The sequence below is a fragment of the Botryllus schlosseri genome, chromosome 12 (assembly GCF_051294905.1).
Source record: "Botryllus schlosseri isolate E-star chromosome 12, Bs_hap1, whole genome shotgun sequence".
Classification (NCBI taxonomy): domain Eukaryota; kingdom Metazoa; phylum Chordata; class Ascidiacea; order Stolidobranchia; family Styelidae; genus Botryllus; species Botryllus schlosseri.
In genome coordinates, this window is record NC_137247.1 from 19,385,131 (window position 1) to 19,515,067 (window position 129,937).

Below are 129,937 nucleotides of genomic sequence, written 5' to 3' on the forward strand. Positions count from 1 at the left end.
TTTCCCTGCTATCTCAATCTTGTGGTTCTTTTGAATCGGTAAAATTTCAGTAAATGATTGGCTGATTGACTTCAAAAAATGTAGCAAGCAAAGTATCTTTAGTTGTACTGCAATAAATTACGAATATTCATACCATATTGTATATATCTTAACTATATGAGTTGTTAGTAAGTCAAAACTTTGTGATAAAAATATTTTAAAGTCAAAATGAGGAAATTTGAAGCAAAAAAAATAATATCCCTAGTTATAACACATATATTTTCTGGGGATGGCAGCGTGTAGTGCCACCTTCCCCTAAGTTTACAAGTCTTGCGTAAACCATATGGAAAGAAACAACACGAAAACAATACTCATATTGTTAATATGCGGTACAATGCGTCAATTCATAGTCAGGTTAAACCTAGTATATTGGCGAAACAAACGCGCAATCATTAAAGAGCCGCAAGTATATAGTAGATTTATTGCGTCAGGAACATTTTAAAGTTGGAAGCACAACGGCGATTCGGATGGCGAATTTTCAGTTCTAACAATCCTCTATACCAGAGCTTCAATTAATACTGAAGTCTTTTGTTCTCCTGATCAGCTTCATTCAGAGCAGTGGTTTTAAACTGGGCGGTCACGAACCCCGCAGGTGTCATTTCCTTTTTCCTAATTATCATCTTCCCGTGGCGAGAGTAAATCTGAGGGAAAGTTTTTTTGTAGTAATCTGCATACCAAATTTAGTTTCGAGCCGTCGAACATTTTCAAATCGGAATCGTATCCCGCCGACTATCCTGAAGTCGACGAGCATGCCCGGTGTCCACATTCAAGTCGAAATACAAGTAAATTATACTAAATGTATACTAGTCTGTCCTCAAGATTACCGAACTACGACCTTACCAATCGATCTTGCCGTCCGTGACATGCCACCTCATTTTGTCGCTTGTGCTATTGTATCATCTTCTTTTACTTTTCATTCAGTGTGCATGCCTCCTCTTTACATCGCATAGGCCAAGGTGAGTGTCTGATTTCAAAGACTACTCCAAGTCGTTTCGACACCGTCCTATCTTTTCATTGTAGCCTATCGCAATTTTTGTGGTGCATTAAACTGATAAAAAATTGCTAGTAAACCGAATCGAACCAAGACGACCATAACAAGTTCGAGTACCACTGATATAGAATCAACTCGTAGCTTTTGAATTTATCATTAATACGAAGTTATTTCCTTGATAACTCATAACAGGTTATATTTTACTTCTATTTTCAAGTAGCTTGCATTGTAAAGTATGTGCTCTGGAATACCGGAAAATACGTTTGTTATAATGCAATGCAATACTGACATCTAGCGGACGTCGTTCCATTAATGGTATTGGCTAGAAATGACGGCGGCGGGCGGACGCGGGCGGAATCGAACCCGGGCGGCAGCGGTTATCGTCACCACTACGCTATCTCCCCCTTGGACATGGTTATGTTTGTCACGTTTTTTCAAAGTTAACCGTCCCCAAGATGACCTAAAGAAAATGCAAACTTCACATTAACCTAATTTTCACAAAATTCATGAAATGGACATAAGCGACGAAATATATGGACAAAAGACAAAGGCGAACAAGTACAGCACACGCGCATCAACGAAGAACAACTACCACATGATCAGGACCGAATACAAGAAAACGCATTGCTCTATCAAGTATGCCGGATCCCAATTGTGGAACAGCATCTCGCCGGCTATCCGACAGTCGTCGAGCATGTCCGCAAGTCGAAATACAAGCAATTTCTTCTAAATCAATACTAGCCAGTCTTCAGGATTACCGGACCACGACCTAACATCGACCTCTCCCTCCGCCACATACCACCTCATTTTGTCGCTTGCGTCTTATATTCTCTACATTACTTTTCATTCAGTGTGCATGTCTCTTATTTACTTCGCCTAGGCTAAGGTGGGTGTCTGATCTTAAAGGCTATTCCAAGTTGTTTCGACACCTTCCTATCCTTTCATCGTATCGCAGTCTTGTGATGTTTTGAAACGATGAAAATATTAATAAACCGGATTGATATATGACATATTATATGTAGGGCTGGGCAAAATCGAGTACCTGAGTGATTCGATTCTGAATCACGTAAAATGCTTCGAGTCGAGTCGAGTAATCGAGTATCACTCATTATGACGTCATAGCAGAATATTATTTGTCAAAGTACCTTTTAAGCGACCACAAAGAATATAATGCCTGTTATCCATCATATCAAGGATAGCGTAATGGTAAAGCGTCCGGCTTCTTGATCGGTAGGTCGTGGGTTCGATTCCCGGCCGGGTCAGACCAAAGACCTGATTAGTAACACTGGTATCCATGGCTTCCCTGCTTGGCGCTCATGCATTACTGGGATAGCATGGAGGGGTGGTGCATGACTTAGAAAGTCGTAAAGGCTATATCTGCACTTCCTTGTCCAGCGGCATATGCACATCATGCACTCATGGTATGCATATGCGCAGATCGTGTGTATGTATATCATGAGTCGGTGTATATGCCGCAAAAAAAACATCAAGGACAAAAATAAACTACGTCCTTTGTTATTTTTTTCGACCATACCGATTTCATTGCACTTGGTGACAATATTGTGGGATGATCATGACTTCGGAAATGTGCTATTTCCAGTAACGTTCGTAGCTTTGTAATTCATGTTTCGCATGCTACGATACGGCCAACCAAGGCTTCAAGGCTTCAACAGTGAAATTAGCATAAACTCGTTGATCGTTGATAAATCAACTTTCAGTGGTGAGGAGCGTATAATTTCAGTACTCGAAAAATCGTCTTTTACTACTCGACTCGAATCATTAAAATTAATACTCGATTCAGATTCGAGTACTCGAATCATTGTGCCCAGCCCTAATTATATGACATGATTGATTGACATAGTCGACCCACATGCTGATCTCACCGATAATGCTGACATTTCCAATTCATAACCACCTCGCCTAGAATCCTTCAGTTCGTGATGAAGGTGAGATTGTCGATTCCCAATGCAATGCAATGATAGGGTATAGGATAGGGTAACTGAAGTTGAATTGTCAAGTAACAATTATTCACCCGGTTGCTTCAGTGATTCTGCATCTTGCACTACTGGACCAGTGTATCACAATCTGGTGGAAGAAACCTGAAGTCAAGAAATGGCGGCTCAAACTCCTTTTATGTCAAAACTCACACAATGGCTGGGGATAGTGAGTTATTTCTATGAAATTTAGGGTGGGCGGGGATATTGTGATAGACTTTGAAAAGCGCCTGTCATTTTACTAAATTGTCTTGTTCTTAACTTAGTTACCTTACTGCCAGGGTTGAATTTTCTGTTGCAAAATGCAAATCAATTCACTTTATTGATAACAATTTCCTCATTTTAATACACCACTATAGACTGCGATATAATGAAAAAATATGTAGGTGTCGAAACGACTTGAAGTAGTCTTTGAAATCAGACACCCACCTGGTCTCTAGGCAATGTAAAAAGGACCGTCCTTCTAAAGCAGGGGTTCTCAACCCGCGGCCCGCGGGCCGCATGCGGCCCGCAGACGTATATTTTGTGGCCCGCGACATCTTTCATTATACACGCAATTACTAATGACACGGTATTGTTACAAATTAGTTTGGATACTTAGCTCTTTTATCGCACCGTCTCTGTTTTGTTCGATTACTCATTCTTGAAGACAGTGGTTCTCAAACTGGGGGCACGCGCCCTCTTTGGTGCGTGAAGCATCTGAAGAGGGCGCGAAGGTGCGGTCAACTAAAAAAAATTCGCGCTGCGCGCAATTTATCCCCAATTCATAGTTATTTCTCTGTGTATAGTTCGAATTTCGTATTTGAGAATTCTCTGATCAACGGCTATAACCTTCCATGCCATCAAACTAGCCGTTTGTATTGCATTTTGTTATATGACGATAAGGGGGCACGAAATCTTTCCCCATCAAAAGGGGGGGGGGCGTGACTAAAAAATGTTTGAGAACCACTGCTTCAATGTGCTCTCGTTTCTTGATATATGCTCGACTTCAGATTGTTATTGTTTCAAATCGTTATTCGGCTGGACTCTGGTTCAAGAGAATCCCGCTACTTAGTAGGCCTACACTTTTAAAGAGTGTTTGACTCACTGCGAACGGTTGTTGAGATTGCCGACGACGTTACAGACGCATCGTTTAAAATGGCTTCGAATATCGCTAAACCCAAGAAATCTGATATAGAAGGTGTGATTTCAATAAAATCGTAACATACTTTGCGAATAATTGCTGTTTCCGGAACTTAGAAGCAAGGACAACATCAGCTGACAAATTTCGAAGATACAATCGTCTGATTCAATCCTGACCAGACGAGTAACACCAATATCAGTCAATCTTTTATCGCCTGTTCTGAAACACGCTGCCGCGTAGACTACTTTTACGTAGCCTTGGATGAATCCACCGACATTGCATAACTAATTACCTAGTTGAATTTCATCGGAGTGGACATATATGCAGAGAAATACTGGCTGGGCAAACGTGGGGAGGGGACTAGCGAAAAATATCAACTTGACAAAGCTGACTTCTGTAACTATTGGTACAGTGCCCTAGGCATGAACGGAAAGGAGAACTGTTGATTGTTTTGCTCAGAAATGCCCCCAAACACCAGACTTCTTCTCATATCACTCAGAGCTCAATGTGATAATGGTCTCTGTAACGCAAAAGTTATAGTAATTTCATACTTGCTCGGCAACGCATTGGATAAAAGAGTTCGGCTCTTTGGTGGAAGGATTTGAAGTTGCATATACCGACTTGACAACGAATGTAATGCACGCTCCGTGAAGTGATTTACATGCGCCGCTAGAAGATTCATATTCTCACGAGCAGCAGCTGCAAACTTACGAACGCTGTTCATTATTACTTAATAATGCATAGAAATGTACTAAATGCCGGTACACGACTGGTAAATCGGCTACAATAGCCTAAATTTAATACTAGCCCATGAATACAAGGTAACATAGTTCTGCGGCCCGCAGCGTCTTTTGCTGTTAAAATGCGGCCCGTTATACAAGGGAAGTTGAGAACCCCTGTTCTAAAGGATGCATGCACAGTTTGCATAGGCTACCGAATGAAAAGGAAAGAAGATGATAGGCCTGATATCAGCTGAGAAATTCAATCTGCTTACATGCTTTGACTTTGAGTACAAAGATATGTTGCATTTTTCCAAATTGGTATGCTCAATTCACCCCAATTTTGTGAATGCACCAATCCTTTATAGAATCGGTGCCCTGTGCTCACTACGTTGAATTATTTTTTGATCACTTTTCATTAAATTACTTCAACTTGGAGAATCATCGCTGCTCACCTGATATATCAGGCAAAACGTACCGAGATTCCCAGTAGGGGCATCAATATTGCATTCTTAACCTTGAAAATGCAAGCTTTAGGAATAGTGATATATGCATATGCAACAAATTGACCTAGCCTACGTGTTATAATGGTAAAAACAGGCGAAATCACCATCCTCCATCCACCATTTCATATCAGTTTGAGGATGTAAGAAAACAGATACCTGTTGTATTAATAATTGATTACAGTGTCACTGTCCTTATTGATGTTGTATTCATCATTCCATCTTCTTCAATATTCGCCTTTTCGCATGCACGCAAGGTGAGTTGGTCAAAGTAATCTCTTTGATTATCGAGTAGAAGTATCCCTTGTCATTGATGGCACCTGGCACCCCATCAGTTGAGAACTGTCTGTCAACTGTCCCATGACTGTGAAATTATGTTGCCTGATATGGTACATTAATGATATGTGAAATTATGCATTTAGAGACGGCATAGGATGTGGCTGCGTTATAGTGAAGACCTTTCTACAAGGTAAGTTGGATTTATTACCAATTTGAACTGAACGAAATTGTTTGAATTTCATTGCAACCAAGTCACAAGTCAACCTCAATTTTACAGTTTTCACTAGGTCATTTTTAATTCACCACCAAGTCCAAGTCAGCGAGCAGAGGTTCGAGTCCGACTCATTGCGTTGACTGCTCAGTGTCTCGTTGAAGTCTTGTTAAAACCACTTTTTATAACTCCATTGCGTGATATCTAATGGTTCGCATTTAAAATACATGATACTAATTTTCCTCACTTTTAACAGGTTCTGGTCGCATTATTTAGTACCAGTAGGGGAAATACCAACAGTGTGGTTACTTTCCTATTCCTCGGAATTACAATGGAATATCGGTCTTGGCCGTCTGAGTCATGCACAATGACTCGAGTCAATAAACAGATGGAGTCAAGTCGAGTCGCTAAAAAATCGTGACTCTAGTCGAGTCATTACAACCCTGCTGAGCAATAAACAATGTGACCTGGACTCGGAACATTGCTCCCTGACGAATTGAAAATGACTCTGTACCTTGTGACTTTGTTACACCCTGATTTGTATTTACTGGATACTGCTGCACGAATAAACATAATTCTGTTTATGTAGGTCAATCCCAAAGCCCAAGATGCCTCCTAGCGAAAATTCTTCGATTTCACACAATTATTATTGTTCGAGAGATGCGAGGCGTGAAATGGCTCCACCTACTATTATCGCCCAAGCCGGAAAACAGCAAAAACGATTAGCAGGTACAAGATTTTCAACCGAAGTTTGAAAACTGGAAAATTTTCAGTTTTTCTTAATTAGATTAGAATTAACATAACTGCGCAAGTGCGTTTTTTTCAAATTAGATTGGGATTAGAGTTACCGAATTCAGTTCTCAGATCAGAGCTCATTCTTATGAACCGTCTGTTGTTCAAAAATAACTCTTTTGCCATATCTTGCTTGCTAGGTGCTCAAATCGTCGTGTTACATGAAAAAAATTCAATTTAGCCTATTACCTACAACAACGATGCAAAACAAATCTTGACTCAATTCCAACCCGTAAAACCAAAACAATTGCAGTTTGAAATTTTGGATTTGAAAAAATAGCATTGGCGGTGGAATTGGAATTGTTTCGCACCATACAGTGCTGATGTAACATTTTCATGGAAACCGGAAATTAGATTAAAATTAAATTACTGGCATGTCGCTTTAACTATAATTATCTATTTGTTCAAGTCTGTTTTCAACAGCCTCCCATAAGTGTAAAGCCCTTAACAACTACATCAATACCGAAAAGAGTATTGTTTGATATATGCTCAATAGGGGTGTTCAAAAATGACCTTTTTCTCAAATTGTACTGCCTACTTGATAAAATTGTTAGGTTACCTAATTTAAGCCTACACACCAAATCTGGTTCAATTCCAGCCAGTAGCCGCATTGCTACAGAGGAAAGTTTATATTTATTATATAAAAATGAATGAACAAAAATTTCAAAATTTTCTGTTCACCTCATGAAAGCGTTATAGAGACGATATTCACCATTCCGACCAGTGGTAGCGGGGTTATTGTCGTCGAAAAATTGGATTTGAATAAAATAGTATTTACGGTGGGCACCCCTATAATGAATAATTAAAGAATTGGTACCGTAAATACTATTTTATTCAAATATAAATTTTTCGACGGCAATAACTCCGCTTACACTGGTTGGAATTGATCCAGATTTGGTGTGTAGGCTTAAATTAGGTAACCTAACAATTTTATCAATTAGCCAGTACAATTTGAGAAAAAAAGTCATTTTTGAACACCCCTAATGCTCAATACCTAATCGCATTGGATTGTAAGGTCAAAAAAAACTTTTTTTCAAATTTCACACGATACTTCATAATATTGTCAGGTTCCCTAAAAGAACCTGCACAGCAATTTCGTCTCAGTTCAAACCTATACGGCCGTAAACCAAACTTTACGCTGATTGGTCGAGAGACGTTGGCCATAGAAACGGCGCAACAACGGAGGACGCTGCATTTACCTAAGCTTGAGTTGGCACTACGATGTATTCCTATAGCCGTGTAGACTGTATAAAAACGACAAGATTACCGGTATATGTTTATTACTTCATCAATAATAGAATTAGGAAAGGAAATAAAGTATTTAGTAACACCTATTTAAATAGAATGCCGAAATACTGCTGTGTTTAGAAATGCAGTGATGCCAATGGCAATGAACTCGGGAAGAACAGATCTTTCCATTCATTTCCTTCCAAAGCAAAGGACAGGAAGGCTTGGGAATGCAGGCTAAGAAGGCATGTCTTTAAGCCTACTTCCACAATTTTCATTTGCTCCTACCACTCTTGCAAGGAAGACTTTACTGCTAGTGCATTAGATACACCAATACAGTTTAGAAAATCACGTCTAAAAGAGGGCTCCGATTTCCAGTCACAATCTCCGTGGCGAAGCGGAAGATATGCACCTTGAAAAAAGGCGGACCCTGAACTCCATATGCCGTGTCAACTGTCTTCCTCCAATGTTGAGGATTATACCTATTCAGGAACTAGTTCTGTTGAAGATAGAGATATGTTAGTCCTGTTCTGTTCCGAATAATAAATTGAATTTTATGGCAATAAAGAATAGAGAAATGCGAGTTCCAGTTATGACTTGCATAGTTGGCTGAGCATCACATCCAGATGAAATTCCTGGAGTTTTGGAATGTTTTGTTTTCAGTCCGGGTATCTTAATACTTGCAAATCCGCACATCCTTTGTAGTCCAAACAACATAATGTGCCCACTGCCAAGTCACTATTTGTGGCATACATTTTGGCATGAATTTGATGCCAATAAGAGTGATTTACATGTGATTACCCAGCAGCAGTCAAATAAAAACTCTATTTCTGTGATATCTGCTCAATTTCGAATTTCATGAGTTCATCGACTGTTGTTACGATATTTCCGGGGGCACTTTACCTCAAGCACACCAACTGCCGATGCGATTTGCTCAGGTAGAATCATTCTATCAGGTGAAGCATTCAGATATCCATATGGAAAAAGGACAAGATCAATCTTTGCTACATTCACATGAGTGATGCTACATAGTAGTCTTGAATAGCCCTTTCTTCGTGCTATAACCGCCACAATATTGAATCCCTGTTCATGTTCATACTGCACTGTCCTTGAAGTGATTTGAAAAGATATGGTGGATATGGAGTACCTGCTGTCTTGTTACTCTCAAAACAGTCCAAAACCCTACCAAAATTGCTACTTGTTAGAGAGAGAGAGAGAGTATTTATTTTCTACCAACCTAAATACATAAAAAACAGACGGTAATGATGGTGGTACAGAAATATGCATGCACTGTATTCGGTATCAGACAGGAACGATCGATACGACCGCGAAGATCAACTAGTCTGATCACACCCGCATCAAACAGGCACACTTGAGTCGAAAAGCACTGTATTTACCCAATTCTGCACATTCTTTCTGTTCTGATTACTTGTAAGCAATCTGCATATGACTAACTTTGTTGGCTTCTAACCCTAATGTTTAGATGTTGGCTTTGAGAATTCCATTTCAGGGCTACAAGATGGGGATTTTAGATCAGGATCACCAGATGACAATGTAGGATTAGTATGTGCAGCATACACAACATCGGAGGAAGACAGTTAATGTCATGGCATGGTAGTGGTAGGAGCAAATAAAGCTTGTCGAAATAGGCTTGAATTCCTGCCATGTTACTCTGCCTTCCCAGGCCTTCCTGTCATTTGCGTTGAAAGGAAATGGATGGAAAGATCTGTTCTTCCTCAGTTCATTGCCATTGGTGACACTACATTTATAAACACAGCAGCATTTCGGCATTATATTTGAGTATATGTTACCAAATATTTTATATCCTTTCCTAATTCCAATATTGATGAAGAAATAAACATTTAACTGTAATATTGTCGTTTTTATACAGTCCGCACGGCTATCGGAATACAACGTATTGCTAACTAGGCTTAGGTAAATGCAGCGTCCTCCGTTGCTGCGCCGTTTCTATGGCCATTGTCTCTCGACCGATCAGCGTAAAGTTTGGTTTACGGCCGTATAGAAGCATTGCAATAAGAAAAAATAGTTTTTATTTAATAAAAATAAATATAAACCATTTTCAAATTTTACTGGCTACACCGCGGAATTGTTAGGATGTCTAGAAAAGGGATTTATGCGCAGTTTCGCTCAATACCAACCGGTGGAAGCGAAGGTATTCTAGTTGAAAATTTTTTATTTAAATGGAATAGTATGTACGTTGGCTGGATTTTTAATGAGTAATGAACGAATTCGCCACCATAAATAGGCCTACCATTTTTTTTGAAATCCAACATTTTCTACTGCTATGACTTTGCTTCCACTGTCTGGAATTGGGCCAAAATTTACAAAAATCCTGGACAACCTAACAATTCCGCTAAGTGGCCAGTCAAATTTTTAAAAATTATTGATGTTTTCATATATTGAATCCAAAACTTTCTTCTATAGAAATGTTTCTACAAGTTGGAATTGAGCCAAATTTGGTGTGCAGCGTTTTATTAGACCTAACAATTTTATTAAGTAACCAACCAGTTAAATTTGGAAAAAAAAATTTTGCCCGCTCCGGAGTTTGAGTTTCAGTAAATTTCCGACTTATGGGAGTCGTAGAAATTATGCATTGTTGCACCCTAAGGAGTCGGGATTATATAAACAATCCTGGCTAGAGTCAAAATTTGAGAAAATTCTTTTAAGCAGCATTCAAAATACGTCGTAGACTTCTCGAGTATTTTCAGAAGTAGATTTGCTTCAGGTGCTATGAGCAGTAAATGGAAGATGGCTACTTTTGAAATTTCAAAATGCAGCCTGGCGACTAATGCAAAATGGTTAAAGGGGCACTGCGCGCTAAAAATGATGTGGTCTCAAATTAAAGATAAAATCAGGAAAAATAGGATTAAGAGGTTTGTTATCTTGCATGGTAAACTCATGTTGAGCAATTCATGTTATGTGAGTTTGGCTAACATTCTGTAGATGCCGTCCGGTGATTGTTTTAATCAATCTTCAGCTTTGACGTGATCTATTTGTATTATTTTCAAGGTGGAGAACAGCCTGTCGTGGCTGCAACGCCGGCGGCTTCATTTCCAACACCGGGCGTCGCACCACAATGGACCCTCTCGAAAGAAAACGGATTGTAACATCGTCTTTTATTGCGCATTTCAATTACCTTATCTCATCAATACAAGTTCTACTGTAAAGTCTTGCGGAATGTTTGATGGCAGGGGTACTATATTTTGAGATAAAAAAGGGGCACTCTTTATTAGTTACGAGAGATATATTGGACGAGAAAAACGGGGAACATTATGGATTGACTGAAAAAAGGTCATTTTCGCAACTCGACTCCCTAAAAAAGACTTGCTCCACAAGAAATCGGTTGGCGTTAATTCTTTTTAGTCAAACTTGTGTAAATCAAGATTTTGCGTCCTGCCAGTTTTTTGATTGTACTTGTACAATCGCCTGGCTCTCAAAGCTTCAAAGGACGAATTGTGAAAAAAGGAGGATGTATAGTGACTCTAATAAAAGTTTATAGAACTCGTGACTACCTTACATTTCTATTTGCGTATGTTGCCTGCCCCTGTTCTAAGCCATAATTTCATGGGCTGGACAAAAGGGTATTTGGATTCAAGTACCACACTCAGGAAGAGGGATTTCATGTGACCAAGACGTACATAATGTCCGTTGAACATATCTAAATGTCGTTTGTGGTATTCGTCGACTACTATATGGTCATTTACACCAGGCCAAGTTTCTCCGTTTTTATCCCGTGCTTGCAGCACGGCCCACTAAATTGGCTGACAGTAACGTCATTGCTATTTGAGACAATACTGCGGGACTGTCACTACTGAACAGAAATCATCAGTGTTAGTAGCCTTTGTTGTGCATGTATTGGATTATACGCTATCTCTTATCGAGTTTCAAGGCACCCACAGCAGGAAGAAGGTATCACAAAGACAATTTCCATTTGAATAAGCGATATCCTATTCTGATACTAAGAAACATTGGCTCCCAGTACTGGAAATTGCTGTGCCTAGACCTAATTTTTTTTTCAATAATCCCTGGCTATCTCGGCACTGGCTACAGCAGAATGCTCATCATACACACAAGACGGTCTGGATAGCTTTTTTCTTTCTTAAATATACACAAAAATGCTATTTCAAGAAAAGAAAAAGTAAATAGAAAGTAGAGCATTACACAAGTCATGATGTCTAAGACCAGAGAAAAAATTTGGCGGTCAACTAGTCGAAAAATAACTGAGATTTCATGCAACCATTCCTCCCCATAGTCACGGCACAACAGAGTAATACCCTGAAAGAGGAAAATTGTCTCGAGGTACCCGACCTGTGGCTAATGAGCGCGTCATGCTGAATAAACAGCATGGTCATTAGACATTGGGCGCTCAGGCATATTCAAGCCTCAGACAAGTAAGGTGTTAGTATCAGTAAATTACCAAGAACACCAGAAGCGATGTTCTTTATGAGCTAGATTTCAGAAGATCATAGGTCGTAACGAGTATCAGAAATTCTCACAAGCGAAGTACTGATATTATTATTATTCATCATACCACTGCACCAACATCTTATGGTGTACGATCATGTCACAGTAGGATGAAAAAATACCGGCTACAGGAAACACGAAAGGTTACATTTCAGGCTGACTGCATCACAAGTGTTTGTGATATCTAGCTTATTCCATCGTTCATTCCAGATCGGGTGGACAAGGTAAATGTAACATGGGAACGGAAGGTTCTGGTTTAATGCTTCCCACCACCAAACCTCGTGAACTGCATGAACTATCCTCACAATAAATTTCACATATAACAAAGGATACGCTGTCCGATTTGCTCTGAAGGTGTATTTTCGGTGATATTGAGGTTCAGACCAGGACTTCACAAACTGGGCCGCCAAGAAAAATTACGGGGTCCATGAACACAACAGATGATCGATCAGCTGCATACATATCAATGTGAGAATAGTTTTTTAGACCAAGTCTAATGCCTTTTGCTTTTAAAAGCTTGGCTACTTTACTAACACAGTGACATTGTCAAAGAACATATGATTCACAAATCTGTTTCCATTCGAACCATAGTTCTTACAACGATTCAACAAGCATTGTCCAGCTTGAAATGAGATTTAGTTGAAACATGAAACTGCAATTTTTAGTCAAATTCCGTACTTCTATAATTGTGGTACAATGTACATTTGGGTTTCCAAAGCACAAAATTTCAGAAGCCCTGGTCTAAACAAATCAGCTCTCCATATAACCTACAACGAGATATACCGGTACAGTTCCCTACAATATCCGCTTGGGCAGTACCGACTAGGAGGGTTGGGCGCATTTGAATACCTCTATCCCCTGAATCGAGTATGACTCACCATAACGTCATAACATTATGCATGACGTGGAAAGTCAAAATATGTACCTTTATCAGGGTTGTAACCAAGTCACAAGGCTCCGAGTCAAAAGACTATCTTACTTTCATAGTTTTGACGCGAGTCAAGTAAAAGTCATTAGCAATTCACCACCGAGTCAAGTCCGAGTCCAAGTCAGTGAGCAGAAGCTAGAGCCCAAGTCGTGGTATTCGCATTTATAATATACTACATCTCGCGTCCGATTTCAAGTCATTGCGTTGACTGCTCAGTTTCCATTTAATGCCTTGTTAAACTACAGTTACCATATTTTGGAAATCTGAAAAGAGGACACCTTTCAAAATTTTCAGACTTGCAATACCGGAGGAAAATCCTGGAAAAATACAGTTTTTCTTTCACATTATCACTTGGTTGACTAAAACAAAAGTCAACTTTCCGGCTCAGCTCCCGAAATAGCCGCCGGAGAATTACTTCAGAGCTGATTTACTGTATCTCAGTCGAATTTTGACCTACATATAACCAAACTCCTTAAAAAAGAGGACTTTTGGGCGTCCTCCGAGAGCATTTTCAAAAAATTCAAAAAAGAGACAAATCTTCTCAAAAGAGGACGTATGGTAACCCATGTTAATCCCACTTTTTATAACTCTGTTTGTTTGGTGATGTCCAATGGTTCGCAATTATAATATACCAATTTTCATCACTTTCAAGAGTTTCTGGTCGCATTTCCAAGTACCATTACCATTATACGAAATCGCAATAGTGTGGTTACTTTACTATTCTTCGAAATTAGAGCGAAATGTCGGTCTTGGCCGTGCAGAGTCTCCAGTCAGATGATTTGGTTCGAGTCATGCGCAATGACTCTAGTCCAAGTCAAGTCAATACACAGATTGACTCGAGTCGAGTCATTTCTGTATTTTGAGAAAATGACTAAGTCAAGTTAAGTCATTACAACCCCGACTTTTATGCGACCACAAAGAACTCAATGCCTGTACTATATCACATTCAAGATAATTTGGTACTTTTGACCACACTGGTTTCATTGGACCTGTATACGTTTCATATGTTGCGATACGGCCTATCGAGAAGCTACAATTATCGTTCATAAATAGCTCTCAGTGGAAAGGGGTGTATAATTTATCGAAAAATGCATATAACATTACTTGACTCGAATCGTTGGAATGAATACTCGATTTAGATTCGAGACGTCAAATCATTGTGCCCAACCCTACCGACTAGCCTCAAGCTCCGCGACTGTGGAAGATGGACTCTGTCTCTAATACCGTCACCGGGTACGAATATGGTATTCACCATGAGCAAAAGTACATTACCGAAAAACTTTCATTAAATTCGTTACGCGAAGCGTCAAGAATCATAATAGAGAGACAGCAATAACGCCGACATTATCGTTACCGTCGTAATTGATTCTGGTTGTGAGCGGCAAAATCGCTCGGAAAAAGTAAAACAGCACAGTGAGTGGCACATGTAAAGGCTGCAATATCGCAAAAAATCTGCCGCGGACGCCGCGCTCCGCAATGTACACGGAACTTTATTTCATCGTTGTCTCGAAGCGTAACGCCCGCACCGGTGGGAATTATCAGAGGTAATAACTGTTGTCGCTGTCGCATCTGCCCCGAGCGCTTTGCGCGTTCTGAGACTCCCAGTTCCCGTTCGCTTGGCAGTGACCCTGTTGCGAGTACTCCTCTCGGTCGGCAAGTTCAGCGCGCTGAAATTCAACATTCAGGGTAACAGCCACTCGAGGGTTGCCAATCTAACGAGTCACACAAATCCTGCAGTTTACATGCTCCATATTATGTGCCAAAAAATCTTGATAGCAGTATGAAAGCATTATGAATGGGGCAATTTTTTTTGTGACGTGTCTAAATAGGTCAAAATTTTGTCAAAATTGTAGCGTTTAAATTGTTTACAGAGTCAAAATTTTTTGCAACCTACATCTCGTTTGTATCGTAGATGTTTGCACTGTCGGTAAGCTTATTGTAGCCGCCGTACGGCCCTAAGGTGTCGCTATGGCTCCTTCACACTCCCGCCAAGCAAGGAAGTGGACTCAAGTGTCATTGTTACAACACAACGGTAGCTAGGTCTGACGTATTGTGGTGCAATTCACTGTTTAGTGCACGTGCGTTGGTTGTAGGATCGTTTCAACATTAGTTTGGTTACTGGAATAGGATTAGTAAGGTTATTGCATTACTAGAATAGGATTGGTTAGGTTAATTCATTCATTGTCTCACTGTTTTGATATCTTGTTACAGTCAAAGTAAATCTATAAATATAATATAAACTAAAAACTCGGAAGACACATTTTCAAGTAAGATGCTTCGTATTTGACTAGTTTAGGATGTATGTGCCACAGTTTATTGTATTTCATTTTCAATAGAAAACAAGCACCAACAAAGCGAGTCTTTTTCTCTGTGCCGAAAAGGAATATTAGAAGCCAGACATTTCAATACACCCTGTGGCGCGATCTGCGGGTTGGGGCTACACTCATCATTTTACAGCTTGTAGCCTACTTTATATGCCTACCGTTGTATACGGTCAATTGTCTGCTCATTGTGAATCGTAAACGGTCAAATAAAACTAATCGGTTGACATGGTGTTATGCTCAACGTACCACAATATCCTAACAGAAGTGAGACAGCGTCAGCATCGGTTCTTATATCAAGATGAGCATGATGAAAAGTTGTTGATGAGGACACCAATGTCCGAATGAAGCAACACGGTATGTACGGGCAACTTCAGTGTTGCCAGCCAACAACTGCTGCTGTTGACTAATCTTTCTGCATTCTTGGCAAGCTACTTAGTAAGGACAGGCGTTTTCTACCAGAGAATGTATCAAAGTATCTTTCGTCGTACTACAATAAATTTTAATTATTTCTACCATAATGTGGGATGTAACTACCGGAATTCTTCATAGGTCCAGATTTCGTTAAGACAAATTTTTTCATGCAAGAAGTTGTCAGTTTTCGAGTTGAAAAAGTTTTTTCAGGCCAAACTACTTCGTAAGGACAGACAGTTCTAGCCAGAAATGAAGATAAGTAGTACAATTCTGACATTATGGGCGAAAACACATGATTTACTTACAAGAGGTCAAAATTTGGTTGTTCGTTTTTTAGTTAACAAAAAACACCCTACTTATGAATAAAGCATACGGTCGACATTTCTACGCCGTTGTTTGCATCTGGCCTGCTTCACGCTAAAGCCGCACGTCTTAAACTCACCTCATCGATAGTCAGATCATCGTCAGGCGCGTAGTGGTGACCACTGGAACAAGCTCGGCCGTCGTCGTCGAAAAATCGCCGAAACGTGAACTCGAAAAACGCGTGCTCGCCCGCTTTAAGCAGGGTGTTGTTGAGCGTGCCGGCCTGGCTTTGGTTAAAGAAGCTCTCGTCCGGGGCATCAAAATTAGAAGTGTCCTCGGCGTACCGGATCTAACGGCAAGACAACCTGGTCACAATCAGCTTAGCTAGCTGGCTTAAATGGTGCACTGCACTGTGAATATGATGCAGTCATAAACTGGAAGCTAAAAGTTTGAAAATAATTTTGGTAGGAATCATTAGTAGGCCAAGTTTTCGCAATTTTTTTCACAGCTTCCTAAATACTCAGAAGGTATGTTGTATTATGTTTTAAGCTGTTTGGAGAATCTTATGTTGCAACTTTTCCCCACTTTTTGCAACTTTTTCCGAATTTTCATGCAACCAACATTGTACTGAAAACATATGGCACTATATGTAAATGGATCGCTGGATTATTTCACCGTCGTTCAAGTTTGACGTACATTTGGGCTAGATCGCCGAAAATTATATTTTCATTGGGTCAATTTTTACAGGCTATTGATTTTGTTCAAGTGGCCAGCACCGAGTTTTGCTACAGTGCCCTGCATACGAATCGATTTGAGCATACCCTAATTACCAGGAGCTAGTCCAATGTCCATAGATGCCACTTTTGTGAAAAATAAATGCAACTTTCCAAGGATTTGACCGCAACGAAACTTGCCCTACCAATCAGACTAATTAAATCGAAATGCCAGTCATTTATTTGTAATCCAATTTGTGGAACGTTTCTTTGCTCCAATCTCAATTCCAGTCTGATTTACGGCTTTCCAGAAAATGCTACAGGAGAACTGTATAGCGCGCAACGAGGCAAGCTTGGCGTGCAAACTTTCGCCATTCCCACGCTCATGACAATGAACGTTGAACCTGATTCAATTTTGAAGTTTTTGATAATTGCGTAATTCTTATTAACTCTAATGGTTACGATTTCAGATTACCACCACGTCCACCCCTTCAGTAGTCACCACCTATTTCTCCCACTTCGGCTTTCGAAGTGTAGAATGCAGTCTCGGCTGCGAGTTTGCGTTACTCATGAGTGAAACCGTCAGAAGAACAGCATAAAATGCACGACCATAGTATTTAAAGAGCTTTATGGAGGTACAGAACTTAAATATAAAATACAATACATATACACATAGACGCTGAACTGACTCGTCTAAAATTAGTGTCACCACTGAACAGAGTCCAGAAGAGACTTATGTGAGATAATTCCGGGAGATCGCGCATTATGACAACACCCAATTGTGACATCATCGATCCCGCATATCTCCAGAAAATTAGAGTTCGCCGCTCATGCGTATCCATATGTATATTGAAATAAACCCGAATGTTGCCAGCAACCAATTTTCCACCAGTTGCTGATGATTCCTATCAAGCCAAAAATATTCGGGTCCATTTCAATATGAATCCTTATTCAATAAGACTGTAGTATTTGACTGGGTGAAAATGCTAAAAAATTGCGTCTCCCGAACTACAAACCTGCTGGATTAGAAGTATTAGTTTCAAATTTGGCTGGAGTTTCATTGTAATTAAATGAAGTTTATACAAGACATTTTCTCAAAATACTTTCGTTAATTCAAAGTTATTGTTGAAATCAGTTGATATCAACAGAAAATATCGTTGTATCGGCATAAATATGTCACACAGTCGATATAGCTATTGTCTGATTCCGATATCAGTTGAAATGTGGTTTTATTAAATAAAAAAGAAATAGAACAGACCTTAGGAACATAAGGCGCTTGCGTCCTCCTTAAATTTTGCCAGTCTACCCTTCGAAAATAGGGATGAGACTTGATCTCGTCGGTGCCGTTGTACCCCAGACGTTCGCGCTGGTCGCAACAAAGCCGGCAGATGATGTCCTTGGTGTTGCTTCGCAGCCGGCACCCATCGGGAAAGTAGAGTTTTTCTTGATAATTTATAACCTGAAACGACAAATTACATTCGAAACGGCTATCTTTTTCCTGACACAGAGTGACAACGACGAAATTTGCATAGCTTGTAAAATTGAGCGTGTGGCATTACGTATCAGAGTCAACCATCCAGTTTTGAATTGAGGGTTATTATTTCAGTACCGCCTATTAGAACACCATAACAGTAATATTGGCCTAGTAATTTCAACAATGTATCCTTTTTGCAGACACAAGCAAAACAAAGCCTTTGTTTTTCACTGCTATTTCATAGCACTAGATTTTAAAAGACGGTGGAGTTTATCGCTAATGTTCAGATCTTTCCACAAACATGAAGGGCATTGCGCAACAACACAATGTTTTAGACATTGAGATTCGACACGGAGGTTTCTAGGCTCCCACGGTAACAAGAAATTATCGAAGCTATATTTTATATCGAGAAAATGAGTCTTAGCGTAAAATGTCTGCGGACTCGATACTCGAAAAAATAAAAATAAAAATAAAAAAAAATGTCCAACTTGTACTGTCAGGTCCATGACATTGTTACGTCGCTTAAAAGAACGCTGCTTAACAATTGCTCACTCCCAACCGGTAGAAGCGAAGTGATTGCAGTTGAAAGTTTTAGATTTGCGAAAATAGCCTGGACGGTGGGTAGCCCCAGAATTATTATTGTAAAGCTCGAATAGCATCGCTTTTACGGGTTGAAATTGCATCAAATTTGAAAAAAAAATTATAAATATTTTTATACTAAACTCAAAACTCCTGTTCGTTCACATCTACCAGTTGGAACTGAGTCAAATTTGGTGTGCAACGGTTTTTTACGCAACCTAACAATTTAATCAGTGAATCCTTCAGAATCCAGACGAAATGTTATTTTTGAATGACCCTGGGCTACATATATTCATAAAAACGACATTTTCTTGTACTGGTCAATCAACTATTTCATATCAAGATAAACTGGAAATAGCTATTTGCTGTCGATTGAAAGGTACATATCTCAGTTATTCAAGTTTACTATACGTGCATGAAGTCGTAGTAATACTAAAAACTTCACTCAGCGCAACTAGGATAAGAATCACCGAGATGTTCAATTTTGCCAAGCTCTACTTACCGATAGAGCGCAAAGTAACCAAGATAATTATGGGAAAAGGCCAGAGTCCCACACTCACTTTCCACTGCGTTTCCTCCGGGGTATCAGCGTTGAACGGCGGCTGACCCACCACCATCTCGTACAATATCACGCCCACGCTCCACCAATCGCACAGCTGCGTGTACCCTTCCCGCAAGAGCACTTCCGGCGCGATATAGTTGGGCGTTCCGACCAAGGACTTGGCGACGCGTCGGTTGGCGTCCCGAATGCGCCTCCTGTCCAGGGTCTTAAGAGCGTTGGGATTGTGCTGGTGCCATTCGCTGCTGAAATCCATGCTGTCCTGCTGCCGATGGCCGCCTGCGACAAAATTACATTTATAGAATGTATAGAAGGTTGCCAGTGAAGTCTGCACTTGGCAAATTTGGCATGAGAAATGTGTTATTATTATAAAGCGACGTCATAATATTGTATTGATAAATTCGACAATGAATGTTTCACTGAACACGGGCGTGATCGTAGACGCCGAACGCATGTATGCTGAGTATGATGCACATTAGGATTGTTCAAAAATAAACTTTTTAACGGATTCCGGGGTTTCGCTGGTTAAATTGTTAGGTTGCATAGTAAAACGCTGTACACCAAATTTGGCTCGATTCCAACCAATATATGTGAACGCACATAAGTTTGAAAATTTTGAACTTGCTAAAAAAATCCTTATTTTTTGTCAATTTTTGAATTTTGAATTTTTCTGAATTGCATTTGAATTCCACGGATCATACCTTCATTTTCTTCTTTTGAGATACGAAAAACGACAATTTTCAAACGTTTCAAAAGCTATAATATCGGAGGAGAAAATTTGTGATTTAGAAACTTTTTGACTAATAATCTTGGGTTGGCTAAAAAATAGGGTCATTTATACGATTTCGCCCCCTAAATGCCCGTCGGGGAGTCTTTTCCGTTCGGTATGTTGGAGTACAATTTTTGATGGCATTTTAACGCTTTTTAAAAAAAAAGACAAATTTAAAAAAAAAAGGACATTTGGACGTACTCAGAGGACAAATCCTCTTCAAAGAGGACGTAGGGTAAGCCTACCGCCTACGTAACATGTTTTGGAAATCACTACTTTAAAAACGTCTGCCACCATATCATATGTGCCGAGACTCACCTCTTTGATAATATTTCGAGTCGTGAGTCCACCGGAAGCCGGTGCAGAGACCAAAGTCGGTCAGCTTTATGTGACCGTCTCGGTCTATTAATATATTATCTGGTTTGATGTCTCTGGAAAAGGAAAAGTAAGATGTCGGTCGGCTGAAAATGAAACCAGATCGTCTTCTCATAGTTTCCTGTTGCATAAAGAAACCAAACCTCTACTTTCACCCGTAGGGAAGATACTCAGAAAAAAATTGATTATAGCGATAACGGTTTCATACTAATTAATATCACAAGCTTCAGGGAACAATTCCTAATATTTCTCACCAGTGATAGCTGATACCGATATTTCTTCCAAAACGCGAGATACTAGATATCATCGGCTAACCTATTTCCAAGAGTTACGCATAAACGAGAATGCACACCTGTGGATGAACCCCATTTTATGAACGCTTTCCAACGCCAGCGTCAGCTCCGCCGTGTAAAACCTTGCCAGCGACTCTTCGAAAATACCTTTCTTGATCAAAAGGCTCATCATGTCGCCGCCGGGGATGTAGTCCATGACGAAATACAAAAATTGCTTGTCCTAATAACAAAACGTGTCGACGAAATGAAACGTGGCGAGTTTACGATAAGCGCATAACTTACTTGGAATGTATAGTAGAGTTTCACGACCCAATCGTTGTCGGCCTCCGACAGAATATCGCGTTCCGCTTTGACGTGAGCAACCTAGACGGAAAAGTACAAATGATATAACAATGAAAAGCAGAATTTCAACAATATGTGAACGCAATTCAGAGAGCATACACACAGCAGCACTATTGAGATTACAGTTAGGGAATGCAAGTCCCTCATTCAAGAGCATTGCGATTCCTAACAGATATCATTGATTTTTAGCAATATGGAGAATTCCTTTTGCCCAAATCTGCCCCGGTGCTATCATTGCCAAAAGGAGACTACGCTGTACTTATTTGCAAGCAGGTCATTGCAAATTGACAGTATCTATGGGACCAAATGAGAGATGCCGTACCTCTCATCAATAGTCAATCCTCTCACCATGGCCACGCTGATCGAATACGGCCCACTCACCGGTCGAGGTGTATAACAATATAAAACCATGTTGTATTCTCTTAGCATCAGGGTTGTAATGACTAGACTCGAGTCACGATTTTCTGACGACTCAAGTCATTTTCTCAAAGTACGGAAAGTCATATGACTCGAGACTCAGACGGCCAAGACCGACAAATCATTGTAATTTCAAAGAACATCCACGTTACCACCCTATCGGTATTTCGTCTATTGGTACTAGTACCGTACTTGAAAATGCGACCAGAAACTGCTGAAAGTGAGGTAAATTGGGTCTTTTATAATGCGAACCATTTGATATCACCATAACATAGTTACAAATTTGGGTTTAACAAAAAACTGAGCAGTCAACATAATGACTTGGACTCGGACTCGAGTCATAATACCATGACTAGGACTCAACCTCTGCTCGATGACTTGGACTCAGACTTGACTCGGTGGTGAATTGAAAATGACTCGACTTGACTCGAGTCAAAACTATAAAACTCAGATTGACTTGTGACTCGGAGCCTTGTGACTTGGTTACAACCCTACGTAGCATAGATCTGGTGCAAAAAGCCATGCAGCAATGCCAATGTTAAAATACCAAATTTCCGTTTACTGGACAAATACAATTAAGCAGTGCGCTACCTGGAGTATAAAAACAGGCAGTGATTCGGTTGAATGGAAAATATACGGAATTTTGCAACCTACCATCCACTTACGAAACTTATTCGGTGAATCTAGCTAACCCAGTTAGTCAGAAAACACGACTTACTTGATTTCTGGTTAACACATCCTTTTTCCGCAGCGTCTTTATCGCAAACAGCGCGCCCGTATTTCTTTTACAAGCTAAATATACCTGCGAAAATACGGTGACAATCACACACAATGTTTCCTTATGCCACTATTTATGATAATTTCCAGAACTTGGTTCTTACCTTTCCAAAGGCGCCGACACCCAACGGTTTTATCATGAGGAACATGGAAAGGTCGATTTTGCCGCGTTTCAAACGAATGTAATTCGATTCTTTTTGAAAAAGCATTTCACGCATTTGGCACTGATCCTTCGACGGCAGATTGTTCTGTGATATAAAGAATTACAGCATTTTTACAAAATTTCAGAGCAGTCATGTAAAACCATGCAAAATAGCTCCAGTAGCGGCAGGGTTGTAATGACTCGAGTAACAATTTTTTGTCAATGTGCATGACTCAAGATTAGGATGACCAAGACAGAGCTTCCATTGTGACTTCGAAGAATAGTGAAGTTACCACATTTATAGGTATTGACTTGGACTCGAGTCAAAACACTATGACTCGGACTCGAACCTCTACTAGCTGACTTGGACTCAGACTTGGCTCGGTGGTGAATCGATAACTACTCGACGTGACTTTATAAAAGTGAGATTGACTTGTGACTCGGAACCTTGTGGCTTGGTTACAACCCTGGGTCGTAGTGACCAAATGCATTTTCAAAGATTGCTTGTATCTGCAGTGCAGTAGTTCTCAAACTTTTTTAATCACGGACCCCTTCAAGTTTTGTGGGCAGCTGTGTTTACCCCCAAATTGGTTCAAATCCCTGTAGCATGCCGGATATTCTTGAAAAGAGGCACCCGATAAGTCTTCGAGTTTAATATATGTGTTTTACGTACGGTGCTACAATGGATATTGTAATAAAAGCCATTTCCCAGTTTCGCACCATGAACCAGTTATTCCTGCTTAGGCAAAAGTTTAGGGCTAAATCTCAATAGGGACAAAGTACAGCGGATTTAAATCGAGAGCAAACAACAGGCAACTTCCCTACCTTGACCATCTCTTGTTCCAGCTGGTTTCTCCTACTGGCCCGCGACTGGCAATTCTTAAAAATGTTTTCGATATGCTGCTCCATATAAAATTTGTATGCGTCCGGCGAGAACATCTTAATCCTGCGACGACAAACAGACGAGGGTCAGAGTGTAATAAAATCAAAATGAAACAAATGAAATCACCTCGAACGGCCCGAGGGTTCTTCCTCTTCGGAATCGGAAGAATTATTACTCCTGCGACGCAAAAGAACGCGCATTGAAATTGGATTGAAACTTGAATATTGCATTCAATACTAAATTCATAGCAGTATTGCAACATTGTGTACCAATACAATGCTAAATAATTTCATGATATGTTTTCTTCCTTAGGGCTCACGGTTACAACCATGGTTTAAAAATGACACAAAAAAAATGATCAACCAAATGAGTTTGTCAATTTATAAATAATGGACAGCATTATGGATCGGAAAAACCAGCAATTGCTGTTTTGTACCCAAACGAAAGAAAACCTCCTCTCCTACTTGCTTTCTATGTAAGCCAAGACAGGGATGGAGGATGTGTCAATATAAAAATAGATACAAATATGTTGAAATATTGCATCAAACATCAAATTTAATAACACCGTATTGATGCAGCTTGCTCCCAAATGCCAGCTTAAGATACGTCTATATCGACATCTTCTTCGATGCATGCGAAGGAAACTAATATTGGTTTTGGGTGCAAGTAACCGGACAGTGTTATGGTACTGTTCATGTTCAAGGTTAGTTATAAAAGTTAGATTGAAAATGACATGATAAGCAGTCATGCAAATGTAACACAGTACAACTACGTAGAGAATAAGATAAAATATACTAGCAAAAGCTTTACTGTACTATTTACTGTCACAGATAGTGAAAGAATTGTCATTTGTTATTTCTTTCTAGTTCTTTCAAACTTGGTGCTGAAGTAGTGAGAGCGAGTAGAATGCAGTGATGAAGGTTTTCACTTAAAGACGAAAAATTGGAATTGCTAATTTGCGAAAAGCAAGATGCAAGATAAATGTTTGAAAATCCTTCGATTTAGCCAATACTGAAACCGAAACGGTCTGCGTTTGGCGTTCTCCCTGTTGAGTAGCCTTGGTACAGCTCATTTACTTGCAGACTCTTCGTCGTATAAGTTTTATGCTAAAATGGTAACCAGTAAATGATGATGCAGATTAATTTATTATAAAGAATATTTTTAAAAATTCCAAATTTTATTGTCAGCCCCATAAACTTGTTGAGTTGTCTACAAGAACAAGGCAAACCAAATTTGACGCAATTCCAATCAGTAGTAGTGAAGCTATTAGACTTCTTCACCAATAATTCTGGGATTATGCACCGTCAATGCTATTTTTCAAATCCAAAACTCTGCTTCTACCCGTTGGAAGTGAGAAAAAATTGTAAGGCATCGTTATTTTAGACAACTTCACAATTTCAAGGGGTTGACCGTAAAAGATTTCAAAGAAATTTCTTACTTCTTTATAATAAATTAAAAAATTTCAATTAGCTGAGGCAGCTTCTACTGGTTGGAATTGAGCCAAATTTTGTGTGCACTGCAGTGAACCCGGGAAAAAAGCCAATTTTTGAACAACCTTAGATTGCTTATCCTTGTGTCAACTCTGGATAAGGGGCACGTAAAAAGTTGTCATGTTGATGAGCTATACCGTAATGAATGTAATCTTGAAAACAATATCGAAATTTGATTGAAAACAAAACAGTTACCTTTGCGAAGGCTTTGCCTTTTTCTTGTTTTTACGCACGGGAACCGGAGACAAACTGACAGTTTTATCCTTGTCGTCGACCAGGGGCAGGTCAGGGGGCACCTCCACGATTTGAGGACGCTGCATTTCCTGATTGCCCGAAATCGAGCCGGCCTTATGCTGCTTGGCGGCGGCCACAGCCGAATACGAACTGGCGTGTTGTCTCTTAGAGTTGCTGGCGGTGACCCGGGCCGCTTGCAACGCGGTCTCCGTGCCCCGGGGCAGTTTCGCGGCCGGGACACTCCCGGCTGGGACGTTGCTGTCGACCGCGTTCAGGTAAGTGTCTGTGATGCTCGGCTTTCGGAGTCGGTTGGATTCGTCCGAGGGGTAGCTTTCGTGGTCTTGGTAGCTCATGGTGATGTCGCTGTTGGTGTGGCTCGTCGAACCGGACCGACTGTCCACGTAAGGCGGCGGGTCTCTGAATAAACAACACATTAATATAAATATATATATTACTCAACAATTTCATGGGGTTGACAGTAAAATTTGAAATTTTTGCAATTTTTTTTACAATATATACAAATTTTCAAACTCCTGTGCGCTCATATCTACCAGTTTTGTGTGTTGCGTTTTTTAGGCAACCCAGCAATACAATCTGTGAATCCCCGGAGTTCGAAAAAGAAAGTTATTTTTGAACAACCCTACTGTAGGCCTACACGGTAACCGAATATGTTTTGCAATTGGGTAGAAATTTACGGCAAAATTTACTTTTACCCAGGGTTGTAACGACTCGAGTCACGTTTTTTTGGTGGCTCGCCTTGACTCGAGTCATTTTCTCAAACGCGCAAAAGACAAGGACGGCCAAGACAGACATTGTAACTTGGAAGAATAGTAAAGTCACCACATTCTTGGTATTTCGGCTGCCAGTCCTGATACTTGGAAATAGGGACAGAAATTGTTAGTACTGACGAAAATTACGATATTATGAATGCGAGCCATTCTATATCACTCGAGCCGAGTTCAGAAATGTGGGTTGAGCTGGATCGCACTCTGAACAGCGAACACATTGACTTGGACTTGACTCAGTGATGAATTGAAAATGACTCGACTTGACTCGAGTCAAAACTGTAGAAGTCAAATTAGTTTGTGACTTCGTTACCACCCTGCTTCTAGCCTTCTACCTGAATACCAACATTGAATGCTTCGGCCTATTCCGTACCCCACATTGCTTACATTCAACTTAGAAAGTTTCCGTCATTGGGGACTCATATCTAGACAACAGCAGTGCCATTTTTAGCCATATATTTTATCCCACCCAAACATACTACATATTACTGTGAGCCAAAAGAGAACCACAAACTGGCTCATAAGGTCGATAGCCATCGGTGTAAACAAACTCCGCTGCGATGTCTAATTACAGGCCATCGAAATTAAATCAATCAAAACTGAGATCTTAATTACAGTTGCGTTGCTAAGTACATGAATGATGTCACCGGCCGTCAGAGCAGATCAACAAATATCATCCTTGTCAATTCTGCAGCGATAAGAAAGAAGAACTGCTATTATCGTCTGTCTCAAGTACATACGAATAATGATATTACTCACTATAAGAAATTTGGCAACCACCCGATATTCAACAATAAGATTCATCGTTAATACGCAAACATTTGAGTCAAGAGCTAGCAAAAGCAATCTACTAGGAAGATCACAAAAAAAGGCTTCACAAAATATAATACACAGTAACCCTGAAACATGAATAGGATATATGAAACACTTCTAAATATTACAACATCAAGGAAACTAATCAATGATTTGTTGCAATTATGATGTTTACATGAATATTTCTTTTGTTTGGGGGAGGGGGCAACAAATTAGTTTTCTTATCGAGGGCTGATACTGAACATCAAACATGAGCAGTAGGATTGTTCAAATTTAACTTTTTTCCGTATTCCGGGGATTCACCGATTAAATTTCTGCATAACATATTCGACTCGAGTCAAACTGGTAGATGTGAACGCACACAGGAGTTTGAAAAATTTTCAATTTATCATAATTTTTTTCAAATAATGATCGAATTTTACTGTCAACCCCATGAAATTGACGAGCTGTTCACAAAGACTAAATAAAACAAATTTGACACAATCCCAACCCGTGGAAGCCAAGTTATTTGAGTTTCTCATTAATAAATATGGGGTTACTCAACGTCCAGGTTATTTTTGCGAATCCAAAAATTTCCAACTGCAGTAACTTCGCTTCTACCGGTTGAAAGTGAGCAATAATTGTTAGACTTCGTTCTTTTAGACAAATCAAAAATTTCATGATGTTGACAGTAAAATTTGAAAGCTATTTTGGAATAAATTCAAAATTTTCAAACTCCAGTGCGTTCATATATCTACCAGTTGGTATCGAGACAAATTTTCATCGTTTTTAGGCTACTCAACAATTTAATCAGTGAATCCCTGGAATTGGGTAAAATAATTATTTTTAAACAACCACAATGTGCAATCAGCGCACTGAAGTCACCTTTTTCCCTCAGAATCACAAAACTGTGTACACTAGGGCAATGAAACCTGTACTCATGTAATATCACCTGTACTGATCTTGAGGCAAAGTTATATTGTAAGGTAGGTTATCGGGAAGACGGTGTATCTCCTGTCTTTCGGCGTCGATCAAAACATTGCCGTAATGCGCATGACCCATCGCTGCAAAAGATGAAACTCGCTGTTGAGAAACGCATCATCACGATGTTTCGGAGAGACTCACAATTCCTCGGAGTTTCCACCTGCATCGGTTGCGGGCGATCCACGGGTCGACTCTTGGCGGAGTGGATGATTTGCGCGGTCGGCAACGTTTGGTATTGCGCGTGACACGGTTCTGCGATTGCACCCTGCTGAATGCATTCCGAATTAGTAGGGAAAGTTTATGCACCTTTTGCCACTCTTTTTTACAGCTTCCTAGATAGTCAGAATTTATGTGGCATGATGTTTTAAGCTGTTTCTAGGAATATTGTTATAACTTTTTGCATCTTCTATCTGTTTTACTTGCAAATTTTTTCCGATACTTTTATCAAAAATTGCGCCTAGGGGAGGAGAGGGGTGGATTATCACTATGCTATTTGGCTTTCTGGGCAAAACAACTTTCACATTGCACGTGTAAGTTTCGCTGGTCTCGCCGGACAGCCTGTGAAATGAAACCTAAAAAACAAATAGTCTATGCATCATCGACTGGATAGGGAAGAAAGAAACGAAGAAAGCAGACGCCCTGCAAATCTCAACAGCTAGGTTCGGAACCTTTCGAGAATCTCATACCCTGATAATTTGAAAAAGATAAATGCAACATTTACTGCAACTTTTCTTAAAATTAAGTGCGACTTTCTCGTGATTTTGGTGCAACAAAAACTTGCCCCACTAATAAGATCTTGCCTGAATAGTAGTTTGCGAAACATCGCCGCTCTGCATCGTATATATTTATTTACAGCTAAACACATAGTTTTGCATCATTCGCAAGAGCAATGAAGCGAATCACATTTATGGCATTCGTAACCGTCTTCAAGAGTACACATTGCGCAAAACAATGTCAAATATGCATACAACAAACAGAGACAAGAACAGAGATTTGCCCAGACGTTATAATACGAATAAGAATAGAAATAAAATGTGTCTTTTGTACGAGATGAAAAAGTTCTAAATGGTCAGAGACTTGTACGATAGGGTTGTTAATAATAATTTTTTTTCGAATGTTACTTGCTACTTGCTCAAATTGTTAGGTTACCTACAAAAAGCTCTACACCAATTTTGCCACAATTCCAACGAGTGGAAGCTAAGTTATTGTAGTAGAAAATTCTGGATTTATGTAATAAAAATAAATAGAAATACCGTAAACCGGGGTAACTTTGGACTTAAGGGTAACTTTGGACACTAAGCAGTAAAAGATTTGAATGGTTATTGATGGTAAAGGGTTGCCGCTGGATGTCCAATTCTTTTTCATAAGGCAACAGTACCACAAGTAGTCTCAATAAAAGGTGGATTCATTACACTACCAGATAAACTTGACCCAACATTGATAAATTAATGGAGGAGGTCAATTTCATCAAAATTGATGGCCAATAAACTTCTTGCAGCCAAACATAGATAGAATGTGATTCATAGATTCAAAACTTGGCAGCAGATACCCCTAAGTAGTCTTAATCCATGGCAAAAATCTCAGTTGTCTAACCCTTGGATCAATACAAGAAAATGTGATGTCCAAAGTTACCCCGTCAAATTTTATCAGAACGGGGTAACTTTGGACAGTGAAAAATGTGATATTTAGAGCTCTGGAAAGCGGCTGCTTCATCTGTGTCAAAGTGTATCGTCAACTATATTCCTTATGACCGGCATGATGGCTTCTCAAAATCGAATGAGAAGGTTAATAAATTAAGACTCTGCCAAAATGGGTAGGCAATGAGCTGAGAGATTGTAATCGGGTGTAAGCTACTTCAAAAACTCATCTCATACTCCTAAAGATGTGCCTGCTGAATATGGGATATCGTAAATTACGCCAAATATATCCATCAGAGGACATAAGAAAGGGAAAATGTATCTTTTTAAGAACAGTAATATATTTGAAATCTGCAATAAATCACGGTAACATGCTTAATGTTTGCTGTCGATTGCTGACACTGCCAGTGGGATACCCCTTATCACCATATGTTATTTATCAGTCCCAATTGGTGAAGGCATGAGGGAAAATTGAGATAAGGGATGAATAAGGGGGCATTAGCCTTCATAAACTACCTAATTAAACAAAAAAATTAGGGGGGGAGGTATTAGGTAAAATCATGCAATAGGCCAGACATATACTATTTTGTTTCAGTTTGATCCACTGCTCTCATCAACTCTTACCAAATAAGCCTCATTTACGAGGTTTCATAAACAATAGAGTGTAAAGGCATACAAAAAACTACATTGTCCAAAGTTACCCTACATGCAGGGGTGACTTTGGACACGGATAATTTACAAAAATAAGGTAATTATTTATGACCATGAAGATTTTGGATTAGGAAATTCTAATCTTTGCTCCATGACTAATGAAAAACACAAAACTTGCCTCCCCTACACCCTGGCATTTCCAAGATACAAAGCGGAATTGTTGAAAATTGTCCAAAGTTACCCCGGTTTACGGTATGTATAAATTGTACTGTTTTCCCGACGAAATTGTTAGGTTGTGTGAAGAAACTGATGCTCAACAAATTTGGCTCAATTCCAACCAGTAGAAGCAAAGTTATTGGAGTAAAAAATCTTGGATTGAAATAATAGCATTTACGCTAGAAAATTCTTCAATTATTCATCATAGATATACCCACGGTAAATACTACGATTTGAAATCTTAAATTTCAAACATCAATAACTTGACTTCCAGTGCCAGTAAAATCCGGATAATCAAGTGACGGAATCCCACCTGATACCCTGACGAGATGGACGACTGCGGACTAGCGGAGTGCCCCGACGGGTGATGGTACGACGAGTAATTAATATTACCCATCAACGCCCCATTGATCGGATTCGACCATTGCTGGTCGTTATACGGAGCTGGGCTCGACCTAAAATCAAAAAAGAACAGATTGTTGCTTGCTTCACTCTTCAGAATTGTATTTGTCGACATACCTCGGATTCCTGGCGATACCCTGACTTTGCCTGGACATGTCACTTCCGTACGATGAGTCTGCAGGCGGGAAATAGTTTTACGTTCATTTTTACTACGCACAAGAGCACAATTCACATTAGGGTTGTTCAAAAATAGCTTTTTTTGCCGATTCCGGGGGCTCACTGATTCAATTGTCATGTTGCCTAAAAACGCTTCAACAATTTTCCAAGTCTTCTAAGTAGGCGAACTTGGATTTTACATGTTACTCTTTGATCAGGCAGGAGTAGCTTTTGCATACGCTTTCAATGGTGAAATCGCCATAAAAATCGAGTGATATTCAGATCCCTGTATAACGGTAATAGAAATTCATTTTGGAAGTTTAGGCAACCTTAGTACTGCGACATCGGTTGCAGAAATCCATTCTTGGGGTTCAAAAGTCAACATCTACCGACGACAGATACACCTTCTGTGACCCCGCATCAAAACCTCCACAAAACCACTTTCGGCAAGCCATTCTATCTCGGATAGATATTCACAGTATTACTTGTGCTCTAGTAGCATAAATTATTACTTTGACGGCTTTCGCAATTTCTAGCGACAGGCCCCAACTGTTTTAGAAGTCTCTCTATCACATTTTTATCCAGACTCGCAGAAGGTGAATTTGGTCAAATCGCTTTTGAAGATGGCGCTCAGTGATACTCCACTCATACTGCAACCAATTCTCTGGTAGACAGAAAAAAAAGGAATATTCACCTTGAGCAGAGTACGCGGGCTGCCCTAGTTCTTTCTGTTTGTTTTTAAATTGCTGCGCCACAGTGTAGCTTGGCGGTGGATGCTTCGGGGCGTATCTGTTACCCGGTTGCATGCCAGGGTTCACGTTACTTGTAACCGGCCCTGAAAATGGAGAAATTTTAACAATGCGCTCTCAAGTCAAAGCGCTCCATACAGAGGACGATTGCAAATGTTTTGTGGCGAATGGAATCTAGTTCACTGTTAGTTTATGCACACAATGCAGACTTGTACAAACTAATGGATTTTTAAAATGCACTACTAGAACTAGAATTACTCACTTCTCAAAAATCGCAACTAGAGCCAAAACTATAACTAGCTTTTAAAATCCCTAACTAGTGAACCAAAACACATCTAACTCTATTAATTTTGGATGTATTGGAATCGGACCGGCTTTCTACATGAAAAGCAGCACAAATTTGAAATGGGAGAGGTTTCGACAGAGTTGCCATGACTCCAGTCCCAACTTTTTGGTGACTCGAGTCAGTTTCTCAAAATGCGGAAAATGACTCGACTTGAGTCAATCCGTGTTGAAACGACTCGAGACTTCGGCGGCCAAGACAGACATTGCATTGTAATGTTAAACAATAGTTACCACACTATTGGTATTTCATTTATTAGTACTGGTACTAGAAAATGCGGCCATAAACTGTTAAAAGTGACGAATATTAGTATATCATGGATGCGAAGCACTCAATATCACCAATCAGAGTTGTAAAAAGTGGGAGTAACAAGACTTGAATTCGAAACAGAACAGTAACACAATGACTTGGACTCGAGTCATGTCACCATGACTCGGACTCGACGATGTGATCGCTGACTCGGACTTCACTCGGGGTGAATTGAAAATGACTCAGCTCGACTCGAGTCAAAACTATTAAAGTGCCATTGACTTGCGACTCAACAGAACATCGCACAACAGAACAGTGGCATCACGATTCACGGCATGTGTTTTATAGTTGTTGGGCAACTAATTTTTTTTAAATGAATATCTAAAAGAATATCACGAATATCACTTTCAGAATCCGCAACTAGAACTAAAACCAGAACTGCTCACAAAATTAGTTGTCAGTTGACCTCCAACTAACTATATTAATAGTTTATACAAGTCTGTGGAGAGTGCGTCAAATAGTGATCTAAACGGGCGTTAAGTTTGCAAGTTTCCATGCAACTATTTTGATAACATTCTCAGTGAATAGGTTATCAAATGATGTCTTGTCATGAAGATCCATGCTTCAAAACAGAATGAAATCTTCTTAAAGATACGAGTACGATGAGCTGTATACCGCAGAAACAACAAACCTTTTATAATTGGTTTATGATTTTCACACATGACTGATGACGATGACATCTGCGATTGATTGACTTGTCTTGGATTGTACTGTTGGTAAAAGTTACTGCCGTCTTGATGTTGTGGTGGTGGTTCAGCGGGTGACATGCGCTTAACCATTTGCTGGACATGGCCGCGCACGACTCCGGCGTTCACAGACGTGGTGGACCCGTTCGTTCTGACAAAGGCAAATTCGTTTACTGCAAAGCTTTTGCGATGTGCAGCATACGCATTGCGGTATGAAAACATAGAAAAATACATGCCAGTATTTACGAACTCTGTTCCAAAAACCAAGATAAAGCAGTGGTCAACGTCACGTAATTACACGTTGATATGCTAGCGTCACAAATTACCAAAGAAAATTTAACTTACTAATATTGAAAAGGGTTTGAAATAACAAATAAGTTACAGTTACCCAAAAGTGCACTTTTAAAGCGTTATTTTAAATTACAACAATCAAGAACGGATGTAGTTCAACACATTGCAAATCAAACGACAAAACAAAACAGGTAGATATCAGTAACTTAGTCGTTGGTACCAAATTCTGCGCAATCCTACTAAAACATAACAATTAACAATCGACATTGTTTGTTACGATATCGGTTCGAGATGTCAAAAATGCTTCTAGGAAACGTGGCCACTAGAACACAGTCATAATACTTTCCTCCATACATAATCAACCTTCCAGACAAAAGCAGAACAATAGATTGTGATTGAAGAATAATACAAGCCATGCTACGATGCCAATATAAGGCCGTCTCAAGATCACATACCTGTCGATATAGCCGATGTTCGGAGGCGGTGTTTGGCCTCTTGTGTAAGACACGTCTGGGTTCGGGTTTGTCAATAAATGACTTGGACGTGACAGCGAGTTATGATGCATGTTACGTCCGTTCAATTCTAAAAGACGGTCAACAAAATAGCTCAGGCCGCGATTACAATACAATCCGCCTCACGGCAATCATCTACCCTTCTCAAACAAAGAGGTAATTATCATTTCGAGTGTTGCAACAAGGCCCACAACAAGTGGATCGCATCACCAGTGCAGTTCCACTCTTGAGAGCGAAAAAATGCGAGCTATTCGCGCCGAAACTATTGACCCCACAAGTTCGGAAGTGCCAGCCTTTCACAGATTTCCTAAGCTGTATAATAACACGCTATGAGAGAAAGAATATGGACAACATCAACAATATGTAGAAAGTTACAATAACACAGGAAAAAGCATAACTACACAACTATGCAAAGTATGCGAGACACATTCCAGACCAATGCATATTCTTACTATAACATTTCCGCAAGCACTGCAATCAGGTGTGTTGTGCTAAGCTGCCAACTAATAAATACGACGACAAGATCTACGGTGACTGGGGATAAAGATATGATAAGTTACACACCTATAAGATACATATTCCAATCGCAGACCATATTAACCATTTTAAATTCAAGTAAAATTAGCGTCTAATTCTCTATATCCGCTTGAAAAACCACCTGAAAGCATTTCTAATGGATATGCCTGCAATAGCCTACAACAATAATGAAGAATAGGTCGGTGAACAGTGACCAGAGATGCAGCTAATCGTTCAGGTTTGTGAAGAAGGGTAGTTCAAATTGAAAGCAGGTTTGCAAAATATACCAACTGCTTCCTATTTCCATAATATCTGAACGACAGAGTGAGCAAAGTTCTGAATTCAACAAACTTGCAGCAAAGAAGTTGATTAGAATCAAAGTGTGATAAATATTAATCAGAACTTGGCTTTCCTTATGGTGAACATGTCAGGAAATGTGGTACCACTATCAAACTAACTTAGAATCTAGGGCCAGGCAAAAATTGATTTGATCAAGAGTTTAGCATTAAGTTTTGAGTCAAGCAATCTAGTATCATCATTATGACATCATGTAGGTATAGTAAGAGGGACTTTGTGACAATGCTGTGATTTGAACACATCTTCACAGATAAGTTATTTCCGCTAACGTATCTAGCTTTGTACTAAATGTTTGTATATGTGATATGACCAATCGAGGTTTATAGCCTTTCATTGCAACAACCACCCTTTGATAGCCTATATTATATAATTCCAAAAGCGCAGACTCACCATTGCCATTGTCGCTGGTTGAACTCCGTCGCGAATAGGAAACCGACGTTGTGTACGAGGCTTGACTGCCCGGGTACGCTGGCGGGTCAGTGGCCGGGGCCCGTTCCGCCATGAACTGCCTGGGATTAGCGACTAGCTTATGTCGGAAATTGTTCACTTTGTTCGAGTGGCCGTTTGACGGATTGTACATTGTCGGCTGGGGACTGTCCGCTCGGTAACTAGCCCCGTCCGGGCTGCCTCGGTGGCTCTGCTGCTGTGGCTCGCGACTCTGCCAGTAGTAGTTCTGTTGGGGATAGTCTGAAGAGGGACAAGAGAATGAATTTTCTAGTTGATGACGATTAACCCAGAAGGGTGATAATTGTTAATATTCAAGTTATTTCAGCGTGAATATATAATTCACATGTATTGAAAGCTCCGTACCTCTAAGATTCTGTTCAGGATTTACTGAGGCTAAAAACTCATAAATGCTGGTTAAGGAAAAGAATAATGTGGAAAGCAAGCAGCTCGTAGAATCAGTTTTGGGGACTTTGCAGATTCTAATAGTCAAAAGCCTACAGCTGCATTTAGAATGACAAGATTGTGTGACGATAAACCTGGAATTGAAAATAATCGCATTACAGATAATCAAGTTTTACAAACTACATTTCGATATCTCCAGATCCATCAATAACCTACCTTTTACTACGAAAGAGTTATAAGTGATTTGCTTTCAAATGCAATTCAACTGTAAAAAGGAGTCAGAAAACAACAAAAAAACTTGACTAGAGTGTGCAACCTGATAAATCCTAGTGCACTAATCACAAAAAGTACCGGTAAATGGCCACCTCCGCAAAAACTACACAAACTTTTGCTAAATTGAAGTGATTGATCGCACATCGCAAAAACACGATATAGGTAAGCAAACGCAAAAGAGATACTTTTGGTATGAGCATTAAATGCTCAGCAGCTTTATCATCGGTTCAAAAGAGATGCAATAGATTGATTAGGTGAAATCCATTATTCATTGCAAACCTTCAACCAACTGATCAAAAACCTCGATATTGCAAAGTCAGTTTATACTAGGAAAATCCATCACCAGACATTTTTGCCTAAGGGCAAAAATAAAACGGAATTACAAAGGAAGAAACCGGGTATTCACTCAGTCAGGTGCAGTCACAGAAATGATGGTAGGCCTAATTTCAGCACATGTGTTGACTGATGACTAAGCAACAAAATTGTAAAACAAAAACACAATACCAGGTACCTTGAGAACAGCATAACAAAGGATAACTGGTTAGAATAATAATACTGCTGCTATTAAATAGCCTACATTAAAATGGCTGGGGACAGTAAACAAACAGGCTATGCTTCATGCAACTTGCCCTCACTTAGTTTTCATGTTGGAAATGCGTCTGATAAGAACCTATGGGTCAGAATACAACCCCTAAATCTATGGTTACAATGTTGCTGAAAAGGACCAATGAGTGGCAACAACTTTCTGCTACGATTATCACATCACAGCAATAAAAGTCTGAAAAAGTAACTTCATCTTGCCAAGATATGTCTGCTGACTGGTCTGAGTGCACATTCGTTCAGGCCATGATTTCAGACTCCGGCAAACACTAGATTGAAGGGCTTCTACTACCCAGAGCAGTAATATATTTTCGATTTCAATATTATTAAATATCACCGGGCGGATTTCATGAGGTTAAAAATACTTACAATATCCTTTGCTTAACTTATAAATCAACAGTCAGCCATTTCAAGTTATCAGCCACAAGCTCAAGTGAGCCATTGATAAGACAGACAGAGATAAGTGTCATGTAATATAACGTGGAAGTAAACAATCATTAGTTACAGGGTTACTCATTTATCGCTTTGATCATCAAGTTATATACTCGGTCACAATTACGGCTCCTTTACATTGTTGCAGTGGTTAGAACCAACATAAGAAATCAGTTATTAAATCTGCAGAACAGCCAAGTATTGAGAACTAAGCATTATATATATATAGGACAGAATAGTTCCTTAAAATATAGTAATTGTAAGGATCGATTTGTCATACCATAGCAATAGCATGACTCAAAATCTTGTAAGGACTGATTTGTCACCACAGCAAGAGGATCATGACTCAAACTATGAAGTAAACTACTCTTGAAAATCATTACGTTGACTAATATGGAAGCCATGGACAAATACAATCCTCCATAGTCAATTAACACTACAAAGGCTACTATTTTTCCATACAAATTTCTCCAGAACAAATTCGGTTAAAAACAAAGCTTTGTGCCATAAGTCCCTTTGCATCAGCAACATTAAATAACAGGATTGGAGTGCATGGAGCAATGGGCAAGACAAAGAAATGCACTGACAACATCGATATTACTATCAACAAACCACACATGTGCAACTATCAGGGTGTACGCACTCTGAAAAGTAACTCAACAGTATGGGTGCTCACTGCTCACGCCATAGTGAAGCTGGCAATTAACGGAACACATCAGCAGGCTGCAGTAATAAATGGCGTGATATCGTATTCAAATACGAGAAAGGGATGACTTTTGTTTTGGAAGCAGGTGAAGGCAACTGGCAAGTACTTGGATAGAGTGGAAGGAAAAACACTAGGGCTGTTCACAAATAAGCATCTTACTGGTTACAACTGTTAGGTTGCCAAAAAACGCTGACACCAAATTTGGCTCAATTCACTTCCGAGGAAAAGAATTGCCATTAGATGAGAAAGTTTTGGATATATTTATATATAAAATAAAAATATAAATTTTTCAAATTTTAGTGGCTACCACATAAAATAGTTAGGTAGTCTAAAGAAACAATAGATCAATTCCAACCAGTAAAAGGGAAGTTATTGGCATAGAAAATTCAGGTTTAAACAATATAGTATTCACACGGTGTGAAATTCTATCATTATTTCTAATAAAAAGCACTCCTTGAAGGATTCCATGATTTCATTCATTAACCCAGTGCCGCCGTAATCTACCCACCGTGTGCCATTAACGGCCTTCTTCCATTCGCGCTGTTACTGTTAGCAATTTGGAACAAATGGTCATCCCTCATCTTCTTTCCAATTATCTTGACCAGCTTCTCCCTCGCGATTGCCATGGTAGCACTTGACCTGGCAACGTTTTCCGCGACAGCCTAAACATTGAAGAACAGATTAGCAGAATCCCAATAATATCATCAGCAGACTACTTGAAGGTTGAAGCCAAGGCTGTTACTTCAGAAACAGCGTAGATTCTAGCTTTCACAACTCACCCTTACGCACTATTGATCCATTTTCATCACTAATGATCGTTACAATTTCAATTTATGATATTTTTCAAACTGCTTATAAATCTTCGTTTTTAAGGTGAATTTTGGTATCGCAAATTGATTCTCTCCCGCCACAAAAACACCCTCTTCACCTGGGACATACAATAATTTTCAGTGAAGGTCCAGTTACAAAAGTTTAAAACTTGCTTAGGCGAGTTATAACTCACATGAAATAATTTACAAGCATACAAATGTCAGATGGTATAAATAAAAAAATCCAGTAGAGCATCGTTAGGGAAAGCAATGAGTGAGTGTGAGTCACATCACAGGGTCACAGCTAGTGGGAAATTTGGCACTTTAGGCTCTTTGAATTTGTAAAGCAAATCAACGATAAATAATATAATTGGTTTTGTTAAAAAACCAAGGAAATATTGAGACAGATAACGTCGGGATTCAACACGGCAAAGGTCCGTCAGTTGAGCAGTCTCTACCTACACCCTGTCCTGTCGCGTGTTGCTGATCAATCATTAGTGCATCGCAAAGACATGATATTTCCCACTATTTGAATGTGATGCAATTAGGAACTGACTTTTAGTACCAGTGAGTCACATGAAAAAGCTTTTATTATATAAATCAGACAAAATCAAGTTATTTTTGTTGCATATATGTATATGTAAAGCAAACCAATTTAGTCAAGAAAGTAGCTGGCTATGAATACTATCACACTAGTTATCAATAATATACATGCTATGGTTTGCAAGTTCTTTATCCATTTAGGGGTATCTGTAATGCTACCGCTCCCAGATAATTGAAGCTTTCTACAATCCATTCTCACACTTACAAAAAGGTTGCGAACCCTGCTTGAAATCATCTGAATTTGATAAGAGTGGGGCAGAACGTAATGAACACTCTCGCAATGAATGTTGAAACAATGATAAATGATCGCAACAAAGCTTCAGATAATGAGGATGGATTGCGGATTTAGCACTTGACAAGAGCATGCATTTATGGAATCTTTACTACAAAGTGTGGAATCTTCGGAATGTAAACTGATCCAAAACTGAGCGAGATTGAATTCAAATTCTAAAACACATTGATTCAAATACTGCAGAAAAGAGGATTAAATACTACAAGACTTGCTAATTTTATCAGATTCAGTACTTGTTTGTTGCATCTTTGTATTGATTTCAATCAATTTCAAACATAGCTACAGTGCAACAAAACTATTCCCAACTTTATACTGTACGGTTCATTCAAAATTCTTTCTTATTGGCACAATATCGAATTATCAACAGCAACATATAAGTTACCAGCAAGCTAAGGCGTAAGAAACCATTGATGCTATTTTGGAAATAAATCCTGGAACAACACTTATCACTAGGGCAAATTTTTGTTGCAGTCAAAATTTGTGGAAAGTTGCATTCATTTTTCACAAAAGTTGCACTAAAAAATTGCATTTATGGACAAGTTCCTTGAAATTATTAGGGTATGACATAATGAGATATTCGAATCCATCCGTATGCAAGGCAATGTAGCAAACTCAGTATTGGCGACTTCAACAAAATCACCAGCTTTAAAAAATTGACCCAGTAAAAATATATTTTCGGTGGTTTAGCCTGAATGTATGTCAAATCAGAGAGGACCACAAATTTAAACGTCAGTGAAATATTCAAGCGATCTCTTTACATATAGTGCCAAATATGTCCAGTAAAACGTTAGTTGAATGAAAAATCTAAAAAAGTTGCATGAAAAATCGACAAAGTTGCAAAAAGCTGCATGGAAAAAATGAAGTAAAGTTGCAACATAAGATTCCTCCAAACAGCTTGAAACACCATAGTACACAACTTCTGAGTATTTAAGAAGCTGTAAAAAAAAGTTGCAAAAAACTTGCCCTACTTATCACTAATGTCATGTTCCACGCCATGAGAATGCTCTGAACATAGATCGATTTTGTCATCTCATGCACAAAGGCATCTGATCAGAGGGACCAAAGCAAGATTAGTTGCCTGTCCTGATATATGTGAAATCACTCAAGCCTTGAAGAGCAAATAACAGATCACCACAGCCTAGATGATGCAATACTATGTATAAATGTATAACAATGTCTCAAAGGAGTTGTGTCAATGAGTGGAAATTTCAAAATTTACTGGTATGGTACTCAAAAGTCACAAGACATACCACAACTAACAGGTCATAGATTTTCACGCACACAAAGAATCTCAGCCAATTCAGTAGTAAAATAGTGGTGATGTCATGCTCTGCAATTGGATAATTTACCACATCAAGAAAATTAACATCATAGCAGACTTCATGTTTACATTGTGATAAGATAACGGAATTTCTGCACGGCTGGTGCTGCGATGTCTTGAGCTTATCATTAATAATCATGACAGGTTCCAACTATGAAACGATCCCAGACATAACCGAGAGCTCCTAATTCAAACATCTATACAAATATAACACCACATTTACTGTCCTCACAAAGCTAACACAACATAAATTTAAAAGGATTTGCACTATGAGACAGCGATTTAGAAATCCATATAATAACACCTTTCATACATAATAAGGGTTGTATGATATGGACGGACCTTGAAGAGAGACATAAGGGTGTCCCTTGCAACATTGACAAAGGTACTTAAGACTTCATGGCTTTATACTCTCCAATAATGTTCTCATGGTAAACAATAGAGATAAATTCCAGGGATGCCGCAATAATTACCACTGTACTAAAAGAGTCTCCAGAGAGATTGTGGAAACCTAGCACAGTAGATTAATTTGATCTAAACTTAGAATCAGTCACCCATCAGACGCCATCCCTAAATATCAAGGGACCTGTTTTGTTCAAGCTGTTTTAGGCATTAATCTACATCTATTTACACAAGGCTGCCTACAAATAACTGACATACTTGGAGTGTTTGTATTCTGCACAGTACCTTATATAAAAACTGACAAGTAGCTATATATCATTACATAATTTTATCATAAAAGCGATATTAGAGGAATACTTACCTACCTATAGATAAATACTGTACCTTAACCTAGATAATAAGGAATATATACAATATATGAGCGCATACAAGAAGAATGTAATAAAATACCAAAATTGTAACATTATTCTGTCAAACACAGATTAATAAACCAACAGCATCTAAATTTTAAATCCTTGCACTTCCAAAAACTTAATACACTTTCTGCTTAACAAGATAAAGCCAAGAGCTAAAAATTATGGAATACAAGACATATGTGTGAATACGCATTCCATTGGAGTTTTTGATGTGCTTTCTTAAATATGTTCTATTATAACTAAAACTCCATCTATTTTTACCGAGAATGCACACTATATCCAATCAAGTGTCACAGCAATCAAAATTGATCAAGCACTGTTGCTGTGCTGGATGTTAGCTTAATTCCAGCTTCCACTGACACATACACAAATTGCTGCTTGAACCCAAGAGGATTGACACATTAATCATAAGTATAGTGGTCGACCACCAGCATTGTGGTATTAAAGTGACTGAACTGAAACCAAGTGGCAAGACTTGGGATACATAAGGCTATGCCAGTTCAACGATTCCAAGTTCAAGAATTCAGTCAGGCAGATTCGCATCACATAGCCTAGGCTATACGTTGTTAGTTGTTACCTCGACACTTGCATTAGCCAATGGAACACATTTTCCTGAGCTAATTTCACTTTCCGGCAATTCTCGGATTACAGCAGAGCACTAGCATTATCATTTTATTGACCAGTTCAATAAAATCAGTATAGCAGAATTATTTTCTTTCAAGTTGTGTAATTACTAATGTAAGCCCCAAAGTATATGCCTTCATAAAATGCCAGTGTATATCAATCAGATGCGGGTCTATCATATTCATAGCGGCCAAGGCCGGAAGTTAAAAGATAGTAAGCCTTTCGAAGGTCAAGACTGCTTGTGAAACTATCAAACCTCAGGGCTGACAAATATCACTTGAACACCGAGAACAGAGAATTCTTACATGATCCACATTGTACTCGAGCGCGAGCGAGTGAACCGACTCGTGATTGAGTTCGGACGCAGCAAACGGCTGGAGGCTGTCTTTGATTTCTTGCAATGCACGAGCATGGCTGCCTTCCCGAGAGTTCTCTGCTCCTTTCCAGCTGGTCACCACGCCGCCGCCAACGCCGCGCTTCCGGCTAACGAAACAATATTATGCAGTTAGGAAAGAGACCAGGCCCTTGTTAAATTTTGTTGGTCTCTTTCTGGAGTATACCAAGACTGCATTCCACTTAGGCAAACTACCAATTTACTTAGTAGACCGTAAACAATTGGTATTTTGAGTATTTCTAGTTCTGGTTACGGATTTTGATAAGTCAGTACCGGTAGCCCTAGTTGCAGTTGCGCATCGAAAAAAATGGCAGTCAAATAACTAGAAAACATGTGCCGTTTGGCATGCATCGTGATATCAGTGTTCTGCCGTATGACATTCTTGAAGCCCTTCCTAACTCAGAGTTTGCACTACAAACAGTGTCGCAGTCAGCCAGCGAGTTTCGGGGTTGAAACCCCTCCCATTTCAAACTTCTACTGATGTTTATGCAGAAAGATATGGTGATTCAGATAAAACAAAAATTACTAGGTTGCTTTGGAATGGAATCTAGTTATTTGCGTTGTATTCAGCATAGTTGGTTGCGGACTTTCAGAGTTCGTTAGTTGCAAGTTTTGAAAAGTGAGTAGTTCTAGTTCTAATTGCGCATTTTAAAAATCCAGTGGTTTGTATAACTCATTGATAAATATTTAACGTCACCACATTGCAGAATGATAGCAGTTAATGCCTACATTGTTATCCAACTATAGGAACAGCACAGACTGTTGATTTACTGCATTCACATTTCTCATATCCTTCAGGACACTTAAACCAAAATAAACCTACTTATTCCTATCATGTAGATCACTAGAGGGTCTGACATCGCTCGTGTCTAATTGCATTCAACAGTAACTGATAGTCTAAGAGCGGAAGTGAACAGAAAACACTGTCACTAGGAAAGTAAACTTGGCAATATTTTACCCTTGCATCACTGCAGCATGTAACCTGGCATATGAACTCAAAAATACAGACATTATATGTGTAGTTAGGCTATGTTGTTTTATATAGCATCAATAAAAGCTGAAACAACAGACATAACTTCTACATGACAATGTATATAACAATATCATCTCTGTTCTACTCCCAGCAGTTAAATTTTGTCTATATCTAAGAAAACTGAATTGTGATCAGCAGATATTGAAATTTCAAGCAACGTTGATTTTTTGCCACAAAATATTTTCCATTTCAAGGGGAATTTATTATTCAATAGGGTGACTTCTGCTCTTGGTATCACACACTCTCATGTCATTACACCAGTCAAGCCCAGTTTCAACCACGCTGCTACCTTTAAACACCATCGACAGGCCCATATACACAATACATGCATGTGTAATTGTGTATTGTGTAGGCATATGACTTTCCAAACATGACATTGCAGAGACTAAAAACACTAATTGAAAAAATGGTATCTAATCCTAATATTTTGAAAGCAGGTTCTAAAATTCCTATTCATTGCAAAAAAAATCAGTGAACAGAAATAGTTTGAGATATTTGTTGGTAACAAAATGCAATTTATGAAAAACTTTACACTTTAGAAGGCCGAGATACTGGCTGATTGCCAGAGGTGGTCAAAGTAGTCAAGAAAGCTACTCAAGTAGAAGTAGCGACAAAAAAATCTACTCAAGTACGAGTAGAAGTACTTCTTCCATAAGCCACCTAAAACTACTTGAAGTAGAAGTAGAATTTACTGGCTTCAAATCTACTCAAGTAAGTAAGTAGTTTTGAAAACAGTCTTGATTCGTTCGCATGGACTGTCAAAAGATTAAAATTGAGCTATGCGGAAGGTGAAGAGGGCATGATTCGTATTGATGCAACCGACGAGGTATCATTTTCGACAGAATAAGCATTCTTTCGCATCATGGGATGTAAATTATAGTATTGATATGAATATGCGATACTAACCCTTTGTTTACTAGAAGACTCCGTTTAAAGAGAATATCATGGCATGGCAGCCTACCCCACATTATAAGACCCCAAGTATAGGCGAGTAGCAAAGCAATACGGAGAAGTTGTATCGGATAAGGTTTCAACACTTTGCGCGATTAGTAGGCCTATACGTTAATAGAAAATATTGTGGATCGTAAAATTTTATATCTAGTGTAGCTTAATTTTCGGAAAATAGAGGCATTACTGGACTTGCTTTTATGCTTCAAAATTTATGTTCTGCAGACAAAAGAACTGAAAGTAATTAGAACTCAAGGTGTGATACTCGGAATTAAAGTGAAATACAAATACCACCTCTAAAAATCAGAAAATATATTTCATGTATTTTGTACATAAAGCTTCAAAGGTGATCTGCTAAAACAGGTGTAACGTTAAGAAAAGTCGGATTTCTAGATTAGCAGGACACGTCATGCGCTGCTAGATTACGATATGATGGGTAATTTCTAGATTGCAAAACGGTAGTTTCAAACGTTATGATGGGCCATATTTACTGTGATGAAATAATTGATATGGGTGACAATGCGATGTGAGCGGAACCAAGCAATCTGGTACCTAAATTATATTCACTGATACTTTCGTGAAAACATGATTCTCACTGCATAACTACTGTGCACGAAGCACAACAAAATTTCTTGGCTTTACTTCACTTTATGAATATTAAATGTTGGTACTTTGTGAAAACAGCCCCTAAATTCCTCCGGCTATCTTTCGTATTGGGAATTAAACTACTTCTACTTGACAAACTGAAAATAGTGAAAAGTAAGTAAGTAGATCACAAAATATTACGAAGTAAAAGTAGAAGTAGAGAAAATCAGATCTACTTGAGTAAGTACCAGAAGTAGAGGAAAACTACTTGAGTACTTCCAAAAAGTAGAAGTACTTCGTTACTGACCACCTCTGCTGATTTCTGAACACACTTTATTGCTTTAATTTGAGAAGGAATATTACTGCTATACTACATTGATATTACCTCATTTGGCTGATTATGCTACTTATGAAAGTTGAGCTACTTCAAATTTCAATGATCATATTAACACTATAGCACAAAATGGAATGCAGGAATGCACATAACAATTTGCCTCAAGAGTTTTCAAAAATAAATCCCGGTTTGCAAAGCTCAAGAATGCAGAGTGAAAACTTCATTTGCTGTATGTCGACGTAATCTTGGTCTACAAACATTATGGCAGTGTATATTACGACACAAGTCAAGAGACACAATGATAGGATGATTACAAGATAGTAGCTTGTCGAATCAAAATATGTTGAATCCTGTTGACAGAGGGCGCTTCAGTCAATTACTGGTACTAACACAAGCCAATGACATGGTGATAAGGTCGACAAAGAAATATGGAATGGTTGGAATGTCTTTAAATTGGCACCTGCTGGTTGGTGCAGGAGCGTTGTCGGATGCTTCTGAATCCGTGAGACTGGTACGTTTTCCTTTCTTTTTCTCCGGCACTTTCAAATTAAGAAACCCCAAGCCCTTTGTTATGTCCTGAGCAAAAACAATTATATTTTTGATCCATTCTTACATCAAATCAATACGCATACTCACAGGTAAGTTTGTTGGTTTAGACATATCTTCAGTATAATTAGTTCTTTAGTTGTGGTTATTTCAAGGCATAATGTCCCTTCCGCATTATTTTATAATATCATATTCTTTTCTTATCCCAAATGGGCTCACTGCAACTTGAAAGCTGTGAAGTAAGGCATCAGTGTTAGTGAAATACTAAATAAATGCATACCATACCCGAAATTTGAACAAACGAATATAGGCCTAACTATCTACATATCTGTCTACAACATGGTAAGCATTCTACAGTTGCCTATACCTTGCTTTGTGTAAATAGTATGAGAATCGAATATATAAATGTATTGTATAGCAGTGGCTACAATAACATGTTTTGTATAATTTGTACCGACAGAGCTAGTAGGCTACATCATTTCAGATCCACATTGTTACTACGCCACAAATTTGAAATAAGCTGGCCTCCCATTTTTCAAGAGTTAGTGATCCAGATAGTTATAATATGACAAGAAAATACACTCTCAGTCAACAGCAATAAGCCCAGATTTTGGTCAGCAGGTGAACTTCCAGAACTTGCTCGAACTTACAAGTGCCTTGAATTCTACACAACACAGTAATCGTAACATACCAATCACAAGTGGGGAAATTCAAGGCATAATGGGGTACATCAGTGTAAGAAGTCTGTAAGGTTGTAGCCCGGACTGACGACCACATTTATCTCTGTCCTTACCTAATACCTAGTCTCTCAATGTTAGCATATTTTGAAAGATACTGAACAGATGAACACATTAACTGCCACACCAATTGCTTTAATTTAATACAACATATGTGGCTTGTACAACTATGCAAGCAGTAAGTACCAAATAGTTGGCTGACTTAATCACACGAATCTGAGAACTAGAATTCATTCAGTCATAGACCTTGCCCCTGAGCATTTCAGTTGCACAAATTCTGGAAAAATAAATGGGGCTTGAAACAAAATAATTGTACAGGTGTTTTAATTATCATCAGCTTGACTGTTTTTTCGATAATTTCAACCCCAAAAAAGCGAGAAGAGTGATGACATAACTATCTAATCATCATTATCAAACAGATAGATATTGATTGCAGAAGTAGCTAAATCAAGAGCATCCTAACCAAAACCACAAGACTATGTAACATCGAGGAAGTATTTGAGAGTAATAACTTCCTGTATCCCAAAAGCAGAAAGGCCCTGGTACATTTACAATAGGTTATATAAAATATAGACAATTTATATCGATATGTTATTCTATGCTTGGGTGGGACTAGAGCAGGGGTCGCAAACTCAAAACGGGGTCGCAGGCCGCATGAATTCAATATCGCGATGAAATAGGTCACACAGTTCAATAATCACGTTTTTCAAACTTTACGTCAGTACAACGTTGTGCTTCTTAACATGGACGACTGCCGGCGTAGTTACAACAAAAGAAACAATATCCTAATAAATAAATATAAACAAAAAATATCACGATCATCACTTTCATTTTTGAACTACGAGCTGTGCACCTGACACTTCTAAGCGACTTGAGTTTCGAAATCGGGGTTAACTATATACAGTATACACACACGGTGACACGGTCTATGCAGGAGAACCAACTCCTCGTAAAGCTTGATCTCGTGGGGAAGCCTAAGGTCATTTTCCAAGCGTCTCGGACTTGGAGGTGTCTAGGCCATTGCACGTGAATCCAATATATAACGATTCATATCAGGATCAGCTAATTCTTCCTCGATGGACAGCAATTACCATATCCGAAGACGTATCAGCTAGTGAGCTGAGGGCACAGGAGAATAGCTTATTTTGAACAACAACAATACGTTCAAACTGAAATCAATTTCAGCATTCCAAAATGTTTCATCAAGTTGTATCTTTCAAAATCTCAAATCAGTTCGGTTGGTGACCCCTGGACCATAGGGGATAAGTTATAATGGTGATTTCCCCCTATGGAATCTCGGTTCATTTTCTGAAATAAATCTTACGTGATGAGAGCTTTTCTGCATAGAAAAATTAAGTAATTAAACAGAAAGTTCTGCGTGACATTGCCACCAATCCCACTCTGGGTAGTTTATATCATCTCAACGTAACCCCTGTATGGAATCGGTGTCCTGTGCTAACACTATGTTATATTTTTTATTAAACTTGGAGAATTGTCGCTGCTCACCTGATATATCAGGCAAAACGTACCGAGATTCCAAGAGGAACGTAACCAAAAGAGTACATTTAACATGTGATAAGTTGGAAACGAACCGTACATCCAATCTGGAATCGGTGTCTCGTGCACACCAAAGATGCTACTGATTACACACAGGTGTGACGCTGAGAAGCGCCTTGGCATACCTACCGTAATATATTACGCTTAACGTAGCGGGATTCCAACCCGGCCTTACATATAAATACAAGAGATGGATGGAGAGAGAATAATATATTCCCTACAATGAAATATGGTACCATACATACGGAAGTAGTCTACAAAATAGATAGAAGAGACGTGTATAGGATATGTAGAACCAGGAAACTCAGATCAAAAGAAAACGGAATTTAAGTCAATGACCCTTCTTCGAATACTACTCAAACGTCCTAGAGTATGATTCGGGATTTATAGACGAGTGCAAAAATTCAATCTACATTTGGTAAACTTCTATAGATATATGTATTATTGCTGATGACAGATGCTGGTGATCTGATAATTATTTCATCAAGTTCAAGAATCGATATGATAGCAGAGGTTTCATTGTTTATAAAGTGTTAGTTGATAATAGGATGAGAAATAAAATATTATGAAACAGATCACTGTCGCGTAATCGACGCATACGCAGCTCTGTCCGTCCGTGTATGTACGACGTACGGTATATAATACTGGTCAGTGGTCATTATTATTTATTACAAAGTCATACCGTACTGCCTTTCTCGAGTAAGTCTGCAGGGGACCTGTCATGGTACGAAACCAACAAGAGATGGGTTCAACTTTAAATGTGGCACAAAACCGTATCAAAATCACGCATAAATTAATCAACGAACGTATTGCGTAGTCAAAGACAGAACAACGAAAATTAGCCCACTCCCTCGAAAACTCAAGAGCCGTCATCCGCCATTGCTCGCATACCATTGTGGTAGTGAAACCGGTTTTCTCGTGTCCGGTCTGTTGGTGACAGTCCAGCCACGATAAATTGGGAATATCACGAATAATAATTCCGGCAGCATTCGAATTTGAAAATGCTTGAACTTTCCGACGTTTATTTGTACGTTATTCGACCATCGTATAATTTTTCTGTTCTGCATTATTATGGTCGAATATTGTACGAAATGTACATACTCATCATTATTCAGAGCTATGCTACAGATCGGGGGATGGGGGGTCACGCTATCTATTTTGGTGACTGCTATACTCGATCAATCTTACCCTATCAATCGTATCAATCTTATTGATATCTAAACTTTCAGGACTAACCCGGTGATATTGTAATCAAATCTGTCCTAGAAGCGACGAAAAATGGGGTGGTGTAGCGTACCGCTCCATGATTATCCTAATTACCCTCGCTGATCACTGATCATGCTTCTATACTTGTTGCTGTTGCGAACCTATGTGTGTCAGTCGCTTTTAGTCGCCATCCGAAGACCATCGCCGTTGTTTTAAGTTGCTCTTAAAGGTCAACTGCATGTCGTAAAATACTTTTGCTTATTTCGTAGATTATGTGGTTAGGAATAAGAAAAAAATAATGAAAAGGAAAAATACGTGATAGTTTTCAAGTAATTTAAATTACAAATCGAAATTCCGAAAAACGGACCCGAAATCATCCAGCCGTGAAATGACGTCAAGTAGTTGACACAACAAAAATTCTTGTTATTCCTGTTGGCTGTTAGGTGGGATTCGTTGCATAGATTTGCTGTGGATTTGAGTCATTGAGTGAGATCATGAAGGCTGTGAAGGAGGTGATTCATAGAGTCAGATGTTATGTCGCGTATGGTTGCTCCAATACGCAATATGCCGTGCCTACAATGTCTTTACATCGCTGCCAAAATCCATCCGTATACCGTCAGGTGACCGGACGCCGCGACCAAAAGTGCGGACTTGATAGACAACCAAAGGCAGAGACATTTTCAATGACGTATCCGAGATACGAAACGCGCAATAAAGTTGACTGCTGACCACGGAAACTCTCACACTTAGTGCCGACGTACTGCAGTAGTGCCGTTCATACTTTATTTTCACTCACCAGTGAAATTGTGGTAATGGCAGAGGATCGCACTTCTAAAGCTATGCAAAGTGTCCAAAATCGGTTAGTGAAAATGTACTGTGTTAGCTGGTATTGTAAGAGTGTAACTAACCGTTTATAGTAGTATTGACTGTGGTACGGTGGTCATCAAAGTAGTTATTGTTTACACTCATGTGCATGTGCAATCATCATCATCATCATCATTGGTTTATAAGCAATTTTATCAGTTCAATACACCACAAAAAATGCGATACAATGAAAAGTCAGGAAGATGTCTAAGCAACAAGGAGTAGTCTATGGAAGAACTAGGGCGGCATGTCATGGGAAGCGAGATCGATAGGTCAGTCGTGGTCCGGTAATCTTGAGGATGGACTGTATATAGGCAAATAACTGAAATAAGTATGCCTTGAAAAACTTTGAGTAGAAGTGTACGTAGTCTGAAATAAAGCCACTTAAAAATCAATCAAGAAAAAAGATGTATAAAGGCATTAGTTAATAGGAGTCTGTAACCTGCTGACTTCATGATCTATAATGGTTATGTCGCAGAGCTCATTTTATTGGAAGAGTTGCTCTTACTTTTGAAAATAAACTTCTGTTTGTGTACATGTGTAGTCATATAATCATATTAGTTACTTAAGTTACTGAATGAAGACTGTCAGATATCAGTGACTAAATCTCTCAAGATATCGACAGCTCAGTAAAAGATTAAAACGTATCACTATCACCATAGCAGTCCAAAAGTTGGGTAGGATGCAGTTGGAAATCCTTCATTTTTATGATACTTCGGAACAGCATTTGGTATACTGCCTTTGATTTGACTTTATTATAAAAATCTGCAATGTTTTTACACCTGCTTTAGATTCCTGCAATGAAGAAGTCGACGCATGTATTCAAGCAAGACCAGATACGGCGGAGTCGACCAAGTCAATTGCGATGGCTTCCTCATTCAACTAGCGGCATCGTGAAAATTAGTTGAAGCCATTGCTGGACAAAAGAAGCTATTGTTGGACACAAAACTATATTTCTCTCCCTGACACAGTAGTACTGTTGATGGATTGGTTGTTGCATTTATTATTTTCAATACAATTATTCCTTCGCGAAGCATTGCAAAATTGAAATCCTTTGAAAATACTAGATGTGAATTTTGATCGGATGTACAGACAGGATTTCTCGTTCGTTTGTGTTGCAGAATCCCAATGGCCAGCAAACAAAACTTCCATACACAGTTTTTCTCAGCGTCCTGAAAAGCATAATTGTTGTGTTACTGACGGGTAATTACTTGGTACCCGACTCAACGTTTCATGTGAATGAGACTCATTCGCTCATGCATCGAACTAGATGGTATAATTATATGACAATATTCCTGATGATATCTATAGTGAGATATCTCTCTGATTGAGCTACTGATTGAAATCCTGGTAATGCTGTGATGCACTAATAATTCGTTAGTTGCTCTCCCACTAATAGTTTGCATAAGTTGGCAATAACCTCCATCCTCTATCCTGTAATTGATAATACCGTACCAAGATTAATAACTGAAAAGAGGTAGGGTACTCCACCAAATTACACATACCGGTGTATTTCATTTGGTATAGACAAGTGGCTTCAGCTGAACAAGCTAGGCTGATCATACTATATATTACTAACCTCCTTAGATTATTCATCAATAATCATACTCAGACGACCACTCGTTTTCGGAGCAGTAAGGAGTTCCACTGATACGGGATTGAGCTCATCAACACTTGATACGTGTTCACTGTTCAGTTTAAACATTACTTTCGTAAGCAAGGGCAAAATGCATACTTACATTCGTCATCTGAGTAATCGCACTCACTTGGTGAATCCATTACAAGCGAAACCTCCGCGATAACTAACTAATATAACCGCCCTGTTACTGAAAAAGCAACAGCCCTATAGCATACATCCGCAGCGGCCAGAAGAGATGTCAACTACATGACGTCACAATGAACATTTCGCTTTTTCTGTAAACATACCAATATTAGGACTTTCAGTCCAAATTACGGCAATTTCCGATTAGTTTGAAATACGGAAAGTCGGCAATTTCGGTATGAAAAAAAATTCTGAACATGATTAGGCGAAGTTGTTTATAAGATGCAGTTGACCTTTAATAAAATACTTACGATAACGTGTCAACGTTATCTATACCAAGCCGCGGACCAAGAAGAACGCGCGCCCACGACAGAGCACGCTATAGTGGCATGTCACCGAAGGCGATGAGGAGGGTTGGTGCGATGACATGCAAAATAAGGTCAAAAACATGCAAAATAAGGTCAGTCGCGACATGCAAAATAAGGTCAGTCACATGCAAAATAAGGTCAGTCGCGACATGCAGAATAAGGTCAGTCACATGCAAAATAAGGTCAGTCGCGACATGCAAAATAAGGTCAGTCACATGCAAAATAAGGTCAGCCGCGACATGCAGAATAAGGTCAGTCACATGCAAAATAAGGTCAGTCACATGCAAAATAAGGTCAGCCGCGACATGCAGAATAAGGTCAGTCACATGCAAAATAAGGTCAGTCACATGCAAAATAAGGTCAGTCGCGACATGCAAAATAAGGTCAGTCTCTTGCAAAATAAGGTCAGTGGCATGCGAAATAGGGTCAGTCGCGACATGCAGATTGCAGAATAAGGTCAGTGGCATAAGAAAACAGTAGGATTTGAAGTAAACATTTGGATTTATACGCGGACTCTTTATATTCTACATGCGACTCACATCGTAATTGTAATAATCGTCTGATTACATTTTGTTGAAACATCTTCAGATTTAGGATATAGATGGGGAATGTCAATCATGAAATTACGATATAGGAAAGATATTTTGAATTTATTTTTCATAAAAAAGAAGAATTGGATTTGTAATTCGAGTGTGGATTTGGATTTATGCGCGGACTGATAATAATATTCTACATGCGACTGACTTCGTAATCAAGATAATCATGATTATCTTTTGATTGAAACATCTCAGGATTTAGGATATAGATAAGGAATTTCAATGTTGAAAGTAGGCTGCTATACAGGAAATATATATTTTGAATTTATTTTTCATAGGAAAAAAGTTGGAATTGTAATTGAAGTATAGATTTGGATTTATGCGCGGACTGACCTTATTTTGCATGTCGCGACTGACCTTATTTTGCATGTGACTGACCTTATTTTGCATGTCGCTACTGACCTTATTTTGCATGTTTTTGACCTTATTTTGCATGTCATCGCACCAACCCTGTAGAAGGCGATAGCGATAAGTCAGGTCGTGGTACGGTAATCTTGAGAAAGGACTCGTATTTATTTAGTAGATATTGCTCGTAGTTCACGTGAAACCCGAGTTTTTTTGGAACTGCCGCGAAAGTTGACCAAAATAAGGTCAACTCGCTTAGAATAACAAATCTGTATAAATTCCCCGTTTTTTATGTCCGGTTGAAACTTGAAAAAGTAGGCCTATCCTCTTTTACGGCTCTGAAAATATGGAAAAGATTCGGACTGTGTTGCCACTATACTTTGCGAAAGTATTCCGAATACGAAGTCCGAGTGGCAAACAAAGTCCGAACATGCCCCAGACGCGGTGTCCGAGTGGCATTACAGTCATAATCTACTGCAGGCATAATGTCCGAGTGTCGGAAAACAGCACAAACATACCCCAGACATGATGTTAGAGTGGGGGAGATACAGTAGTGGTTACGATGATAAGCGCCTAGCACGCAGACGAACCGCGTTCGATTCCCGTCGGAGGTTTATCTGGGCTCCTCTTCCCCTGCCGTTGCCGTTCTTACGGCGACAAAAAAAGACCCGACGAAAGAAAGCACTCACAATGAATGAAAAAGAACTAGCAGAAAGGTCCGCGGCTTCAAAGAGATCAACATCGAAAAGGAACTGTGACATCGGGCACTCTAGGCCGAGGTGGATGTTAGAGTAAAGGATCGCTACTGATGCGTGTCGTTCTACATCCTCCAATCTGTTCATGACATCGCATTGTGTCTTATCGCATTGTACATTGTGTGTGACTTTTTCAGATCAAAAATATAACCCAACCATGTTATGTTATGTTATGACTCACCACTATGCGAACATATACCAAAGACATGATGTCCGAGTGGCAATATATAGTCGGAACATACCCCATTACCAGAGATGAGCGGATTTGAAATTTCTATGTCCTAATCCAATCCAAATCCGAACCTTCAAATCCAAATCCGAACCTTCAAATTCAAATCCTAATCCTAATCCATAACTTTTTCATATTCAAGTCCATGTCCAATCCTAATCAGATTCCAACTGGAAATTCAGAAAAAATACTAATTTATGCAATCGAGGGATTCGAAAATTTTCTTTCACAACCAACGATTCACTTGATTCAAGATAACTTAGTAACTATAAGTACATTAATACCTGATCTGAATAAAGTTTGTCGCCATTCGCCACACGACAAACACAGCCCTACTTGATCACCTCTTATCGTTACACTAGCACTGTTGCCCTACCTCGCCCAGACATTGCTTCATTGATCATTTGCTACCATCGTTTAATTTTTCTTCCATTTTATTTTTTTTTTAGCTTATGTAACATTTTTTACAGCCAGACTGTTTAGAGCAGTGGTTCCCAACGTGGGCGATATCGCCCTCCAGGGGGCGATTTGGCGGTATAGGGGGGCGAAAATAACGAAGGGGGCGATAGGGGGGCGAAAATGGACGAAGGGGGCGATAGGGGGCGATGGCGCGTTAAAACGGCTATATTGGAGTCGGAACCGTAACTACCGCACCCCAAACCCCCAATTCGGGGCGGGGAGGGGGGGCGAAATCGAAGGAAGCCCAAAATTATTTCGTGAATTAACATGAATGATAGAGTCATTTTTTAGAAATTCATGCGACTTTTTCAAAAAAATTTCGCGATTTAATTTTTTAATGTATCTTGTTGTTGGGGTTCCCGTCACCCAACAAAAATACGCATGATTTATGGAAATGGGAGACTTCGGCGTCGGCCATTACTGCGCGACGACGCACCAAGACATATGAAGTTAGAGGCCATGTAAAATGCGACTCCGAGAAGTGTGCCAGAACGATGAGCAGCGAGAAGAAATTGGCCGAAAAGGAACGCCCTTGCGCTGACCGAAAACTTCGATATATATACAATATACATTATACATATATGTTCAATTGTCCATAGGGGCCTCAATGGCTGGCGTCGAATGTTACTGTCCTGGCGGCCTTAACCCTACAAGACAAATGCCATCCCGAAAGGAAAAAATTATTTGCCAGTAAAGAAATACCAATATGAAATCATGTGCGTCTTTTAGTTTGGTACGTTTTGACGATTTCCATATCTTTTGACATAGCAGATATAGGAGGTCACGAAATAGCATCATGTAAAGAAGTCAATATAACAACGATTCCGCCCGAAGATGTTTAATTATTATTTAGGGTCCTACCTTTACCAACATGTCACATCGACCATATTGACCGATTCAAACATGAATTATATGTATATTTGTCGCGCTTCGCGCGTTTAGGCGAAATACGGTGACTCACCAAACAGTACATGAAATAGGGTATAGCTGATTGGTAGCGACAAAAAGCCCTCGGGGGGGGGGGGCGTCACGAAGTGCTGTTTTCCGGTTCTCAATATTTGGGGGGCGATAATCGGTGTGGAGCTTCAAAAGGGAGCGATGAGTCGAAAAAGGTTGGGAACCACTGGTTTAGAGTCAAGTGTACCTGTTTGATGCTGGTGTGATCAGACTAGCAGTGCTCTTCAACCGGGGTTGTCGTACACCCTAGGGTGTACCAGAATTTTCAAAGGGTGTACCACTCGGATGGGGTGTACAGGGGTGTACCAGATCCACATTATGATGAACCGATGATACGATGACTATAGCTATCACAAAAATACGCCAGTTTATGCTTCAAAAGAGAATGACTGGATGTGTAATATCGGACAATGTGATGTCATAAGCAAATGTTTCTAATCATTCAACCTTTGGTAATGGACTTATTACTTCCTTTTCGAATAGAGCAGGGTGGAGTTAGCATGTGTTCATAGGGATGGTGTGAACGTGAGGTTCACGTTCGTGTTCTGTGTGTGAACCTAGGAAATTTAGAGGTTCACGTTCACAACAGAACCTTGGTAGGTTCTGCACTGTGAACCTTTTTCATATATTACAATTTTCACTTCATTATGACATCTTCCGTTCAAATTTATTGCATTTCAACTACGGGCTACTCTATTCATGGCGCTGGCAGTATAAAAATCTACAGTAAACGAGCATGCACCTTGACAATCTCAAAAGTTTTACTTGCTTTGTTACAAAAGTTTGCTCGAAATATCCAGCTTAATTACCGTTTGTGAACATTTAGTGACTCTCTGCTGTGAGCTTGACCCGCAATCACACAACATCACGAGCGAAATGCGTAGTCAGCAATGATGCTTACTCGAACAATCAATGAGATTGATATCGTTTACTGATGTAAAAAATCTAGCTGGGTTCGGGGTCAATCTTGACTTCATAGGTTCACTGTATCATTAAAACCAGATCCGTACGATTGAGGTGTTGGCTACTGCTCTATAACTTGTTAATGGATTAAAATCGGTAGCAAGTATAGAAACCCGTTTTACACTCTGCTCAATATCAATGTAGCAATACTCAGACGCCGAATACATTGTCCGGCCTGGGCTAGACCGTTAAGGCGTAAGCTTTTATCCCCTGGTAAGTCGTCGTCGAAATTGTTGGCTAAGCGACGGAACATATAAATTTTATGGGATGATTATATCCTCTGATAGCCTCAGTTGATACATTTAGCGACGTTTAAAACGCCAATATGTACCTCATCATTGTGGCATTATGTGGCCCGAGTCGTCACTAGGTATCGTGTACAGCAGAGGTGGGCAATTATTTTCCTCCGCGGGCCACATGAGAAGTAGAAAATACGTTGGCGGGCCGAATGAAAAATGTTAGCTATATTTTCCAGCTTATTTTAATTTCATTTCTAAATGATATTGTTAATACATGCTGCTCAGTAAATGTGTGAAAAAGTGACGGTAATTATTATATAAAAATATCTATTTGCCGTCATGATTCGAAACAATGGTAGGCCAAACATTATACATTTTACCTCTCTTTTAACCCCTATCCCCGTTCTTCTATATTAGGACTCCAAAACACTGGTTCTCGAACTTTTTTAGGCACTCCTCCCTTTATGATAGTGACAAATTTCGCGCCCCCTTATCATGATATCACAAATTGTGAAAAAGTGCTAGCAATCTTAACGAATAGTTTGATGGCATGGTTGGTTATGGCTGTTGATGAGATAATTCGGAAATATCAAAGTCGGTTAATATACAGAGCCATACCTATCATCTAAAAGCGGGGGAGTTAATCGCGCGAAGCGCGAAAAAAATATTCATTCAACTTCGGTTTCGCGCCCACCTTCTGATGCTTGTTCGAGAATCCCTCCAATGAAATGTAGCCTATATGTAATAGTACAAAGCTCATTTATTTAGTCGCTGTCTTCCGACCAGTGTGCGTTGATGCTGAGCGAAGCTTGCAGTTTCTCTGAAATTCACCCTCCCTTGACAGAGTGTTTCGTGTTTTCGTCATAAGACCGAATTCAATTAAAATCCTTAATCTCGGCGACATGCTCAGCGAAAACTATAAGGACGGGTTTGCCCCTGACACCAGTATGCAAATGTTTAGTGCTTTAAAGTATAAAACTTTCTTCGAATTTCAGTTTTCGGTTTTATTTTTTTGGCATGCCCGTTCATCCGTTATGGGTGAAAGATATGATTAGTCATATATAGTAATCGCCAGCACTGATTGACTTATTGTTTTACGAATTAAGGGTTTGGAAATGTATCACTAACAATTTGAAACACATACCGTATTGTGTGTAATGTAACAATGACAACAAAGAATATTTGAGCTAAACTATATGGAAAGAGTAATTTCTTGTTATTTTAATTGCCACTCATACTTTGCCACATTGCCTTTATTTTGAATCTGGATTATGTAAGCGAGGTACATAGGCATCGTAATCGTGCATATTAATGGGCAGGCTTCAAAGTACACGAATTTTCTGTTCAGTTGATACAGCCTATGGTTTTAGTCATTCAAAGCGTATATTTCACGTTTTAAAGTCCAAGCAAGCTTTCGCGGGCCGCAGAGAATAGCTTCGCGGGCCGCATTTGGCCCGCGGGCCGCACTTTGCCCAGGTCTGGTGTACAGTGTACACTGTACAAGTGTATATTGATATAGGCTATCACTTCACTGAAAGATAGGATTGGAATTAGCAATATGACGTCACGTGACGTCATGAGGTTCACGTTCGCGTTCAAACAGAACCTTTCAAAAAAGTTCGCGTTCACACGAACCTGAACCTTTCAGAGGTTCACACCATCCCTATGTGTTCAGCTTGCGATATCTGTAATCTGTCTGATGATTCTCGAGGAAACCACCGCTAAATCTTGGACATTTTGAATTTGTGCTTCCTGCGACCAGCTTATGAATAGTGCAGAATACATAGCCTACTTACCCAGCCACGGGGTCGAGTTTGCGAACCACTGCGTTAGATGGTGGTCCAGTAACCTCGAGCCCTTATTCGTATTATCATTTACTATACGTTGCAGCCTTGCTCAAATGTCCATTGTCCATCCTTATTTCGGCTACGTCAGGGGTGCTCAACCTGCGGACGTACGGCGTACTTCAGCATAATTTTGCGATCTTCTACACATATTTAAATTAGCGTCATTATGTAACCAATTGTTGCTGGTTCTAGTCTCAGCTCTGCCATGTTTCTATGTGTCGCAGGTTTTTCTAGGCTCCTCGTCACCGACCCCCTGTTAACGTAGCGTCTTGAAAAGCCCAGAAGAAGAGTTAACCGAGCTTCAAAGTCAGCAGCAAAGTCCTGAAAGTGGACGCACGTTAGCGAGAGAGAATGAAGAATGGGAGTGCGCGTGCAAGCAAAAGTCGTCCTCATTACCCAAAGCAAAAATACTATACTTTGAGAAATGCACTGTCGTGGCGCACAAATTCTAAACAGGCGATTATCACCACTGTCATTGATGTGTAATAAAATATTATTAATACCAATACAAACAATCCTGGTGGGAGGCCAAGAAATAACAACATGCAACTAAGTGATTAATAGGAACCGCAAGATGCATCATCATTAATATTGTACCCAATATTTTCGAAAACACCCTCCATCAGCTCTGCGGGTTAATCTGATCACGTGAGCTGAGAATTAATAAATTTTTGACAATAATATGTGAAACTACCAACATTTTCGATGAAATCCATTCAAGGGGCAAAATTTTCGCGCTCTGCGCGACTACACACATAATCCTAGTGTCTTTTCTTGACATTTATACTCGCGATTTTGGTACATAAATTATCTACTGTAAGCCTGCTGGGATGTTTTGCTTCTACAGTAAAAAAAATTGCGCATTGTATATCTCAAGAAATAAGTGAAGGCACAGAACACCACAAGGGCTCTCCGTGGTGTTAAGTTCCCAGTACAAAATTTCATATGAGCATTTGTCGTCCATGCGTCATGGCGAATCGCCGTTGGAATCCGGACGTATTTTATATGTAATCAAAATGCGGCTTTCGGCGTTATCGGTGTATTATACGGTCAGGGGTGTACGAGTTTTGAGAAAATGTTAAAAGGGTGTACCACGACGAAAAAGGTTGAAGAGCACTTGACTAGATGACCTTCACGGTCTTATCGATCATTCCTATCTAATACCGAATACTGTGCATGCATATTTTCTGTACAACCACCACTGCCGTGTGCTATGTATTTTGGTTTGATGAAAATAAAGAGCGAGCGAGATAGTGTAATGGTTATGCGTCCTAATGCGAACCCACGCCCTACCGCTTCTCGAGCGGTAGGTCGTGGGTTCGATCCCCGGCCGGGTCATACCAAAGACTCGAAAATTGGTATCCGCAGCTATATCCAGCTAGGCGCTCAGCAATAACGGATAGCATGGAGGAGAAAAAAACGGGGGCGCAGACTAGATGACCTCATGGGGCCGTATCGCAACTCCGTCGTCAAAGCATCTCGATGGTGCAGGCGAAAAATAATATCATCTCTCTCTCTCTCTCTCTGACATTTCAATCTCACCGAAAATAGGTAAATCCAAATCCTAATCCGTTCCGAAAAATATGTCCAATCCAAATCCGACAAAATTTCACAAATCCTGTTTTTTCAAAACCTAATCCTAATCCATGCTCAACTCTGCAGCCCATTACCCCAGTGATGAACTCCGATTGGCGTAGCACAGTGCGGACATATAGCCCAGACATGATATCAGAGTTGTGGAACACTGGTTGGAATTTTGCTATTGGACAGCATCTTTTAATTTAATCCATTCTAAATGTGCTACGCCAATGCTTGACAACCTTCTTGACTTCACGGCACCCCCTGGAAAAGAAAATAGGTCGCGGCTCCCCAGCACTTCTGGTACACTGAGTGCAAGATGGGGAAGCTGATGAGGAAAAAAATGGAATAAAAATCGAGCCAATTGCTCATCACTGGTCAGCAGCACTGTTGTCCAAGGGACAGCGCAGTGAGTTGGTGGGTGCGCGCAGACTCGTGAAAAATTAGAGGGAACATTGGTCAGCAGTACACATAAATGACTCACGTCGAGTCGAGTCGAGTAATTTTTCATATCCAAGAAAATGGCTCGAGTCAAGCCGAGTCAGCGAGAATTTGCGACTCGAGTTATGACAAAACCGGCTCAAGTTCCGGTAAAACCGAGTCGGTATAGCTTTATGGCATAAGGTTACCATATTTCGGTAACCCAAATTCCGGACACGTTTTAGCGCCAACTAGTGGATTTCACAATGAGATATAAGCACATTGTCTGTCAATATGACGTCACAATAGAAAAGTTTTGCTTGTAGACCTGAAATGGTCTCGATCCGGTTAAGGAGTCTGTGGCTGTGTGTTGTGTAACCGGAACCGAAACCACATTTCTTCAGTCCCTTCCCGCCCAAATGAACAATGATTTTCGGCCCACCATAGGCCATAGGGTAATCGATGCAACTTTTAGGGGGCTTGCCATATGCATATGGTTTCTATATGGATCTGATCGTTAAATTTTTTGAATGAATTCTGTCAATAATATTGGTTCTTCCATATATGACTTTATAGTTTGATCCTCTCTCCGCCAACATGATCAGGGTTAGCGGCAGAGCTGGTGGAGGATGATGACTTCGGAAATACAGGGAGCGTCATTATACATCGTTAATTCAAGTTCACGTCAGACCGAACCGATGCCGGTGCGCACCACGGAGCTTCATAAACACCCCACATCCAGTGGTTTTCATCCTTTCATGGTCGCGACTTCATCCAATTTGAAAATGTTCCGTGGCCCAGATCATAATTTGACGAGCTGATTACTGAAACAAATCAGCATCTTTGCCCTGACTTACTCACGTGTTATTTTGGAAGTTGATTACGCTCAACATCACATCTTTGCGAACCCCAGAATAAAGGCAAACTACCCTCAAGTTTGGAACCACTACCTTTGAATAAAGCATTTTAACGGCCTTAACCATGTCTAGGAATATACTGTTCTCATATAATTGCGATTATAATTAGGCTTATTTCAGTAAATGAAGGTTCTTTTTATTCATATTGTATTGCAGTTTTTGCGAGGGTGATAGTCCCCATATTAAAATCAATAAATGTTACAGTAAATCGCGCGCAGCACGAAGAAAAATATCGTGTAGCATAAATATCCCCCCGAATAATGTTATTAGGATGATTTACGAAGAAATTATGAGCCTACGTCAAGCCTTCGAAATTCCGGACATTTAGGCATATTTTAGAAATTCCTCCCGGATGCAAGTTTCTTAGTGAAATTACGGAAATGTCCGTAAAATTCCGGACCTATGGCAACCCTGGAGCACTGAAAAAGTTCAAGATTCACAATCGCTGAAAACCCTCTATCGTGTGATTCACAGACCCCACCATCCGGATGGTTATTGAATCATACGCCATTACATGTGGATTGCTACTATAATGTCATTTTGCCGCAGGTAGGCTATACGGAACACTGTTTCTCCAGATTCAATCCATGACAAATTAGCGGTTTTCGAGTAAATCCATGACAGACAGACATTTATTGTTTCGTCAAACATAAAATTTGCCTGTAGGTGACGATATGACATATAAAGGCCTTGTTCAGCGATTCCCTAACTGTGCCCCGTGGCACATTACTGTGCCGCCACAGATTCGCAGGTGTGCTACGACCATTTTTGGAGTTTTGGAAAAGAACTGTATAAATATTTGAAAAAGTCCTGAAGTTTAGTATACGCGAATTATAGACGCTTTAACTTCTTCAACAGCTGATAAATAGCCTAAGCACAAGTGACTATGAAATCTGTTAATGGCATCCAAATAAATCACGCAATCGTTACTCAGAAAAGCAGCTAATGGGGCATTTCCACTTCATTCTGAACACTAGGGGCGATAAAGATAACTCGACCCAAAACTGTTTTCCTGCTATATGCTTTACTATGGGACTGGACTAAACATTAACCTAATTTAGTCTTTTGGCGTACAACGAGGATGGTGAAAGTATCCATATCAATATAAATCATCCATATGGATATCAAATAGCTGTTAGCCGACGAAAATGATGCTGTTTCTTGGCGTGAGTCGTCGTGATGGAAGTGCTGAAATTACGATTATATTCTTATCACCAACTGTAATGGTTCTATCATTATTATTTTCCCGATTTATCGGGCAAAGTTACACCAGATTGGACTGCATTCAATACATACCCTTTCTAGATATATTATGATCTTGGCCAAGTAGCTGTCTGGTTGAAAGACCTTATGTCATTTCAATACCTCCCTATCCTTAAATCTCATCACTATCTGTTGGTGTTTTTAAATGATAAAATACTAATAATACCAACTCGTTCTGATGATTGACAAGGAAAGGATGTACCAGTTGTATTCTTGCAGTTATCTTGTGGAATAAAATGGAACGGTTATAGTCTATAAAGCAGAGTCCTGAATATTTATTGACCGACCACGGAAATAAATCGTATGGTAAGCACAAACTTTGGATTGTAAAATTCTAAGCTACGCAATATTCATGCTCATTATTACTTGGATACATAACAATTCTTAACCTGAAGGAATGTCAACCTGCTATTTGAGAAGCCTATGTATGGGATCGCCCTAAGACACAAAGCAAAATACTACGGTGGGAACTCAATTGATACAAACACCATCACCATATCCAAGAGTATTCAACGAGAATGCTAATGTGAAACTTGCAGATTGTAAAACACAAGAATGAGCTCGCGAGCATTGGTCATTTGTACTTGAAAATTTAGAAGGTTTAGCAAAGTTCCTTGCGCTACCAACATAATATGTATCAGATACATATAACAAGAGTCCAGGTAGCGAGCAACCGACAATAGTCAATAACCGTCCACTCTGGTCTGGCTCATAATCATCCATGGCTTTACACAGCATCATTGATATACTCTTCTGGGTTCTATGTCCAACAGCTCTAATTCAATCCATAGGCATCATAATGTCATAGAAGAGGTTTAAGTGACTGTACTTGAAAAAAGTGCCGGTACAATATTTGATGGATTTATCATTGGAATGCTGGTTGCTTTTCACTAAGTATGCTTCTTAGTTCTTTTGATAACTGGTGAATCACTATAGATTCAGCGAACCCTTTTATTGTCATAACAAGATGCCATGACTGATGACTCTACGGTCTATTTTTTGCAACAGCTTTTGCCTTTTGGCATAGACGTCTCTTCTGCAACCTCATTCATTGAAAACAGATGAGACTGCCTCTCTCTTGGAAGTTTCATCAGCGTCATTGTAATTCAAACGCATGATTTTTATATGCTGTAGGACCTCATAGCAGCAACTGCACATTACACGATTTCCCATAGCGCACAACACTCATCGGTGAACTGATATACTGCAGGGGAAGCATGATGAATCATGATGGTGAAATGATATTCTGCAGACAACTTTTCCAGGACCAGGCATCCATACCTCTTCTTCGTAAACGGTATCATCCTCCTGATAACTTTCTGTTTCTTATTGATGCATCTTTTAGGATCAAATGACCATCATCCTTACACAATGAGGAATATAACAACAGCCATATCATACGACTTTCGAAAATTAACAGCAACAGCAACGTAAGCTGCCAGGATGTCTATGTCCATCACGAGGATAAGACGCCAAGAAACAGCATCATTTTCGTCACTAACAGCTATTTGATAGCCATATGAATGATTTGTATTGATATGAATACTTTCGCCATCGTTGTGCATCAAGAGACGAAATAATGTCCATGTTTACTCCAGTCCTATAGTAAAGCATATAGCAACAAACAGTTTTGGGTCGAGTTATCTTTATCGCCCCTAGTGTTCAGAATGAAGTGGAAATGCCCCATTGATTTACAGGGAGTTAAGGCTATTTTTTCGAAAGAAATTGGGTGATTTTTAGCTTTCTGCTTGCAAATCCTATTCCATAATCGGTACAAAAACAATCAATATTGTGTTAAAATTTGCGTCTTCGTTGCTACAGGTAGACAGATATGGATTGAGTGAAATTAAAAGCTGTAAACAAGTGACACTGCTTGGAATAGGCCTTTTGCAGGACTTCGATCACGTGACTAGATACGCATAGCAACAACAAATTGGTTAGCAAGCTACTTTCTCGCGCACCTGCTTCAGTGCGAAATATCGCATAGTGTACTGTTGATTTCTGGTTGTAAACGTTTCGGAAATTTGTTGTAGAAGTCAACAGAGATTCACCTATGCTAGATGTCAATCCTGTACAAAGCACATAGAATGATATCGTGAGAATTACGCAGAAATCCGTCGTTAACGTAGCCGTATTTCGGATACAGTATATTATTGTTTTCGGGCTGTAAACGTTCGCAAGTGTCATGGAGATGCGCAAGGATTCAAATATGTTGGATGTCTTTGATTCATGAACTATGTAAACTCCTTGCGTCAAAATGATCGACATTATAGCCGTTATTTGGTAGTCAACTATGATTTTATGACACAAAATTCGACATTGCAGGACATTGACTGCGTGATATTTATTGCAGCATTAAGTTAGGTGTGGATAGTATACTATAGTTGTATTGTAGCGGTAGTTGGTAATCATTGCAGCATTTTGATGATTGATATCGATTGCAATATAGGATACTGCTATTTTTAAGCCTAAGAGACAATGACTTCCAGTGCCAGTACGTTGATGTGTTATGAATTCATGCAATGTGCTACATACCATATATATATTTAATATCCTAAGCTATTGTATGACTTCTCAGTTAAACAATTCAAAATATTTAGACCTCTACACCTATATTACAAGTTATTGATCATTCTGTCATGCTGCCAAGTGCCACTACCCGAAGGAAAATGATCATCAGCTCCAATTGAGGGTGAAACAAACTGTCCCGGGGCCTGGATTACTTGATTGATTGCCTGGATTGGATTACTTCACTCTATGGCACAGTGCAAATATATTGAGTTTCAATACATATGGCTATACCACATGCATACGGAATAATGATCTGATGGATTATCCCAAGAGAGCCGGACATAGGCAACTAAGAAATTGATGATGCCCTCGTCAAGAATTCAACCTGGAGCCAATTATTATCACCACATAAAATTTGGTCATGCGGTGGAAGGCAGCGTGGTTTCATGCCAACAGAAAATGTCAGCAGATGATCTGACCACTGACTAACTGTCCTGAACTTCCTTCCCGATGTTGATGTCTGCTTTGAAAATGATATTTCATTTGTGTACAGCAAGACAAGCGCTCTTCCGTGGATGCTATGAATATGTCTAGACAAGTGGCTATGGAGGTAGAGGAAAATACATAGGCATAACAGTCTCGGCAGTTATTGAACTTGATAAGGTTAACATCCATTTTTCTTCAACTATTTCTTATGCTCTGGGTATCGAATGCACAAAAATTAATAAATCGATCTTCTTTGCAAGTTTATTTGTAAATTCAATGAATCAAAGAATATCATAAGTTCAGAATATTACGGAGTCAATGCGAAAGAAACAATGTTAGTCGTCTTTAGAGGATGTTTCTGAGTTGGATGAGCCAATACACAGAGGGGGTCAGCAACGAAGTACTATTTTACCTGAGTACTAGCGTCATTATGAGTTTAGGCTACTTCCACTTCTACTTGACACTTTTTAGGTAGTACTTTTTTGTCAGGTTTGGGATTTTGTCAACTAGAAAGTAGCTTTGGCGCATGCGTGAGGTTGTCATAACAACTGGGCAAAATAGCCCCAGTACCACGGTAACTAAATTAATTTTTGAAAATTGCACTTATTTGTGGTGTCATCACCCTTTTGCGTTGATCAAGAAGATGCAACATGCAATGTTTACAGTTGTCACATGGCATCAATTTCTAAAACTAAGTGACCCTCAACCAAATCTACTTCATGTAACGAATTTCTTGACCGCTTTTCAGAAATTCATTTCTACTTCCACTTGAAGTACTTTGGACATGTCCTGGAAGTAATTAGTGCTACTTGTACTGGAGTATAAATTAAGGCATTACTTCTACTCGGTTCCCAACAATGACCACGTTGACCACGTCTGGGTATAGGATGACCGATCTTGTCACTGCGTTTGAGCTGCTCTAAGAGTTATATGATAGTTACTTCCCTTAGTTCGCTAAATATCGCACATATGTGACATCAACTATTTATCAAAATCGAGTGTGATTTGCCAAATCCACTTCAATCGCAGTTGCGAAGTAGTGGTAATAAAATTGGGATTGTATAAGGCAACAATTAAGTGCACTGATTTGCTTAGTCTTGACGGCAGGTTCTCCCAAAAGATACTTCCGATGTGTTCAGCGACATTTGTTTTATAGCAGCACGCCAGCACCCAAACCAGCAGACAGTATATCCTGATCCTTGCGGGTCCCGGCTGCTTCAGCCATATCTTCCATCCAAAATCAGGCTCCATAACAGACAAATAGTACTGCTTGAACTAACAAATACTCTTACCAGAATATAAGCCAATCGCTTTACTTCAAATGCATAAATTTAAGTACATATGATCAGAGTTGAGTACAGTAATACGACTACGTTACCGATGGATTTCTGCGTAATTCTGACGATATCATTCGAAATGCTTTGTACATGATTGACATCTAGCATAGGTGAATCTCTGATGACTTCTACAACAAATTTCCGAAACGTTTACAACCAGAAATCAACAGTACACCAGACATGGGGTAATCGCGATTAGTAATCGTAATCGATTACGACGATTACAGCATTTTCAAGTAATCGTAATCGCAATCGATTACATTCGAAAAAAATCAGAAGTAATCGTAATCGTAATCGACTACTTCACATATCTAATCGATTTCTTTGTGAGAGAACGATTACTTTTTATTTGTACAATGAATATGACATAACCGAATATTCGTGAACAAGGAAGAGATATTATACCAGGTTATTGATAGCGCAAACGGTTGATTTTCAAACGCCACTGCTCATTATTACGTCAGAAGTATTTGCTTTGCTCGTCCTTGCGTAAGAAGTATTCACACGTAGTAAATGTATATTCGATGTGCATTGTTTTGTGATTGTTAGAACAGTGTGAGCCATGCTGTATATCAGGTTATCAAATTTCAAATCTTTGTCCGGTGTGCATACAATACATACGTATACTACATAGATAGGCCTACTGCTCGCCAAGCAGCAACGGTCAAACTGCGTTTAAGTAAGCGTAACCAAACAGCAATACATAAGTTACTATTTGAAACTAGGCAGAGTGGTGATTATTATCTTGCGACAAAGATTTGAAATTTTGTACTCGTCAAATAAAACATTACGATGGTTAAAATCAACAGCTGCTGATATATATCATAATCGAGACGTTCTTTGCCGTTTCTCGTAACGGCAGCTTGCAGTATCTGTATTAAGTGGAAGGTAGAATTTTATGTTCACTTTATTTTATTCTCATATGACTCTATTTGAAACGGGCGCCAATCGCTATTTCATAATTCTTCACTCGACATTTATACCTGTCGCCATAGCCATACACCATGTTAGCGTGAGTTGTAGGTACAATCAGGACCAAAACAGCAATTCATCCTCACCTCCAAACGTTGGTATTGGTAGGGTTGTAACCAAGTCACAATGTCAATCTCACTTTTATAGTTTTGACCCGAGTCAAGTCAAGTCATTTTCAATTCATCCGCGAGTCAAGTCCGAGTCCAAGTCAGCTAGCATAGGGTCGAGGCCGAGTCATAGTGTTTGACTCGAGTAAGAGTCCAAGTCGTTATGTTCACAGATCAGTTTTCAGGTCAACTCTGCTCGAGTGATATAGAATGGCTGGTATTCATCAGTTTTCACAGTTTACAGCCCTATTCCCAAGTATCAGAACTGATAGACGAAATACAAATAATGTGGTGACTTTACTATTCTTCGAGGTTACATGGAATGTCTGTCTTGGCCGTTCTAGTCTCGAGTCATATGACTTGGTTCGAGTCATGCAAAATGAATCGAGTACATGTCGAGTCAATACAAAAATTGACTCGAGACGAGTCAATTTACGCATTTGAAAATATGACTCGAGTCAAGTCTAGTCACCAAAAATCGCGACTCAAATTGGACTCGAGTCGAGTCATGACTCGAGTCATTACAACCCTGGGTATTGGGGCCCCATAGGGTGGTCAGTTTTCAAGTTGATGACCTAATTTCGTCAATAATCACAATTGCATTATATTGCTATTCATTCAGATTTACCGGTAGAGCTGGGGCACCTAATTCAAAACTATAGCATCTGGTATGTTGTTATAATACTTTATTGTATGTTGTTAATTCGTGACCTCCCGTCTTTTATATAATCAAAAGATACTGTAGTCGCCCAAACGTAGCAGATTTAAAAAAAACTTTCGTGAGACGCACACACAAATTCTTATGTATTCACTCCTCTGTGAGTGCCCCGGATGGCATTTGCATTGTTGGAGCTCATATTGGAAGGACCGGACTATTCGTCACGCCCACAGAGCGCGGCTACTGACACCGAAATGCCTATTTCTATAAATTATGCATGCTTTTTTTCTTGAGGGGGAGAGGTATGCATTTCAAAATCAAGCTATTTAGAGACACTAAATCCCGAAGCTCGTAGAAAATTTTCAAGTTAATAAACTATCTTGAAAATACTCTATAATAATTTACATTGATTTACGAAATACTTTTGAGTCCCCTTAGAGCTCGCCTCCGGTCCTATTGGGGAGTTTGAGGGTGTTGCAGTTACGGACCTGGCAAGAATGCAAATCGCTGAGTGCGACGAATAGTCCTGCATAGAGTTGGACAAAGGGTACATTATGACGTAGCAAGCAAATGACGTATGATATATAAAGAAAGTTGTTATCTCATTAGACCAGGGGTTCTCAACCTGGGGGGCGCGGGAGGCTCTCAGGGGGGGGCGCGAGAAATTGACGAAGTCAGTATAGGGGGGCGCGAGAAATTGACAAAGTCAGTATAAATTGTACGTGTCTAAATATGTGTTTCACATCCATTATGAGAAGACGATTAATAAAGATGAAATATATTCCATATTCAAGAAAGCTTGCAAAATACAAACTCTAGCAACTGCGCTCAACGGAGTATAGTCTGATTTCAACTTCATTTGAGCAAATTTTTGAAATTCTTTGGAGATATAGAGAGCAATTCCCACGTGTAAGTCATTCATTGCTTCATAGCTTTGACAGTAGCCTAAAGTTTGTCGCGCTGGGCAGCTCTTGTTAGTAGCTTGCGAACTGCACTGCCTAAGACAGACTTGGATGCAACATAGGTTGCCCGGTTTCGCCCTCAATTAGGCTATAAATCAACACAATTTAATTAATTTCCAAAACTGATCAAATTTAGCCTGGCGGGACAGAACGAAGCCTTGCTCTCTGTACTCACTACCAGCATCAGGATTAGTCTCAGGGTGACCTACCTGGAAAATAATTAATGGATGTCTTGTTTGAAAATAACAAAAAAAAAACATTGAACAAGACATCCATTATTTAATTTCCAGGTAGGTCACCCAGAGACTAATCCTGATGCTGGTAGTGAGTACAAGCAACAAAAAACATTGAACAAGTTTGAAGAAATTTGTCAGCAATGTAATAAAAGACTCAACAACTGGAATGCAGATTCAAAATTGGCGCAAGATATACCTTATGTATACTATTAGATCAGGGATGGGCAGCCTGCGGCCGTAGAAGGGAATTTGAGCGGCCGTCGACGCCTAATTCAATTAGTATGTGTTGGCGGCCGTAGACATGCAAATTGCAATTACGAATTCACTCCCGCATTTTCGAGAGATTTTAATTAATCTTGAAATTTTCTTCGCCCTCCGCGCAATTCAACAAGACTTCATTTTTCGATTCTAATGCAACAGCGCCCTTCTTAATATGAGCCGGAATGGGAATTGGCAAGAAATAACAATTCGTTCGCGGCCCTGAAAAATTTTCGCGCTCGGCGCGACAATATGCACCTCCCGGCAACTATTCATATCATGGCCACTCGCGATTTCGGTGCGTACAATAGGCCATTGTGAAAAGTAGAATAGTCCGGAGTTCACCGGGAATGGATATGGACAGTTTACCATAGGAATTTTGCGTCCAGATCGTTCATTGCGGCTATGCCCTGGAATGCGGCCTTACGCTACATAAGCAATCGATATGCGGCCGTGATTATCAAAAACGTTGCCCACCTCTGTATTAGATGATGTGCTCTTTTTGACATGACGATAAATGCAAGGGGGGTCAGGGGGGTGCGATTTTTTTGACCATCTCCAAGGGGGGCGCGTGTCAAAAAAGGTTGAGAACTACTGCATTAGACCTTTTCATCGCAAGCCTTATATTGTCTTCCAATATGTCTTCTGATATTAGTTCTAAGAAGCAAAACAAATGTAATGGTGAGTAATCGTGATTACTTTTGAAATGTAATCGTAATCGTAATCGACTACTTCCTGATTTTGCTGTAATCGTAATCGTAATCGTAATCGCGAGATTCACAAGTAATCGTAATCGCAATCGATTACATTCATGAAGTAATCACCCCATGTTTGCAGTACACTATGCGATATTTAGCACTGAAGCAGGTGCGCGAGAAAGTAGCTTGCTAACCAATTTGTTGTTGCTATGCGTATCTAGTCACGTGATCGAAGTCCTGCAAAAGGCCTATTAATGACAAATGCGGGCTGTTGTTTGATTAGGTTTGTTTGGCGATTACAACGCAACTGGTTTTGTTCGCTATATCCAAATATATATTTTAATATCTAGGGATGTGCATTAGAAAATGCGAGTAAGTTTGTGAAAAAAAACGAGTGAGACAGTGGATTGGTGACGCGTCCGGTTTCTCGATCGGTAGGTCGTGGGTTCGATCTTTGGCCGGGTCAGACCATACACTCGAAAATTGGTATCCGCAGCTATCCCGCTATTCGCACAGCATCCACGGATAGCATGGAGGAGAAAAACAGGGGTGCAGACCAGGGCTTCGGAGCCAGAGCCCCGGAGTCGGGCATTTTTGCCGGAGCCGGAGCTCTACGTAAAATTCAGCCGGAGCTGGAGCTGGAGCCAGTTATTTGAGCGGTAGCTCCGGCTCCGACGAATTTCAGAAGATGCCTTATATATGCCACAACCATATCTGCTGAGCTCACGTAATTCAACAGCAGGCTTTCGCGAAATTAAGACTCTTTTCCTCTTTGGCGCTATACCTTTTCCGACTAACCATGTTCCTGGGGATTTAACAGCAGAGCAGTCGTATGTTCAATGTTCAATTTTCATGCATTAGTGCCGAACCCCGGTATGCGAAATATGCCTGTGAATATTGTGGGTATTCGGCATACCCGCAATTTCATCATCAGCACAACCTTGTTGACCAATTGTATATGGTGCGAAAATAATGATCACTGTGTATTACGCGAAATGGGAGAGACGATGCAAACGTGATTTCGTTGCACATGTCGATGTCGATATGACGAGCACCAGCCGAGAAATTCCATCTCATCGTTGCTATGAATCAGATGAGCAAATGCTCGTTCTTTCGTGATAGTTCATTAATCGGGCTGCGAAGTAGAATGCTGTTCTAAGCTGTTTGAAGGAATCTTATAGTGCAACTTTTTGCAACTTTTGTCCATTTTTATCATGCAACTTTTGCAACATTTTGCGACTTTTTCGATTTTTCATGAAAGTATTTTCGATCTTGTTGAAATACATTGCCAAATTCGACTGAATCACCGTAAAACAGCACCGAAGTAACGATTTTACGGGTATTTCCGGAGCTGAGCCGGAAAATTGCTCCCCCCCCCTTCTTTTTTTTTCAGTCAACCGAGCAAAATGCGGTCAAAATGCAACTTTTGCAACTTTCTTCAAAAAGAAATAAATAAATGCAACTTTCCACGGATTTAACTGCAACAAAAACTTGCCCTACTGATTATATTTTTGGTTGGCCTTGCAAGTTCACAATATGAGCAATTCAATTTCGATAATATAATGGGAAATTAGCTCGCGGGCTACTCAAAACCTTCTCGCGGGCCACATATGGCCCGCAGGCCGCGGGCTGCCCACCCCTGATATAGACAGACACATTCGACACTTTTCAGAGCCGGAGCTGGAGCCGGAGCAGTGGTAATAATGCGGCTCCGGAGCTGGGGCCGGAGCTAATGTATGATAGAATAAAGCTCCGGAGCTACGGCTGCTTCAAAGCCCTGGTGCAGACTAGGTGATCTTACACGGTCGCCTCGCATCTCCGTCGTCAACGCGTCTCGATTGTGCACGTGCAGGCAAAAAAGAATATCATATCTCTCTCTACAATACAACCTCCTTTTCTAGTGCATATTCTCTGTTCATGTTTCTTTTCTAAGCATCTTTCCTCGTATCACAAGCCGAAAAGTTAGGGAACCACTGGTCTTGTTACTCTTCACCTCCTGCTTATTTCGAAATTTACTAGGAGTGTCGAATGTCAATATAGTTGGTTTACTCGGCTCTGCAAGTTGTTGTTTGTTCTTTGTGGTATTAGGCTAATGGTACTGGTGTTTTGTCGATTGCAATGGTCATGTACACCACGCCGACTTTATTTATTTTTGATTCCATATTTGGTAACTTGGAGCACGACCCACTTCTTGGCTTTATAGGACACCGCTTGCACGGATGAGATAGCAAGGAGGAGCCTAGATAAGCCCTCAAAACTTAGGTAGGAATACCGGACCTCGACCGAACTCGAACCCACTACCCATTGGCGTCGTAGCTGTGGATCATTCGATACCATTGCATTATCTAGGCTAATACATTCCAGTTTTCAAAATACCTGCGCGATTCCTGTCATGTTGGACTATAAAATCATCGTCTTGCAACGTAAGCGCTGCATCTTTAGTAGGCTATACTTACGAAATTGACTTGACGAATTGCTTGGTTGAATTTCCGAACGGCTTTTTTTTCGAATTTATTAGGGCTACTCCCACCGAGATTGGCATAGAAATAGACAGTCTTGAGTAGACACATGACATATTGAATAACACAAAAATGAATTATTCATAATTATTATACAGTATAGTCATCGACAATGCGTTGTCAGTTGTCAGTTGTCACGTATAGGCCTATCTCTGAACTTCATTTTGAGCTAAACTGGTGGGGGATCCACTTAATCGATGCGTATAATTGTGTATACTTGACTATAACTGCACTACCTTCACAACTCGAGTAAATAAAATCGCACCGAACAACCTTTAGCATGCATGAGATAGCAGCCGAGGCAAAGGCAATCACGCTATTATTAACAATCAGGGATATCTAGATATCCCTGCTCAAAATGGTGCTGACGATTGATACACGGAGACGTCTATTTGAAGCAGCTTACGATACAGTAAGAATGTGTGACATGTTATAACGAGAGTGAAAAAGGCAGATAAAAGCATCAAGTATTGCTACTCAACTATAAGCTGCGACAAAAATACATGTCATATTCATAAAAGCTTACTAACAGAACTATATAGTAGGCGAACCTAATCATTATTCTAGTCATGATAACGTCACCAGTGTTGCAGCCATGTTTTTACTTCATTAATCGCTATTACTATGTTATACACCGATGTTGATTCATCATATGCTAAAACGTAGAATTTTGCATACGATTGGTTTGGCATCATGACGGAACTTCTACATTTTATGATCATGCAGTAGTTAATATATTGCCCTATTTTCAGAGTCGTTTACGGGTTAACGACTCTATTCCAGAACGACATGTCGCATGAGAACACTGCTCTCAGCAGTTTTACGATTGCAGGATCTTCCAGACAAGTGGAAATCATGGATCATGGAAATGATGAAGAAAACCCTCCGGATTCAAATAAATAGCAAGTATAGAAAGTGAACTTGAATACTTTTTGAAATGACAACATGAATATGAAAATAATATCTAAAATACCTCCACCTTCTCGTGTGTAAAGAGAAAATGAGTGAATGTCACTCAGTAGCGATAAATAACATCACAGGTGTATACCTACATCAAGAAAATGATATCGGTGGAAAGTACAGCAAAATCACGCAAGGCATTGTCTGCTGTTTGTTCTCACAGTGTGTCAAGATGGTAACTTTCGTTAGAAATATTGTAAATCATGCGCTGAAGAGAGGAGATTAGAGTCAACAATTGTATTTGAGCTGAGTATCCGCATGAAGAAAATGATCGATGTGACTTTGAGTATTCATTCTATCGCGATCGTGTGCAGTGCGACAAAGTCCACATGAAACATTTCATCATGTAGCCACAATTCCGACGTGTTATAGAAACTTCTGAATACTACAGTGGAAGGGTGTCTTCTTTTTATGCGCTTTCCGTTCGTGTCTTTTTCTGAATTGCACTGAATCTCCTTCTTAACTGTTCGGATGTGAGAAGTCGATCCGTTAACGAGTCCGTTATCCGCTATGTCTTGGCCGGTTATTTCATACCGACATCATACAACCGGCTTAACAAACTGATAGACGAGCCTCTGCGAAATCTCTGTTTTCTTAATAATTCCCTTTTTATAATACTGACGAATTGATCTGCTTAATTTGTCGTAATTCATAGCGGGCCTGTTCTTTCGTATTCCCCACAGTCGGGCCACTTCAACTGAATCTTCGATCTTGAAAACTCCTGGCAAAAATAGTAATGGCGTCTATCTCTTCATTTCGCACCATTAAACAGAGTAGTCTCACCTTTGTCTTTGTCGACCCAACGGATGTACTGGCCGTAGAGATGAGACTGAAGAAGTAGTTCTTTTAAGAATTGCCAGAGGTGAATGCCAGCTGTATGATTTGGTGTCATAACGGCAATCGCGTCCTCTGCTTTTCTTAACTCTTGAAGAGTTTTACGACTTGCCTCTGAGTCTGTTACAAGGCGTCAGAAACTGGTTAATGCAAAAACGCAAATACTCATTGGAAGGTTTGATTTGTTATGTCAATGAGTGCTACGTATGATACGCTCGGCATATTCAATTGCCTACTCATACCGACATACGGACTTCAAGCACAAAGTTCAATTTGTATTCACGAAGTAGTTAGTGGTATTATATATTGGACGCAAATAGTAACACAACATAATATTCGACTACGAGTATGGGAATTCGGGCGAGCACACATTTTGTTATGAAATTTTGTCAATATCTAGGTGATATTTTGTAGTACTCGAATGTATAGCCAATAGTCAATTTCTTGTTGACTGATTATTAGGGTAAGTTTTTGCAACTTTTTGTTACAGCTTCCTAAATACTCAGAATCTGTGTACTATAATGTTTTAACCTGTTTGGAGGGATTTTATAGTGAAACTTTTTGCAACTTTCCACTATTTTTCATGACAATTTTTACTGCAACTTTTATCAAAAATTGCGTTTAAATGTTAAGGAGTCATTCAAAAACATGCTATAAACTATATCTACTATGGTTCTATTCTCTTTGATTTGCAAAGCAAAGAGATCTATGATGGGTTAGCTGCATCTCACTTATCTATGAGTATGACACAATGGCTTGCAAGCAAGAAGTTCAATTACCCTTGCCAAGCACGACTGTGCCTGAATAATATGAAAATAGGCTTTATTAATTCTGTCGGTCTAATTCGAAATAGTTTCCAATTTTACGAGCGCCCAGGCGAGACGACCGAAAATTACATTTTCAATAAGTCACCTTTTTCAGGTTATTGCTTTTGTTAAAGTCACCGAGAGTGTGTTTTACTGTAATGCCTTGGGTCAAGTTTGCAGACGTATCAGGGGGTTTGAGGTGTGTTATTTGACTTGTCTCGGAGGAGGGGGTTATAGCTACGCTGTTCGGCTCTTTGGGGGAAATTATTCCCGCATTGCGTAATTTTCTTGCTATGTACCGAAAAAAATGTAATTTTGGGCGGTTTCGCCAGACCGTACGTTAGATGGCATTAAAGTAACGAATTTGACAGCTCTGCAGGAACTAGGTGATATGACGGAACCTTTTGAGAGTCTCATACCCTAATAATTCAACAAAAATTATAAATGCAACTTTCTCGCGATTTTAGTGCAACAAAAACTTGCCCTACTGATCATATAATTTTACCAACGTGCTGGCGTTAAGGGCTACACGCCTACTATTAGTATCACTCGAAATATTTCTCTCAGTTTCAGAAAACAAAATGGTCGCATGTTAGTTAATGCGTAGTCTAGTAAGTTATTGAACCAGTTTCGCGGAGTGGTAGGTAATCACTACTACAATGTCAATTCTTGGATTTAGCGAGACTAGTGGAAACTAATAAAGTGGGGATATATGCAGTTTTAACACAATACAGGCCTTTAGAAGGTGGGCATGCTACTTACTCAATCATTTGGCATTATTGATATTGATGCAGTGATATCACACGATCAGTACTATGGTGCACAATTATTGGTAAAACTGTACTGGTTGCAACGAGACATCTTCGTGATAAGCGATTACTCTTCTTTTACCTAATTTGGGTTTCTCTTGAAAGCAAGCCGGGGAATCTTCCGCGGCCGTCTTTTCAAATTTATGAATCGCCATCGTTGACGCACGGTCTTGCTCCTCAGAGTATTGTCTGCTATTCGAATCCACGACTGAAAGCAAAATATATTCTAGCAATATCAACTTAGGTGACAATGAGTTTTAAAGCCCTTTTCAGCTCACATCACGGTGCCAACTGTCGCAGCGGTGCGTGCATATTTCGGCCACTAGCGTATTACTCGTAAATAGTTTATACAGCGGTTATTATGGGCGTGAATTCCGTACGGATTTACCAGCATTGTATAACAAGACGCAAACTCAGTCAATCTACTGTTCGCAATGCGGTTAACGTCAGAGCTTGAGCTGGCGGTAATGTGACGCATTGATACTGACAACAGAGGTCCCTTTTACATGTCCTCACAATTTCATGACATACACTTTGTGACGTATTCTGTGCGTACCGCGTGAAGTCACGTCAGATCGACCCCACCTTATAAAAATAAAGTGCTCAATCTATTTAGCATGCTAGTGACGACTATGGCCAAGCGCTGATCAGGAAATCCATAAGAATGAAGAAATATTTTGACGAATCAGGGTCAGGGTCTTCGAGATGGGCGAAAGCTTATAATATAGGTAGCCATAACTTTGCGCTAAGCACTAATGTAAATGAGGAAAGTATAGTAATAATCACAGAAGGCGGGAGCGATCGAGTATTATATCCTTCATTCACATCAAAACTAGTAAATACACACATAATCCGGAGAGAAACCCACCCCTAAGGAAAATGGCGAGATCGAAGTCAACTTTCAAACTTTCAGGAAAAGAGGGAAATTGCCACTCATATCCAATAAATGAAGCAGTTAAATCGGGGTAGGGTAGCTTATCTCATCGGAGGGTTTGCGTGCCACGCCTGTAGAAGAGTTATCATTCGGACTCCGAATTCAATAAATCTATGGAGGCTACTTCATTAAGGCTTAATGATATGGACTTATACATTGAATATACGGAATTAGCCCGTATCACGCAAAAATATTTCATCGACACAGCCGTACTTATATAGACAAACTCGCACGCATGCATGCATGTATATATGCATGTGATATTGCATATGTATTACTATTAGCTATATACTATATAAAGCGGCTTGACGATATTGCAAATTCAACAACATAATCTAATACCTTTGGGTCAGTGAGAATTTCACAAGAGATAGTAACAATCACGTAGCCTATGTGCAGTGCAAAGTTACCATAACAAACGGAGTGCATATATGTAGAGCCCTGAGAAAACGAATATTTCACCCTTTACCTGTACGCCAGATTTCAAGGTGAGCATGAAGAAAGTCCCCACACTCAGGTGCCATAGCTCTCAATTCGATCTCTTTGAGTTCGCATAAACGACGCCCTGATACCCCGAGTCGAGTGCCATTTGATGAAGGAAGTTTATATTGGCCGATGGTCCAGTTTACCCATTTCTGTACTTGTTCATCGGTCCACAACTTAGGATCTACAAAGACAACATTTTCGTGATCGGAATAGGGAGGATTAATGAGGTAAAGTGGTGGACATGTCGCTATTAAAAGTCGCTCCCGAATGAATACAATAACGCTAAAATTACAAAATAACAATTCTGTCGTGGGAAAATACTCGAAGTCTTGGTTTCACCCGAACAAAAAACAATACCCATCACACACACAATGATAACGTTTGTTAAGATATAAGATGTAATATTCAACTACTGTTTCACACCTTCAATAAATCGGGCAAATTCAATGCATGTACCTGAGGGTATTTGCAGTTGGACGCAAGCAACTTCTACATTTTTTATCACCTCATTCAGGATCTCTTCCATGTAAGAACCGACCGCATTGTCATGTTCCGAATATGAGTCATCGATATTTCTAAACGCTTTGCGAAAGTTCACGTCCTTCCGAATACTTTCTGACTCATGTGGTGCGTCATCTGCTGTCTCGCCGATGACATCACAGTTGACATAACACCCAGCAATGTCACTACATGACGCACTTGAAGACATGCTACACGGCGACGTTGAATAAGAAGAATCGTATCGGTCTTGTGGGTTCGGGTGCAAAAAGTGGTTTCGGTTATTTTCGATAACAGGGAAACACTGCGGAGAACTCCTAACGTAAGAGGGGCTTGGGTATACGAAGTGTTGATCAACAGGGTATTTCATGGGTGTGCCGAACGCGCTGTCTGCTGAATGTTCGAATCCCTTGCTTGCCTGGGTTGGAAACGTTTGCCGGTCCTGCGTGTCATTATGACTTGTTGGTGGCTGTGAGTCATCAGGCAAGGCAAAGTCTGAGACTTTTTCAATTGCCCTCTCGCTTCTTATGCTGTTCTCAAAAGAGCGCATGTGGATTTGGTAATTATTTGATAAACCTTCGTATTTCAAATTGAAACTATCATTTCCTTCACAATTGGTAACGATTCGCTCCTCGAAGCATTGCTTCGGTTTCAAATCGGTATACATGAATGGTTTGTTTCCTTCGTCGTACTCTTGTTGAACATATTCTTGGTTCGAGGCTAAATCGTAAGATCTTTTTCTTGGCCCGGGAGAAACAGTGGATTTTTTTGGAGTTTTTATGAAAAAATTAATGTCGGGCAAAGCCTTATGATCGGAAAGTAGCACGTCGCCTCTCTTGCTGTCTATGTTATATAATTCGGTATTGCTGATTGGATAATTTGTCGATGAGAGTGATAAATGGGTTGGTCGCTCGAGTTTTACGTGAAAGCTGCCATCGTCCATTGGCTCCTCGTCATCTGAGAATGTATCCATGGCGGCTGGGCTTAGGGAATCCGGCAGTGAGTTCATTGTATGCGAGAATTCGCTACCAGACCGTTCATCCACACTTATGTCGTAGGCATCATTCAGCATGGCCACAAAAGTTGGTAATTCTGCGGAAGACCGACATATCATATCGCAGTACACCGCTGGCTCTTTTACCGGCATTGTGTTGGTTTCGGTGCATTTCATTAAACTTCCTCCGCAGCTTTGATTATCTGATAAAATCATTTCGATACTATAATCTCTGTAAACGAGAAGTGATACTAATTCGTTTAACTATGTTCCAGAGTGCTCTTGCTTCTAAATATAAATGGGATTAATCTCGCAACGGCGAATATCGAAAATCCCTTCAAACAATTTAGCTCATTGGCATGGAACAGAAATGTGTTGTCCTATGGCAATGACCTTTTTTGAAATCTCACTATATACATTTCTGTAGATTTTCCCAATGCTGTTTAGCTATATTAGCTCCACAATATGGATGTAAATTCTATTGCGCTTTTCAAATGGCGTTGCTGTTTTTAGGCCTGTAGCAGAGCGTCGAAGTGACTATACCTTTACACTTTGATACTAAACGAAGTATTGTATTTTGTGACCACACATATCCTCATAACGCTGCGCTAACCTTGAGATAAGTCTTCCTTTTGAAGATAACGGAAAGGTTTTGTCACACTTTTATAGCTATAATCTGCAATATCTTTAGTGCTGGTTGATCGTCGAGCTTCCGTAAAATTTCTCGACAGAGATTTTATTTAATCTCGCCTTTGCAAAAATATATCCTTCAGCAAACAACACAATAGACATTGAATCAACAGAAAACATTTAACGTTTGACAAGTATGATTCATGACTTGAATACCATAGTAGCGTGAAATTGGTTGCTTGAAATATTAAAATCTTAAACAACCAGTCCCTTTTTCGCACCGACTAAATACGCTTCTTTATTTCAGAACGGGGCTCATTAAATATCCTGACGCAATTTTTTGCTTAAAATCCTTGATATATGATTTCAAAATATGTTTGCATTTGCATTTAAATATTAAAGTCAAGCTTTAATTTACTAATTTTCATCCACGGCAAAAGATACGTGCAAAGTTATATATATATATATATGGATATAGTTACATTGATTGAAAGATATTCTTTCAAGATCATATCCTGAAATTGATATCATTTTATGATAATAATCCAATAAATAACTATGCCATCCTTCAATCAAACATTTGACTATTTTCAAATCTAAAACTACTGACAGCACTGGATTCTTTTCATTGGGACGCGCCCTATGGATGATTTGTATAAAAATTTATTTTGTAATATCAGTAAAGCGTATTGAAATCGTCTTCTCAAGGTGAATGTACTTTATGAAGTATACAAACTTCCCGAGAGCAGCCTACATTGTCAAGTATCTCCGATCGACTAATCTGTTATTATGGATATATTTCGCCTGGCGATATTCACCGATTCCCGATGCGCAAATAAGATACAACTAAATTAGCGAATGCAGTATAGCATTTTTTAAATCAATAAAACCAAACATAGGATTCTGAAATCAGTTAAGATCACTCGAGTGCTAAGACCAACATGTCGATACATGCATAATATGTTTGGTAGCGTCGGCAATTCAAATCAAAGGGTTGCTACGACAGATCCCTAAGTGTGTTTTTTCAGAACAAGGTAACCCAAACATCCAGGTCTTCGAATTTTACTTAAAATTTTCATCCGTTCGAATCAATTCAGAAAACTATATTGAAGACAAATGGAAATCGGCATGTAGCTACTCGATTGCTATAAAAATGAAATGCACACAGTTAGCGTTTTAACACATACGAAGGCTTTGATACCAAACATTCTCGGGGTGAAGAAACACGTTCAGTAATGGAATAATTGAATTCAATGCATAAGCTCTTAGCAGCTGTCTTTCACGCAATATCTATTTCCCTCTCAAATATTTCAAGTCTAAGAATTTATTTAAAATTTACGTCTTTGCGGACGCAGTGCCATATGCGGGCCACTATCTTAAACGAAACTATACTGAAGTGCTACTGTCCTTTTTCTATCCACCTGAAGAAAAAACAAATATGCGACATAGTTTGCTACAGTGTCCGTATTTAACAATATTGGAATGAACTGTATGTGATGCTAACGCCCTTTGCTATCAAAATCATTATATCTTGGACCATTCTATTCAGTGATCAAATAATGTTGACCGCTACCTGCATCATCCACAATGTCTCCGGTTGAAACATGGGATTGGCAGAGATGGTGTTACAAATGGTGGAGAAGTCATGAACTTCTTTTATTGTCATACTTTATTCTGATATTTAATATCTATGTTTTAGAAACTCGCTACTCGAATCCGTTTGCTTACGAATCTGCAGTTTGTAGCGACCAGGTTTTACTGAAACTAATTGATATGCCCTGATGAATTCTGGAACTCGTTTATGCCCTGTCCAGTAATTTAACATTTTCAATTCATATCACCAGTGAGCTTTAGTCACTGTCGCATATCTGACTAAATTAATCGCCGCATTTCCATCAATATAACGCAGATTTCTAGCCTTACATAACTTCACACTCAGTGGTGCAATGTCGGCAGAATCCGAATTTCAAACGGAACCATTCTCGATAACTATAATGTGTGTATTTTCAAAAACTCTTGGCATACCGATTCGAGATAATTATGAATATGATGCTCATGTGTGAGTACGGTAGGGCTGGTTGTCATTCGTTTGAAGCGTGCTTATGCTGCGAGGAGGAAAATAGTTGAAGAGCGTCATTATGTCATAGTAATAAACTCACCCGCTACTTGAAGGGTGCTCGTCTGCCTGTGCAGCAAGCATTCGTATTTCCAAACACTTCAGTATATTTATTGTAACGAAAATGTAACGTATACAAAATCGATGATGGAGTTTCGTCAAGTCATGACAGAAGCTATTGATTCTATCCTAAGAGATATGAGACCGATGAGTGCTTGCTTGTGTATCATCGAGTAGCCTACATAGTCAGGCAGAGCTAAGTTGATGCTTGGTTTTCTGAATATGAGTGGGATTCCAAGTGCATGTTTTCCCCTGTGCGATTGTTAACAAGTATTAGGGGCCTACTGAGTACGGAAGTCCCGAGCAAAATTACGCATTCACTTAAGTTGATGACATATATATATTATTCGTGTTGGCCTATATGCAGTACTGGTTTGTGTGTCAATAATTTTCACACCCCCAAAGTCTGCAATTTGCATGTTTTTTCTCACAAGCAGCCAACATAGAACATATAGCCTATGCTTAGCGTGTCTGTCCATGTCCAAGTACTGTGATAGGTCTATATGCGCTCTACGACCGGATTAGCCTACTATTCGACCTATCATGCGTTGATGTCACGGGCAGCTCCCGACAGTATAGCATCTGTCTTTCAAGCCACAATCGCGCCCAGAACATATATGTGTCTACGGCGTCTACCAAGAAGAAAGGCGGTATTTGCCATTATATTCTCATAAATAAACGGTAAGTCAAGTCATTCTCACACCTTGGCGACGCTGGTGGTAATATTGAAATTGAACATAAAATTTATGACGCAATCTCTTCTCCGAGACACCGAGTTGGTCAATAGATGAGACTTGATGCACATTAGATATTTTTTCAGCGGTATAATTCAAGCCAACGAAACGCAGGGATGAAATAAACTTCGGGGTTTTTCAGATGCGGCTGCGATCTCAGAAAAATTACCATCATGTAGGGTTGTATTTAAACCAAATGGTTGTTTCAAACACTTTGTTTGAAACATGTTTTGAATAGGGTTTTGAACAAAGGCCTTTTAAAATAACAATTTTTATTTTTATTTTCAAGTTGTATAATTATGCTATAGTTGTGTAAATACTTTTGAAAAACAAGTTGTATGAGTCTTTGGACGACGATTACCATCACCCGATGTAGCCGACGTATACGACATGGGATGGTTGGAACTAGGGATGGTGTGAAAGTGAGGTTCACGTTCGCGTTATGTATGTGAACGTCTGAAATTTAGAGGTTCGCGTTCACAAACGAACCTTGGTAGGTTCTGCACTGTGAACCTTTTCATATGTTACAATTTTCACGTCATTTTACCATCTTTGGCTGAAATTCTTTGCATTTCAACTTCAGGCCACTCTATGCATAGCGGTAGCGCTGACAAAAATGGACACTAAACGAGTATGTACCTTGCCGATCTCGATTACAAACGTTTACTCGAAATATTCAGCTTTCCTTCTGTGAATATTTAGGACTCTCTACTGTGAGCTTGACCCGCAATCATAAAACATCAAGAACGAAATACACTAGTTGTAGATAGTCAATGAATGATGCTTCTTTAACCAATCAATGAAATTGATATAAATAATACATCGTTGTCCAATGTACAAAATAAAACAGACGTACGGGATCCTTCTTGATTTGGTGTGTATATTGTATCATAAAAAATCAAATCCGTGTGATTGGGGTGTTGGCTTCTGTATAACTTTTTTATGGTGTAATATCGGTAGCTAGTATAGAAACCAGTTTTACACTCTGCTCATTATATATGTAGCAATAGTCAGACGGCGTATACATTGTCCGGTCTGGCCTCACGTTCGCGTTCACACAGAACCTCTCAAAAACGTTCGCGTTCACATGAACCTGAACCTTTCAGGGGTTCACACCATCCCTAGTTGGAACCCTCGAGATAGTCCGTTCAACAGCTATAGTGCGTAGATATAGATCGGGGGTGGCCAACCTTTTCACGGTCGCATTTCGACTACTCATGTAGTCTACGGCCGCATTACAGGTTATAGTCGTAATGAACGAGCTAGACGACAAATACCCATTTTAAAGTGTCTGTATGTTCATTTCCGGTGAACTCCACACTAATCTATTTAATCACATAGGCTTACTACGCACCGAAATCGCGAGTGGTCAGTGGTAATGGTAAGGGATGGTGTATAGTCGCGCGAAGTGCGAATTTTCTTTTCAGATTCACCAATGAATTTCGTCGGTAATGTTAGCAGTTTTACGTATTACTATCAAACATTTATCCTTATCAGCCCATGTGATCAGATTCACCGGTAGAGTTGCTGGATGGGGTGCTACTATATTAAAATCGAACATGAAGTCACATTGAATCGCGCATCGCGCGAAGAAAATTTCAAGATTAATTAGAATCTTTCACGAAATCGAGAGTCCATTCGTAAATTCAAACTGCATGTCGACGGCCGCCAACACATACTAATTGAATTACGTGTCCACGGCCGCACAAATTCCCTTTTACGGCTGCAGGTTGGCCACCCCTGATAGATCATTGGTACGGAATGAATGTTCTGATGATGATGACTGACGACCGTAAAAATGCTGCATGACGATGCAGTCCTGTTTAAATATATTTTTGGTCCGTATGACAGGGCTGGAAGCCTATTTCGTCAAAGGAGCTATATTTACCCTATATTTCCAATTGCGAATATCCATCCACAGTGGCGTCACAATTGAACAAAGAAATGAAAACATGTTTTAAACAAGGGCCTTGTATTGACTTTTGTTTTTAAACACAACCCCACTATCATGACATATTTTAGATGTACATCAATTTTGATTTTTCAAATCGTAGTATGACGCAAGATAATCTGGATGACAATGAAGATCATGATCGAAAGTCAAAAATACATAGCTTACGGAAGTACAACCCTCCCGAGGAACCAAAACCATCTTCTCCGCATCAGAATAAACCGGTTGAATATTGTCTTATAGCGTCCAAGCAACCAGGACACCATCAAGAAGCCAACGGTTCAACTGAACCTACCAGGGAGAATCCCGCAAGACGATCTTCGAGAATTACAAGGCCACCTCAACGATTTATAGAGCAATATTGATCATACACAGGTTTCAAGATCTGGGGCAGAATAATCCCCTAACCTGTTGTACGCCTTGGGAGTAGTCTACCTCCCTGGTGACTCTGTCTGCAGCTCAGTCTCAAGTGCGTGGAAGCTTCTTACTGATTTTACCACGAGAAAATCACGCTTTAATACAATAACAGCAGGCTATATCTTCTGAGCTTTCCATGTCGTGCACATGCATACAAATGAACCAAGTATTGCGAAATATAGGGGTAATGGCCGGAAGCAACAATGGAAAATATAATCATAATCATAGTCAGTGGTTCTATTATTTTCATCCTCTCACGACACACAATGTACAATACGATACATAAGATGAAACGGGACGTAATGAACAGATAGGAGGTAGTTGAAACTACCAAGTAGCCTGCGGAATATCAATATAACATAGGCGGCTACAACATTACCTACACATGTTCAAACAAAGTGTCCTCTCTTACACAGCCGTGTGGGAAATCGCCGTGTTTGAAATGCTTTTTGATTTCCAACACAACCATAAGTATTAACGTCGATCTTGTATTCATATTGCATACCCAAATGTTCATAAAATGTCCAAGAAAACATTTAAATATACTATTTCGAGACGCTTATTAGTAGTTTAGTAGTTGCACCTCCATAACCACGCCTACCCCACACCAGCAAGTGTCGTTGACCGTCCGAACACAAAGCATACACGAGTCGTCCGTCACATACACATTTAGAATAAAACATGAACACTCATCAGTATATTTATCCAACCCCCTGCAATAATCGAACGCAAATTTGGGACTTTTTGTGTTACATTGTAGTTAAACAAATCTACAGAAGCGGTGCATATTTTAGTGATTCAAGTGTTATTTTGGCCCTTCTCTTGGCCCACTTCAGCATAGCTGAATTGGAGCATTTCAGGCTACATTTGAAACCCACTTCGCACGAGACCGTATAAACCATTCTTAATGGGCAATTCTTTGTCAGCTGCAAGTTGCACAGCCATGGTGTAATAGTTAGGGTTATTATTGAATGATATAACTTATTTTAAATTTGAAACAAATTTCGTGACTTGGGTTTTCGACAAACTGTATAGGCTACTCAATTCAGAAAATCTACCCAAGGGGAGCTACATGGCAACCAATCCTGAATTTCACTCAAAGAGATGAATTTTGGTCAATCGTATCACTTTATTTATCCGCTCCTTCGAAACAGGACAGCTGCGATCATCTAGCTAGTGCAGGATTGTCAAACTCAACTTGCATCGCGGGCCGGACCAGTTTTATGATTCCAAAATTTTACCTCAACAACCATTCTATTGTTTTGCACTTGAACTTTGACCACTTTGCTATCAGACTATATAAAAATAGTGTATATTCCACGATATTACAAGTCGTAGGGTTTCCATTCTAGCAATACCTTTATTCGTAAACAACGGAATTGGCAAAAATACGATGATTGACCGGTTGAACACAGTTATAGAGCGCTATAAAACAGTGACTCTAGCGACGATACTAGCTGACGTATTTCTATGCTCCATTTGTTTTACACGTATTCCGGAGTTAGACCTGCGTACGCATTGATGAATACAGGAGATTCCACTGTAAACGCGAACATGATTAAATCGCGATTTTGGTTTCGCCAGGACCTATTGAGTCAGAATTGATACAGCAGTGCGACCACAGTATTTGAATCATATTTTTTTGTGACTACTATAATTTACATGTAGTCTGCACATAACGGTTGCGCATTGGCGTTTTCGCTTCCGTGAATAACTACTTTTGGGTCCATTTTTCCATATAACTCTTAACTCTGAACTCTGTGCTTTTTTGCCTAGAGATTGGCTGTCAATGTCACCGACTTGTTCCTGATGGCGACCAAAGTGAAACCACCACGCCGCTGTCGAATTGTTATAATGTGGCTTATGAACATACCCGAAGTTTGCTTTATTGAAGGATTCTTTAATGGAAGTAATTATTGCTAATATCTCAACGTATGTTAGAATTGTGCTGGATAATACGAGCAACTTTCAGTCTACTCAGAAACCCACCGAGAGCCTGATGACATGGACTGGCGGGCCGTATGTTTGACTTTCCTGATCTAGAGCATATTTGGTACGCTTTGCGGCACATTGAAGCTAAGGAAATGTAGAGCAGTACTGAATACAGAGCAGGGTTGTAATGACTCGAGTCATGACTCGACTCGAGTCCAACTCGAGTCACAATTTTCTGATGACTTGACTTGACTCGAGTCATTTTCTTAAAATAAGGAAATGACTCGACTCGACTCGAGTCAATCTGTGTATTGACTCGACTTGGACTCGAGTAATTGCGCATGACTCGAGCCAAGTCATATGATTCGAGACTCAGACGACCAAGATCGACATTTCACTGTAATTTCTAAGAATAGTAAAGTATGACCACGCTATTGGGATTTCATCTATCGGTCATTGATACTTGCAATCGCGACCAGAAACTGCTAAAAGTGAGGAAAATCAATGCGAATCATTCGATATCACCAAACAGAGTCATAAAAAGTGGGTTCAACAAGACTTTAAACTGTAAACTGAGCAGTCAATACAATGACTTGGACTCGGACTCGAGTCATAATACCATGACTCGGAATCGACCCTTTGCTCGCATGACTTGGACTGGGACTTGACTCGGTGGTGAATTGAAAATGACTCGACTTGACTCGAGTCAAAACTGTAAAAGTGAAATTGACGTGTGATTTGGATACTCGTGACTTGGTTACAACCCTGATACAAAGGTACAAAGATCCAAACCAGTCGTTTTCATGTCTACCTGCTGAGGTAAATCTCAGATATGGAAACAAACGGGCTCTTTATCACCGGCCTCACGTTTACTGCGGTGCCTTTAAAACACCCAGAGTGCCGTGGTACACAAATCTGGTGCTAGATGAAGACACGGACGCGTGAACATAAACACGATCGAGGTAGAAGAATGGGACATAGCGCGAGAAAGTCGTCCGCTATAACCACTGTCGTGGTGTACAAGGTATTGTTGGGCAGCAAAGGCCAATGCTGTATTGTATACTACTAACAATACTTCAACTTGAGTAGTATCAAACAAAGCGGTCAGTAACGAAGTAGGCTACTTCTACTTTGCATATTCACACCGCATATACTCAAATGGCTTGTTTCGATTTTACAAAGTAGAAAGTAATTGTGGGATATGTTTCCTCCACGTTGAGGAGTGTAATTAACATTGCTACTGGGCGAAATAGCTTCTGACTCAAGGTATAACTGAGAATATCTTCGAGAATTATTGCGACATCGGTCCTCAGCCGCGTAAATGGAATATGGAATTCTAAAACGACCAACTAAACTACTAATAGTAAGTGTCTTCACGGTCAAATCCACCTTTTAAGACCTAATTACTTGAGTAATTTTCAGATCTTCATTTTTCTAATTCTAAGTGAAGTCGTTTTAACACAGAGGTTCTCAACCTTTTTGTCTTTGCGGACCCGTTTTTGTACCGTCACGGACCCCCGCCGACCCCCCAAGTTCTAGTTCAAATTTAGCTCAATTATTGTGCAATTGTCATCTGTACGGTGCAATTATTAACTTCAGGGTTGTGATGAACAGCAATAAAGTGAATTCTCTTGAAAATACCACCATACTATTCATGTAGAAATTAGGAAGACTTTTATTATTTCAAAGCGAGTTCTGTAGCTGCATTTCTTGAAATACGCAGTCGTGTCTAGAAAATCCGCGCCGTCGATTAGATAAGAATGAGTGCCGCAAACCCATTTACACAAATATAGGTGGCGGTGATGTAATAATAATGCGTACCGCTTCCGACGACACCTTTGGGCATGATCGCAACATATATAGCACAAAATTGTGAACAAATTTTTAATGAACATATAACGTCCACCATACTCATTTCTGTCTATAGTATCTCACCTTGAAGCTATTCTGATATAACGGTTATGTATATCACAGGAGAAAATGGATTTTTGAAATATTTTTTTCCAAAACCCCAACACAACATCACTAAACAGCAATATGTTTGTATTAGTAGGCTATTAGTAACTTGGCAATTAATTTGAGTTTGCACAGTAGAATATTTCATCTCATACGGTCATTCTGTCTACGCGAGTCCTCAAGTTCTAGCAGTTATGATGCGACACCGTTTCGGGATGTCTCTGATTTAAAAAATGCCAATTCGGTTTTTGAACATTTTGCAAATTTGAAGGTTTCGCGGACCCCTTAAAAATGCTTCACGGACGACGGTTGAGAACCACTGTTTTAGCACGCCCTGGAAATCGCTCCTTCCACTTCTTCTCGAGCAGCCTACCAACGATGCCTATGTTGAGCGCAGGGCAACAAAAAAAAATTGGTTTAAAAAAATCATGGTATGTGCGAGATCGAATTAGGAGTATATCAGCGGCGCTTAGTCCGAAAATGGCATTAACTTTGCCGAATTGGCTCTATTTTTTGAGATTTGCCTCTTCCTAGATACACCACGAAAAATAGTATGTTTGTGGGTAATATGGGTTATCTCGCGCTGCAGGAGGGAATTATGGGCTTAGATTAGTTTATAATCATCTCCCTTCTAGTACTAACATGTACGTTGTAGTGCACTGATAAAGCAATTGTTAGTTTTATCCTGAAACTTATCATTTAGACACTATTTTTCGATAGATTACGCTAATTACCCATTCCCCACATTTTAGCTACAGAAAGAGTCAAATGGCACTTATCTCATCACCGATGGTTAGTGGGTTCAATATTATCACGCATTCCGACGCTTTTTAATATTAGATACTGCCGCTTGCTATCATTTTCATAAATTTCAATTCATGGGTGTTATAAGTATGTTAAAATATGAGTGATGTAACTAGACAAAGAAAGTGTCGTAATGACCTAGATTCGTTCTGCTGCATATGTTACGAGAGCACGTTGAACATGAAGCGATTCAATATGTGAAATCTCACTAAATGCACTTACAAGGAGTACTTTGGTATGACGTTTGGAGATCAAGATAAACGCCGGGCACCGCAAACGGTACGACAGCATTAGGCTGAAACTTCGCGCTTGTGGACTCAAGGTAAAGTCTAAATGATGCAATTAGTAATCCCCGTAGTTTTGTGTGAGCCAAAGAGCCACCATGATGGTTGATATTTTTACATGAATCAGATGTAAAAACACAAGAACACAAAAAGCCGTAGCACTTCCTCAACATTGACTCTGCTTTAGAGCCAATTACCCACCCCTCGAGCTTTACTTCACTGTCAGATATGATTTCGAATGATGCCACGATATAGGATGTAGTGGAAGGTGAAGATGGAAATAGTATATGATGTGGCAAAGCACTAACACCGACTCCTCAACATTATTATGAATACAGAGTGAACCAACACCTTTAACTCAAGATCAGCTAAACAACGAAGGTATTGACTTGGGTTGAGATGACAAAAATACTATGTGAATAACGTGGAAGTGATGTTCACGAACGTTCTTGCATCAAGGATAAGCATGAGCATTTCACTTCAAGCACATTTATCGGTATAGGAAGCCTATTGTCACAAATTTCAATATAATAGGAGAATCCGATGAAAATACGAATAAATGGGGTATTTTTGTGTTCGATATGGGGAAAACATTAAATTGATGCAGCATAGTTTCGTAACGTCGATCTAATTGCATTTTACATTTATCACATTCTCGTGGTTTCAGTATACAGACTGACTAAAGCATTTTATATAGGCTGTTAGGATAAAATATAGCCTAACGTAGTTAGAAAAAAATATAGAAAAACGTCTAAATTCGTCGATATCTTGAAAAATAGAGCCAGTCTGCTGGAACCAATGCCATTTTCGAGCCCAGTGTCCCCGATTTACCCTATCATCGATCTCACATACCATGATGAATTTTTTCTGTTGGCCAGTGTTATCAGTGACTATTTTCACCCCCCCCCCCCCCCTTTGACGAACGAACCCCATAGATGCGTGATAAACCGATCAATCTGTTGCTTACTGAACCAGCGTCATCCGGATCTCGCGGATTAATCTCGACTGTTTACGATTCGTGTATTATATTGGAACTAATCAAAAGGCGCGACGTCTGTCGGAGTGAAGCGTAACGTGTGGTAAAATTAACGATTGGAAAGTCTACCACACACGCGTAATTTCGATGTTTAGGCGGGAGTGCCGCCATAACAATTGTGCTTATAAGCGTCTGAGGAAAAATTCTGTCACTAATTGAAGAGTAAAAAGTGATCGTGATTTCAGTAAAATATTATAATATGTATATGTTTGATCAGCGGGTTACATAAATCGCAAACGCACGAAAGACGAGACGACGAGAGATTTGGTTCTTAACCTTAACCGCTAGCGAACACCGAGCTAATCCGCAAGCCTCAAGCGAACCCCCAATTTTTGATAGTCACAAAAAACAAAAATATACCGGATTACACTTCCAATATATTACTTTAAAATACCGGTACATTATATGAACTGTGAAGTGCATCACCAATAGTACAAAACCATTAAAACATTAAATTCACACTAAACAAACATATTATAATGGATACTTACCGTAAGTCACTACGACTTCTGCTGTATGAGTCCGGTGTTAGTCTTTACCTCCATTGGACCCCAGAGACTGGCCAAGAGAACCCCGGTGAAGAACCTCGTGATTGGAGTATATATGATAACGGTCTATGTCAGAGTTGTGTGCACACGTAGATAGGTGGTAACACCAGTGATATTGAAATGGAGAAGTCGGGTTACATCATCATTTGACGCGAACAATAAATATTTCAAACAATGAAATCCTCAGAATATACCGGCACGATTCAATGGTTTTTAAATGTCAATTCAGCGATCGGAAATTATGATACACCGACTGCACTTTTGCTTTCCACTACTTAATGATGTCCGTTTTAAGACAAGGCTTCCCGATCACCGATCCAGCGATGCAACGTGCAAGGATTACGTTCGCCTTCACAATGTTTGTACATAGTGCACAACTAAGGGATTAAACTACATAATGGTAAACTCGAAGCGTCGTGCTTGCCACATATCTTCGCATCTCGACACAATTTCCTCTCACTAAATTTACCTCATTTACAAGACAGGTTTTGGCACCGCTGGTCTACATTGAATGACGATTTATCGAGTGATATAGATACAGTGAATGGTCGGTGGGCGCGATATGTTGGCCGCATATACACGGCTTATTTGATAAACGCCTGTCTCGGATTATCGGGATTTTAAGTGACGCTTCTTTCTATTGGAAAAGATAAACTACAATTTATTTGATGTGTGGAATGAGATCTAATGTGAGAGGCCCGCTATTCAGGGCAGCTGTTTGCAGCTTCCTAGATGGAACTTCAAAGAATCGAGTCGCACTACCGAATTAAGCGTGGTTTCGATAATGAGAAAGGCATTTGATCGTATCGTATAGTTTAAACATTTGTGTATTTGCTTCTTAAACGAGATTTCGTCGGATTTGTTTTGTCAGGAGAGAGGTCACAAAGGTAAGGGACGCCTCCTATTCGATTTGGATGAACAATATTACCATCACACTGAGACACACACTTGTATTTTTACGCAATGACACCATGTCGCATTTCCTGACGATGAAAGGAGCTCACTATCCCGCAGTAACTACCTGATACAATTGTTGTTCGTTATGCACAGTATGCGTCATGTTGGACCAACGCCGAGGAGTCAATTGAAAGTTACCGTCAGTGAGTCATTCGCTTCGAGTCGCCCCTATTAACTGAGTAAAATGTGATTTTAACACATATTCTAGGCCAGTCGTTCAAAAGCTTTGTATCTTGGCGGTCGGTAAAATTTCAAAACATTCAACCATCAAAAATCAAAATTAACCTAAAGATGTAATTACGAGTAACGTTTGCAACTCAAAAGTAAATATTGCAAACTACAATTTTGTGATAGATATTCTGCTGCCTCGATATTGGACATAGACTAAGCTGTGCGATTCTATTGAAGTTTCTGGAAGCGCCAGTCCAAAAACTTTATTTGATTGTTCCGTTTCTTTCGCAAGAACTTTGACTTTGCTGTTTATATATACTTCCACGTAATGCTTTTCAAATTTTGTTTGAGAGGTCTTCTTATCTTTCACATATAATGGTTGAAGGCAAATTTTAAGCAGTTTGGTACAACTTGCAGCATTGAGACGTACACTAAGTCATAACTAGACCACTAATTCTATATACTACTATATGGTGCAAAAAAAACGTTCCAAATTTCTAAATCCATTTAATGGTTCGTTTTTCTGTCCGAATTCTTTCGTTTTGCAATTCAGACATAATATTCTTATACATTTGGCGGACCGGTACCAATGTGCGGACCGGTGGTGTAGAACCACTTCTCTAGGTCAGGTCTATTTGAACTAGAGCATGCAATGTTTGATAAACCTAATTAGAATCACACATTGCAGATCTGATACGCGGAAAAGACAACACGAATAACTTGGGTTGAATTGATAACGTGACATGACAGTGTTTTTCACGGAATAATCTATTCAAATAACCCAACTACAATTGCCCTGGTCAACGAAATCGCTCTCTAAATCAGCTCAACGTTTGCTAAAACTGAAAAGCCTTCTAAAAGTCGAAGACGAGATCGAAAGAGACTTCATTCGCTGCTTCTAACGTTGCCAGTAGCGCATTTTCTAATACTGCTCTTTTGCCACGGTATTAATGGAAAGGTATTTAGTCGTAGGGGTGTCTGAAGGTTAAATGGGACTAAAATACGCCGACGTCAGACCGGCACCCATGGCGACAATAGTTATTTAGAGATAACCAGATTCAAAAGATTAAAGCGATTTTTAAACAGAAGCTTGTCTGGATGTACAAATTGTTTTGATAAACCTTAGGCACGTAGCACAGCTGATATTCAGGAGTTCCAGAGGAGAAAGGTATGATGTAATCAGCCACAACATATCTCCGAGACTTGTCTTATATACCACTTAACATCCATTCTTCTGAACGCAGCGAGAACATTCTTTACAATGCAAACTATGATTTTATTGAGAAAAACATGAATGAAAAACGGAACAAATGGCTATGAGCGATGCTAAATGATAACACCACACTTGACTGTACAGATAACATTGGTCGGTAAATGTATCTTGCCCGGCGTCTGAACAAAGTCTGAAGAACAACAATGCGCTCAGCATGATCAGCGAGGGGCAAGGCTACTTATCGTGGTGTCTGCACCCTGTAACCGAGGGAAAGAATTCTGGATCAGATTATGCAACGAATAAAATGCCACAATAGTTTCCATGCAATGTTAATATCTGAAGATCATATACGCACCGCAGCTGAACAGCATAAAAAGTTTTCACCTAACAAACGGTCAAATAATGTTTGTTTGTTTTGTGGTATTCATCGACTACTATGGTCATTGGTCATTTACACCTGGCCGATATTATTCATTTTTATTCCGTAACAGCCGACTTATAGCACGGCCCACTTCTATGCTCTTTCTAAGACACCGCTTACGCGGATGACGTAGCGAGGAAGAGCCTAGATAAACCTCCAACGCTTAGGTACAGGGATTCTGAAATCGACCTCGGTCGGACTCGAACATGCAACCCATTAGTGTTCCAGCCGCGGATTATACCACTGCGCTATCTCGCCATCTCAGATAATGTCGTGTGATTGCAGACAGCCATTTAGTTGAATAAGATGAAATTGTTTCATGCGATTTACCTCATAGCAGAGATACATGGATGGATGTTCATTAGGGTTGGGGGAATATTAAACTCCGTTACAATGCAACATTCGCGGTAGATTTTGGGGGTCCAGGATCACGAGCAGAATAAAATTTATATTTTCGCAATCAGTACCAGGGTAGCTTTCGATTGATACCCATTTTATCAAATTTAATGCTCGGCAAGCCGGCCATAAATTACCGTCAAATTGCCTTTGACCAAATGGAAAGTTTGTGACGTGGACCAATTTCACTGAGATTTGCTTGTGTCCACACCATATATAGGAGACCGCATGATGACACCATTATACGTGAGATCCACGCTACGACAGGACAGTGTACACCATATCTGTGTTATCAACCAGAAGCCATATAAAACAGGACACCTTAAAAATAACATTTCGTCGGTCAAGACATCCCAAACCTTGATCGAGAAATCCGCTGTGACTACCGAATTTGCGGAGGCAAGAATACTATACACGTGTAATTCATTGTTATCACAGAAAAGCAACGAAGCATGCTGTAGTATGGCTTTTTTACTATTATCAGACAAATCAGATATGAGATGCGGAGAAATATCATAACGTCACACATTCCCTTGCACCACAATTTAATATATCGGACTTCGTTTGTCATCACGAAATCAATGATCTCACGCGCACGCACGTATTGACGGCATAGTGAAGTAAATGTTGTCGAAAACTCGCTTGCCTATCATTGCTAATCGTACTAATCTGCGCTATACGCCAGTGGACAACCATCCAACTCACCAATCCCTATTGTAGTAAATTCAACACTGTAAAACGTCAAGGGCCGTTTATCTGATCCTTAACAAAATAGTTATCGGTTGCAATCCTATAGGCTTGTCATACTTTGTGTGTCATTATGGGCAATACGGAATTTGTAATTGGTTAATTCAATTCAGATAACAATGATCTATCAAGTCTTGAGCAGACGCGTAATCCAACGTTTGCTATTTGCTTTGGTCTCCACATTGAGTGCGTTTTCACGCAAATCCCTCAACAATCATTACGCAAACAAAACCTTTGCGTGCGTCAGCGACACCAATAGAATATATGTTTTATATGATCTATCACCTTGGCGCTATTGTTAAATTTGACACTAGCAGGATGGAAGACTGTGTGATCACAGATATCGGGATACTCGCCTTATTTTTGCACGTTAGCCAACAAAGATACAAGTATGGGAATGTTTGGATTTCGTTTCCGAAGTCGGTCTGTTACAATCGGCGACTTGAATCAAGCCAAACTTAAATTCCTCGAGTGTTTCCAATTTCGTAGAAGCTGCTTTGGTCGTTTTATGGAATGAAAGCAACAATTTGATGTTGGTTCGTCATTTGTATATGGTAAACCGTCGCACTTCAAATAGCACTGATAGGGTATAAGTTCCAGAATAAACAACGCCTTGGTATCACAGCACTTCTGTTACGCCAGCTAATCCAGGGAAAGGGTAGGCCTGTGTAAAACGAGGAGTTCGTTTTATCGATTGCCGCTGTGCCTCATGCTCATTCTGACCCGGCTTTTCTGGAATGATGGAGATAAATATTATATTTTAGAGCACTAAAATTGGAACATGTCACGATTTCGGTATGAAGTTACCATGCCGATTAAACATAGTACTTTTAGCAGCCCATATATTCTTATATTATGTACCCATATAATCGAACGACTAGAATGCGTGAATCAACAAGTTTTGAAGCACCATCTCTTTCCGCGTATGATCGATGCCTTTATCTCTTGCATCTTCTGTAAATATTCGACGGTGCGACAAAAATATACGTTAGACATTTCTATCAACCTAAACATTGTGTGGCAAGATAGAAATAGTATCGTTGACGCTACTTGTGAATGACTGCGTGAATACCTTGACCCAGACGGCTCAACAGCAAAAACAGGCCCTGTTAATGTCACAACAAATTGGCACAGTCTCCTACAATATATTCTGTTACCGTGATACTATTTTACGCAGCTGTTATGAAAATTACAGTCATAATGGGGATGCAAAATTATCTCAAAGTACTTTCCACTTTTAGATATTGGAATTGTAGTTTTACTCCTTTCAACTTTTCAAGTAGCCGGGTAGCAGTCCAAAAGCATAACCACTTGACAGGCAAAACCTATCTGAGTACACCGAAGAAGTAGAAATTTCCAAATGGAAAGTGTGACGTAGAGCAATTTCACTGAGCCTTGAGATTTGCTTGCGTCCACACCATACAGGGCACTATGGTTCAAGTGTTGCTTAATCCAGGGATATATATTTTCAACAGTATTAAGATTCGATCGCCAGAGGGGTTATAAACGAGAGCTTTGCAACGGTTCCTCACCTTTCTTATTTTACCCCCGTTTAGGAAAAGTCGCGGCATGGCGCCCTCCAACGTACTATAAGTTAAGTCGGTGAGCGATACGGGGAGAGAGAGACAGTAAGAGAGAGAGATGATATTTATTTTCGCCTGCACCATCGAGATCAGTGGTGGCCAGCCTTTTTTTGGTGTCGGAGCCGCATTTCAAATTTCAGAGTACGTTTGGAGCCGCATGAATGCACTTATTAAGTATAACAACAAGCATAGAGCATGAAAGCACGTACCGACGAATAGCAACACTAACAAGAAAAAAATACGCATATCAATTTAACGTTCAACTTCGCATAGGCTTTGAGTTTTAAGAACTGTGTCAAAGCGAGGCTTTATTGCAGAGGATGCATTAGGCAGTAGCTGCAGGAGGTGGTCATCGGTCAATCGATTGCGATATTGATTTTGGATTCTAACCATCCATTTTGCTGAAAATTGATTGGCAAACATAAGTTGATCCAAATGGAGAAACGTTTTTCTGGGCATTGTTTATCAAGCTGGGATACTTTGCCTCTAGAGCAGTGGTTCCCAACGTGGGCGATATCGCCCCCCAGGGGGCGATTTGGCGATCTAGGGGGGCGAAAATGACGAAGGGGGCGACAGGGGGGCGAAAATGGACAAAGTGGGCGACGGGGGGCGAAAATAGCGAAGGGGGCGATAGGGGGGCGATGACGCGTAAAAACGGCTGACCTTTTTTTTTTTTTTTTTTTTTTTTTAGTCATCCACCTAGCAATGCGGAGCGAAAAAACGTTATTTCAGCTGCGGTGAAAGATGACCTTTTTTTTTTTTTTTATTTAGTCAACCCGCCGGTGATTACAGTCTGTATGCCCAATTATCGGTGCACAAAATTTGGGGGGCGATGATCGGTGTGGACCTTGAGAAGGGGGCGATGGGTCGAAAAAGGTTGGGAACCACTGCTCTAGAGCTTGAATCAAAAATTCAGGTAAGCTTTCAATTTTAAATAATTGCATGAGCTCGATATCTGACTGCATGTCTAGCAACTCAAATTGAAAATAATCAGGAGTAGTGGCCACATTAACTGCCATAGGATTTGAAAACATTTTCAGCATGGGCAAAAAAGCATTCATTTCGTAAATGCGGCGGTTGAACTCATCAATCAACTTGCTGATAAGCATGCATGCATCAAACGATCCATTGGTTTGATGGTCAGATAGCGTTCGAAAATGTATTGTAACACCACCTGCAAGCTTCGTTTTCTAAAGACCAAAAATAGAGTAAAACCGAGAAGAACTATGGCCAGCTGGTGCTGGATTTTGTCCTACCTATAGCTGCTGCTCGTTCAACTGGAAAGTTATGGCACGTTGCTTCAAAACAACAGCGATTTAGCAATATCAGTCTAAGACAACTTCCCTCTCATCTTTATTATAAACTCCCGACTCCAAGCCAAGCAAAAGTAATTTTTGAATGATAATTTTATTTGTTGTTATAAATCGATTTTTAAATATTTTTGGGGGTTTTCAGACGTCAGTGGGAGCCGCAAAAAGGCTAGCTGGGAGCCGCGGTTGGAAATCACTGATCGAGATGCTTTCACGAGTAAGATGCGACCATAAGGTCATCTAGTCTGCACCCCCGTTTTTTTCCTCCATGTTATACGTAGATGCTGAGCGCTTAGCATCTTAGCCGCGGATACCAGTTTTCCAGTCTTTGGTATGACCTGGCCGGGGATCGCATTACGATTACGCAATCTCGCTCGGTCAGTTGGAGAAGTAGGAACGAAGACGGCGTTAAAAGCGTTGCGCGAGTAGGAAGGCAAATGAAAGTACGGTGAATGCTTAAAATAAAGTTACATATAATTTAAGTTCTGGATTTGTGTGTAATAATGGGCACATTAAGTTCTGGGTAATAGAGGCAATACAAATAACTCAACTCGCTTGCTAAAACGTACGTACATAGCAGCAGGAAAAGAGAGCAGAGAAAATTGCCTACTGTACAGTGTACATATATCAATGGCAAACGATGTGACCTGACCTCCGCAATCAATGATGGACATGAAGAACCTGACGTGGCACACCATATAAGTAACTTAAACTGACCCAACGAGCACCTGGAAATCCATTGTAACCAAATTGAAAGGAACTGATTTAGGATGTAGACGCAAGTTCCCAAACCCACTACTTCTGATACTTGAAGATTGCATGAAATTGCGTATCTATATACGGATATCCTCTCCCTGCGAATTGCGAATGAGAACGCAATGCAATTCAACGCCAGCTTAAGTTCGGCAAAATTATATTGTACGGAGAGCGATTCCCCCACCCAGAGCTATGCTTAATCACATCGCATCAATTCAGACAATCATTTCGACCAGCCTCAGTGATATGAGCATCAAGAGTAATAACAGGAAAGCTTTTAGAGCAGCAATTTCCGGCCTTTCTCCTTGGCGCGCGCCCTCTTAACCTATCGTACTTGCAATGCACAGGATAGTTCTTCTAATTCATATGCTAACTCATATTCTTTTCTGGTGCGACTGTCACTGCTTCTGATGCTATGCGGAAATCTGTGAAATAAACGCTGATCCCGGTATTTCGCAAAGGTAACACAGTTGTGCCAGGGTCAGTAACCACCGAGAATTCGAGAAAAGAAAATGGAAACGAGAACGCAGATAAGCCATAAGGAGAACTGCGATTGAATATGTAAAAACCAATAGCATATAAAAATTCATACATGTATGTAACTAAGAGCCTATAACAGGATATTATTGAGATGACTGGTAGCCTGCGACATCCGACCAGACCAGATAGTCTTTCATACCATCGCCTCAATATGGTCGTCTACTTGTCTATTACAGGAGTCGGGAACCTTATTCGTCAAAAGGGCCATATTGGCCCTTTAATTTCAATTGCAATTCCCGAACTGCATACAACAATGTCAACCATTTTTTTTCGTCACAATTAAAAATTGATGACGTCATGGTGAGCATGCGACACTTTGGCTTAACTGCAGGGCCAGGAGCCTTTTGTAATTGCCTTTCCGTGAGAAGCATAATACATATTTTCGTATATATATATACAAATACATTTTAAATCAGCCAGCAATTGTATACGACAGCAAAATGTGAATCTACTGTATATTCTTCAGAAACACCCTTTTCACAATTAAGCGGATTTTCAAGGAATCCGTACATTACGGGCATACCTTAATCGCTATGCGTGATTCTATGCGGATTCATATTTCGATTTTAATACAATAGGGCCCTTTGCAATCTGAGATCACATTACATATGTAAACTGCATGAGAAATTGATGCGTTCCCCATAGAAATAACAACTTGGAATCGTGTGCTCCTCACGAAAGAAATTTGTTTCTGGTACGTTTGGGCTATTCCAATATATTTCCACTATACAGGCAATCCTGATGGGAGGTCAAGAAATAACACCATGTAACAACAGGCCCACCCGGCGATGCATAATCCTTTATAACTTACCCAGAAATATTTTTTCGCAAACACCGCCTCCATCGCCGGTGAATCTGATCACATGGGCTGAGAAAGGATAAATATTTGATAGTAATAAGTGAAACTACTAAAATTAATGACGAAATTCATTCGTGAATCTGAAAAATACTCGCGATTTCGCTACGAGCGGTTCTTTCAGGAGTCGAGTTTAAAATTCAAGATCTTCAAATGACCCGTTTTCTCGGCTATGCTATTATTAATTTACTGATTTTTGTAAGAATTATTCTCATTTCAGGATCTCAAAATGTGGTAAGCATAATAGTAAGCCGCTATCAATAAATAGATTAGTCAAGAGTTCACCGGAAATGGTCATGGACAGCTTGACACGTTTATTTGACGCCCGGTTAGTTCATTACGACTGTGCACTGGAACGCGGCCGTAAGCTACATATGTAATCGAAATGCGGCCGTGAATAGCGAAAAGGTTGGCCATCTGCTATAAGCGATATCTTTACTCACATCCAGAACGCCATGTCTAAGACCAGGATCGAAGCAATGTGAAAAATCCACGATCGTTTGAAACAGAGTTAAGATCGCGCAAGGCAGTTTCCATTAAAAAGTCATTGCACAATAAGCGTTCAAATACTTCTTCCTTCTCATATCACACAATGAACCAGACTTTCTAGTGATTCTATCGAATGCTGAATCAGTTCATTGATGGGCAGGATGAATACGTACAATCATCATCCGATATAGCACACGCATATGGATGTGGGATGTGGCGAGATAGCGCAGTGGTATAATCCGCGGCTGCGGTATAATCCGCGGCTGCAACACCAATTGGTTGCGGGTTCGGGTCCGACCGAGCTCGACTTCGGAATTACTATACCTAAGTGCTGGAGGTTTATCTAGGGTCCTCCTCGCCGCCTCATCTGCTTATTCGATCAGTACTTTGTTACTGACCACCTCTGGCAACCGATTACGTTTACTAATCACGATTACCCCAGGCCTGACTGGGTGTCTGACGGACTGCCATCATGTCTTGGGTGTGTTCGGACAGTTGTAACTAGGACATCGTGTCTTGCGTGTGTTCGGACTGTGTTTTCAATCGGAAATCGAAGTTGATCACACAATTGAAATTCACAAATGTTTTCTTGTGGCCGTATTATACCGTCATCCCACGAAAAACATGAACCAATTCGCAAAAGCGTTGGAGCGCTCACTGGACAAAGTCAACAGCGACAAAAACATGTGTTTCATTGCGGGAGATATTAACGTAAACCTTCTAAAACACAAAGGCAACGCATACTCCAACGCCGTCAAATCCGCCGGTCTCTACCAAATGATCACCGAGCCTACACGCATAACCGAAAAGTCAAGGACTTTGATCGACCACATATATACCAACTCGCGCGACATGGAAATCATTCCATTTGTCATTTCGGCAAAAATCAGTGACCACAACCATATTGGTTTTCTATCACAAGAACAACAAAGGACACCCCCCGAAACACATCACCTCTGCAGACGACGAGAGTTAGTGGACGAAGAAGCGCTCGATGATGCCGCATTCAATCAATTTAAAACATCAGCCATCCCCCACATCTCGGCAAACAACTTTGACGAAAAATTTTAGAGTTTATGTCTGCTATCAAAACACTGCTGGAACAATTTGCACCTCTACAGCGCCTGTCGAGAAGTCAAAGAAAATTGAAGCGAAATCCGTGGATGACCACAAAACTGATTTAACTTATCCGTAAACGTAACCGGTGGCATAACCGAATAGACACCAAGAACTGCCCAGAACATGAACGAGAAAGATTTCGACGTTTCAGGAATCGCACCGTGCATCTCATTTCCAAGGCAAAAGCAAAGTACAATGAGAGATTTTTCAACAGACACATAAAGGACACTCGAAAAACATGGCCAGGACTTAACTCTCTCCTACATCGAAAAAAAGGCCATAAGTCTGTTTCGGAAATTGTGAATTCGGATACCGGAAACAAACTTTCAGACCCGGCGGCCATCGCGAATCACTTCAATGAATATTTTTGTAACGTAGGCCCAAATATTGCTTCTTCTATTACAAAACTTGTGTCGGCCAGGTCAGAAGTGAGATCGATATCCCAGTCAATTATGCTTGAACCTACGACCAAATACGAAGTAGAAGTAGCCATCCACAAACTGAAATCGCACACGGCCGACGGCTATGACCAAATCCCATCATGGTTTTTAAAAATGATAAGCCTGCATATCGGTCAATATATTGCCCATTTTTTCAACTTCATGATAGAAAATGGAGTCTACCCAAGCTATCTAAAAAAGCCGGAGTAGTCCCTGTACACAAAGCTGGGGATAGAACTAACGTCACCAACTACCGTCCGATATCCGTTCTCCCATGCATCGGGATAGTATTCGAAAAGTTGCTCCTCTCCCGCCTGTCCTCATTCCTCGCCAAAATGTCTGTCATATCCCCTCAACAATTTGGCTTCCGAAACAAACACCAAACCGCTCATGCCCTCCTAACAGTGGCCGAACAGTACTATGATATCTCAGAGAAGCGAAATGTGGGATGTAGCATTTTTCTCGATCTAAAAAAGCGTTTGACTGCGTAGATCATAAAATTTTCATTTCGAAGTTGGCGCGTTACGGATTTCGGGGCCAACAACTTGAGCTCATGAAAAGTTACCTCACTGGACGCCAACAAATGGTTGCGATCTCAGACACCTTGTCCTCTCCTCACCCGGTGACCTGTGGTGTGCCCCAGAGCTCAGTACTTGGACCGGTCCTTTTCACCTTATATGTCAACGACATTTTTGAAACCTCCTCATTGAACACCACACTGTTCGCTGATGATACTCACCTCCTCTCTTCCGCATCTTCGACGGCAGAGCTGTATAGCGTGCTCTGTCGTGGGCGCGCGTTCTTCTTGGTCCGCGGCTCGATAAGTCAAAGTAGACAAGTCAGCATTGCTCTTCTAATAAAACAACTAAAACATGACGATGCTCATCCGACGGATACTAAAAGACGACTGGCTCGGACGGTGACTAAAAGCGACTGCATAAAAAGAGTACAACACAACAAGACGTAGCAGTAACGTAATCAGTCATCAGCGAGGGTAATTATGGGTTAATCATGGAGCGGTACGCTACAAGGGCCCCCCTGGTTGGTAAAAGCTTTAGGATATAATATGGACACTACATCAGTCAACGATATAACTACGAATGAAGGACTCTACCAGCATGACACGGTAGTAATTACAGACTAAGATTCACATACAAGTTCAATTCTAATGTTCTAACGCAGTGGTTCCCAACCTTTTTCGTCTCGTCCCCCCCTTGGCCGATATTTGAGCTAAAATTCCCCCCTGTGAAAAAGTTGCCTGTGACTAAAAATGTGCTTTTCAACGCGCAACCATTTGTTGACTGAGCAATTAATGGTCAAACATATTCAGATATGTCCGAACTATGGCGAATACGGACCGCACTAAACTTTGGTAAAGTACAGTCAAATTTGGCCTGTTTTTGACCGGCCGGGTAGCCGCTAACGAAAAATAAATCACCAAGTCCGCTTGCTATGGACTTGAGTTGAATCCATGAATTTTGTATGTTTTTCACGTTAGCTCATATATTGGCTTTAAAAGAGCAATGCTGACTTGTCTACTTTGACTTATCGAGCCGCGGACCAAGAAGAACGCGCGCCCACGACAGAGCACGCTATATTTTGGTGACCCCGACGTGATGAGCCAGCCTACGCGATAGTCAGCGTGATATTCAATGTGATAGCCAACGTGATCTTTATGGAAATGCAATGCGGCAAACGAGACGAATGTAATGCCACATACTCGACCAGGATCAACGATGGAAAGCCATGAACTCACGGAACGCGAAAACGGGATTGGCCCTGGTTACATAGGAATCGTTGGTTTGTCTTCATGGATGTGGAATTTCAATGACATGGAATTCGGACCTTTCATTACGTACTTGCTTTGGTACGACGCTTAGACCCGATGCCACTAAACATCTGTGTCAGTTTAATTTTGATTGGCAGAAGACTCCAGAACAACTCCAATCTGCATGCTGAAGACTTCACCAAGTACAACTTCTTTCACCGATTGCAGACTTGCATGTTAGCAGCACGACGACGACATGACCGAGCCTTAGCACAGCGACCACATACACTGAATTCTCGGAACTTCAAATCCGCGATCGCCCGACACCGATATACTTGTTTTTCTACGTAGATAGAGGCAGCTATACTGTATCTGTCTAACTACGCATTCCAACTGTAGCACGAAAAATGAGCCGAACGGAACTCTACACAACCGATGGAACCATTATTCATGATGGGACCGTGAACCGAACCGTATCGAATCACCTCGACATCGACAGAAACAGCGGGAAATGCACTCAAACGCAGATCCCCCCTTCACTTAATCTTGTCGAGCGACGACTTGCAACTAACCTATCACCTTGATAGGCATATTCCGAATGAAAACGCTCTTCGTCTCAGTATTATGTGGCAGACGCTTTCGACGTTCTGTTCTACATTACCCGCTCACGCATCCGAGAATCTACTAGACTTCTCACGAACCTTAACGACACGACTTGTGAAATATGGGGGCGACAGAACTAATTCGTGCAACGACGTCAACGTGCTGGTCCAATAACGCTCCAAGTTCAATCGAAATGTAGGGATTCTTTTAATCCATTGCCAGTGTACTTGTCGAACAATTCCGCTCCGTGATGTTGATAGACGTTCCCCTAGCAATATCTGCATATTCATTCATTTGTTCCATGTGCCTATTGACCGTTTCTCAGTCGACTCTAATGAATTCTTATCGTTATTTTACGCCATCAGTAACCACTAGACAGCTACATATCCCAAAACTGTTGTAAGGTCGATCATCACGTGATATGATATTACTACGACTTATGTTAGCGAATTACGTTATCTCTTTTACGCCCAAAAGCTTTCGCAGCACATACCTACTTGCGTACCATATAGGATTAGACAACGCTTGTAGTCGCGCAATTCTAAAAAAATCTCGCTCAACCGTTTCGTGATCAACTATACTTTTTCGGCATCGAAGCTCTGTTATGTGCATGGCACTTGAATGTGTTGCCTCGCCATTTAGTGAATCCCTCTTCTAGTATTATTCACGATTCACTGCGATTGTACCGGCTGCACTAGTAAATCCAAACGCTCTTTTTCTGGGTTGTGCAGATTTCAGATAACTTCAATTCGAATTCAGAATCACACTTCGAATTCAAAATCACGCGCCCCAAACGATTATACAATTACGCACACGTGCATTGAAATGTACATCACTCGATCCAGTTTATTCTGTCCACATCAAGTTTTGATCCGCACTGAAATCTTTTTTCACAATTCGAACGAATAACTGTCCGCATGACGCCTCAACGGATTGTCTTTGTTAATATGCCAGTGGCCGTATTATTCGTACCCCATGTCACTTGAATGATTTTGTGTAGTCACCAGCAATTAAGATGGAAAATTACCGTTGTACTCTTTTCTTTTCCGTCATCACTTGTATTAGTTACGCTGACGGCTTGGTATGTCACGAGTGTCCATTATTGAGCCTTTCACATTGCAAAGTGCACTGCATATTTGTCGCTAAACGCATCATTTGTCGTTTATAGCTTTACCACCATACCCACCTCTTTCGTTAGTCGTTAGAACAGTGGTTCCCAACCGGGGGGGAATTCCTCCCTCGGGGGGAATTTTGAAATTTTTAGGGGGGAATCTGGCTTAATTTTTTGAGGGGGAATCTGGCTTTGGCATTGTATCGGAAGAAGATACACTGGGTTCACACGGTTTTTCGATTTTTATGGTATGGAACTGTTAAGTAAAAATTAGTTCTTTACAATTGTATGTTTCTTTGGCGGATTTCAAGCTGTTTAAATGCCTTCCGTAGATATTACACCCCCTGATAAAGTGAGGCTCACGAGACGATTTCGTTGGGTCCGCGACGGCCTCTTGACCAAATTACTACTAAGCAGGAAAACGTCAAGCCGAATTCAGCACAAGGCCGATAGTGAAATTGTTCAACTTTTAATAAAACAACTAAAACATGACGATGCTCATCCGACGGATACTAAAAGACGACTGGCTCGGACGGTGACTAAAAGCGACTGCATAAAAAGAGTACAACACAACAAGACGTAGCAGTAACGTAATCAGTCATCAGCGAGGGTAATTATGGGTTAATCATGGAGCGGTACGCTACAGCTGGATGCCCTGACTGGTGACCAAATGCCCAAAGTCCACGAGTGGACGGCCCAGAACAACCTTTGCATAAACGCCTCGAAATCGCAATTGCTGACAGTAAATTCAAAAAATAACCTAACCGTTAATATCGCTGGTCAGCCCGTATCCAACACAGATAATGCCAAATATCTCGGAGTTTTACTGGACTCGAACATGTCCTGGAAGAGTCATATTCAGTCCCTAGAAACTAAATTATCACCGAAGTGCAGCCTGTTCTACAGCCTTGGGCGCTTCATGCCAGCATATGGGTTCTTCTGATACTCTTTAACTCTTTAATCCAATCGAAGTTACATTATGGCATCCTCTGTTGGGGGGCTGCCAGTAAAACTGCACTCAAGCCACTGTAGAAACTACAGCATAAAGTACTCCGAATCATAGCTAGGGCACCAAAGCGCACAAGTACAACACACGCGCGTCCACGTCGTCCAAATATCATATGATCGACCGAAAAGATCATCGCTCCATCAAATATGCCGGACCTGATGTGTGGAACAGTATCCCGCCGGCCATCCGACAGTCGACGAGCATGTCCACATTCAAGTGGATATACAAGCAATTACTACTAAATAAATACGGTCCATCCTCAAGATTACCGGACCACGACTGACCTATCGATCTCGCTTCCCATGACATGCCGCCGTATTTCTTGTCGTATTCTTTTTCTATACTATCTTCTTTACTTTCATTCAGTGTGCATGCCTCCTCTTTACATCGCCTAGGCCAAGGTGGGTGTCAGATTCCGTAGACTACTCCTTGTCGCTTCGCCATCTTCCTGTCTTTTCATTGTATCGCATTTTTGTGGTGTATTGAACTGATAAAATTACTAATAAACCAATGATGATGATGAATCGTGTTTGGGGCGTGTTCGGACATCATGTCTGGGGTGTGTTCGGACTGCTTTGGCACTCGGACGTCGTGTCTTGGGAGTGTTCGGACATCATGTCTGGGGTGTGTTCGGACTGTGTTGCTACTCGGACATCGTGTCTGGGATATGTTGGTGCTGCAACTGACGTTATTGTGAATAGAACGACTGTACTTATTGTGAACATGAGACTGTTGTTATTGTGAACATGGATGTTCTTATTGTGAACATGAGACTGTTCCAGACATGGGGTAATCGCGATTAGTAATCGTAATCGATTACGACGATTACAGCACTTTCAAGTAATCGTAATCGCAATCGATTACATTCGAAAAAGATCCGAAGTAATCGTAATCGTAATCGACTACTTCCCATATCTAATCGATTTCATTGTGAAAGAACGATTACTTTTATTTGTACAAGGACTATGACATAAACTGAACATTCGTGAACAAGGAAAGATGTATTATACCAGGTTCATGATAGCACAAACGTCTGGTTTTTAAATGCTTGGCGAGCAGTAGGCCTATGTAGTACGTACAAGTACATACACCGGACAGAGATTTGAAATTTTGTACTCGTCAAATAAAACGTTACGGTTTCCACAACGAAGCAATAAAAATAAACAGCTGCTGATAGGCCTATATATCATAACCGAGCCGTCTTGCCGTTTCTCGTAGCGGCAGCTTGCAGTACATTATCTGTATTAAGTTGAAGGCAGAATTTTATGTTCCCTTCATCTTATTCTCATATGACTCTACTTGAAACATGCGCCAATCGTTATTTCATAATTCTTTACTCAACATTGGGACCTGCCGCCACAGCCATGGGCATATATATCATGTTAGCGTTGGTTGTAGCTAGAATCAGGACCAAAACAGCTATTCGTTCCCAAATCCAAACGTTGGTTTGTTTGTTTGTTTTGGGGTATTCATGGTGTATGTCGACTACTATGGTCATTTACACCAGGCCGATATTCTTATTATTTTCCGTAACTGCCAACTTATAGCACGGCCCACCTCTAGGGTTTTGTAAGACACCACTGACGCGGATGGGGTGGCGAGGGGGAGCCTAGGTAAACCTCCAACACTTAGGTATCGGAATTCGGAAGTCGACCTCGGTCGGACTCGAACCCGCACCTATTGGTGTTGCAGCCGTGGATTATACCACTGCGCTATCTCGCTACCCCTCCAAACGTTGGTCATTGGCCCCCATAGGGTGTTAATTTCAAGTTGAAGACTGAATTTCGTCAATAATATTGGTAATCGCATAACATAATTATTCATTTTTAGTCCTCTCTCTCTCTGCCCCCGATAGTCAGATCTACCTGTACAGCTGGGGGCACGTAATTCATAATTAAAACGTCTGTTATCTTGTTGTTATTACTTTAGTGAATGTTGTTAATTCGTGACTTCCGGTCTGTTATATAATCAAAAGATATTATTGTATCCATAACGTAGCAGACTAAAAGAAAAACTTTCGTGAGACGCTCAAATTGTCATTAATGCTCTGTAGGTCTCCGGGTGGCATTTGCATTGTGGGCTCGGATTGGAAGGACCGGACTATTAGTCACGCCCACCCAGCGCGGCTATTGACGGTGGACACATACCCTGAGTTTCGGCTAAGGTCTTTCTTTAGTAGCACACTTCGTGAAGTCGCGTGTTGGTCGAAATTGCATAAGTCTTTAGGTGTGTCGTGGCACGGAACTGCGACCTAAATGCCTATTGCTATGAATTAGAGTTGCATTTAAAACAAAAATAAATTTGAAGCGAGCATGTTTACAACAAGGCCCTTGTTTATAACATGTTTTTTATTGTTTTTGTTGCTGTTGTTTTTTCAAGCCATGACGTCACTAATGTGGATTGACATTGACAATTGAAAATATAGGGTAAATATGGCTCCTTTGACGAAATATCTGTACTAGAACTGTTGAACCGACTATTTTGAAGGGTTCCAACCATCCCATATCGATGGACGTCGGCCAAATCAGGTGGTAATTCTGGAAAGCATTTACTCAATTATGCATAATTTTACAACTTTAAAAAACACAATTTAGTTTTTTTAAGCCTTTGTTTAAAACACTGTTTAAAACATGATTTAAACAATTTGTTTTAAACAACCACTTGTTTTAAATGCAAGCCTACTATGAATTGTGTATGCTTTTTCGTTGAGGGGGAGACGTATGCATTCCAAAATCAAGCTTATCTAGAGATAATTTTCAAGGTAATTAAATGTCTCGAGACTACTTTATAATTTACGTTGGTTTACGAAATACTCTTGAGTCCCCTTCGAGCTCGCTCCCCACTCTATTGGGAAATTTAGGGTGCGGCAGTCATGGACCTGGCAAGTATGCAAATCGTTGGGTGCGATAAATCGTCCTCTAAAAAAATTGGCAATGGGTACATTATGACGTAACAAGCAAATGACGCATCTTTTTTAAAGTAAGTTTGTTATCTCATTAGGCCTTTTCAGCGCAATCCATATATTGTCTTCCAATATAACTTCTAAAATGCAAAATAAATGTAATCGTGAGTAATCGTGATTACTTTTCCAGTGTAATCGTAATCGTAATCGACTACTTCCTGATTTTGCTGTAATCGTAATCGTAATCGTAATCGCGTCATTCGGAAGTAATCGTAATCGCAATCGATTACATTCATGAAGTAATCACCCCATATCTGGACTGTTCTTACTGTGAACATGACTGTTCTTATTGTGAACATGAGACTGTTCTTATTTTAAACATGACTGACCTTATTGTGAACTGGCAACACGCAGTCCGATCATACCTCGGACATCATGTCTGGGGAGTCTTCGGACTGCATTGACACTCGGACATCGTGTATGGGGGTGTTCGGACTGTGCTGCTAATCGGAAATCGTGTTTGGGGGTGCTCGGACTGCGTTTTCAATCGGAAATCGTGTTTGGGGCGTGTTCGGACATCATGTCCGGGGTGTGTTCGGACTGCTTTGGCACTCTGACGTCGTGTCTGGGGAGTGTTCGGACATCATGTCTGGGGTGTGTTTGGACTATGTTGCCACTCGGACATCGTGTCTGGGGTGTGTTCCGACAATGTTGCCACTCGGACATCGTGTCTGTGAGTGTGTGTTCGGACATCGTGTCTGGGGTGTGCTCGGACATCATGTCTGGGGTGTGTTCGGACTACGTTGCCACTCGGAGATCGTGTATGGGGTGTGTTCGGACTGCGTTTTCAATCGGAAATCGTTTTTGGGGCGTGTTCGGATATCATGTCTGGGGTGTGTTCGGACTGCGTTGACACTAGGACATCGTGTGTGGGGGTGTTCGGACATCATGTCTGGGGTGTGTTTGGACTATGTTGCCACTCGGACATCGTGTCTGGGAGATGTGTTGGTGCTGCGACTGACGTTATTGTGAATATAACGACTGTTCTTATTGTGAACATGAGACTGTTCTTATTGTGAACATGACTGTTCTTATTGTGAACATGAGACTGTTCTTATTTTGAACAAAACTGTTCTTATTGTGAACATAATCGAACCAACCCTGTAGAAATCGGTGAACCCTTGTTGAAAATCGCTAGATGTCACTAGATCTTGAAAAAAAAATCGGGGATAATTTTGAGAATGCCGCTAGTCAGATGAGGACTGGCCTAGTTTTGATGTATGCTTCAACGCCTTCAATGCAGTATTCTGGAAAAGGTATAAAAATATGTCCCAATGCCTCAATTCAATTCACCATTATAACACTAATCAGTCCGTATTTGTTGAATTGAAATCGTAAAGACTGTCAAGAAATTCCCTATCTCATATAGGTGTGAAATTTTGGAACAACGTACCAACTATTTACCGTACTCTTCCTTATCATAAGTTTAAAGCTCGCTATTGCAAATTTATCTTATACAAGTACTAAGAAGAACATATCTCATGACCACAGTGATGTTATTTTGTTTCATTTTATATGCTACAATAATATTACCACTTTGTACATGGGTGAAATTGTTATTTTCTGATCACTCTGTCAACAATGAAAACCGTTCTTCACTAGTGTTGCTGTCTTTTGTCTACTTTTATTTATTTCGTTACTCGTTACTGTGCTACTCGACTGAGAGAAGAAATTGATTCATATTCTTATTAATACTGCCAAATATGCTTCGGTGACTCAAGGGTGTTTATATAGCTCAGTGATTGTAACCAAGTCACATGGCTATCTCACTTATATAGTTTTGACTCGAGTCATTTTCACTTCACCACCGAGTCAAGTCCGAGTCCAAGTCATTGAGCAGAGGGTCGAGTCCAAGCTATGGTAATATGACTCGAGTCCGAGTCCAAGTCATTGTGTTGACTGCCCAGTTTCCAGTAAAAATGTGGTTAAACCCACTTTTTATAGCTCTTCTTGGAGTTCAGAAACCGTATTGAATTTTCCCCCACATAGATCTCGGGCATTGTGTATTTTCTTTTCTTTGTGAATAAGACGGCCTCTGTTTTTTCGACAGATATGATAAATCCCCATTTTCGCACCATCTATGAATCTTGTTGAGATCATCCTGTATTCGGTTCTTGAGATCCTGTATCTTTAGCGACGTCTCCCAGATAACACAGTCGTCTGCATATAAACCAAATTGACAAAGCAATGTTGAGGGTAAGTCATTTATCATTATTGAAAACAAAATTGGGCTAATTACACTCCCCTGCGGTGTGCCATTCTCTATACCTTTCGGATAGACTCGCGCCTACCCGCACTTGAAACGTCCTGTTTTGAAGGAAATTTGCTATCCATGACAACATGTAACCGGCGACACCCATGCATTTCAGTTTGAAGACAACTGCTTCCCGCCAGACCATATCATAAGCGCGCTGTATGTCGAGGAATACTGCGAGTAAGAATCTTCCATTATTGATAGCTTTGTATATATCATCGTGCAGCCGCATTACATTGTCCAGTGCTCTTCTTCCCCGTCTGAAACCACATTGCGACGAATTCAACAATTTGTTCTTCTTTAAGTACCAATTAAGTCTAGTCTTTATCATCGTTTCTATTATCTTGCAAAAGTGACTGGTCAAGGAAATCGGTCTGTATGAATTGGGCGACGAGGGTGCCTTTATTTTGTACATGCAAGCCAATGAAAAGCTAAAGCAGCTAATTAAGCGAATGAAAAGCTAATTAAGCTAATGAAAAGCTAATTAGGCTAATGAAAAAGTAAGCTAATGAAAAGTAAGCTAATGAAAAGCTAATGAAACCAGCTACTATAAAAATGAAGCCACTATAATAAATAATTAAAGAATTGGTCACTGTAAATACTATTTTATTCGTAATCCAAATTTTTCAACGGCAATAACTCCGCTTCCACTGGTTGAAATAGGCCTTTTGCAGGACTTCGATCACGTGACCAGATACGCATAGCAACAACAAATTGGTTAGCAAGCTACTTTCTCGCGCACCTGCTTCAGTGCTAAATATCGCATAGTGTACTGTTGATTTCTGGTTGTAAACGTTTCGGAAATTTGTTGTAGAAGTCATCAGAGATTCACGTATGCTAGATGTCAATCATGTACAAAGCATTTCGAATGATATCGTCAGAATTACGCAGAAATCTATCGGTAACGTAGTCGTATTACGGTACTCAACTCTGATCATATGTACTTAAATTTATGCATTTGAAGTAAAGCGATTGGCTTATATTCTGGTAAGAGTATTTGTTAGTTCAAGCAGTACTATTTGTCTGTTGTGGAGCCTGATTTTGGATGGAAGATATGGCTGAAGCAGCCGGGACCCGCAAGGATCAGGATATACTGTCTGCTGGTTTGGGTGCTGGCGTGCTGCTATAAAACAAATGTCGCTGAACACATCGGAAGTATCTTTTGGGAGAACCTGCCGTCAAGACTAAGCAAATCAGTGCACTTTATTGTTGCCTCATACAATTCCAATTTTATTACCACTACTTCGCAACTGCGATTGAAGTGGATTTGGCAAATCACACTCGATTTTGATAAATAGTTGATGTCACATATGTGCGATATTTAGCGAACTAAGGGAAGTAACTATCATATAACTCTTAGAGCAGCTCAAACGCAGTGACAAGATCGGTCATCCTATACCCAGACGTGGTCAACGTGGTCATTGTTGGGAACCGATTAGAAGTAATGCCTTAATTTATACTCCAGTACAAGTAGCACTAATTACTTCCAGGACATGTCCAAATTACTTCAAGTGGAAGTAGAAATGAATTTCTGAAAAGCGGTCAAGAAATTCGTTACATGAAGTAGATTTGGTTGAGGGTCACTTAGTTTTAGAAATTGATGCCATGTGACAACTGTAAACATTGCATGTTGCATCGCAAAAGGGTGATGACACAACAAATAAGTGCAATTTTCAAAAATTAATTTAGTTACCGTGGTACTGGGGCTATTTTGCCCAGTTGTTATGACAACCTCACGCTTGAAGGGGATGCAATCATGCGCCAAAGCTACTTTCTATTTGACAAAATACCAAACCTGACAAAAAAGTACTACCTAAAAAGTGTCAAGTAGAAGTGGAAGTAGCCTAAACTCATAATGACGCTAGTACTCAGGTAAAATAGTACTTCGTTGCTGACCCCCTCTGTGTATTGGCTCATCCAACTCAGAAACATCCTCTAAAGACGTCTAACATTGTTTCTTTCGCATTGACTCCGTAATATTTTGAACTTATGATATTCTTTGATTCATTGAATTTACAAATAAACTTGCAAAGAAGATCGATTTATTAAATTTTGTGCATTCGATACCCAGAGCATAAGAAATAGTTGAAGAAAAATGGATGTCAACCTTATCAAGTTCAATAACTGCCGAGACTGTTATGCCTATGTATTTTCCTCTACCTCCATTGCCACTTGTCTAGACATATTCATAGCATCCAGGGAAGAGCGCTTGTCTTGCTGTACACAAATGAAATATCATTTTCAAAGCAGACATCAGCATCGGGAAAGAAGTTCAGGACAGTTAGTCAGTGGTCAGATCATCTGCTGACATTTTCTGTTGGCATGAAACCACGCTGCCTTCCACCGCATGACCAAATTTTATGTGGTGATAATAATTGGCTCCAGGTTGAATTCTTGACGAGGGCATCATCAATTTCTTAGTTGCCTATGTTCGGCTCTCTTGGGATAATCCATCAGATCATCATTCCGTATGCATGTGGTATAGCCATATGTATTGAAACTCAAGATATTTGCACTGTGCCATAGAGTGAAGTAATCCAATCCAGGCAATCAATCAAGTAATCCAGGCCCCGGGACAGTTTGTTTCACCCTCAATTGGAGCTGATGATCATTTTCCTTCGGGTAGTGGCACTTGGCAGCATGACAGAATGATCAATAACTTGTAATATAGGTGTAGAGGTCTAAACATTTTGAATTGTTTAACTGAGAAGTCATACAATAGCTTAGGATATTTAATATATATATGGTATGTAGCACATTGCATGAATTCATAACACATCAACGTACTGGCACTGGCAGTCATTGTCTCTTAGGCTTAAAAATAGCAGTATCCTATATTGCAATCGATATCAATCATCAAAATGCTGCAATGATTACCAACTACCGCTACAATACAACTATAGTATACTATCCACACCTAACTTAATGCTGCAATAAATATCACGCAGTCAATGTCATGCAATGTCGAATTTTGTGTCATAAAATCATAGTTGACTACCAAATAACGGCTACAATGTCGATCATTTTGACGCAAGGAGTTTACATAGTTCATGAATCAAAGACATCCAACATATTTGAATCCTTGCGCATCTCCATGACACTTGCGAACGTTTACAGCCCGAAAACAATAATATACTGTATCCGAAATACGGCTACGTTAACGACGGATTTCTGCGTAATTCTCACGATATCATTCTATGTGCTTTCTACAGGACTGACATCTAGCATAGGTAAATCTCTGATGACTTCTACAACAAATTTCCGAAACGTTTACAACCAGAAATCAACAGTACACTATGCGATATTTAGCACCGAAGCAGGTGCGCGAGAAAGTAGCTTGCTAACCAATTTGTTGTTGCTATGCGTATCTAGTCACGTGATCGAAGTCCTGCAAAAGGCCTATTGTACCAAATTTGGTGAACATCGTTTCTATAGACAACCTAACGCTTTCATGGGGTGAACAGAAAATTTCCTAATTTTTTGTTATTTATTTTTATATAATAAATAGAAACTTTCTTCTCCTGTAGCAATGCGGCTACTGGTTGGAATTGAACCAAATTTGGTGTGTAGGCTTAAATTAACTAACCTAACAATTTTATCAAGTAGCCAGTACGATTTGAGAAAAAAGTCGTATTTGAAGAGCCCTATTGCACTGTGATTCTCGACCTTTTTTCGCTAACGGCACCCTGTAAACCGGAAGACTTGACGGCACCGACAGGTTTGTTTTGAAGTGTTCATGGTGTGTGTCGACTACTATGCAGTGTTGGGATGACTCGAGTCATGACTTGACTCGAGTCAGACTCGAGTCACTTTTTCGTATGACTTGACTTGACTCGAGTCACTTTGCTAAAATGACTTGACTTGACTTGACTCGGCGTATCAGAAATGTGGTTTGACTCGTGACTCGGAGCAAAATTCACGAGTCAATTTCAAGTCATCAAGTAATCGGTGTCGATAAAAATCACTGTATCTTGCATATGTTCGGATTATTCGCGCAAGGCTGGTGTAACCCGTGAGAGCGACCAATGATTCAATGATCGTGCGTTTTACTCAGCCTCCATTGTTCTCTCACAAATATATTGATGGCAAATGAAGTGATCGAAGCTTACAGTCTACATTGTCGTAAACTATAGTATAGTAAAGTAATCTAATAGTAAAATGTCTATTTCTGTTCTGTGTTCTTAACTTAACCAAACCTCTGGTTATATTGAAATTGAATTCGAAAATAGTTTATATAGTCATCAACCATTGGCGCAGGCTCGAATTGTATCATATCAATTTGCAAAAGGGTAATGTATTGCATCTTATCTCTATTTTTGCTGGTAACTATAAACTGAGGCTGTGCAATTACTTACGTAGTTTATTAGTTCTATTTATATGTGAGAGATACATCGCCTTACTTGCGTGTATATTTAACTCTATATTCGTTCATCGGTTCAAAATCAATGACCACTCACTCTGTATTCCAGACAGCTAGTAAAATGCAATGACGTAATCATACCTCAAAAAGCAATTTGACTTGAATTGTGACTTGACTCGTGACTTGACTTGACTTGACTCGACTTGACTCGAATCACCTCCAAAAATCGACTGACTTGACTTGACTCGAGTCACCTTCGAAAATCGATTGACTTGACTTGACTCGAGTCAAAATGTGCAATGACTCGAAATGACTCGTGACTCGAAGGTAGTGACTTGATCCCAACACTGCTACTATGGTCATGGTCATTTACACCAGGCAATTTTCTTCATTTCTATTCCGTAGCGGCCGACTTGCACAACGGCCCACATTCTTGGCTTTTATAAGACACCGCTGACACGGATGAGTTGGCTGGTGTTGCAGCTGTGGATTATACCGCTATACGTTATCTCGCCACTACATACAGCGGTGATCTCTGACGAAGTTTTTCTGCCTACTCGGTGCTAAAGTGCCAACCAAAAAGCGGCGATGTGTAGTGGTTTCAAATATAATAATTTATCATAGTCAATGATAACGATAAAGTAGCAGCATTTTTATAGTCGTATATGAGTAAATCACGAGTATTTTCAATAATATCACGAGATAGTACTCGAAGCATAGTTTATCCATAAACGAGGCTGGCATTGATGTCGGTTATTAATTATTATTTCAAAGATACCAATTCAGCGTCAATCAACAAACGCACACATTTCCCAATTGCAATCAGCGAAGTTTTTCGATGTGTGGTGGTCAATTAGCTTCCTTGTTACATTAGCTTCATTAGTTTTTCATTAGCTTGTTTCATTAGGTTTACAGTAGCTTCCTTTTTTCATTAGCATTTCATTAGCTTACTTCTCATTAGCTTACTTTTTCATTAGCTTAATTAGCTTTTCATTAGCTTCATTAGCTTTTCATTAGCTTACTGTTCATTAGCTTGCTTTTTCATTAGCTTAATTAGCTTTTCATTAGCTTTTCATTAGCTTAATTAGCTTTTCATTAGCTTAATTAGCTTTTCATTAGCTTAATTAGCTTTTCATTAGCTTAATTAGCGTTTCATTAGCTTAATTAGCTGCATTAGCTTTTCATTAGCTTGCATGTACAAAATAAAGGCACCCGGCGACGAGACATCCTTATTCTGTTTCGGTATAGCGATAACTATGGAATGCTTCCAGTCTTGCGGTATATCCCCTCTTATCCATGAAAGGTTGATAATATTCAACATATTTTCCAGTCCTCGAGGAGGAAGGTGTTTGAACATTGAATAACACAAGATATCAGCTCCAGGTGACGTATTTTTTTTTTCGTTTATCGCCATCAACAACTCCTTCATGGTAAATAAATCATTAAGCTTGTCGTTGCTTTCGGTATTTCTGGTACATTCTGGTATTACCAGTGGGATACTTCATGTAAACGTTGGCGGAACTGCTTACCTTTTGGAAAGTCCGTGCAAGAACATCGGCTTTCTGTTTGCTTTCAGTGATATTCCTACCATCAATCTTTAACGTTGCTACTGACATGTTATTCGATTTATCAGAGAGAGATTTAACAACTTTCCATACCTGTTGGAAATTGGCGTTATTACCGAGATTATCGCAATACGAAGTCCATGATTCCCGTTCGCATGCTAAAATTGTTCTTCTGCACTCAGCTGTCATTTTCTTGAACTGTATTATGTCAGTAGGATTGAAGGATCTTTTCATTTTGAGAATCGCAGGTTTCTTCCTTCGGACTGCCCTGGAACATTTGTCATTCCACCATGATTTGGGTGCCTTCCTATTGTTCCGCGTCATTGGAATTGAGAGGCTTGCTGCATGCACAATCCTTCACGAGAAATCCGCTACCGCTTCATCAACGGAACTGCAGAAGTCGGCAGTCTGCGGGTACGTGAAGTGTCTGCTTAAGCTATACCAGTCGGCTTTCTTGAGAGACCAGTTTAGAGGCCGTATCCTCTCTGCACGCGCCATAAAATAGGTTGATACGATAAGATGGTCACTTCCTAGGAGATCAGCTGTTACTGATGTGTTACATTTATAGGCTATGTCAGATGATGCAATGCATAAGTCAATGAGGGACCACCTCCTGATTGCGTTGATAGCGATGTTCACATGAGTTGGCATCGTGATGTTCAAGATGACTGTGTTAAAACGATCCAATGAATCGTACAGAAAAGCACCTCTTTTATTTGCCCTATCCGATCCACAGGCCTGGTGATGGGAATTGAAGTCTCCCACTATGATTGATTTTGTTGCTAGTTGGTTCAGAAAGATGAAATCATTTTTTGTTGAAGGAGAGTCCGGGGCTATGTAGGCTATACATTACAAATCTTGTTACCAGCAACAACGATGCACAGTACATCGATTGATTCAGGCGCAACAATATCGACGCAGCTATGCGGAATATCCTCCCTGATTAGGATTGCTAATCCACCACTACGTACAGTTTTGTCCTTTCTGTATATTTGATATCCATAAAATTTCGGCTTATATCTTTCCACTAAGTGCGTCTCTTGCAACACAATTATGTCTGGCGGTTGTGCGAGCTCGCCAATGTATCTCTTAAACTCCGGCAATTTTCGATAAACTCCTCGGCAATTCCAATGTAAAATATGGATTCCGTCACTGCTGAACATGTTGAGGTATTGAGCTGAGCATATTCTTCAGGGATTCAATGTCAATGGCCACGCTCAACCACTTTTTTGTAGCAGACGAAATCAGGTAGGCCTAAGACATATCTAAAGCAGCTTCGGACCGACTGGCAAGTACCGATTCGTTCCAGAGATGCCACTCCTGGGTTTTTCCACCCAGATCTGGGTTTTTGGAGCATCACCTGGGTTTCTGGGTTTTTATCCTTGAAATCTGTTTTTTTTTTCAACATCCAGTTCGCCAGGTCAGTTTTACGCTCAAAAATTAATTATTAGATTAGTATGGTCGCAATATCGTAAAATCCAAGTACTTCAGTTTGCCATTGTCGATTGATTTTGCTGTTATTGTAACGACAAAGTTTTGTTAATCTATTTCACTACTAAAATAAGAGGCTTCCGCTTGATGCGATGAAGCTTTATTGAATGGTAACTTCCAGGTCGCAGAAAGTCATGTTCATATAGGACGATTGCCAGTAGCGAACTCGGCACTTGGTGAACAATTCGGCATGTATCGATAAATATCATGTAACTGTATGGTATGCACAAGCACATGAGCAGACCAGGTGATGATCCGACTAATATAATTCTATTGTTATCTGAGTATATATTTATAGTTCCAACAGGGACACTCAGAGAAAGAGAGAGAGAGAAAGAGTTAGTTAGTTGGACACCCCTAGCAAGTTAATCAGAGGCATTGGTTATCACTTATCAGCACATTCGAACCCTAACCCTAACCCGGAATTTCATGATTTGGCAGTTACGGTATTTATTTTCACTATACATTGGTCTGTGATTATTCCAAATAAAAGTGATTGTCGTAGGATTAATCAATCGGAAGCTACTTTCAATCTGTTCAGGTCGCTGAAAATACATGAAATCATCCTTAGAAATAGGGAATGGATGGCATTGCATTGAACTTTCGCAGCGCGATGATATAATTAGTACCGGTACACTATTAAGTATTCACGCTGCGCCCCAATTGTTTCATTCCGATGTGTCGAGAGGAAAACAACATGTTTTTTGTGCGATTCGCAGTGTTAACCATGCAAAATGTGTATTATGAGCTGTTGTAAATTCAATATCAAAGGCTTCAATGACTGTATGAGTGTTCGACGACTATCAGGCTCCACTTTCACAGCTATCTCGTGTCTTTTGAGTGAAATATAGGATCTGGGTTTTTCTGGGTTTATTTCGCCTCCACATCTGGGTTTTTCCGAAATATCCCAGTGGCATCTCTGATTCGTTCACTATATCTGTTAAGAAGGCGAAAAACAAAAGCGGATGAACACCCGCAAGGAGTGACTGCAAGTTCGGAACGTTGTCACTGCCTTCCCACGCGGGGGAACTCGCCGACAAATGACTTGGATTGCAATCGTTTCCACGTGGTTGGGTGGGGATCGTAGAACTGCGGGTTCTGATACTTGCTTGGTTGTGCTTTTTCACTACCTGTGGTTCGCTAGAATCTTTACCAACATGGCTTGAGCATACATCCGCATACGTTTCCAATCTTGTCTTTGCTTCTTTGTACTGTACATTTTCCCTGTCGCAAATAACTTGTATTTTTGCTTCTCTTTTGTACGCAGGACACCCCGCATATGCTGCACTGTGCGTTCCATTGCAGTTAATACAATTTCTCACCGACGAGGTACATGTTTTGTAATCATGTTCTCGACTACCACATCTAGTACAAGATTGCTTTCCTCGGCAGTACTTACTGGTATGCCCGTATCTATTACATTTGTAGCAGCGAAGCGGTGAAGGGTTGTACGGTCTTGTTCTAAGTGATAGGTATCCGATGAAGACTCGTTCAGGTGCTGTGGGAGAATCAAACCCCAGTAATATACAATAGCTTGGATCATATCCTTTGTCCTTCCTTGTTTTCAGTCTCTTGACGAAAGTCACTCCATATTCTTTAGGATCTTGTCGTATTTCCTCTTCAGTTGTCTCAATGTCGATTCCATATATAACCGCTCTGGAGTTATAGACTTTGCTTTCCGTTTTGTACATCACCGCTTTGACTGGTATATTGACGTTTTTAGCAGCGTCGGTTATGACTGGTATATTGATTAGGGATGGTGTGAACGTGAGGTTCACGTTCGCGTTCTGTGTGTGAACCTCGGAAATTTAGAGGTTCGCGTTCACAACAGAACCTTGGTAGGTTCTGCACTGTGAACCTTTTTTCATATATTACAATTTTCACTTCATTATAACATCTTTGGTTCAAATTTATTGCATTTCAACTGCGGGTCACTCTATGTATGGCACTGGCAGCATTAAAAATCAACACTGAACGAGCATGCACCTTGACAATCTCAAAAGTTTTACTTGCTTGGTTACAAAAGTTTGCTCGAAATATCCAGCTTTCCGTTTGTGAATTTTTAGTGACTCTCTGCTGTGAGCTTGACCCGCAATCACACAACATCACGAGCGTAATACGCAGTCAGCGAATGATGCTTATTCATATTCAACCAATCAATAAGATATATTGATATCGTTTTCTGATGTAAAAATTCGAGAAGACGTACGGGGTCAATCTTGACTTCATGTCTCTGCTGCATCATTGAAACCAAATCCGTGCGATTGAGGTGTTGGCTACTGCTGTTTAACTTCTTAATGGGGTAACATCGGTAGCAAGTATATAGAAACACACAGTGGTGGCCCTGGGCGAGATTTACCGGGGGGGGGGGCTATAAGTATCTAACCGTAACTTATGGAGGGGCTCCGCTCCCCAGACTCTCCTTTCCCATCTGATATTATTATCTATCTTTCACCACGGCACGGTTTGGCCAGGTGCTGGATTCGGTAATGTCTATTATTGCATGTGTGCGAGGATAGACTACATCAAAACTAATTCTAATTCAAAACTAATTCTACCGCATGCAGAGACGTGACGATTATCGGGATATGGGACTTTTCTAACAAATGCACAGATTTGATGATGATTGACACCTCTGTACGGAATCATATTCTTGCTTGGTACTCGGATTTCCATGTATATTCGTTATTATTCTTAAAAAAGCGCATAATCCGAATAGGGGGGCCCCTTTGACCAGGGGGGGGCGGGCGACCGCCCACCTCGCCCACCCCAAAAGCCACCACTGGAAACACATTTTACACTCTGCTCAATATCAATGTAGCAATGCTCATACGCCGAATACATTGTCCGGTCTGGCCTAAACCGTTAATGGGTCAGCGTATATTCCCTGGTAAGTCCTCGTCGAAATTGTTGGCAAAGCGACGAAAGATATTGATTTTATGGGAGTATTATATCCTTTGGTTGCCTCAGTTGATACATTTAGCGACGTTTAAAACGCCAATGTGTACTTCAGGGATATATAGAACTATTCTATATTCTATATATCCCTGATGTACTTCAGCATTGTTGCATTATGTGGCCCGAGTCGTCGCTAGGTTTCGTGTACATTAATATAGGCTATCACTTCATTGAGGGACAGGGTTCGAATTAACAATATGACGTCACGAGGTTCACGTTCGCGTTCACACAGAACCTTTCAAAAAGGTTCGCGTTCACACGAACCTGAACCTTTCAGAGGTTCACACCATCCCTAATATTGACGTTTTTAGCAGCGTCGGTTAAAGTGTCTTGTTCAAGAAGCTTTGTCAATTGCTTTTTACTCTTACACGTAACTAGGAGATCGCCAGACGGCATTACTTTAATCGTTTCGTAATCACCAATGGTGTTGTGCAAGCAGCTGTGCACCTTTGTTGGGTGATAGAACTTCATCGATCTACCCAAACCTCTTCCTCAACTACCTGTAAGCTTGATCTCAATTTTGCTGGTGGACTATTAGTATCCCCGTCATCTGTCGATGTCCTGTCAGGTTTGCGTTTCACTGAAGTGTTTTTTGTCCAAGATAAATCCACAATCTCCTGTGAGGAATGTGACTCTGACATCTCGCGATGCGAGAGTCAGAGCAACGTTGAGGTATAGCTTTGTCTATATCACGGCCTGCAGATACTCGCTGAAATTTCGCCAGAGTTGACGGATTCGCGGAGGAGCTCCAACAACACGTCCGTTCACCGCGCCGACCTAATCAGACTGTGTCGGCCGTGACTCCGGCCTAGAAGACTTTGGTCATATCGGGTCTCCCAGTCTATACAATGTAGAATACAGATAGGAAAATATTTCTAAAAATGTACTATTGGACGTGAATGTTTGTGGACATTGCCTATACTAAGTTTCATGGTTGACGAATAAAAGAATTCTGTCTCTCTCTCTCTCTCTCTCTCTAAATAAGAATCAGTTTTATAAGACATTCAGAATGAAAGGGGGTATAACAAATTTGAATTTTCAAGTTTGTATCATTAAAATGAAGGATTACCAATTTTGCAAAATGGCTTGCTGGTAGGGTTACCATACGTCCTCCTTGAGGAGGATTTGTCCTTCTTTTTCAGGTTTTTGGAAATGTCCTACGAGGATGACTAAATGTCCTCTTTTTTGGCAATTCGTCCTCGTTTACGGCTTTTAAAGCTATAAGATAATGACATAGATATAAATTGCTCTAAATAGGAAATTCGTGGTTCGATCGAAAGTGACGACCTTTTTTTTAGCCAACACCACTAATTTTAAGTAAAAAAAGTGTGTAAATCGGGAGTCGAACAAAGGTGTTGATCTTTTTTCTAGTCAACCCAACAAATTTTTCAGCAAAAATAGCGAAATCGACAGATTTCAGTTTTGATCAACTAAATTTTCTGATCTGGTAAATGTGTCTTCCTTTCCCGATTCCAAAATATGGTAACCCTACTTAATGGCTATAATAACGAATATGCTTAAATCTGATATGGGTTGTTTTGAACAATCATTACATTACATGGTATCTAGCTTTTTGACTGTTTTGGTGGTAGTGGTAGCTTTTCATCTCTACTGAGGTGCCAAAATCTTGAGAGGTAAGCCAACATAGATTACAACGTAACGATGCATCATCGATAATATCGCCTTATTTTTGCTGTAACGCTAGGGTTACCATGCGTCCTCTTTTAAGTGGATTTGTCTTCTTTTTTGACTATTTTGAAAGTGTCCTCGGAGGTCGCTCAAACGTCCTCTTTTTTGAGAATTTGTTCTCTTTTTTTAAATTGTAGTTAAATATAGGTTAAAATTCGACTGAGTTATAAGAAATCAGTACTCTAGTTACGTTCCGGCGGGTATTTCGGGGGTTCAGCCGGAAAGTTAACCTTTTCTCTTTTTTAGTCAACCGAAAGATAATTCAACGAAAGTGTGTATTTCTGGGGTCGAGTCGAAAAAATGACATTTTTTTTAGTCAACCAACCACAAAGTCGGGAAAAATTTACCATTTTATCGAGATTTTACTCCGTTATTGTAAATATGAAAATTTTGAAAAACTGTCCTCTTTTCAGATTTCCAAAATATGGTAACCCTAGCTATGTCGACATGCAGGATTCCTGTATTCTTCATTGCACGATTCCTGTATCAGTCAATGATATTTAGTTTGAAAACAATTTTGTTCTTCTGGATAGGAGAATTGATCTTCACTCGTGTTCTACGTTGGCTCTTTCTTCGTAACGCGTGTATCCGACGTCCAACTACCATATCATCGACGTAAAAGATCATCGCTGTATATTAAAAATGCCGGAACTGCATTGTGGAAGAGCATCTCGCCAGCTATCTGACAGTCGTCGAGGATGCCCACATTAAAGACGAAATACAAACAGTTTCTACTGAATCAAAGTTTACCGGACCACAACCTGACATTCCACCTCTTTTTGTCGCCTGTCCGTTTATATTTCCTTATTTTACTTTCATGCAGTGTGCATGCCTCCTTACATCACCTAGGTCAGGTGAATTCAAAGACTACTCCAGGTCGTTTTGACACTACTATCCTTTCATGGAATGGCAGTCTTGTTGTGGAGCATTGAAATGATGGAATTGTAATAAAAATAGTAATAAATGAATTGAAGATATATATAGCCCAAATCGATAGCCTATAGTCCTAGCAATTACTATCAGTATCGGAGGTATTTAATCACGGATATGTGATACTCCCTTAGATAATTCAACCTGTGACGCAACAATGCTGTCTGGCGAAACGAGAGACTAGCTCAGGACGTAACAATGCTGTCTGGCGAAACGAGAGAGAAAAAGAGCCAGACACCATTGTTGCGTCACGATGCCAATCTCCATAACAATGAAAAATTCGAGGCTGATTGTGGGAGTTCCAGGGACACGAGCGGAATAAAATTTATGTTTTCGTAATCAGTGGAGAGTCAGCTTTCGACTGATACCCGTTTTACCAAATTTAATGCTCGGCTAGCCGGTCAAAAATGACCGTCAAATTGCCTGTAGCCAAATGGAAATTGTGACGTGTTACAATTTCACTGAGGCGTGAGATTTGCTTGTGTCGACACCATATAGGACACTATGGTGCGACTTTTCATCGTTTCGAACATCCAACCTTGTTCTGGGGAGGTTTTCTGAGGGGTTTGTTAATTGTGGTCACGCTTCGATAATTTTCAAGAACATGGTCAAGTTCAAGTTCAAGTTTATGCCGAAATATGAGTCATAAACTGGTTTACTATGCCTGAAAATGGTTGGATATGACAAGAGAAAGTATTCTTCGTTGTTTCATGCAATAAACTTGGCGGTAGGGGTCCGATTCGGTATTTATCTGGACCTTGACCATTATGACCTCTGACTGACCACGCCCATATGTTAATTTTTCATGTATTTTTGATTTTTCGACATCGGGAGAGCCGCGAGGTTTGCGGCCATGGTTGACGGATTGTTCGAAACCTGGCAACGGTGGCTACGCACTGAAGCATCATTTTTGACTCTCTGACGCCATCCTGGGGGTCAGCCTTGGAAAATGACAAAGAGAGAGTGATTTTTTAAAGAAAGATTTTGTTTATTCAGTCTTATAAAAAACTTAGACATGTCATTGGGTGTCGATCGATGGCGGAAACGGTAGAGGGTTATAATCCGCCCACTTTTAAACTGCAACAGACCACATTCAAGTCACGGTGAGGTCACGGTATGAATTTGAAAAGTGATGGTCAATTCTGCAAAATATGCTCCCCCTTCAAAAGGGTTAAACAAAGGCCTTTAAAAAATAAATTTTGTTTTTCATAAGTTTTGAAATCATGCCATCTTGATGTCCATCTTGCAGGCGGAATTCAAGTGTGACGGCAACCACAGCATACCAGTGTTGGGATCAAGTCACTACCCTCGAGTCACGAGTCATTTCGAGTCATTGCACATTTTGACTTGAGTCAAGTCAAGTCAATCGATTTTCGAAGGGGACTCGAGTCAAGTCAAGTCAATCGATTTTCGAAGGTGACTCAAGTCAAGTCAAGTCACTCGATTTTTGAAGGTGACTCGAGTCAAGTCGCGTCAAGTCAAGTCAAGTCACGAGTCAAGTCATAGTTCAAGTCGAATTGCCTTTTCGAAGTATGAGATATGATTACGTCATTGTATTTTGCTAGCTGTCTGAAATACAGATTGAGTGGTCATTGTTTCTGAACCGATGAACGGATATAGCGTTAAATAAACACGAAAGTTGGTTGGTTGTTCGAGTCTCGGCTCTGCCATGTTTCTATGTGTCGGAGGTTTATCTGGGCTTCTCATCGCCGAACCCGCTGTAAATACAGCGCATTGAAAAGCTCAGAGGAAGAGAGAGCCGAACTCGTAAAAGATGCATGGCAGCAAATGACTCAGGACAAGTGTACTGAAATATGTGTATGTGCATGTGTATGAAATTTACTGTGCGGGCGCATATAACCAAGTTAATGAAAGCGCCAATTATGAGTGTCAATAAAACAAACACGAAAGAATGCGCTGTATCGCTCACATACGTAGAACTCGTTAACTACGAAGCAATTACATAGCTTCAGTTTGTAGTTACCAGTCAAAATAGAGAAACGTATTGATAAGATGCAATACATTACCCATTTACATATTGATATGATACAATGCGAGCCTGCACCAATGGTTGAGGAGTATATAAACTATATTCGAATTCAATTTTAATAAAACAAGAGGTTTGGCTAAGGTACTAACAGAGAACAGAAATGAAATTTCTGCTATTAAATTACCTTACTATTAGTTTACGACAACGTAAGCTGTATGCTTCGATCATTCCGTTTGTGGTCAATTTATTTGTGAGAGAGCGATGGAGGCTCACTGAAAGGCTCATTGAATGATTAGTCGCTCACACGGGTTACACCAGCGTTTCGCGAAAAATCCGAACATATGCAAGATACAGTGATTTTTATCGACACCGATTAGTTGATGACTTGAAATTGACTCGTGGGTTTTGCTCCGAGTCACGAGTCAATCCACATTTCTGATACGCCGAGTCAAGTCAAGTCAAGTCATTTTAGCAAAGTGACTCGAGTCAAGTCAAGTCATACGAAAAAGGTGACTCGAGTCTGACTCGAGTCAAGTCACGCGAAGCGCGACGATGAAATATTTGGATATTTGATGAAATGTGTCAATAGTAAACTTGCAACGGCATCCCAGGGATAGATAGAACTAACGTTCTACTACATGACTTTGTGTCCCTGTGACAGTGGTTCTCAACCTTTTTGGCTTCGCGGACCCCTTTCGGACCTTCACGGACCCCGCGGACCCCCCCAAAGTTTTGTTCAAATTTAGCTCAATTATCGTGCAATGGTCTTCTACAAATGCTAATAACTGTAGGCTTAGTGATAAACAGCAACAAAATGATTTTTCTTGAAAATAAGATCATACTGTCCATGTAGAAATTGAGTTGACTTCAATTACTTCAAAGCGAATTCTGCAATTGCATTTCTTGAAATACGTGGTCGTGTCTTGAAAATCCGCGCCTTCGATAGGATACTAACGAGTGCTGAAAATCCATTTCTACAAACATAGGTGGTGGCTAATGTAATAATAACGCGTAACGCTTCCGACGACACATTTGGGTATGATCGCAACAGATATGGGACCAAAATTGACTAACAAATTTTTTTAATGAACATATACCGTCGAGCCTGGTCATTTCTATGTAGCAGCTGATCTTGAAGTTAATATGGAAAAATGGTTATATATATCACGGGAGAAAATGGATTTTTGCAAACATTGCCAAGTAACCGTGATTGACCTTACTCATCCAACTTTTTCCACAATCCCCAACAAAACATCTCTAACCAGAATTTTTTTGTATCCGTAGGCTATTGACAATTTAGCTAATAGAATGAGTCTGCACCGTATAGGTTATTTCATCTGAGACTGTCATTCTGTTGATGTGAGCTCTGGAGTTTTACCAGTAATGAAGCGAAACTGCCTCGTGATTTTCCGAATTTAAAAACAATACGAATTATCTTATCGACTATTTTGAGGCTTTCGCGGATCCCCTGAAAATGCTTCGCGGACCCCAGGTTGAGAACCACTGCCCTATGAGAACTAATACTCCATCTATATACTGACATTTTTCTTCGGCGCCCCCATTTCGTCCCTGCGCCTGCCACTTCACCCCATGGGTTTTTCTGACCCCTTGGAAATCCAAATCGCCCCCAGGGGCACTGGCAACAGGGTTAAGAACCACTGATCTAACAGGTCATCAGAAGTATTTATGTTGGAAATTGCTGGATGTGTCGACTAACACAAAATC

General features: G+C 40.1%; 3 protein-coding genes and 1 long non-coding RNA gene across 5 annotated transcripts; 2 read left to right on the forward strand and 2 right to left on the reverse strand.

Annotated features, from left to right (window-relative positions):
* Nucleotides 1–2,957: 2,957 nt before the first annotated feature.
* On the forward strand, nucleotides 2,958–11,066 carry LOC145452539 (NADH dehydrogenase [ubiquinone] 1 alpha subcomplex subunit 7-like). The gene is made up of 4 exons (XM_080330708.1): nucleotides 2,958–3,193; nucleotides 5,792–5,838; nucleotides 6,449–6,588; nucleotides 10,909–11,066. The coding sequence occupies exons 1-4, from the start codon at nucleotides 3,143–3,145 to the stop codon at nucleotides 11,004–11,006; spliced, it is 336 nt and encodes a 111-aa protein (XP_080186834.1). The 5' UTR covers nucleotides 2,958–3,142; the 3' UTR covers nucleotides 11,007–11,066.
* A 911-nt stretch (nucleotides 11,067–11,977) lies between these two features.
* Nucleotides 11,978–46,577, reverse strand: LOC145452538 (uncharacterized). 2 transcript variants are annotated; one of them, XM_080330706.1, is made up of 24 exons: nucleotides 46,020–46,577; nucleotides 45,844–45,959; nucleotides 42,395–42,572; nucleotides 38,131–38,284; nucleotides 35,153–35,449; nucleotides 33,833–33,959; nucleotides 33,032–33,237; nucleotides 31,694–31,834; nucleotides 30,961–31,018; nucleotides 30,755–30,896; nucleotides 28,079–28,205; nucleotides 27,906–28,017; nucleotides 25,338–25,793; nucleotides 23,779–23,829; nucleotides 23,595–23,715; nucleotides 22,732–22,875; nucleotides 22,569–22,652; nucleotides 21,374–21,454; nucleotides 21,151–21,311; nucleotides 20,742–20,854; nucleotides 19,656–19,933; nucleotides 18,301–18,501; nucleotides 16,469–16,678; nucleotides 11,978–14,958 (listed from the first exon to the last, which is right to left on the reverse strand). In XM_080330706.1, exons 1-24 carry the CDS (start codon nucleotides 46,041–46,043, stop codon nucleotides 14,830–14,832), a joined length of 3,711 nt encoding a protein of 1,236 aa, XP_080186832.1. In that variant the 5' UTR covers nucleotides 46,044–46,577; the 3' UTR covers nucleotides 11,978–14,829. The 2 variants fall into 2 exon arrangements, with proteins under 2 accessions (XP_080186832.1, XP_080186833.1); XM_080330707.1 differs by having other exon boundaries at nucleotides 28,079–28,202; nucleotides 46,020–46,575.
* Nucleotides 46,578–49,646: 3,069 nt separating this feature from the next.
* LOC145452540 (uncharacterized) lies at nucleotides 49,647–51,337 on the forward strand. The gene is made up of 2 exons (XR_013919420.1): nucleotides 49,647–50,288; nucleotides 51,085–51,337. It is a non-coding gene; the product is annotated as an uncharacterized LOC145452540 (long non-coding RNA).
* A 22,773-nt stretch (nucleotides 51,338–74,110) lies between these two features.
* Nucleotides 74,111–80,371, reverse strand: LOC145452307 (uncharacterized). The gene is made up of 5 exons (XM_080330516.1): nucleotides 79,021–80,371; nucleotides 78,548–78,745; nucleotides 77,227–77,352; nucleotides 75,479–75,649; nucleotides 74,111–75,416 (listed from the first exon to the last, which is right to left on the reverse strand). Exons 1-5 carry the CDS (start codon nucleotides 80,270–80,272, stop codon nucleotides 75,235–75,237), a joined length of 1,929 nt encoding a protein of 642 aa, XP_080186642.1. The 5' UTR covers nucleotides 80,273–80,371; the 3' UTR covers nucleotides 74,111–75,234.
* Between the last annotated feature and the right edge of the window lie 49,566 nt (nucleotides 80,372–129,937).

Excerpts from the sequence above, each read along its gene's own strand:
- LOC145452307 (XM_080330516.1), bottom strand. The coding sequence starts at position 80,272 with ATGATTTTATCAGATAATCAAAGCTGCGGAGGAAGTTTAATGAAATGC. Across the intron at positions 75,650-77,226 it reads TCAAGAGAAACCCAAATTAG|ACTCAGAGGCAAGTCGTAAA; the intron begins GTAAAAGAAGAG and ends GCCTTGTAACAG. Across the intron at positions 75,417-75,478 it reads TTGGGTCGACAAAGACAAAG|GAGTTTTCAAGATCGAAGAT; the intron begins GTGAGACTACTC and ends TATTTTTGCCAG.
- LOC145452539 (XM_080330708.1), top strand. The coding sequence starts at position 3,143 with ATGGCGGCTCAAACTCCTTTTATGTCAAAACTCACACAATGGCTGGGG. Across the intron at positions 3,194-5,791 it reads TCACACAATGGCTGGGGATA|AGACGGCATAGGATGTGGCT; the intron begins GTGAGTTATTTC and ends TTATGCATTTAG. Across the intron at positions 5,839-6,448 it reads AGTGAAGACCTTTCTACAAG|GTCAATCCCAAAGCCCAAGA; the intron begins GTAAGTTGGATT and ends CTGTTTATGTAG.
- LOC145452538 (XM_080330706.1), bottom strand. The coding sequence starts at position 46,043 with ATGTCTAAACCAACAAACTTACCT. Across the intron at positions 28,206-30,754 it reads CCATCTCGTCAGGGTATCAG|CAGGGTGCAATCGCAGAACC; the intron begins GTGGGATTCCGT and ends GAATGCATTCAG. Across the intron at positions 23,830-25,337 it reads AAGGCAAAGCCTTCGCAAAG|GAGTAATAATTCTTCCGATT; the intron begins GTAACTGTTTTG and ends TTTGCGTCGCAG.